At 37.8% G+C, this 144,179-nt stretch overlaps 3 protein-coding genes across 5 annotated transcripts in view; all 3 read right to left on the bottom strand.

Moving 5' to 3' along the window:
* Positions 1-25,405: 25,405 nt before the first annotated feature.
* LOC139946469 (uncharacterized) lies at positions 25,406-40,087 on the bottom strand. 2 transcript variants are annotated; one of them, XM_071944139.1, is made up of 8 exons: positions 39,968-40,087; positions 38,893-38,984; positions 37,713-37,924; positions 35,303-35,497; positions 32,482-32,566; positions 31,977-32,210; positions 29,673-29,966; positions 25,406-27,662 (listed from the first exon to the last, which is right to left on the bottom strand). In XM_071944139.1, the coding sequence occupies exons 2-8, from the start codon at positions 38,897-38,899 to the stop codon at positions 26,947-26,949; spliced, it is 1,743 nt and encodes a 580-aa protein (XP_071800240.1). In that variant the 5' UTR covers positions 38,900-38,984; positions 39,968-40,087; the 3' UTR covers positions 25,406-26,946. The 2 variants fall into 2 exon arrangements, with proteins under 2 accessions (XP_071800240.1, XP_071800239.1); XM_071944138.1 differs by having other exon boundaries at positions 25,407-27,662; positions 29,673-29,972.
* A 1,337-nt stretch (positions 40,088-41,424) lies between these two features.
* On the bottom strand, positions 41,425-92,034 carry LOC139946468 (receptor-type tyrosine-protein phosphatase T-like). Its single transcript, XM_071944137.1, has 41 exons — positions 91,807-92,034; positions 88,721-88,837; positions 88,249-88,335; positions 86,060-86,320; positions 85,612-85,722; positions 83,916-84,002; positions 82,722-82,955; positions 82,191-82,511; positions 81,809-82,072; positions 80,732-80,863; positions 79,706-79,861; positions 79,286-79,393; positions 78,356-78,397; positions 77,037-77,342; positions 76,267-76,578; positions 74,556-74,849; positions 72,805-73,031; positions 71,344-71,413; positions 69,459-69,565; positions 68,570-68,774; positions 67,734-67,833; positions 66,599-66,836; positions 65,807-65,840; positions 64,993-65,113; positions 62,961-63,043; positions 61,834-62,090; positions 60,990-61,077; positions 59,055-59,131; positions 58,014-58,050; positions 57,060-57,157; positions 55,422-55,541; positions 54,280-54,431; positions 53,655-53,790; positions 53,132-53,260; positions 51,950-52,049; positions 50,949-51,025; positions 48,965-49,099; positions 47,714-47,842; positions 46,854-47,005; positions 45,495-45,630; positions 41,425-45,002 (listed from the first exon to the last, which is right to left on the bottom strand). Exons 1-41 carry the CDS (start codon positions 91,874-91,876, stop codon positions 44,916-44,918), a joined length of 5,997 nt encoding a protein of 1,998 aa, XP_071800238.1. The 5' UTR covers positions 91,877-92,034; the 3' UTR covers positions 41,425-44,915.
* Positions 92,035-109,378: 17,344 nt separating this feature from the next.
* The window catches only part of LOC139946467 (receptor-type tyrosine-protein phosphatase mu-like), a 63,924-nt gene continuing 29,123 nt past the window's right edge, over positions 109,379-144,179 (bottom strand). Inside the window, exons 8-42 of one of the 2 annotated variants that reach the window (XR_011787246.1) lie at positions 141,623-141,943; positions 141,240-141,503; positions 140,988-141,119; positions 140,668-140,823; positions 140,281-140,382; positions 139,638-139,679; positions 138,616-138,936; positions 138,181-138,480; positions 137,405-137,704; positions 136,213-136,439; positions 135,460-135,529; positions 134,912-135,018; positions 134,023-134,227; positions 133,376-133,475; positions 129,244-129,481; positions 127,579-127,612; positions 127,032-127,140; positions 126,458-126,555; positions 125,180-125,466; positions 123,993-124,080; positions 123,652-123,728; positions 122,948-122,984; positions 122,431-122,528; positions 121,817-121,936; positions 120,408-120,556; positions 119,608-119,743; positions 118,552-118,680; positions 117,794-117,893; positions 116,885-116,961; positions 116,580-116,714; positions 115,911-116,039; positions 115,337-115,488; positions 114,313-114,448; positions 110,480-113,333; positions 109,379-110,437 (exon numbers count right to left, since the gene is read on the bottom strand). Coding sequence is in view for 1 of the 2 variants with exons in the window: in XM_071944135.1 (XP_071800236.1) it covers positions 113,247-113,333; positions 114,313-114,448; positions 115,337-115,488; positions 115,911-116,039; positions 116,580-116,714; positions 116,885-116,961; positions 117,794-117,893; positions 118,552-118,680; positions 119,608-119,743; positions 120,408-120,556; positions 121,817-121,936; positions 122,431-122,528; positions 122,948-122,984; positions 123,652-123,728; positions 123,993-124,080; positions 125,180-125,466; positions 126,458-126,555; positions 127,032-127,140; positions 127,579-127,612; positions 129,244-129,481; positions 133,376-133,475; positions 134,023-134,227; positions 134,912-135,018; positions 135,460-135,529; positions 136,213-136,439; positions 137,405-137,704; positions 138,181-138,480; positions 138,616-138,936; positions 139,638-139,679; positions 140,281-140,382; positions 140,668-140,823; positions 140,988-141,119; positions 141,240-141,503; positions 141,623-141,943 (5,063 nt within the window). In the remaining variant the exon portion in view is untranslated. Of the gene's footprint in view, positions 113,334-114,312; positions 114,449-115,336; positions 115,489-115,910; positions 116,040-116,579; positions 116,715-116,884; positions 116,962-117,793; positions 117,894-118,551; positions 118,681-119,607; positions 119,744-120,407; positions 120,557-121,816; positions 121,937-122,430; positions 122,529-122,947; positions 122,985-123,651; positions 123,729-123,992; positions 124,081-125,179; positions 125,467-126,457; positions 126,556-127,031; positions 127,141-127,578; positions 127,613-129,243; positions 129,482-133,375; positions 133,476-134,022; positions 134,228-134,911; positions 135,019-135,459; positions 135,530-136,212; positions 136,440-137,404; positions 137,705-138,180; positions 138,481-138,615; positions 138,937-139,637; positions 139,680-140,280; positions 140,383-140,667; positions 140,824-140,987; positions 141,120-141,239; positions 141,504-141,622; positions 141,944-144,179 lie in introns of both variants that reach the window. The other variant, XM_071944135.1, reaches the window with a different exon arrangement.

The following is a 144,179-nucleotide window of genomic DNA, read 5'->3' as shown; positions in this document are numbered from 1 at the left end:
GTTGTTTGGATTTAAAATTTTAAAAATGGCTGCAGTAAGGTAAATATTTTTTACTTGGGAAAGCATTAATGCTTGAACCTCAATTGTGTGTTGTCACAGCTTTTAAGTCCACCTTTTAATGACTGCACTAAATAATGGAAGTACCTGTTCTTAAACAGAGTTACTTAGACTGTATTCTATTACACTAAAAGCACAGTGATCAAATAAGAAGCGGTTTCAGGAAAACCTTCACCTGAGGCAAGATGAGCACACAGCATGCAGTAATGTAAACGGCTCTGGATTCATGCTACAGATAGATGACATTGCATCCATAGTCTTTTTTTAGTCATAAGGAGGAATAATTCGACAGATCTGTCGATCGTTGTTGAATTCAGTCTGGAGACCAAGTTAAAGAGAAACAATGGTTCAGGAAACGGGTGTTGTACATATTTCCTAATCTGTGAATAATATAGAATATAGAGTCTAGAATTCACTCAGAATACAGAATACAGAAGGTAGAATATAGAGTATGGAATATTGAATAGAGATTCATAAATACCTCAGACAGTTTCGCTATTCCTATTGGTGGAGAGCGCGCCACGTGGGGGTGTTTAAACTGTTGATAATGACCAATGTTTATAACCGGTTGTCTGCGCTAGTCTTCATGCAAGACGTTTCTTGTTACGGGCGGTGAGTTGGCCGCGCTGTGTGTGAAAGGAAAACCAGCGAATATGCACCAAGACTATACGCACATGCGCATGAACGGAACCAGTAACACACGCGTACGGCCATCGTACATGTACATACTGAACATACTATGGAGGTGGAAATAGAGCTCAGTCACTCGGAAACGGATAAGTTTTACAAAGTTTCTTACTTTATTACGCCTTTTAACCAAAAAGGTATTTATGAATGGGTGTTGAATCGGTTTTCAACTAGTGGTTTAAACCTGCCGAGGCCTGGTTCTGGATTAAACCACTAGATAACTGACATCAGAAGTTATCAAACTGCTGTTCGTAGAATGGACACAAACAAAAATGTTTATCCATGCTTGTGGCAGTGCACTTCTTGGTTTCTTACAAGAGTGGTTGCAAATCCCTAGACCCCCCCCCCCCCAAAAAAAAAAACCAAGACACAACTTCTGATTTTTAAAACTTTTTTGGGTGATTTCAACAGATTGTTCTAAAGTCATTACACCTAAATGGCCATTCCTTAGATACAACGAGACACATTAGAAAATCAATGGGAGACTTTTGAACGCTAGGTGGCAGCAGACTTATACCAGGTAAATTTCCATTGTTCACTTTGTTCCGAGCAAGCACACATTACCAAGAACAATGGGTTTACCTTATAGGTCTGCTGCAATTTATAATCCACAAAAGTCTTCCATAGTTATTGACGATCCTCAGATATTATTTTAAAGGTCAAATTCAAGACAAAGGGCACTTATACCCACCAGCTTTCTTGTGCTAGTCTCATTATCAGCCACTTTATGAACTCCCTGACACTTTGCTAGTCTCATTACAAGCCTGTCAGTGAACCGCTTGACACAGCTGCTCTTTAAAGCAACCCACCCAGGGCTCTCGCTGAAGCTGGGGGGGTAAAGTTAGGGAGGGGGGTCCTGCACCATGACTGGGTTATACAGCCAGCAATCAATTTCTTAGAGACACTATCAGGCGAGGCTGTGGGATGAACATGTCCCTGTGTCGTTCCCTCTCTGTCAATGAGCTAGCATCAGGTCATAACTGATGTTATTCGCACGGTAGCCCTCGAGGTACAGGGTACAGACCAACTGAACGACTGGCTGCGCGGTGAAAGCCAATGGTCATTAACTTTGGGTCACCGGCCCTGCTCATCACAAGAACACTGTGGTGATTGATTTTTGTTTTCAGTGATATGTTGGATCTTCTGACTGGCTATGGCGGGAGTATTTTTTTCTGACCAGAAATTCTTGATTTCAGTTATTTGTTTGATGGACACCAAGTAGCCTACCTGAAAATAATATTTCCTGATTTGGTTTAACATTGATTGTTAATTTAATATTTATGAAAAATCATGCCATTAAGATAATGTCTACATCAGATGTATGAATGATTATAAATAAAATTACTAAACAATTATATAGGTTAAACCATGTTATTTACAGAATCTTGCCTTGCCCTCCCCCAGCCATATCTTGAAAGAGAACATTCACCCCTCTTCTGCCAGGGTTTTAAAGACACTGGACACCTTAGTTAATTGTCAATGACCAGTCTTCTCATTTTGTGTATCTCAACATATGCACAAAATAACAAACCTGTGAAAATTTGAGCTCAATTGGTCATCAAAGTTGCGAAATAATAATGAAAAAAAACCACCCTTGTCACACGAAGTTGTGTGCTTTCAGATGCTTGATTTCGAGACCTCAATTCTAAATCTGAGGTCTCGAAATCAAATTCGTGGAAAATTACTTTTTTTCTCAAAAACTACTCCACTTCAGAGGGAGCCGTTTCTCACAATGTTTTATACTACCAACCTCTCTCCATTAATCGTTACCAAGTGAGGTTTTATGCTACTAATTATTTTGATTATTTACCAATAGTGTCCACTGCCTTTAAAATACACCCCTTGCACAAAGCGCAGAGCACACACACATACATGCACCCATCCTGACGACCATTTTTGGAGTCAACCTCGAAGTCAAAGTGTGCACAAAGGAATTGACTCCCCCAAAAGGCGGAAATGGTAGCCGGCATTGTGCAAGGGGGTCTATAAGAATATATTTGTGTTTCACATGCTTAAAGGCAGTGGAAACTATTGGTAGTTACTCAAAACAATCATCAGCATAAATACGAGTTGATAGTATAAAACATTGTGAGAAACAGCTCCCTCTGAAGTCAATTACTTTTCGAGAAAGAAGTCATTTTCCAGAATTTGATTTCGAGACCTCAAGGGTGTTTTTTTCTTTCATAGTTATCTCGCCACTCTGACGACTAATCAAGCTCAAATTTTCACAGATTTGTTACTTTATGCATATGTTGAGACCAAGTGAGATGACTGGATTTTAACAACTACCAATAGTGTCCAGTGTCTTTAAAAATATCATATTTTACTTGAACACTAAAGTTTATTCATTTGGTAGGTTATACAGTGCTTAATGTAAGACTAAAAAAAATTACATTCTTTATCCCTGATGCAAAAACAGTATCCATTTATATGTAAGCAGGAATGTAAACTTTGCATGGTTGAAATGTACGACATGGAAAGGTTTGCGGTAACACCATGTAATGACTTTCTCTAAATAAGTTGAGGTGGTTCTGAAAAGAACCGTTGGTTTCAACTCGATGTTTCGATCAGTTTCCTCTGAGAGAAAGCAGTCTTCTGACGAAAGCATTTATATGTAATCATATTAAAGCCATTGGACCCTTTCGGTACAGAAAAAAAAAAAAAGTTCACAGATTTACAAATAACTTACAGGGTTTACAGAAGGTAGTGGTGAAATACTTCTCTTGAAATATTATTCCATGAAATGCTTTACTTTTTGAGAAAACAGTAAAACAATATCAATTCTCATTAACGAGAATTACAGATTTTTTTTAAACACATGTCATGACACGGCGAAACGTGCGGAAACAAGGGTGGGTTTTCCCGTTATTTTCTCCCGACTCCGACGACCGATTAAGCCCAAATTTTCACAGGTTTGTTATTTGATATAGAAGTTGTGATACACGAAGTGTGGGCCTTGGACAATACTGTTTACCGAAAGGGTCCAATGGCTTTAATGCACTTGTTGACATTTCTACACCAACAAAATAACAATGTTAATTTCGCTCATCAAAATGCAATTTATGCATTGGCTTCACAATTCTGAAAATGTCAGTTGTTTAAACGACAACCATTTGTGTCTATTCATAGACCTTTCTTGGTAGGGATAGGAGAGCTAGGGCCTTGCAATGTCTCAAAATCACTGGACCAAATCTGATGAAAATTTCACAGCTCAAAGAAATTACATTGTGGATCTTATTTCTGCGAATCTATAGACGATGTGACCTATGTTTACATTCAAACTGCCGTCTGTTGAAAAAACACTGTATACATCATGTTTCGCCGGGCAAATTTACACGTAGTCATGGTAAGATTGCATACACTTTCTAGCTGGCTGCCAAAACACAAAGGTTTTGCGCAGCGGTATGCGCGCGAATCATGTTATGGTTTTCGAGTGACGTCAGAGGTCAAATCGTCTATGGATACAGTAATTGATGAACTTCAATAACAACAGGAAGGGGTATTTAAGGAAGACGTTGCCTTGGATCGGTCAAGTTGGTCTTTAAAAAGCATTTATAACCGTTTTGTTATAAAATGCATATGGGTAGAAAGATGTTGTAAAAGTAGAATACAATGATCAACACAAACATGCCTTGAAATTGCACGGTTTTCTTTTTACCTCGTCAACTAACACGGTCGGCCATTTGTGGGAGTCAAATTTTAGACTCCCATAAATGGCCGATCGTGTTAGTTCGCACAGTATAAGGAAAATCACCCAATTTCGAGGCAAATTTGTGTGGATCATTGTATTCTACTTTTAAAACAACTTTCCAACCATTTGCATTTTATAAAAAAGGGTTACAAATGCTTTTTACAGACCAACTCGTCCGATCCAAGGCAACGTGTTCCTTTAAGGCTCCTCGTCAGAATGCTACGAGTCAAAAGCATGGTTTCAAAAGTATATACTGTGCCGGGTGTAGATATATGCAAAACTTATACTGTGCACATACATTGCCCAAGGTGCCTACAAGAGTACAAAATAATAACTTACAAAAAACCTACAAACGCATGAATGCAAAATGACAATGTGGCATAGGGTGTGACAGAGGTGTGGCGGAGGCTGTGGCAGGGGTGTGGTTAAAGGTGTGGCAGAGAGTTTTGAAGAGGGTGTGGTTGAGGGTGTGACAGTATGGCAGTTGGTGTGGCAGAGGTTGTTTGCAGAGGGTGAGGCACAATGTGAAAGAGGGTGTGGCAGGGGTGTGGCAGGGGTGTGGCAGGGGTGTGGCAGGGATGTGGCACGGGTGAGGCAGAGAGTTTTGAAGAGGGTGTGGTTGAGGGTGTGACAGTATGGCAGTTGGTGGGGCACAGGGTGTTGCAGAGGGTGAGGCGCAATGTGGAAGAGGGTGTGGCAGGGGTGTGGAAGAGGGTGTGGCCCAGGTTGTCCCCCACTAAAAGCTGCTATATTATTCAACCACTCCTGTCATCTTGTACATAAATACCCCTCCCCTAAAATCCTCATGAATAATTCTAGAGATTCCCAAGACAGAATAAAGACACAATAGGAGTGGGAGGGGGGCCACACACACAATGCAACATATCAAGCACCAAATGCAAAAGTAGATGAAGATGATAAAAATACACCGAGACATATTTCATATTGCTACAGAAAGTGATACAATCTTTTGGAAGGATATCTCGCATACAATCCAATGAAGCACATTGATCTATTTAAGTTTAATTTCCATTAAAATTTGCGTCAGAGTGGGGAGGGGGGGAGTTCTTAATCAACCTGCTACTGAAATACCGCCCGAACCGACTGAAAATCTGGGCCTTTTTTTTTGCGCATGATTGTAAACAAGATCTAGATGACCAGTAGTTCTGACTAATGACGGTAATTTGGCAAGACCCAGGTGAGCTATCAATATGATAGAGTTGCCTGAGGGTGTGAATTAAATCTAATGGGATAGTACAGTAATCACAGACAAGTCCCGTTGTAATTCAGAAATGGAGATTTCAAATATAGAGACCAGAAAGATAAGACAGCAAACCACACTAGAACAGTCAAATAGACAATTTACTGAGCAGCTGATTACTTTGTGGATGTAGCAAAAAGGAACAATTTGTCAGGATTATCCACCAAAGTTGCTCAAAAAGTTGACAGAACCATCATTAAGATGATTAAAGATCAGGGCCCAATTTCATAGAGCTGTTTAATGGTAAGCAATTTTGTGTGCTTACTGCAGCACAGAAGGTGCAAGCGTGTTTCACAGGTTAGCAGAAAAATTAGGCCTGTCACCATGGATTTGCATTGTGACGTCATGTATTTCCGTGAACACTGAAGGTTAGCACGCCTTTTCGCGTGCTTACTGTTTTTAGCAGCGCTATGAAATGAAAATCGCTATGAAATGAAAACAGTAAGCCCAAAATCGGCCACTAAGCAGCTCTATGAAGTTGGGCCCAGAATGTTGGGTTTTTAAAATGGGTGTTTTCACGAAGTGTGAACCCGAAAACAAGAGAGATCCAGAGGGCCTTGAAATACTATGTAGCACCCAGCTCTGTGTTGAAGCCACTCATGGACATTCATTCAGAAACACCCAGTATTTGTTTCTCATCTTGACGCAGGCAACAATAAACCCACAACAAAAAATGGAGGAAAACTGCAAAGTAGTTTCCATCATTTGTCTTTAGGCAAATGCAGTTGCATTGCCAGTGATTGTGAACAAGAAATAGCAAAAAGATTTATGGTTTCTTAGTCCAGCAGTTGATTAATACTATGTGTTGCACAAATAATGGGTACTTTGTAATGATTAATCATCAGAAGTATTCATAATTTTTTTTCTTTTTCTCCAAACAAAAGTACCTTGAAGTTGATAATCTGTTGAACAGTGATCAAATTTTATCCTTAATACAAGAAGAACTGATTTCACTTGATACTGAAGAAAATGTTTCTGTCATCGTAAATGTAATGAATAACTTTCTGCGAGCCCTCGCATCTCTTTTTTTGTCGTTTGCGTAAGTTTTTAAATATCCATCAATTCCAGCCAATGATTTGCAATTTCCGCTTCCTAGTTCTTGGGCAATAGTCTGAGTAGTCAAATTTAACAGTGAGTTACATGTTATGCCATCACCTAATAGTTCACCATCCAACTTGATACCCCCTCTAGGGTGAGTAATTACACAGGCGGGCTAATATAATCAGAGGTTTAGATCCCGCTGGTTTCAATGCATAAGAATCAACTCCTTGCCGTCTTCATTAAATTAGAAATTAGCACTTGAGAGTCAATGACCTGGACCCTACAATCAGATCGGAGATGATTTCTCCGACGAGGATGGGGGCTTGTGAATGGAGGATGGTCTCTAACTGCTCAAAGAATAATGCGAGACAATGTTCCAAGATGTTCATAATAACCATCAACTAAAATCGAAACAGAGAACAAAGCGTATTTCTGTGATATTTTCCTCTGTTAGAATGAACAATAATAAGAGTCTGTGAAGGATGACACTCCTGGCGCAAAAAAAAAAAAGAACTCTGCTATAACATACACAAAGAAAACAAAAGGCTTTGTTTTCTGAAATAGATTTTGAGATGTGTTTTAAATTGAGAACAAGTTCTGCTTTTCTGGGTTGAAGTGATGGGAGGCTGTTTCAAAGAGAAGGCGCAGGCATTATAAAAAACAAGGATCACCCTAGAAGAGTGAAAATGAAAGTCTTTTCAAGCCCAGAAACCTTAAGGAATCAACACTAAGACGGTTGGTGTGTGAGATGAGCAACAAACACTTGAATGGGTAAATTACTAAATTTGGGGCCTTGGTTTGCTTTGGTCTGCTCTACAACTTATTATCAGAGTTGTGTGCTTTCAGATGCTTGATTTCGAGACCTCAAGTTCCAAATCTGAAGTCTCGAAATCAAATTCGTGGAAAATTACATCTTTGTTGAAAACTAATCCACTCCAGAGGGAGCCGTTTCTCACAATGTTTTATACTACCAACCTCTCCCCATTACTCGTTTACCAAGTAAGGTTTTATGCTAACAATTATTTTGAGTAATTACCGATAGTGTCTACTGCCTTTAATGGCTGGTGATCATTTCAACTTAGACCTAAAATGAAAATGTCTATTCTACTGAATTGACATTATACACAATAAACTCATAAATACGAAACTTTGTTATTGGGAAAAGAAGAAAACTGCAAGCACCCACACTTATACACCGTTTTTAATTTTGGTCTTTGTTGTTTTTCAAGAAGACAGCCAACAAGTTACATGACTTTAAGAAATTATAGCTTTTTAAGAAAGATTGTTTCAGGAAAGTCAGACGAGTAGCAATGACAGTCACGTCAATGAAATACAGTGACAAGCCATGCCAAGTTTATTTTGTGCTAATTGCAAATAAGACGGACAACAATAATCTGAACTAGATCTGTCAGTAAATAAGCATCCATTGAAGTTATGGTCACTTATTGCTGTAGTACCAAGTTGTAAATAACAGACAAATTGTGGCCAGTATTAATTAGAAGGGGTTGGTGATTTAAGAGCAGTCCATTAAAATCTGACAGACACAAAGCTTGAAACTGAATGGTCCCAATACTTGATTACTGTTTACATCAGGGCCCAAGTTCATAGAGCTGCTAAGCACAAAAATTTGTTTAGCCATGAAATTTCTTCCTTGATAGAAACAGGATTACCAACCAAATTTCCATTTGTTGCATATTACTTGTTACTGGTACTCAGCTGTTGTTTGCTTATCCTGAAAATCACATGGAAATTTGGTTGGTAATCCTGTTTTTATCAAGGAAGAAATTTCATGCTAAGCAAATTTTTAGGCTTAGCAGCTCTATGTAATTGGGCCCTGTTGAAGTACACATCTTCAACAAACCCTAAATTCCTTTTTTTTTAAAAGAAAAAAAAAAAATTATGCAAGTTCACCCCCAAACTAAAGCCACTTTAATAGAGGGCTAAAAAAAAAAAAAAAAAAAAAAAAAAAAGATTCATCATGAACACAACTCAGGAGAGCCGGACCCGGAGGCAGGAATTGATGTTCATCTTATAGCCATTGGACACTTTCAGAACAGAACAAAAATAAATGTTCACAGATTTACAAATAACTTACAGGGTTTACAGAAGGTAATGGTGAAAGACTTCTCTTGAAATATTATTCCTTGAAATGCTTTACTTTTTGAGAAAACATTAAAACAATATCAATGCTCGATATCAAGATTTACGGATTTATCAAATTCGTGAAAAAGTACTTTTTTCTCAAAAACTATGTCACTTCAGAGGGAGCCGTTTCTCACAATGTTTTGTACCATCAACCTCTCCCCATTACTCGTCACCAAGTAAGGTTTTATGCTAATAATTATTTTGAGTAATTACCAATAGTGTGCACTGCCTTTAAGCAGCTCAATGAAATTGACCCTGAAGCCAGAGTGTGAAATTGATACAAATTCCCTCAAAATGCTTTCTCATACCCTCAATTAGAGGTGCTATTTTTTTTTCAAGGACTTTTTTATTGACACTGCTATCAACTGTCAAGATGACAAATGGAGGTTAATATTGACATCAAAGTCTTGATTTTTACTTTGGCCTTGACAATCTCCGACTAAATCATATGAAAGGATCCTCAAGCTTCTAATGGATTGTTTTGAATTAAACATGATTTACCAAAACAAAATGTCATCAATATCACTTCAGCAAACACAGCTCTAACATGTCAATTTATTGGAGGAGTTGTTTGGTTTAACATTCTAACAGCAGACCCAATGTCAAAAGAGACGCAATTTACATGTTAATTGTCTTTGGTCCAATCACATTTCCTATAGATAAGACCCCTGTAGTGTTTGAGAAGAAAGAGAAAAAAAAGAAAAAGAATCTACAAGACATAGACAGCGTCTATATACTTTCTGTACCACAAATCAAAAGGGTAAATACACACAGGGCTCAAATTGATGACTATTTGACAAACCAAGATGAACTGACCTGGGTCGTACATATAAATTTATGAGTATTGAAACATTGAAATAAATATTCAAAGACTATGGATACTTTTTCCCAAATGAATACGCTTAACTGATGTAAACATTTTAACTCATTGAAAAAAACGGTTTTCTGCAAGGATTAAAATAAAATATGAAACTAAGACCAAAAAAACCCCAGCGATAACAAGAACAACTAAAGCAACATAAATTGCAATGGAGAACTATAAAAATGTACTATTAAGAATTTTTATTTTTTGTTAAATGTTATTGTACTATACGTTTGCTTATAAATATCCAATTTGCCTTTATAGTGCGGAAACAATATAAAAGAACTGGACAAAACAGGGCCTAATTTTATGGTTGTGCTTTATACCAATAAATAAAATGCTTACGAAGTCATGTAAATGCGAAATGGGCTGTAAAGCGCAGAATTCCCCGCTTAGCAGAGCCAAGAAGTAGGTAGGGTCTCACACTGAAGTTCAACCTCCCCTTTAAAAAATATCCCAGAAGGTGAGTATAATAATTGTCTTTTTATCGTTATCCGAGAATTAAACACCCGATTATCCAAATGATTTATTCCCAGTCCAACCTCTAGATAGGGAATCTAAATTACATCGGTTATCAGTAATTGAAGCTGGGCTGATGCCACGCTTCATGTCCCCGTCATCAAAGTAAATTGCACACATCATCACATTTCACTGTATGGTTCCCATTAAAGACTTCAGTTACACACAGATGGGCATAGACTTAGTCAATGCTATCAATAACGGATTTCACGGTTCTATACAGATAAGCAAATCAAATAAATGATACGATTTGTGAGACCGATTCCGACAACCCCCTTTTTTTTTATTCAGTTTGTAAGTCAAGATGTCATGGGGGAATGCATCAGTTCTGGGTTCAATTTCCTAAAGCTGTTAGGCAGAAAATACTGCTAGATAAATTTCTTTGCTATAGGTGAAAATTGTATTGGTGCACCAGTTGCAACAATGTCAAGTTTATGGAATTTCGGCTGGTAACCAGATTTTGTGAAGCGATATCTGTCTGCGCTGAGCAAGTTTTGTTCTTACAGACTTTATGCAATTGGGCCCTGGGCAGGCTAAGCAAAAATTGAATGGGACACCAGTGACAACATTGTAAATTTTATGGAATTTTGGTTGCAATCTTTTTTTCTGTGCTGATGAGCACGTTTTTGTGCTTAAAGGCTTTATGAAACTGGCCCCTGTGCACACTTTTTAAAGTTACTTTGGAGAACATTTCCAACATTTTAGTACATTTGTATTATGTTGGGAATTCAAGCTTAAATTTGGCTGAATGTTTGACTCTTAGTACAATGACTGTGCAAGTCTTGCACAGATTCAAACTTTGAGACCCATTAAAGGCACTGGAAACCATTGGTAATTGTCAAAGACCAGTATGCTCACTTGGTGTATCCAAACATATGCACCAATAAAACAAACCTGTGAATTTTTCTTACTTAATTGGTCATCGAAGTTGCAAGAGAATAATAACTGCAAAAAAACACCCCTGTTGCACAAATATGTGTGCTTTCAGTCGCACAATAAAAAGCTTAAACTGAAACCTTTTATTATTTAAGAGAGACATTATACCTCTTTAAAAACAACTTCAGAGGGAGCTGTTTCTCACAATGTTTTATACTATCAACAGCTCTCCATTTGCTTGTTACCAAGTAAATTTTTATGCTAATAATTGTCTTGAGTAATTACCAATAGTGTCCAGTGCCTTTAACGGGACATAAAAGCATTTGTTATGAAATGATTATAATAATAATAATAATAAACTACAGCATTTATAAGGCGCACTTTACTGAAAAAGAGGAACATTCAAAGGCGCCGGTCAAGTTTTGTCAAGATGGTTGGAAAGATGTTTGAAATATAATATAGAATATAATGATCCAGATATATGTGGCTGGAGTTGTTTGGTTTTTCAGTTTTACTCTGTGCAATAACACGGTACGCCATTTTGTAGATTAAAAAAAAAACGCCACAAAAACGGCGGATTGTGTCAGTTCTTGGTTTAAAAGGAAAAACCACACAATTGGGATGCATTTATGTGTGCATCATTTTACTTTTAAAACATCTATGATCTGTCCAACCATATTCATGTTATAACAATGAGTGTTGTAGCTCAAAGCGCCAAACCTTAGGCAAAAGAGTCCCATCTAAGTGCTAACGCTGTTTCCTTCACAAGTTAAAACAATTGCAGAGCCCCCAAAAGTCCAGAAAATATGCAAGACTTGCACGCCCACATACCTACACAAAAACAGTTTTCAGTTCTAATTATCTGCATCATTCATTGAAGTATTATTCACCCAAAATCATCCATTATAATTCTTGCAAATGATGAAGTTTCTGCGTCTCCCTATTCCTTGACCTAAAAATTATGAAGATTTTGGGCTGATTCCAACTCCCTAATTCCGTGAATAATAAAAATGGCGAACTAATCAATGGCTTTCATTTTGCAAATGGCGGCATGTGGCGGTCAGCTGTCGACGTGCATCCTAGACAAAAGTCTCGAGCTGTAATTTGAGAACTGATTGAAGAAGATTTCATTATTTTTGGCAACTTTTTCTCTGTAATTTCTTTGTAAATAGTAAACAACCCCAGGCAGCTAAGAAGCTCAATCTGGTGCCATGAAGGCAAAAAGACTGTCTGCATAACTATTAATAAATCAAGACTTAACCCAGATATTACATCCATTTTGAACAATAGTTGAACAACGAAAACCTGTATAAGAGCAGGGCCCAACTCCATTGAGCTGCTAAGCACAACAAGTTGCTTACCATGAAATTTATGCCTTGATAAAAACAGAATTACCAACCAAATTTTATAATGTGGTTTTCAGGATATGCAAACAACAGCTGAATAACGATAACAAGCAATATGAAACAAATGGAAATTTCATTGGTTATCCTGTTTTTATTAACGAAGAAATTTCATGCTAAGTAACTTTTGTGCTTTGCAGCTCTATGAAATCGGGCCCAGGCCTTGAAAAAACCCACCGCACCCATCAGCATCACCGTGGTGCCCTGTGCTTTTGCTGTGGTGCCCATTTTCTGTCCAGAGGGACAGTGATTCAAAATAACTCTAAGGAGGTATAAATTAAGAGGTATTTTTTTGAACTGGGCTGACAAGCTAATTTGTAACAGAAAAGGAGCAGGGAAAACCATTGCCCCATCTGTAAACAGTATGTTTGGAACCCAAACTCAGAGATGAGGTTTGCCCAATGTGAAAACTAATGAAAACAGCTCGCTGGCCGGCCTGGGCTCCCCCTTATTCTAGACCCAGAACCTACCAGATGTAACAATTCAGTGAGCTTTCACAGACTCTGTGCATCGTCAGAAACACAGCACTCCTGGTTTGGACACAGTGTGAAATATTTGTTTCTCCTTTTTTTTTTTTGGTTGCTTTATTTATTTCAAGAACAGTTTGAAGGCTCGAGGAGGCTCTGAGAAAATGCTGAGAAATAACATGCCTGCACATTACACTGCACTTGTTTGTTGCTTTTGGGGGGTGAGGGGTTGTTTTGAGCCCCTGTGGGGATGCCAGCCCCTCCCCCAAAAGAAAAAAACAGTCCGGAAATACTCAGCTCTTCTATGTTACAAAAAGTATAACCCCAGACAATCACTCAGAGTTAAACCCAACCGTAATCAGTCCGAGACTACAAGCCCAATCTTCCTGACGGCGAGGGGTTTTCTGAACCAAGGATTCAACGACAGAGCTCTAAAGAAGTGCTTGAAGAAAAGACTAAAACCTCCTGTGTTTCTCTCACCCAACACTTTAATGAACAACTTGCTTAGGGATGTAACACGAAACCCCTAACAGCCATCTTTAGCCATAACCATTAATTTTACTCCTATTTTTTGTTTTGTTTCCCCTTCCAATGCACTCAAAGTTTTGGAGCCACAATGTCCGACCAATAAGAGATGAAGTTAAGCGAAACGTGCTTCTATTGGTCGGAGTGACTGCAACAGGAAACGTACTTTAAATGCTCCGTCGTTGCAGAAGAGACATCGCACCAGAGCTATCTCGCTACAAAGTACACGGTTTCCGACTGGGCAGGGCAAATAAATCTCCATGTTGTATGTCAGCAGTGTTATTGATGAGGCCTTTTATCTGCCCCCATTTCTTCCCTCACCTAACAAGTGTCTCTCTGAGGGTGACACCGTCCCGTCTTAATATCGGCATGATGAACGCAAATAGAGTATGTCTCCTGGACCCAATAAGGCATGTCTCAATTATTTACCAATCTGAAGCAAGATCTATGCTCTTTTAGACGTTTCCGAACTCTCAGTCGCTTTCCCCCACCCCCTTTTCTGAGCACAGGCTCTCGTTGCATTCTTGAGTTCTGTGACTGGACTGAAGAGGGATAGTAATTGACAAAATTACACAAATGACGTCTGGTCTGGTTGCTACCGGTCTGGACTGGATTGATCTGGTTTTGTCTGGAGTACTAAAACAGACTATAAACCAGATAAATTAGATCGGTACCATCTTCAACCTCTGCTCTGATCTATTAATCTAGTTTCGACTGCAAAGTTTACAACCATGGACAATCTCGTATACAAAGTTTCTGGCAACCAATCTGGCATCAACGATAAAAATGAGATTTGTAACGTAGACCAACATCAACAACAGTATATCACAGACCAACGAGGTTAAACCATAAAAAACATCACCAGATTGTCTTAAAAACAAAGCTAATTAACACTAATTGGGGAAATACAAGCCACACACCTGGAGAGTTTACCTAAACATTTATACTCCCATGGTAGTATTGTACCGCTTCAGATTTGTTTGTTTCAAGTTGACAAAAAAATAAGTGAAAGTAAAACATTCTGAAAATGAGAAGCAGGCTTGTGTATTTTATATATCCCTGTGGCATCACTTGTATTTTGTAAGATAAACATATTCTCTATAGATCAATTGACCCATTTCACCTGACGTCATCAGCAGAAAAATCTTGAATGCGCCATACTGGTGGGTAATTTCACTGTGCGTTTTCATATATAACTCTATATGCTGCGCGTTATGCAGTAAAGTGTGCATTTTAGGCGACGCGGCGTTAATACACGTAAACCTAACCGCCCACCAACATGTTGGGCGTGGCATTGGTCGCTGCGCGTGATGCGCGTGCAAGGGTCAATGGAGGTAACAAGGGCCTAAAATTAGCTGCATTGCAAACTACTTATCAACCATAATATTCTATGGTATAAATGTGAAAACAAATATTGATGACCTGGGCGGCGGGCCCAATTTTATGGCTCTGCTTACCGTAAGCAAAGAATCAACGCTTGCTAAAGCAGGGAATTCTTTGCTTACATCAATCGTATTTGATGGGTTATTTTGTGAATTTTGGTGTGCGTGCGTACTCCACGTTACTAAGCATCTTTTGCTTACACAGCTAGCGCAGAAATTTGGCGCTTGCAAAGTTAGGAGAGAATGGTGATTGTAAATACAGTAAACAGAGCCATGAAATTGGGCCCAGACGTTTCGAACCTATAGCAGAGTTTTTCTCAAGAAATATGTCGGACTAAGAACTATTTTTTTGAAACAAGGTAGAGGAGCTGAAACAGCTCAGCTTTACTTCTTTCTATCTCAAATAATTTTGGGTTGTGGTTTATTACTTGATATTCCTTCTTCCTCAATTTACTTTCAGGCCAAGTTGGGATAGGTTAAAGTGAACAGCCACAATCATGGGTACACGTTTTGTAACAAAGACACCAAAAGCACAACAGATAACAGATATTCATCATCGATACAGCGATTATTAATTGATGTATAAGTAACATTGAGAAAACTGATACGTCAGTGGTTTACAAACTGTTGTTCAATGAAAAACTGTTTACAAAATTAGTTAGCCTTTTAGTGCTACAACTACCTTCAAACCTTCGACATAAAACGTCTGAATTCTGAAGTCTGAACAATCTCATCCCTGTTTATTGGTTAACATACCTGCTTTACAATACTGGGCCCCATGGACCTAAATCCCATTAGAGTGGCCTATAGAATGGATCTCCCCATAGGACTTGCAAAGTACTGAGTATACAGTGCTTATTACAAGTCAGTGTAGGAGTATACGTTAAAACAACATTGGTCTTCGACTACACAGCCGTACTTCATAAAGGCCGGTTTATAGGTCGGTCGCGCGATGGAAATCTTGTTGCGCGATCAAGAAAAGACACAGTTTTTAGGCCTCAGCGATGTCTATAAAAATGTGTCGCGCATCAGGATTTCCATTGCGCGACCATTGTGCTATCGACTATAAACCAGCCTTAAAGGTGCTATTGATAGGCAAAGTACATCAGGCATTAAGCCTTTTATTAGGCATCTGAAAACACACAAATTTGTGTTTTTTCTTTCATTATTCTTTTGCAACTTCAATGACCAGTTGATTCGAAATTTTCACAGATTTTTTATTCATGCATATGTTGGGATACACCAAGTGAGAATTCTGGTCTTTGACAATTACCAATAGTGTCCAGTGTCTTTAAAGGGACACATTGCCTGCGGTGCTCTGGACTTTAAAAGCTAGTTTTTTTTTATATAAAACAAATTATTGTTATGGTTGCAAGGATATTTTAAAAAGTAAAATATAATGAATCACATAATAATTAAGTGGTGTGGTTGGGTGTTATCTCATGACAGATGCGGTCCAGTTATTTTGTTGTTGTCTTGGTAATTTTGTTGATTGTATTCCTTCATTCATTCCTTTTTTTTCAGGTGTTTTTTTAACAGTTTTTAATCCTCCTTGTAATTTTCTTATCGCTTTTACTATATTGCTAATTACTGATTACCTTGGGCCACAATGTTGAAAACAAAATAATGCTTAACAGTTTCCTGCTAAGCAAAAGGAGCAGGACACCAGTCACGAATGGGACATGTAAAATGGTCTTTTGGCTGGTAACCTTATCTTGATAAGCATAATTTTCTTGGGCTTTTTGTGCTTAGCAATTTTTTTCTGTGCTTAAGCAGCTCTATGAAACTGGGCCTAACTAGCTGGTCTATGATTTGTCACTTATTTGAAGCTGCATCAATACATTTGAAAGCTTTCCTAAACTTGTGTCGTCTGATTGTAGAATGCATGAACAAACATTTTATTCAAACTGTACCTAAAAGGCCAAGTACTAAAATCACAGGACATTAAAAACTGTTACAAGCAACCAATAAAGTGGACAAGTGAAGTCTTAAATGGTTTTAGAAGCTTTGCATGGTGTGGAGAATAAACTATAAAAATAAATATGAATCGTAAGTTTGCGGGTACAACCATGTGTAAAATCTCTCCTCTGAAAAGAGCAGGTTTGGTCTCGACGTTTCGAACAGTATACTCTGCTCGTCTTCAGGAGAATTTGATTCTCAGTGAAGTCTTGTTTTTACAGTAGCTTTCTAAATGCATCAGAGTTTTAAGTACATGTACTTGTGTGCAAACACAATGTTTTTTGTACCTTCCATATTTCAAGTGATATCATTTTTCTGTTGACATAAGAAACCTCTAAGTGAGATATGTCAATTTAGAATTCATTTGCGGATTCATATATGCAGTGACTCGTACTGAACTCAACACCGAATCAAATTGACAATTGGAGTGAATGCTTTAATTATGCACATACTTCAAACTGATCACTTGCTTTAGAATTCAACGATACATTCCTAGTAATTAGCCCTCGATGGAACGACAAAAAGCTCCGCTCCAGTTTGAGCAAGGAAAACAACGCAAACAATCGGGGCCGTCACTTGCCCTCCGGCTGCACTCCATTCTTTTGGTATAAACACCCCAGACCACGATAAGAGGATTCTTTACTACCTAATCGTGCTCGTCCATTACGATCGGAAAAAGCCAGCTTTCTTGTGTTTGCTTGGATGTTAGCGAGTGACAATTTTGGCACCGTTGACTGGAGAAAACCAATCACGCCATTTGGAACACGGACGGTTCTCAATTCAGCCCCCCCCCCCCTCTCCCCCACAGCCAAAGGAGAATACTGAACGGGAGAATGCCACTGCGTTAAGCCAATCTGTTGGATTCCGGGCTTGGGTTGTCAATGGAAGGCGATACTATTTAAGTTTTAGTCGGGCAGTTAATAGAAACAACAGGTTTTGAGTCATGGTTTCCCCCTCGGGCCATATAGGAGAATTATAGAGATTTAGACATAGTTTGTGCTCGACTTGAAAGAAAAGGATCTAAAAAACAGTGTGAAGTCTGAATAAACAAGAATTTATAAGCTTGAAATAAATAGCTGAAAGGAGAGACAAGTCAATAAATTTGAATTTATTGTTCTGACACTCACAGCAATTATGTTTGTTTATTTTTGAACAGTCAAACAATAAACCAAAAGGGAAAGAGACTGACTAGGTAAATTTTAAACAATTTGTGGTTGAACAATTTTTTGTCACTAGCCTAGGATTTTAACCACTGACCTCTAGATTAACATGACAGCAGTCTTAGTCCTAATCTTCATCTAATAGTTCTACTTGTATAATTGATGCAGTAGTTGGCAGATCTTTAAGTGTATTCTACCTTATGGCATCGTCTGCTCAATCAGCTAAAGACTCAAATACCCACAAATAGAGGGAGGGGGACATTATAGATTAACAAGTTACTCCTTGCGTACAACTGCAGGCGTGAATAACTCAACTGAATAATATTAGAGCGACTGTTCATTTCTGTATAATCATCACTATAGGCTCCCTGTAGCCATTGCTAATCTTGCTAATTTGTTGCCCCGTTATATCCAGGAGAAACGCTAAAATTATTCCGAAACATAAATCGTTTTTTTGTTTTAGAATTGTAGATTCTATGTTAACGTCAGAAAACATCAATTTAGTTCGGTAGCTTTTCTCTGACCCTCTTGTTTGACGGGATGTAGGTCAAATATTGCAGCCGTTTGTGGCCGCTATGGGCATTTTGGTACAACTAATGGTCGCTAAAGAGATAAGGAGCCAATAGCCAGCATTTAATTAATTGCATTTTAGAGACCAATTATTCTGAGCATTTTTTTTATGAGAGAGATTGGTTGTTGCCAGCTTGGTGTTTAAATCCCCCTGTGGGAGTTTGCTGAGTTCCCTTAATGGGAAGATCATCTAAACAAACAAACAAACAAACAAACAAACAAACAAACAAACAAACAAACAAACAAACAAACAAACAAACAAACAAACAAACAAACAAACAAACAAACAAACAATTAATTCTGTGTCCACCCTTGCCAAATACACACTGATTTTCAAGGTTCGTAACTTCAAAGTGCATCTGCAAGGTAAGAAATCATCTCGGGGAGGAAGGTCTCCAAGAAAATAACCAAGACATTAGAGAGGGAGGATCCGAAGACAAATGAGTATGAATTATCGATGTAGGGATCTCAGTCGAGATCTTACACATTGAAGATACAGGACCTTGGCTTGCACTCCTGCAATACGTGACTCACTGACTGAAGGAATGTCTGATGTTTTGCGGGAATCACCAATCTGCGATCCTAGAGTCTGGTACGTTCTCAAGTCTTTTTGTTATGAGTCACAAGAATACAGAGGAGTCCGAGATGATGCTGGGGGTGGGGGGGGGGGGGGGAGGGGTGGAGGGGAATTACTTTGACAATTACCAAAGGTGTATTTAAATATGCACCTTTGGTAATTGTCACAGACTGGTAATCTCCTTTATGTGCATCCCATAAACACAAAGTAACAAATCTGTGAACATTTGGACTCAATGGGTTATCGAAGTTGCGAGAGAATAATTAAAGAAAAAAACCACCATTTTTGCACAAAATACAGTGCTTTCAGATGGCTATAGAAAGGCTTCAGGCCTGAAGTCTTTAAATATATGAGTGAGAAACTACCTCTTTCTCAACAACTATGTTACTTTAGAGGGAGCCGTTTCTCACAATGTTTTATACCATCAACCTCTCCCCATTACCCGATACCAAGTAAGTTGTTATGCCAACAATTGCTTTGAGTAATTACCAACAGTGTCCAGTTCCTTTAAAGATAGTGGACACTATTGGTAAATGTCAAAGACCAGTCTTCCCACTTGCTGTAAAATATCAAACCTGTGAAAATTACAGCTCAATCGGTCGTCGAAGTTGCGAGATAATAATGAAAAAAAAACACCCTTGTCACACGGAGTTGTGTGCTTTCAGATGCTTGATTTTGAGACCTCAAGTTCTAAATCTGAGGTCTCGAAATCAAATTCATGGAAAATTACTTCTCTCTCGAAAACTACTTTACTTCAGAGGGAGCCGTTTCTCACAATGTTTTATACTACCAACCTCTCCCCATTACTCGTTACAAAGTAAGGTTTTGTGCCAATAATTATTGTGAGTAATTACCAATAGTGTCCAGTTCCTTTAAATATGATGAAAACAAAAAATCTACATGCAGGATATTGCAATGTGACTACTACAAAAGTCAGCTTGTTTGATTAAGTGTAAAGAATTGGAAAGAATCTTAATAAAAGCTCAAAAAACGCCTCTGGGTATTCTAGGCAGATGTTTGAAAATGTCAATGTTTCCCCGTTTTGGCTAAAAGTCTTCAATTGATTTTGACTTGACAGGTTATTGAGTCCAAAACAAGTTATTTCTGAACAAGAAAATGTCATAAATACATTTCAAATTAATCTATGGACATTTTTATTCCACTCAAATTAATGTTTTCCCATTTTGGTTAAAAGTCTTCAATTGATATCGACTTGACAAGTTACTGAGTCCAAAACAAGTTATTTCTGAACAAGCAAATGTCATAAGTACATTTCAAATTAATCTATGGACATTTTTATTCCACTCAAATTAATGTTTTCCCATTTTGGTTAAAAGTCTTCAATTGATATCGACTTGACAAGTTACTGAGTCCAAAACAAGCTATTTCTGAACAAGCAAATGTCATAAGTACATTTTAAATTTGTTTATGGACATTTTTATTCCAGTCAAAATAATGTTTTCCCATTTAGGTTAAAAGTCTTCAGTACAGCATTGATATCTACTTGACAGGTTATTAAGTCCAAAACAAGTTATTTCTATATAAAATATACAGGCATACAACTGTCCATTGAAGAGAAAAAAAGGGACAATTTTCAAAGGCACATAATGCAAGTGCGGAGCGAGGCAGCCGAAGCCACGGGACATGATACCCACAATGGTACCCTAGAAAATGTTGAGGTTTATTTTGCTCCAAGGTGCATTGTTAGTATGTACAAGGCTCATTTTACATTATTGTAGTTGCACACTGTTGTTGCCAGGCATATAGTAGGCTAAACGCCCAAGAAGAGTTGCATGTGTATTTGTTTATCTCTTGTTCTGTGTATTGCTTTTCTACAGGGCCCCAGGGGAGAACAGTGGTTTAACACTGATGGGGCTACCCTGTATAAATAATACTTAATAATAATAATAAAAATAATAATAATAATGGTTGTAAACAAGCAAATGTCATAAATACATTTCAAATTTATCTATGGACATTTCCATTCCAGTCATACATTTTTTTTTTTGCCTTCCCTCTTTTCCCGTTTTTTTTTTTTAAATTGAAAACAAAAAGAAATCACCCCAAACTAACAACAACAAGAAACAACCAGGTAAATTATCCTGCGCAGAAATAATCCGGTCAGCTATAAACGAAAGAATTGAGGGGAAGAAAATGGCACAATGACAGGATAGCTTGAAGATAAATTTAGCTCTCCAAACAAAACGTCACAAGCACCTGCTGAATACGGGAGCTAGCTTGGTCAATGGCACCGAGAGTCACAGATGGTGTCTTAAGCACTTGGGGGACGGCACGCAAGACACTGTCCCAGGCTACCACTTCTACTCTAATCATTTGATAACATAATACACCTCAGAGTGAGTTTATACAATGTCATTCAATACACCTAAATTAATGTCATGAATTTTACTTGCGTAATTGGAGACGCGACCAGAGACATTTTCTTTTCTTAGGGTACACTCTGAGGATTCTGCTTCAGGCAATGGGCAATAAAATCTCAAAGATGTCTTTTTTTCTCTTCTTCTTCTTCTTCTTCTCTGTTTCTTACTTTGAAACATATTAAGAGGGAGACGGCCACATGATACAAAATGAAGGTCTCTATGGCACGAAGGTAAAAAGTTAAAAAACAATCAGTTAAAATCGGTCAAATTGGTAGCTTCATCAACAGTGTCAGATTACACAAACACGGGACCATGAAGATTCGACGGAATTCCTGGCGTTTTGGTACGAGGAAGGTTTCCATTCCTCTTTCCTTGATTGTCTCTTGTCTTGTTGTCTCAGCCATCGGGGGTGACAGGGAGGCTGATGCAGTCATGTGATTGACTCGCCATCTCGTGACACGGTGACCTCAAACGGCCAATCAAGACTCTAGCCTACTTGTTGTTCAGCCAATCATCTTTCAAGCTCCACTCATTAAACCACGACAGAGTAAATTCCATGGAAGATAATATGCACCGCCCACCGAAAAAAAAAGGGAACTACTTTCTTGACATTTAATCATGAGCAGGACATTTGATATGTGACGTAAAACATAGCCGTTTTTATGAACAAACAAATTGTCGTCAGATTCTGAACTGGAGAAAATATAGAGAGGAAGTCGGCCGGCGAGTGACATACGATGACGCTGCTAAAGCATTCGATGTTTCATCTTGCAGGTCTGTGTTTTGTGGTTTGAGTAATAGGAACACATTTAGAGAGGAGATTCATCAAGACGGCTGTTGATGAACCACATTAAGGGAGATGCTTTAATCACCGTCATGTTTTTTTTCTTCTTTTAGAGATCGATGATTAAAATTCTCTCATTCAAAGTAAACAATTCCATTTCATTTAGATTTACTTCGTGACAGCTTAAAGATTTTTTCAATCTAATAAAAAATGGGGGGAAAATAAAATCGAGAATGTTTTAATTTTTTTATATTTTTAGTTTAAATCTTCCGACACTAAAGACGTCTTGACAAGGGGTATTGCAGGGAATAACAAAGGTTTAAAAAACTGTCATCAAAAATATTTCTTCCACAAGCCCCTGGCTCAATCCATAACGCAGGTTCAACAATTCTGAAATCATTTTGAAACCAATATTAACTGAATTGCATCTATAACTCTCCATGCAAAATACTATCACCTATACAGAATATCACACAATTTTTCCTTGCACAATTTTAAATAAAATTGAAAAAAATATATATAATTATCATTGGTCAACAATAATTTTCCTTACCCTCAAAACAATTTACTTCTGCTTAGCAGACAATTGCCTTCCAGAGAATATACTTCTGAATACATATCTCCATAATTTTATTCGAGTTTGAACTGAGATTTAGTTCTCTTAACCCCAGGGGTTGCTTCCCCCACCATAGAGGTTTCTTCCCCACCCCAGGGGTTGCTTCCCCACCCAAGGGGTTAATTCCCAAACCCATTGATTACCTCCCTAGCTCATGGGTTGCTTCCCCGACCCCTGTTGCTTCTCCAGCCCCAAGGGTTGCTCCCCCACCCCAGGGATTTTCCCCCAACCCTAGAGGCTCCTCCCCACCCCAGGGGTTGCTTCCTCAATCTAGGGTAGCTTCCCCAAGCCAGGAATTGATTTTCTTCTACTACACCCCCTCTCCCCCCCCCCCCAACCCAGGGTTGCTCCCCTCCCCAGGGGTTGCTTCATCACCATGTCAACTGAAATGCTTGAATGAACTTAAATAAAAGCTCTGTAAAATGCAAGCCTTGTTTCAGCACGTCTACCCTTTCGAAACAAGTCGCCCCCAATATCTTAAACTTGGCCTTAATCATTAATCCCCCTTCGGATCTATTGATTAATCATTTTTAATACGTCATCAGGGACCGTATGATAGATCCCAGCAGGGTGGATACGTGCGCATTACAAGTCTTATTATTATTATTATTATTATTATCCCTCACCCTAGAGGGTAGGGGGTGGCGCTCTTCTCATCACAAGCACACTTCATCAACTACGGAACTACTTTTCCCTCCATAATTTCCTCCTCTCCCTCCAACCTAGAAAATCAAACAAGTTGTTTTGTTGCTGTATGTCATGCATCTTCTAGTCCATAAAACGAGGCCCTCGTGTGAATCACTCCGGTTAAACTCCTCATGACAGATCCCCACCCCCGGCCACGACTCATTCAGAGCACTATCGGAATATTTTCCTTCGTGCTGTTGTTTAACGCGTTGAATATTCTACGAGATTAACTCTTGGCTAATTCCCGGCATCCGAGGACCCCCCTGTTCTAAGCTGTGTAAGACCTCGTGGCCATGGGGCAGGTTTTGTCTGGAGTGTTTACTCTCACATCATAACGGGAAATACCTTCTGGGGATCTTAGAAAAGAAAGTAAAAACTCGCTTAGCTGTGAATTTCCTAGTAAGCATGGTGTATTTTTTTTATCAGGTCTACATACTCCATACATTGTCTTGCTCAAAAATAAAAGGTAGGTCTCTAGCAAAATTTGTAAGGGGTTGATAATATAAGTTATCACACAAGCGCGAGTGGAATACGGAAAAATATAGCGCTTCTGCGTCCCATATCCAACGAGGCCGAAGGCCGAGTTGGATATGGGACGCAGAAGCGCTATATTTTCCGTATTTCCACGAGCGCGCGTGTGATAACGTAGTTATCTTCAAGCAAACTTGGCGCGTGACATAGAACACACAGTACGCATGGTAGTGATATTAGCCGTGCAATATAGGTTTTTATCACCACTCCATTCTGCGAATCTGATTGGAGGATTAGCGCAAACTTGAAGATAAAATCACTTTTGCATATTTTGGAGCTCTTGGTAAATGGGGTTTATTGATCAAGAGTGGTCTTCAAAAGTATTTGTTTGGCAAAACAAAATTCCTTTATCTAAGCAAAGCACTTTTTTTGTTTCTTTTGATAATTTGTTTCAAATGTATACACATTTTCCATCTATGATCTTTTGATCATTACGAATATGAAATTGCAATTAATGACCGTACAGTGCTGAGCAAAAAGCACGATAATTGGTCCTTGGGAAAAAAAAGAGGGAAAATAGGAAGAATGTCATGTCTGATATATACGCACATTGGAAGATGAAAGTTTTTGTAAAAACATTGAAGGTAAGATAACAATTTTTTTCACTGAAATGCTAAAAATATTATTCCTCATATATCTAAGAATTCCTCATATCAGCCTCCATGTTACATTGTGGGGAAAATTCAGTTAACTTTTCGCACCCAAAATAATCAATTATGGAGCTTTTTTCCCACAGAAGTAAGATATTGTGCAATGGCACATGTCTTGAGCACAACATTACAATTATGTATAAAGTCTTATTAAGTGAATCTACCGAGAAGACACTCAAGACGCTTGGACAAACAGAGCGGGTTTTTGAATTTTTTTAACACCTAATAAAGGTTTACAAGGTACTGTGGCGCGTTCAGAAGCCATTGCCAGAAACACCGGGGCAAACCCCTTCTTTAAGTGATATGTGTAACTGGGTTTATATTACATGTACATGCATACCAAAACACACAACTGTACCTTACATTTAAGGACACAGGTGCAAAAACTTGAATTCAAACCCACCGTCTGCTGATCAGAAACACTTAAACACTTGACCGAGCCATATCACAGCTGTAGACAACATTAATCTTCAAGCAAGTAAACCCTACATGATGGTTTGTGTTGTGTATTTTAAACTTTTTATAATATCACTTGAGAATTAACTTGCCAAAGATTTTTGACAAGATTTTTCTAAAGAAAGTAACAAACAATTTTTTTTTGGAAAGACAGATTTGGGTGTTTTCAAATGCTATTTGTGATACAGAAATCATGTTATAAACATCTTCCATTAACATTACATAGCAACACAGTACGCCATCTTCTAGAACAGAAGCATAAAGAACACTGACAAGAACTGAACAACAGAGGGCGCTATGACACATTTATGGTAAACTCTTCAACTCAGGTTTTTTTTTCTTTCAACTAGGCAATTTTTTTTAATTCTCATGAGAACCATCTGACCATCCCAAATCATTTTTAGGAACTCCAGAGCTTTGAATGAGACAAATAATCGTTAAAAAACAGTGATCGCAGTTTGAATATGATAAATTATGTAAAGTCGTTTTTAGAAGTCAACTTTGATGATCAAAGAACGAAAGAACAAAACCGGAAATAATCTACACATTTTGACATTTCATATACCTCCAACTAAAAGCAGTTCAAATAGTCCTGAAAACATTGCAATAAGGTTCCATATGAAAAGGTTGCGTCATGTATTCATTTTTGTAAAAGACACCGGACACTATTGGTACATGTAATTGTCAAAGACCAGTCTTCTCACTTGGTGTATCTCAACATATGCGTAAAATAACAAACCTGTGAAAATTTGAGCTCAATTGGTCATCGAAGTTGGGACATAAAAATGGGAGAAAAAACAACCCTTGTCACACAAAGTTGTGTGCTTTCAGATGCTTGATTTCGAGACCTCAAAATCGAATTCTGAGGTCTCAAAATCAAATTCATGAAAAAATTACTTCTTTCTCGAAAACTACGTTACTTCAGAGGGAGCCATTTCTCACTATGTTTTATACTATCAACCTCTACCCATTACTCGTTCTAAAGTAAGTTTGAATGCTAACAATTATTTTGAGTATGACCAATAGTGTCAACTGCCTTTTAACATAATGCTGATTTATAGACAAACTTATCAACATACAATAAAATTCTCCGGTGAAAGTTTCAGCTAAATCCCAGTGTCTACTCAATCAGGACACAGCAACAAAAGTGGACCTTTTTTTTTTTACAAAGACTGTCGAACCCATCCTCGTTTAGGGAGGTGATAACGGGTACTAATTGATTTCTGGCCACAGCATTCACAATCGGACACCACATAAAGCAAGTTTTGTCCACATACGTTTTGTCAAATTTTCCACAAACTTTTACATCTTTGAAGCAAATAAGCTTTCCGATGGAAATCACAATTTCTTTTTGAGGTCATTACCAAAGTATCACAGTACCTTTAATACCTATCCATACTTCAATTTATCTCAACATTTTATGTGAAATTCTTAAGAAAGTTTAGAAGTCTCCAACACGACTGTAGTTGATAACTTTGGCTTACACACCGATGTCACGCTTGATCTCATTTGGTTTCTTCAGCAAGATTTAACCTAATATTCTGCAGCAGCGTTTTAGCTACAAACTAAAACGATATTCGGCTTATAACTTCTGCAGCAGTGTTTGTGCCACTGACTAAAACAGTTTTCCATTAAGTTCGTATACAAACCGACAAGGAGTCAACCAACATCTTTTCCGTATTGTTTCATAAGCGATCGAATCGCCCGTGCACGGAGTTCCAATTCAAGCACTTCCAGTTCTTGAGCAACTTTACGCCCCGACTTTGCCGGCGTTGCCCCAAGCGAAGCCCCTTGGGGTGGTTGAGGGCGCTCTGATGGTTCCTGAACCTTCCCAAGGTTTGCGATGTCGACAACGTTTTTATTGGTTTCGTTTGCATTTGAACCATCATCGATATCATTATCAATTTCACTTTGGACGTCAATATCAACCTCATCATTGACACTGACATCATCCTCCGCATCGTTGCTACCAGCATCACGATCCGAATCATCAACACTATCATCAGTTTCTACGAGCTTACAACTCTCCTTTGCGTCGATGTCAAAGTTATCCTCCCCGGCAAGGACATTCAACGTGTCATCCGTTGTGACATCCTTTTCAATAATTGTCTTAATGTCAACAGAATCAATGGCATCGTCATTGTCACCAGTGTCACTGTCATTGTCCTGGTTACCTTGGTTAGCGAGAGAATCCTCAGCATTCGTAGGAATTGTCTTGGGCTGTGATTCCTCGGTTTCCTGGGTTACTTCATCCTCTACTGAGACTGCCACTCCATGGCTTGTCTCTTGGTCTTCATCCATTTGCTCATCACCCTCGAGTCTCGATAACTCCTCCACCTCTTCCTTGGTGGACACAACACTTTCTTCATCAGTTTCTATGGAACAATTTGTACAATTTTAACTTTTGATTAGAAACTTGGAAATCAGAAGCAAACAAAAAATACCTTCAAACTTAGAGAGCCATCTATTATTCTGCTTGGTTAAAGGGAAGGTACACGGTTGGTAATTACTCAAAACAAATATTAACTTACAACACTGTAGAGCTGTTGATAGTATAAAACATTGTGAGAAACGGCTCCCTCTGAAGTAGCATAGATTTTGAGAAAGCGGTAATTTCTCACTAAAACTATAAAAGACTTATAGCTAGAAGTCTTTTATTCCTATCTGAAAGCACACCAATTCGTCCAACAAATGTGTTTTCTCTCTCATCATTTTCTCGCAACTTCAGTGACCAATTGAGCTCAAATTTTCACAGGCTTGTTATTTTATGCCTATGTTGGGATACACCAAGTGAGAAGACTTGTCTTTGACGATTACCAAACGTGTACCTTCCCTTTAAACAAAAAAATCAAGGATACGCTTGGAAGAGTGTTGGTACGTTAATCTGTAGGTCAATGGTTCAAGTCCTGCTCCAGTCAATTTTTCCTTTGCTCAAACCCAAATTATCTTAAAATGAACTCTGGTGGTTTAGGACTTGACAATAATAAGGAATGTATGAGAAAGATATACAAACTTAAGACTCTCTCGAATGTCTGAACAATGTTGTTATCAGTGTTGTAGCTCGACTAAGCTTGGGCGATATCGATTTATTTTATTCACGATATATCGCCGACAATATATCGCGATATTCGATATAATCGCGATTAATGAAATTTGACATCATCAGTCTTAAAACTCCAAGTGAAAGTTGTAGAAGAGACAGTCCTAGTATAACAGAGGTGTTCTAATGACCTATTCTTCTGGTTTTACTCCAAACCTATGGGGTATCAGCTAGCAAATACATCGCGATATTGAATCGATATATCGATATATCGCAATAATCGCGATTATATCGCGATATAACGATATTTTGATTAAAACCAAATCCATCCGATATCGAAATCGTGTCCAAATTAATATCGCGATATTCTGTGCTGGGCAGCACAGTGTATTTTGATGAGAGTGCTGGGCAAAATTTGATAGTTCTGAGCAGGCCAACCCTTACCACCCATCGTGGCTACAACACTGGTTGTTATACTTTGGCAATATTAGCCATGGCATGTCATAGCCTAGCGGTGAAAGGCAGTGGACACTATTGGTAATTACTCAAAAAAGTTATCAGCATAAAACCTTTCTTGGTGACGAGTAATGGGGAGAGGTTGATGGTAAAAAACATTGTGAGAAACGGCTCCCTCTGAAGTGCCATAGTTTTCGAGAAAGAAGTAATTTATCACGAATTTGATTTCGAGACCTCAGATTTAGAATTTGAGGTCTCGAAATCAACCATCTAAACGCACACAACTTCGTGTGACAAGGGTGTTTTTTTCTTTCATTATTATCTCGCAACTTTGATGACCGATTGAGCTTAAATTTTCACAGGTTTGTTAGTTTATGCATATGTTGAGATACACCAACTCTGAAGGCTAGTCTTTGACAATTACCAATAGTGTCCACTGCATTTAAGAGCACAGGATTCAAGCTCTGGTATTTGATCAGTAGAGTGTGGATTTGAATCCTTGTCGTGACACTTGTGTCCTTAAAGCAAGACACTTAATAATGATTGCTTCGTTAAAGTTGAGGGGCTCATACTTTCTGCTCTACAAGTCAGGCTTCTGAAGGATGATACCCAAGCCTACATCCATGTGGACTGTTGCTTCGTAAAAGTTGGGGAAGAAGTGCTTTCTGCTCTACCAGGCAGGCTTCTAATGGATGATACCCAAGCCTACATCCACATGGACTGTAAATAGGGTAACCCTGGTGTTTCAGTCCCAGGAGTAGGTGGCAACGGCTCCTGGAAAAATAGTTGATTGTAGCCCACATCTTGAAGTGGCCTTCAGGCCTTGTGTGTCTGGAGACTTCAATAACAAAAAAGCAGTATTAAAATAAAAATATTACTAGACTCTTACCGACTTCATCGCTCGTCAATTCTCCTTCCTCAAACTCTTCACCCTCAGTTGGTACAATTTTTATGCGTCGAAACTTCTTGGGTTTCTTAACTTCCACGACAAGCTCCTCCTCTTGACTATCTTCTCCAAATCCTAGCTCCTTCTCCTCCTCCTCCTCATTGGGCTCTGCATCCTCATTCTCATCTACTTCTTCGTCTTGCCTACATTCCATCTTCTCCTCTACATCACCATCGGCTCTGGCGGTCTCATTTTGCCAACTTTCATCAACACTTGCACCTTCTTCGTCTGCGCATTCTAAACCTGAACAAAGTTGTGGTTAAGTAGGATCGGAAACTTTGCAAGGTGGGAGCATAATCAGGTAAGGTTTGTAAAAAAAAAGAGTAGTGTTGGTTTAAAACAGGAACCGGTGGTTGACAACTCAATATTTAAATTTCAAACAGTATGCTCTGATCATCTTCATCCTGAAGGCGATCAGAGCATAATGAACAAAAGACGATAACAGCATACTGATCGAAAGACGATTAGAGCATACTGATCGAAATGTGGAGTTGTCAAACACCGATTCTTTTCAGAACCATCACTACTCAAAAGAGATTTTACACATGGTGCTATCGCAAAACCTTTCTAAAAGTTGTGGTTAAAGCCATTATACACTTTCAGTAAACAGTATTGTCCAAGTCCCACACTTTGTGTATCACAACTTATATATAAAACAACAAACCTGTGAAAATTAAGGCTCAATCGGTCATCGGAGTCGGGAGAAAATAACGGGAACCCACTCTTGTTTCCGCGCGTTTCGCCGTGTCATGACATGTGTTTAAAAAATATCTGTCATTCTCGCTAACGAGAATTTATATTGTTTTACCGTTTTCTCAAAAAGTAAAGCATGTCATGGACTAATATTTCAAGAGAAGTCTTTCACCATTACCTTCTGTAAACCCTGTAAATTATTTGTAAATCTGTGATTTTTTTTTTTTTTTTTTCTGTACCGAAAGGGTCCAATGGCTTTAAAGGTAGGGTCTTAAATTTGTAGGTACCTTCTACAAAAATTAATGACTATAAAAACTTATTTGGTGAGATTCACTGTCCAGCTGTTGATATTATACAAATATTGACTGCTTCGAGTGCTATGGTTAAATCTATGACTCCAAAGGTGATCCCCGGAGCGTTCTGTTCTGAAGCCAAGGGAAAATAGAATGCTACGGGGATCACCGAGGGAGTCATAGTTTTAACCATAGCACGAGTAAAAGCAGTCAATGTTTGTTTTATAACACCCCAAACATTTCTAAATACTGTACTATTAAGTTACAGACCTGAATGCTACAATCCGCAGACGACGCGAATACAAATTGCAAAAACTTTTACTGTGCTGCATGTAGTGTCGTGCAATCCGAAACGGTTACAGACTATTAATTTATCATCCTAGTACACGCAACGGACGTCTGGGTACTGCACGCCGTGTGATAGTCTTCGGACTAGCGCATGGCAAACCGATGCACTATCACACGCCGTCGTCTAGCAAAACTAAGACATGTCATGTGACGCGCTCTAAACCAATGAACAGGCAGAATATTGGTAAGGGGTGTTATAATAAAAGCTATTTTGAAACATGATTCTAGTAAATATAACATCTGGCTTCTTGTCCCAGCCGAGGGACAAAGCAACTAAGGTTTTTAAAGTAGTTTGCTCGAGGACCAAGACCGGGACTTGAACCTACCCTCGGTAGATCAGAAACACTACATTTTGAATCTTGTGGTGGCTTTCACAAAGAGTTAAGACTACAATCCCGGCCATATCTTGTTGGGCCCACGCCCCCTGTGCCCCCTTCAATATTGGCTCTCATAAATTGCACAGTCGTCGCTACCATCAACATTGAGCGGGGGAAGGGGGGGTTGGGAGAATGTTTATAGTCGTATTGGGAATGGGTGGCCCAAACATTTTGGCTGGGATTGTAGTCTTATCTTGTGTTGGGACAAGTTACTTACCATAACTTAGGACTAGCCTTTAGTAACTCCTAGAACTAGTCCTATTAAAGCTAGGACTATCTTTGTGAAATCGACCCCTGAGCTCTTAACTGTTTGGCAATGACAAACCATGTGAAGCATTTGACTGAATCAAGCCTGGAATTGCATCTCTCAAAGGGCAAGACCATTTTGATTTCACAAAGGGCACTATTTGAAAATCATAAAGTCAATGGATGGTAATGTTTTGAAAGGCACATTAGGCTAAGACCAGGGGCAATGAAGGCGATGGTCTCCGTTTAATTCCAGGCCGGCTGTATAAATCAGACCTAGTAATACATACCAGCGTCATTCTCATCCTCACTATCTCCTTGGATAGCCTCCTCTCCAGCCGCTTCTTCATGCACAGACGCTTCTTCCTCCACATCGACAGTAACCGGCGATGCATGCGGCAGGGCAGAGGTGGAGTCTATCACCTCGCTGTTGATGACATCCTTCTTGTCATCTCGCCTGCGGAGGACTTTCTCGATGTCCGAGTCTGATTCTTCATCTTCTGAAGAGGACTGCATCTCTTCCCCTAGGAATATCGGAATTAAAAAAAACCTTTATGGCAATGTATACCTTTGGCTATTCAGTATTGACAAGCAGCCCCATTTCATGTGAAAAAGCTAGTGGACAAAAATTTGTTCGCTGGGGTGCCCGTTGCAAAGTTCCAAATCAAATTAAAACCAAATAAAAAGGCAAACAACCCTCAGTGTGACAAATAACATTAACAGGTTTAGAGCACCCTTATAAATTTTTCCTCGAAGAAGTGCCCCTTCTAGAACAATTTAAAGCAAGAGACCAACCTGCCAGGATAGATGCGATCCTTGACTTGGACATTCCTTCCAGTTGGATAAGACATAAACTCTTTAAGTTCTCAATGGCAAGTCCCTACAAAAACAAACAAATTGATAAGATTTTAAACTTGAATCAAAGAATTGGGGTAACACGTACTCTCCGCTAGGATCTAGTCTATACGTTATACAATTGTTGCATGCTGTTTGGGGTCCATGGTGTTCTGTACACTTGAAGGTGCCATTTGCCCCCCGAGGGTGTACAAAACCCATGAATCCCGTCACAGTGTGCAACAATTAGTTTGTTTTACCATGGTCTCTGATATCCGCTGGGAACGATCAAAGAAAGGTACACCGGTAAACAAACTCATGTTCACCTCCGCACTATGGGTTATGCGTATCGCGCATCCTTAGCCAAAGGCAAGCCCTCAGGTGCCATTTTCCCCCCAAGGGTGTGAAAACCCATGGACCCCAGTCACAGCGTGCAACAATTGTTTTGTTATACCTTGGTAACATCATATATTATAACACCCCTTGCAAAGATTCTGCCTGCTCATTGGTTTAGAGCGCGTCACATGACATGTCTTAGTTTTGCTACACGACGGCCGTCGGTTTGCCATGCGCTAGTCCAAAGACTAGCACATGCCGCCGTGCGCTAGTCCGACAGACTAGCGCACGGCGTGCAGTACCCAGACGTCCGTTGCGTGTACGAGGATGATAAATTAATAGTCTGTAACCATTTCGGATTGCACGACACGACATGCAACACATTCAGCAAAAGTGTTTGCAATCTGTATTCGCGTCGTCCGTGGATTGTAGCATTCAGGTCTGTAACTTAATAATAATAGTACAGTATTTAGAAATGTTTGGGGTGTTATAAAACAAATATTGACTGCTTTTACTCGTGCAATGGTTAAAAACTTTGACTCCCTCGGTGATCCCCGGAGCGTTCTATTTTCCCTCGGCGAGAACGCTACAGGGATCACCTCGGGAGTCATAGTTTTAACCATAGCACTCGAAGCAGTCAATATTTGTATATTAGCCTCTGCCGTGTATTTTGTTTGTCTAGCCTGTCTTGTGTTTTCTTTCTTCTGTATAGTATTTTATGTTGTTTGTCTGTCCATAGGTTAATGCACAAAAGCCCCTGCTTCACCCTAACCTAACTGTTGTCCTACTTCAAAAGCTTCCTAATATGTAACTATCTAAATCATTGTAAACTTTCATATCCTAAGATACTAAGTAATACTGAAAACTACTCATAATTTGAATATAATAATTATAAAACTTTGTAAAATGTGTCAGTTTAAATGTAGGGCAACAATGAAATAAATGTGTGCAAATAAAACATTGTTATTCCTCTTCTCAAAGTTCTGTTGTCATCTTCAAAATTATTTCGACAGACTAAGCATAGTTTTATAGGCAGACAAACAGTTCATACAAGAACAAATTATTTAGTGTTCCCTCAGACGTTTCTTACACAGCGCTGAAAATCGATCAACACCACTTTTCATGTTACCCGACCCCTGATCCGTGTAACTTGTTTCTTTGTGTTATACCACCTGATTGGATCTCGACCAATAAAACTACACAATTTTTTTATCAGAAAATTTGTTAACTTCCCTAGTCGACTGACCATCCTGTGATCCTTGTCGATAATTTATTTAGTTATTTATTTATTTTGGTTTATAGCCATTGGACCCTTTCGGTACAGAAGAAGGAAAAAAAGTTCACAGATTTACAAATAATTTAAAGGGTTTACAGAAGGTAATGGTGAAAGACTTCTCTTGAAATATTAGCCTTGCTCAAGGCAGTCGAATTATTCACTCCGAAAAAAGACCGCCGCTGTATAAAAACCCACCCGTATTCACTGTGCGTAAAACCCACCCGTATTCACTGTGCGTAACATCGCACGACACGATGCCCCCGTACACTATCCGCATGCGGAGGCCGTTAGGCCGACAGCCTTGTAGGATCTGTGTTGAAGCCACTGACCTCATTACTATAATAAGCGAAGAGTTCCCACGGTCAGCTCATTACCATAATGCCCGCGAAAGACGAGACATGTTTACCTCACACACCACCACCACAGACACATGATAGGGTCCAAAGGTCGTGATAAGGGAAGTGCGTGATTGGACGTCAAAATGAATAATTCATTTGCCTCACATCCTGTGTTGTCTGATAGGTCTGACGAACGATATACATATTCATGAGCTGCATACTAGCATATCCTAGAGCCCCCCCAATTTCGTCCACTATTGGAATTTTTTCAATACAACACATTAAAACGGGAAGATACAGATCCGACAAGGCTGTCGGCCTGACGGCCTCCGTATGCGGTTAGTGGTGTACGAGTGCGATGACTTGTGTGAACAGTATTCGTGCAATGTGACAGTGTGTATACGGGTGGGTCATTCGGTGTGATCGCACACACCATGCACAGGGTATACGGCGGGTGGGTTTACAGCTGCGTCTTTTCGGAGCGAATAATGCGACTGCCTTGAGCAAGGCTATTGAAATATTAGTCCATGAAATGCTTTACTTTTTGAGAAAAGTGGTAAAACAATATAAATTCTCGTTAACGAGAATTACGGATTTGTTATAAACATGACACGGCGAAACGCACGAAAACAGGAGCGGGTTTTCCCGTTATTTTCTCCCAACTCCGATGTCCGATTGAGCCTAAATTTCCACAGGATTGTTATTATATATATAAGTTGTGATACACGAAGTGTGGGACTTGGACAATACTGTTTACCGAAAGTGTATAATGGCTTTAAAACACAACACATTGTCGGTAGCATTACATAGCAACACTAAAATCCAACCCTACCTTGAGTATCTCAGGCAGCATGGCTTGTAACTTATTAGCTTTAATGACGCTCTTAAACATGTGCTGCAGCATAAGCTCCCTGTTTTTGATGTAGTCACGTATAGGTTTGACGTCATTCTCGAGGTCAACATCAGAGTCTGGCTCAACTGGGTCGGATTTCTTCACACTCAATGACTCCTTCTTAGACTTTTTGTTCTGAAAAAGAATTCGTTGATAATAAATACCGTTTCATTCTGTTGTGTGATTTTAGAAGTATTCGAGAACAAACTCCTTTTCATAATTATATAGTTATATTTTTATCATTGGCAGAGGTCTGGTTGTATAACCTTGACAGTAGGCCTGGGCGAATTATTCGAATATCCGGTTAATGGCGAATAGGTTTTCCTATCCATAACCGCGAATGCCTTTTTTTTCTTAACCGGATATCCGCATAGGGCGCGAATAGCTATTTATAAACCGGATAGTTCTGTAATTACAACCAAGTAACCGGATATTCTTTAATATCCGAATATCCGCGGACATCGGGCGACAACTGACATGAATGTTTTGTCTGAATCCTAATGAAACTTCTATTAAGACAGCATAAAACAGCATAAATTAAGTATTTAACTATGCTCACCTCCGTGAAGAGTCAAAACAATGACAATTCTGACGTAATTTGTTCAAAGATTACAAAAGTTTTCCTTCACGTAGAGTCATCCACGATCAAAAGAAAAAGCAAATCGCCATCTTTAAATTAGATCCGGTCATTTTTATGAATGAATCGAGTGACACTGTCTAAAACTAATATCAATCCGCCCAGAAGATCTCATTCACAAACGAACAGCGCCCTCTAGCGACAAAAAAAAATATTTTTAAATATTTTTTTTTTTTTTTTTTTTTTTATAGCGCCCTCTAGCGGCGAAAAAAACTATTCGAATATCCGGTTAATTTCGGATAGTTGGCCAGCGGTATCCGAATAACAAAATTTCACTATTCGCCCAGCACTACTTGACAGCCCCTGTCCAACTTGTAATCCTTGTGCACACATCTAAAGATTAAAATAAAACTAGACATGATTGCAAATGCAGAGCTGTTTCGTTAATAACATTTTCAAATTTCTCAACTGAAATTGACATTTTAATTTATGACCAATCCTGGTTATTTATGACCAATCCTGGCTATTTAAAAAAATAATTTAGATTATACCATGTACAGTTAGCAATTAATGAGGTGCAAAAAATGAAAAAAAATCATAAGAAATCATGTGATGACGTCATTATGACGCCATTTTATAATCCACAAGAACTTGCCAATATCTAACAACCTACCAAGTTTCAACAAAGTCGCATTATTACTTTAAGTTTATTAAGTTTACATTATTATGGGAGTCATACGACTTCAAAAAGTGCACCTTTAAGGCCGCATCACGTGACCTCTGATGACGTCATTGATCTGAAACTTCACACATATGATGCCTGCCTGGCAGTAAACGTGTGTGTAAAATTTGAAGTGATTAAACAAAACTTCACCACACATATCTTCAAAAAGTCCACTTTAAAGAGTTTTCAACCTGCCGCTAGAGGGCGCTGTTGCGTTTAGTGACGTCATCAATATTTTTTTTTAACTGCCCACCCTTGCTAGACACTATCATCGTTGAAACCAACTTCATAACTTTTGCCACTTTTGAAATAGAGGGCATTTCCGGTTTCGACCGGAAGTAGAGGTCATGTGAGGTCATGCACACAAAATAAAATGAAGACCTAATTTATCTCTACCCAGTCAAACAAAAACCTACGGTGTCTTGTGGCTGATTTGATATAGATTTTCAAACACTTAAAACACCTTTAAGATGACGTCACGTGACCAGTGATGACGTCATCATGACATCATACTATATGCAGACCATTACATCAATACCTTTCATACCTGAAAGTTTCATTAGTGTTCAAAGGTTTTGGAGGTACGTCGGCCGGTCGACCAAGTCAGAGCCAATGAACAGCTCTCCCTGGGTAGCTACACCCAATGTCGAACGTTGCTTTTCCTTTATTCTGATTCATTACAGCAGGGTGAATTTTCATGTATCGGCCTCTGCGATGACCAAACCCCCGGTAAGCTAATCGCGCTATTCAAAGGCGAATGGATAGACTGTGAGCTCGTGACATACAGAGTAAACAGCCAATGTGAGTTGAGACAGTCCTGCACTGTTTGTGTTACTTGGTATGTCACGAGCACACAATCTATTCATTCGCCTTTGAATAGCGCGGGTAAGCTTCAGGTTGTCCCTTTGCAAAATTACAATTCAACTATTAACATTTTAAAATTACATTTTAGAAGTGCCGTTTATCAGGGGAAAACTGCTGTGCCCCTTCAAGAGCGAGGTTCAAGGCTTTTACACTAGAAGATATTCAAAGGAGAAAAAAATTCCCACCTTATCTTTGTGCGACTTCTCTTTACTCAACTTCTTCTTTTTGGAGCTCTGTGAAGTCTTGTCCTCCGATTTGCGTTTCTTCTTTTTCTTGCTGGTTTCATTCATTTTCTTTTTGGTAGAGCTCCCCGAGGATGCTCCGTGGGAGGTTGGAGGTGGGTTGGCTGCTTCAGGTACAGTCTCTGATTGCGTGGAGTCTGGTAGCATTGCTTTACCTGGATTATGATATTTTACAAAACAACTGTGATTGTTATTAATAAGCTTGGGCGATATCGATTTATTTTATTCACGATATATCGCCGACAATATATCGCGATATTCGATATAATCGCGATTAATGAAATTTGACATCATCAGTCTTAAAACTCCAAGTGAAAGTTGTAGAAGAGACAGTCCTAGCATAAGAGAGGTGTTCTAATGACCTATTCTTCTGGTTTTACTCCAAACCTATGGGGTGCAAGATGTCTCCGCTAGCAAATACATCGCAATATTTAATAGATATATCGCGATTATCGCGATATATCGCGATATATCGATATTTCGATTAAAACCAAATCCATCCGATATCGAAATCGTGTCCAAATTAATATCGCGATATTCGATAATATCGTGATATCGCCCAAGCTTAGTTATTAATATTACTTATCTGACCCAAAATGGGCAAGTACAAGAGGATGAATAAAGGAGTAAACCAGCAAAAAAGTAAGCAAGCGAAAACAAAAAATATGATTGGCAGCATATTGCGCCAGAGCACCTTGTGGACCGATTACTCGGTGCTATGTAAATGGAGTAGGTCTCAAGACGTCTTTACACAATTTTGTCAATATTGTTAAAACCATTGCATGGTAAAGGAGTAGGTCTCCTAGTTCAAACATAGTCCCACATACCTTGCAGGAAAATACTGTATGTTAAAGTGCCTTGAGCGTCAATGAGTGACGAATATGCACGCTTTAAATAAGAAGCCACTACTATTGTTAAAATTATTAAATAAGAAAAAAAAAGCTGTTATTGAAACAATTTAACTATCGGTGCAACAGTTAGCAATTAGTTAACATGTGCTCAACTCCTGAGAAACATTTGGTGAGAAAACAGCCCTATGACGTCAAAATTCACTTCACATTGGCATTCGCAGGAAGTATGAAACGGGCTTTATAGTTCTAGAAGTACTCATTGATGCACCTACATTCCATTGTCCTCAGTTGGCTCACAACTTCAGAACCTCGTCAATGTATGAGAACACCAGGCATAGCCATCATCAAGAGACCTTTAGATTCACTGCAAGTAAATTTCAAAATATCTATGGTTAAAGGCAGTGGACACTATTGGTAATTACTCAAAATAATTATTGGCATAAAACCTTACTTTGTAACGAGTAATGGGGAGAGGTTGATGGTATAAAACATTGTGAGAAACAGCTCCCTCTGAAGTGACCTAGTTTTGGAGAGGGAGTAATTTTCCATGAATTTGATTTTGAGACCTCAAGTTTAGAACTTGAGGTCTCGAAATTAACCATCTAAAAGCATGCAACTTCGTGTGACAAGGGTGTTTTTTTCTTTCATAGTTATCTTGCAACTCTGACGACCGACCAAGCTCAAATTTTCACAGGTTTGTTATTTTATGCATATGTTGAGATACACCAAGTGAGAAGACTGATTTTTGACAATTACTAATAGTGTACACTGTCTTTAAGCGTAGTACACCCAATATCCATTTGATTTATTGTATAAAAAAATCATTCAAGCTTTCACTGGATAATTCAGCTCAATGCCGCTGTCACTGGCAGTGCCACTTTCAGTGTCATTGGCAGTGCAATGCCGCTGTCATTGGCAGTGCAATGCCGCTGTCATTGGCAGTGAGTGCAATGCCACTGTCACTGGCAGTGCAATGCCACTGTCAGTGTCAATGGCAGTGCAATGCCACTGTCACTGGCAGTGCAATGCTACTGTCACTGGCAGTGCAATGCCACTCTCGATGGCACTGCAATGCCACAACAATGCCACTGTCATTGGCAGTACAATGCCACTGTCACTGGCAGTACAATACCACTGTCATTGGCAGTGCAATGCCGCTGTCACTGGCAGTGCAATGCCAATGCCACTGTCACTGGCAGTGCAATGCCAATGCCACTGTCATTGGCAGTCTGGCAGTGCAACAGCAATGCCACTCTTGATGACACTCTTGAGGATGAATCAATTCGGACACCTACAGAGTCGAATTGCAATCATTATCAAGGTATATAAAACGCACTAATAAGGTACCTTTTTGCTAAGTTTTGAGGTGCTGGGCAGGCCCACTGCAGCAATATCATGATGATCTGGACTTCAATGACGGTCGATCTTGTTGATTAGTGCATGTGTGTGCGTGAGCACAAGTTTTGTTGTATACTTATTGCGTCTGGTACCTACTAATCCATTACACAAAAGTATAACCATAACGAGTACGATACCAGACTTTTGTCAAGCAAAGACCAAAAGAGGGCGCACTTTCAAAGTTCGCAGTTTGCCAGGTTCGCGGTTGTTATAAAAATGCGGGTCGTACATTTTTTTAAATAAACGTGGCCGAAAGAAAGCAGCTGATATCGTTTTGTCGGGGGAAAAAACAATATATATATATATAAATATATATAATGTGTTTTTAATGTTATGCATGTTGTATCGCCTAACACAGTAGTTGGAGTGGATTTATTTTATAGTCCATTGTATGTCAACTTGTTTTAGGGAAGGACTGAAAGAGTGACACCACATTTCTTTTTTGGTTGCACCGTTTTTAAAGAAAACGTCAACAGCTTCAAGTTTATAAAAGTTCAGTGATCTTGATCATATTCATGACTACCTCTGTAGATAGGTGCGTTTTTAACAAAGGACCCGAGCTAAAAGCGACACGGGACAGGAGTTGACAAAATCATTAAAATAAGTTTTGTCTGGTGATTATTTTTTGATAATAAGAGGTTCGTAGTCGTGACTAACATCTATATTAATGTTGCCTTTAGAAAACTAACCCTTTTCATCAGGAATTGACAAAGTTAAGCATATTTTTTATGGGATTTGAGGCATTGCGAGTTATCAAAAGGCCTATAGGTATGTAGGGCCCAAGTTGGTTTTCGGTAGTCCTAACACCGTGTTTGTGACTATAGTGCCAGAGAATTATTTTGTTCTTAAAAGAACTGCCTTAAAAGAACTGATTTATCGGATGTAGACTTATCAGTTCTGAAATAACTCTCCTGCTTTTTAACTAATACCCGAGTGGAAGGTGGATAGACAACTAGCTGGGACTACAACTTTAGCTTTTTATCATAATCGTAATTAACTGTACACACTATCATGGAGTCAGTTCTCGGATTAATCTCAACGTTTCTACTTGCTTGCTATAGTCATCGTCAGGAGACAATAAATACGAACAAAGTGGGTTTATTTGTGAGGTTGTTGGGGTGGAGGTGGTAAGATGGTAGGGGGCGGGGAGGGGGGGGGGGGCTAAATACTGCTGATGAAATAAGGTTTAGTATATTTTTTAATTTTTACAGATCTTCCAGGGTTATTGCAAGTAAAGACCTTGTCACCTCTATTGTATAATTCGCTTTGTAAAACAGTAACCAGAACATGTTTCATACCTTCCTCAGCTCAGAGATGTTCATGGTAAAAGAAGTCACAAATAAATCCATAAGAACTAGAGTTAATTAAATAAAAAAAAAAACTTTATTGTCCCTGGATGGGAAACTTCTTTGGCCTTTTTTTTAATATTTTACATAAAAACACATAACACACACAATTTTATTTTTATTTTTGTTTAAAAGATGCAATACAAGAGTAGGCATAAAATATACATTTTTAGGTGTTACATAAAGCATAGGACATCATTGGAGTAGGGCAACCTCGCCTTAAGGTAGAAAGTAGGTTGTTCATTGGCCAATCTTGTGCGCCAAGTGTACAAACCTGGGCCCGTTCAAAGAGCTGCTTAGGCAAAACAAGGGGCTATAAGCACAACAAAATAATGCTTACCAGAATTAGGGTACCGGCCAAACTTCCATGACACATGTTCAACTTATGACTGGTATCCTGCTCATTTCTACTTGCAGACATTTTATGCTTAAATTGGGCCCTGCATGTTTTCATTGTTTCCTCACCAGTTTACCTGTAAGATGGCACTTAGATGACATCAACGCACATTATTTTTCTACAGGTCTATACAGTAGAAAGATAAAGGGTTTTGTCGACGCAAAAAGAATAAAATCTGTTCCTGGAGACACTCAAAACATATTTTATACCCACAGTTTTACTAAATAATTTCTTTCCATGGTGACATACACAAAGCTTGACTTTCATCTTTTTCTTATTCATAAATTGATGAACATCTCAATCTTAATGATATGTTGATGTATTGAAACAAACCTTAAACAAAGACAGTTCTGTCACAAAGTTGAAACAAGTTAAGTTTTTTTTCCCACAAGCTCATTATTGTATCCTGAGAAAATCTTCATTGTAACCTAACTTTTTAAACAATTTGGGGTGGAACAAAGGCAAATTTACATGAGTGCACTCAAGTGGGACTTGAACATGCGACCCTTGGAATATAACGTCCTTCGGCGTTGGTCCCATGTGTTGTGTAACGCATGTAAAAGAACCCAGTGCACTTTATCGAAAAGAGAAGGGGTTCGCCCCGGTGTTCCTGGCTGTGGCTGCTGTATGCGCCGTAGCACCTTGTAAACCATTATAAGGTGGTAACTAATTAGGTCTCAAAATTCATCACTGCAATAACTATCTTTCTGAAAGTTTGTATATATACTCAGCGCCTTGAGTACCTTGTTTGGTAGATATGTGCGCTATATAAGACTTTGTTATAATTATTATTATTATTATTAATGTGCTAACATCCTAATTCTGAGGTTAAAGGCTCAAGTCCAGTTGTTCTAGTAAATTTGTCTTTTATATGTGACTTTATATTGCATACACAACAGGTGTAAAAAAAAAACTATATATATACAAGCTATTGTGGTGATTATAGGATTTGAGGCATTGCATGGTGAGGTATCAATGTATATTTGATTTGCAGTAACACCATGTGTGTATCTACTTGCCAGGTAGAGTTTGTTCTTAGAGAACTAGTCTGTCTTGCTTTATTCTTTACTACCGCGGAGTAGATAATCGGAGGTTCAGGAGACTTCTCAGTTCTGAAAAGAACTGTCCTGCTTTTTAACTATTACCAGGGCGGATGGTATAGAAAATAGACTGGACTACTACTTTAGCTTATAGGATCGTAATTAACTGTACTGCCGCGGAGTCAGTTCTGTATTGGTCTCAATGTTTCGACTAGCTTGCTCTACTGTAATGATTTGATAAAAAAAAACTTTGAAAGACTCGAAGAAAGCTTCATATTTTGGTTTCTGATACATTTTCATCCCCTTAAAAGCGTCAAATTGCTATGTAAATCTTGGCTTTTTAAATGCTTTACATAATTGAAAGTAGCAAGTTTTAATATCCAACTTATTAGTAAAAAAAAAAAAAAATTAATAATGAGTTCCATTAGTAATTTTTGTTATAACAAATAAGGTAGAAAATTATGTGACTCCCAACTGCATACATCTTCCCATGGTTTATGTTTCTGTAAAATCTGTGTCATTACGGGAAAGTTCCAATAAAGAGGCTAAAAAAGCACATCCTTTTCGTCTGGCAATTTACACCTGTTATCTACATGTAATTTCTTTCCTAAACAGTGGACTTAATTAGATAATGCACATACCAGTATGACTGCTGAATGCCCCAGGCAAATTAACTGCTAATCTATTCAGTTTAATGACCCAAGCAATTAAGTTTAAAGAATTCAGTGAAAATGTGTTAAATGTTTTTTCCAAGTTGGTATGGCCCAACTTGGAAATTCTTTAACAAACTTAAACTGTAAAATAAATCTGAATATATATATATATATATATATATATATAATATAACTCTATAAAAATAAATCAATGGATATGTATTTGTTTGTACTTGTTTAATGTAGCTCTGATGAAGAGGGTCTGGTTTAGATCGAAAGCTAAGGCCATCTACCCTACTCGTTATATAACTCTATAAAAATATATAAATTTAAACATTTGAGGTTGTGTTTCTTAATTATGTTTATGGGTTGAGGTGGTGCATTCAGCATCCCCCTCCCCCACTTTATGTTTACTTAAAGACACTAGACACGTTTGGTAATAGTCAAAGACAAGTGTTCTCACTTTAGTGTATCTCAACATATGCATGAAATAACAAACCTGAGAAATGTGAACTAAAATGGTTGTTGAAGTTGCGAGAGAATAATAAAAAGAAAAAACACCCTTGTCGCACAAGTTGTGTGCTTTCAGTCAGATGCTTGAATTCAAGACCTCAAACCAAATTACTTAGAAGGGAATCTTTTCTCAAAATAGTTTATACTCTCTTAATTACACTATCAACAACTTTTCAGTTTATCTCTTTTCATTGACTCTGGTTGTGAAGCCAATGGCCCTCAGAAAAGTGAACTTAATCACCGTACGAGCCAAGAACCCAAAGGAGAGAAGGAAGTTTCAGTTTTAGATGTGGGAGAAAAAACACCCAGAGATTTGTTTCAGGGACAAACTAACAAAGTCAGGACTGAAAAACCAATCCGACCATGTAGCGTTTTTATAGTCATTAATTTCGAGATAACTTACTAGTTTATGACCCTACCTTCAAAACACTGGACAATATTGGTAATTGTCAAAGACTAGTCTTCACAGTTGGTGTATCTCAATATATGCATAAAATAACATACCTGTGAAAACTTGAGCTCAATCGGTTGTCGAAGTTGCGAGATAATAATGAAAGAAAAAACAACCTTGTCGCACCATGGTCACATGTCAAATTCTAAATCTGAGGTCTCGAAATCAAATTCCTGGAAAATTACTTCTTTCTCGAAAACTATGTCACTTCAGAGGGAGCTGTTTCTCACAATGTTTTACACTACCAACCTCTCCCCATCACTCGTTACCAAGTAAGGTTTTATGCTAATATTATTTTGAGTCATTACCAATAGTGTCCAGTGTCTTTAAAGAAGGGACAAATGATAAGGAAGAAAAGAAGGAGAGGGCTGGGACGGAAAGGGGCAACAGACCCTGTCGTAGCAAAATGCCCCTTACATACAGGCTTCCAGGCATAGTCCTAAGTACCGGCCCCGGCCTAGCCAAAGAAAGCCAGTCGCTACCATGATTATACAATCTTAACCATTTAGGTTCTCATAGATCGCGTTTTCTGCTGAGCTGTTCATGTAGGCTTGGATCACATTGTAGCACATCGCATAATGCTCCTAGCAAATAAAGAAGAAATATTCTTGTTGGTTATTTATTTCGGTAATTGGTTTTATATGGAAAATATTATTTGGCTGGAGACAAGCATTTGGCCAGATGTTTATTATCGCTTGTTAGTCGGAACGAATATTTGAGCATAGATCACAACACAACTACACGTTTATTTTGTCGTAATAGTTACGACCAAACACCATTTTTGTTTTAGGGGTCGATTCACAACAGCGTGGGAAAATGACTGGTAACCAACACATACATTTGCAATTTTATGCTAGCTGTGCGGATATCAGTGAAACGGAGGGTAAACAATGTTGACCTTTGACACCCTAAAAGACAAAGGTTCTGTGACACAGGACATTGGTTTCTGCACCGTGTGAAAGGTCCTGTTCTAGTTTGATCAACGTCCTTGGTCAATACAACTAGCACCCGAGACCAAGGACCCTAGTTTACATTTGTCATGTGAAAAGGGCCTAACTAGTCTTATTTCATCTCACCACAGAGTATAACATGTTGTTGTTGACCATACGGAACCGGAGAGCCTCTTGGAAAACATTGACGACCTTCTCTTCGTTGAACTTATCCATGAGAGTTATCAAAGCACAGAAGGCAGCAGAACGTCCAAGGCCGTCACTTGGAAACAAGAAAATAAGTATCGAGATATGGGTTTGGTCGGAGGCCTTTGCTAGGTGAGGTATCAATGTATATTTGGTTTGCGGTAACACCATGTATGTATCTACTTGCCAGGTAGAGTTTGTTTTTTAGAGAACTGTCCTTGTTATTCTACTAATGCGGAGTAGACTTTCGGAATTCGGGAGACCTCTCAGGTCGGAAAATAACTGTCCTTCTTTTTAACTACTATCTGGGCGGAAGGTACAACTCGACTGGAACTACTGCTTTAGCGTTTGAGTGGATTGTTATTAACTTCACTACCACGGAGTGAGTTTTTAGACTTGATGTTTCAGGAGATTGTGCTTTTACCCTTACACCGATGTGTATTAAAAACACTGGACACTATCGGTATTTGTCAAAGACCAGTCTTCTCACTTGGCGTATCTCAAGGTATGCATAAAATAACAAACCTGTGAATGTTTGAGCTCAATTGGTCATCGAAGTTGCGAGATAATAATGAAAGAAAAAACACCCTTGTCACATTAAGTTGTGTGCTTTCAGATGCTTGACCTCATATCTTAAATCTGAGGTCTCGAAATCAAATTTGTGGAAAATTGCTTCTTTCTCAAAAACTATGTCACTTCAGAAAGAGCCGTTTCTCACAGTGTTTTATCACAGTGTTTTATACTATCAACCTCTCCCCATTACTCGTTACCAGGTAAGGTTTTATGCTTATAATTATTTTGAGTAATTACCAATAGTGTCCACTGCCTTTAAGCACTGTATACTCAGTACCTTCTGTTCTGTGAAAACAATTCACAGGCAAATCATTCGGGTGGGATTCGAACCCCAGAACTTCGCATTGCTAGAGCAGATTTCCACCGGCATCGCCCGAAGGCTAGGGGCAGTTGGAATCCTTACCAGAGGGTACCATTATGATTGAGTTTTTACCCAATTACATCGAGCTAGCTAGCTCAGTGGTCTACACTAAAATAATTTTTGTGACATTGTTTAATTCATTTCTCAAAAACTACAGCACCTCAGCAAGTGGTGTTTTAAGGGTGCTTTCTTCTATCATTATCTTCACACTGTGTAAGTTTAATGTAAATCTTCGACATTGTGTTTTGTGTTACAAAAAATACCCAGACCCTTTAACCAAACATAAAAACGCAACATAATATAACAAATATATAGGTTTATATATTTAAAATCAATTTGGCATGGTTATACGAATTTATATTTACATGCAGTGGACGACGATAGGTCCTTCTTCATTCTTGTTCCACTGTTCAGTGAGTTGGAAGAGCGTCAGCAAGCCATCCAATGAGCTTGGGACATCTTGATCACATGGCCAGTCTAGATATTGAAACTGACAGATGGTCCGTGGAGGGTCAAGCTGAAAAAACATTAGAATAATATTTACACTATTTTCGAGAGAGTTGAAAGTATTAACTCTGAATGTTTATCCCTTAATGGCAGCGACATAGCCGGGGCCAATTTCATAGTGCTGCTTAATGGTAAGCAAGTTTTTGTGCAAATTAAAGCAGAAAACTTTGCCTAAGAGTAAGCATATTTCAAAGGTTAGCAAAAACAATTTCACTAGGGGCAAATTGTCATAGCACTGCTTAAAGGAACACAGTGCCTTGGATCGGACGAGTTGGTCTATAAAAAGCGTTTGTAACCGTTTTGTTTTAAACAAAATGCATATGGTTGGAATAATGTTTTAAAAGTAGAATACAATGATCCACACAAATTTGCCTCAAAATTGCATGGTTTTCCTTTTACTGTGTGAACTAACACTGGCCATTCATGAGAGTCAAAATTTGACTACCATAAATGGCCGACCGTGTTAGACGACGCAGTAAATGGAAAACTGTGCAATTTAGAGGCATGGTTGTGTGGATCATTGTACTCTACTTTTACAACATCTTTCTACCAATAGAAGGTAGGGAGGGGGATGGAGGGGGTGGAGGGGGATGAGGGGATGGGAGGGGGAAGGGGACCTCCCACCCCCTGCTTGTGGTTACGCCATTGCTTATTGGCTTGTAAAATAGGAAAGGAATTAACTGAAACACTGTCCGGTTGTACTTTGTTTTTTTTTTACCTTAGAGTTTTTCTTCTTGAGAGTGAATGAGTGGCCGATGACTCCGGTGTATTCATTGGTCTCTAGCAGCTCAACGACCAGGGGGCCAAACTCCAGTGGGCCTGCCTCTGGCCAGTACTGGACCATGGTCTAATAAAACAATAAAAAAACAATACACAATATTGATGAATGGGCTTCACATTTGTCGATGAAGTTTTACTCAATTATTTTACACTTATTGTTAAAAAAACAAAACAACAATTGAATGTGAACAATGAAAATTAAATTTAATACAATTTGAATGATTTGTTCATTACGGTAATAATCTTATTTAATGCACACTATCTAGTTGACTGATTGTATTATTGATTAAAGGGTCTATGTACTTTTTGTGGGACAAAAAACACAATATCCACAGATTTACATTAAACTTGCACAGTTTGAAGATAATGATAGTAGAAAGTTTCCCTGACAATATTACTTGCTGAGGTGATACAGTTTTTGAGCAATGAGTAAAACAACGTCATGAAAATTTTCAAGGCGTTGTTTTACTCATTTCTCAAGAACTACAGCACCTCAGCAACTAATATTTTCAGGGAAGCTTTATACTATCATTATCTTCAAATGGTGTAAGTTTAATGTCAATCTGTGGACATTGTGTTTTGTGTTACAAAAACTACCCAAATCCTGCTTTGTCTTGTGTTTTGTGTTACAAAAAGTACCAAAATCCTGGTTTGTCTTTCGGATGGGACATAAAGCCACAGTTCTATCTATAGGAGTGCACATAAAGCAAAACACAAACACTTATAGGCATAAAACCACAAAAAAATGTTATACGGCCGACCCTGGATATTTAAAAAAAAAATTCAAGGGAAGAAATTGAATGATTAAAATCTAAAATCAAACATCAAATCAAACAAAAATCAAATCATATTAAATCCATTCATGTAATATCAAATAATATCAAATCAAATCAAATCAAATCAAATCAAATGGAATGGAATGGAATGAAATCAAGTCAAGTCAAATCAAATCAAATCAAATCAAATCAAATCAAATCAAATCAAATCAAATCAAATCAAATCAAATCAAATCAAATCAAATCAAATCAAATCAAATCAAATCAAATCAAATCAAATCAAATCAAGTCAAGTCAAGTCAAATCAAATCAAATCAAATCAAATCAAAATCAAATCAAATCAAATCAAATAAAATCAAATCCAAAATCAAATTAAATCACAGCAAAAGTATTACTTCCCCAACCTATCTCACCTCATCGTCTTTATCAAACTGGTTGAGCATGACAATACAGGTCGATTTGTGGTCATACACCAGACGCCAGATGTCCCCTATGGTGTTTGGTGTTGGCATCTGGGTAGTGATGTACTTGTTCCTCTTTCGGTAGCCCTATCAGAAAATTAAAACAAGGAAAATGAAGTCCTCCATAAATAGGGCTGTATATTTGTAAAAACTGAAATTTTAGTTAAAGGAAAACGTTGCCTTGGCAATCAAGTTGGTCTTTGAAAAGCATCTCTAACCGTTTGTTATAAAATGCATAAGAGTAGAAAGATATTGTAAAAGTATAGAATACAATGATAAAAGGAAACCACGCAATTTCAAGGCAAATTTGTGTGGATCATATGTACATAATAAGTCAACTCCAATGTGTGGGTTTTCACTTGTATATATTTGCTGTGGTTTTCAACCATTTTGTACATTATCTGCCTTGTCATTTTGTCAAGTAATCTTTATATTTTTAAATTATTGTATATTGTATATTTCTCTTAATATTTTTATATGGAGCTGGTCTGCTATTGTAATTGCCTGCAAAGGATGATTAAAGTTTTTTGAATTGAATTGAATTGAATCATTGAATCCTACTTTTCAAACATCTTTCCCACCGTATGCATTTAATAACAAATGGTTACAAAAAGTTTTTATAGACCAACTCGTCCAATCCAAGGCAGTAGAATATAATACGGCAAGATAAGTTTATTACGTGTCTCTCCACCCAGGAGTAATCATATCAAATCCTTTCTAGTCAAAAGGACCCCCAAGCAAACCAGCCAAAGACGCACAGTCCAGTGACCTTGGATTAAAAAGATAAGAGACGAAACCCACGCTGCATAAAGGATACACAAACAGGATGCGTGTGTATTGTGTGCAGCTCGCTGAGCCATGCATTACGATCAATTTCATTGGCTTTCAGATCCACAATTTCTTTTTAAGTGAATACACGCGAGCCTAAACCTCAACCAATCACAAAAAGGTTTACATTTTTAGAAAGCTGACAAGCCAGAGAGAAATGACTCGAGAGATCTAAGCTCACAGAGGGCGTTATTTAATGTTATGATTATTTTAGTACAGCAGTTTTTGGCTACACGCGAGTTTTACACAGGAAACGGGTCGATTTTTGACAAAAAAGGCAAGTTTTAGCATGATTTACGCGAGTGAAAAACAATTTTTTGTTCAGTGTTTTTTTGCATTTTCTAAAAAGAATGCCATGTTAGGGTTATAATGCTGCAAGAACTAAGGTATACCTTGTTAAATAATGTTGTGGTGGCGATAGATGCGAAAAAGGACCCGTTTTTCAACGTTTTTAGATACACGTTCTCATAGAGATGTCACGTGAAAACTGTCCAGTGGCTTTAGATCCCCAAAGGAATCCATATGGGGTACCTTACATACAAATCTACCCTGCAAGTAGATACACAAATGGTGTTATCGCAAACCAAATGTATACCGATACCTTACCATGAAATGCCTTGGATTCCGGATACATAAAAACTTGGTGAGTAACACTGCAGCTGTTGATAGAGTTAACTATTTTGAGAAAGGATTCCATTGGAAGCAGCAACATGGTTTTGATAACTCTTCTCAGATTTTACGAGGGTTGACTGAAAACTCAAATATCTTGGGTGTCCGTACACAACTATCACCTTGCAAGTAGACACTGTATTCAGCTGTGACTTTCACAGCTCACTTCTATTGTGTCTTTATTGATAATTTGGCCAAGAAATTATTAGAGCTTTCTTTTAATTATTAATTTTAATTATTTTTAAATTAGCAATACAATGTAAAATATTATTAAATATATCTCAGACCATTCCTTTTGAAAGATTAGTGGGGCTTCAGTTGGCGAAAACCTAAAAAGACATATCATACTGTATGTTTTTTTTTTTTTTTTTTTTTTTTTTTTTGGGGGGGGGGGGTTGTTTTAGTAAAAAGAAATATTTTTGAAAAAAGAGTTACCAACCGGTAGATATGTCCCATTGATATAGTTGGTATCCTCTTCACTGGTAAGCGTCGTCAGATATGGTCTGCTTCGATTAGCTATAATAAATCAACATAAACATTAACATCATAATTGAGCAATAATTGATAAAAGCGCATTCCATAATTGCGTCAACACATTTCTTTAAAGACCCTGGACACTATCGGTAATTGTCAGACATCAGTCTTAACCTGTGAACATTTGGATGCGATTGGTCGTCCAAGTTGCGAGATAATAATGAAAGAAAAAATACCCTGTCATATTAAGTTGTGTGCTTACAGATGCTCGACTTTTAGAGTTCTCAAAATCTAATTCTGAGGTCTCAAAATCAAATTCATGATTACTTCTTTTTTGAAAACTACGCTACTTCAGAGAAAGCTGTGTCTCACGATGCTTTATACTATCAACAGCTCTCCACAACTTGTTACCAAGTAAGGTTGTATTCTTATAATTATTTTGAGTTATTACAAATAGTGTCCACTGCCTTTATTTATAGTTTTTTCATCAAAAATGAATAACTTTAATGTGATAAAATCAAGCCAAATAAGTTGTTTGTCGGATATACCATTATGGATAAACTAGACAAAACACTTTATATCAACAGCTTTTTGAAAGAGAGTTTGTTGATGTAAGCTCAATAAACAGCTCACTTTTAAACCTCTTTATCTGCAGTTTCTACTTCATAACTTTTAAACCAAAATTGATATACATGTAACATGGGGTTTAACAGCATTAAAGCATAAATACGCTCCTTTCATAATAATGTTTTTAAAATGACCAGGTTCGACAAACAACCCATGATCGCATCACATTGAACAAGAGTGGTGGCCTTTTTTCGGGATTGATTTTTGTTATCTTTAAATTTAAACAAAACCTTTATGGTTTGGTTTCTGTTCATACTACAAGCTTTTTTACTCACTCTAGCTTTTCATAGACTACTAACAATTATGAATGTTACCGTGGTAACAAGATTGTTTACTCACTTGGTATGAATTCCGGGAACCGATTTTTGGATACATTCTCGGGTAGCTTTCCGGAGGAGTTGGGTTTGGGCGAACTTTCAGCACACAACTTTCTCAAGGTCTGTTTTAAACAATATTTTCAGAGACAGCTTTATTAAACAAGTTTTCAAAATAATATTCGAAACAATAATATAGGTTTTCTTGGTCGGTTTTGGCAAATGAGCAGGATACATTCTCGGGTAGCTTTCCGGAGGAGTTGGGTTTGGGCGAATTTTCAGCACACAACTTTCTCAAGGTCTGTTTTTAACAATATTTTCAGAGACAGCTTTATTAAACAAGTTTTCAAAATAATATTTGTAACAATAATATAGGTTTTCTTGGTCGGTTTTGGCAAATGAGCAGCCAATTTAATTTTCATACAGTCGAATTAAAGCTGGTTTGCCTCTCCAGTTGTAACTGCGTTTCAAATTCAGAATTCGGCCATTCAATTTCGTTTTGAGTGGAGTCAAATACTTTTACTACTCTGTTCAATTTATAGTGAATCATCATTCTTTTTCGAATTTGAATGCTGCCTTGACGATTGTTAAATTGAATGATTATTGTTAAATCGAATGACGCAACATTACACTTGACTAATCATAAAACAAAATCGGATTACCCTTTTCAGTAGCATTGGATTACGCGCAAAATAGAATAGGTTGGTGGTTAAATTGGCTGCTCATTTCCTGAAATTGACGGAGAAAACCTATATACATAGCAACTAGGTATCATAAAGAGCATTTTGGAAAAATGCATGAACGCACTTCTCATAGTGCCCTGGTCATTGGGCCAATACCATTCATGTAATCTTTCTCAGCTCCCTGGGAAATATATAGCCCAGGGCTGCTGTGACGCTCCAAAGGGTTTTTCAAACATCAACGTCTACCCTCACAGGTACCCATTTATACCCCTGGTTGAAGAGAAGCAATTATAGTGTCTTGCTCAAGGACACAAGCAAATGTCTTGACAGGGATTTGAAACCACACTCTGATGACCAAACCACAAGAACTTGAATTCGATGCCCTAAACCACTCCACACTGACAACCAACTTTTGTTTCAAAGGTGTACACATTTAACGTGTTAACTACAAAATAACAAAAAAGCTGCAATAAAAACTATTTTCAGTTCTATGAATATCAATATATATAAATAGAGAGATTTACCTTAAATTGTTGTTCCATTCCTGACTTCTTCAGAGCTGTTAATTTACACCGGTATTCTGTGACACGGTACGTTGTATCATTGCTCAGGTAGGCCTCCAGAATGGCGTCATAAAGGAACTTGTATTGCTCCTAAAATTACAAAATATAAAAAAAACAAAAAATTATCAGTAATGAGGAATATAATCTGAAAGCATTGTTGTTACCTAATTTTACTTTACCCTGTGTATAACACACTTTGTCGTAAACGGATAACATGAGATAAATAATAAACTTGAACAATCGTTGTGGTCTCAACATGTCATTACTGGTCGTCTTCACGAGAAGACACAAATTCTTAAATCAAGCAGAATATACTGTTCAAAACGTTATAGAGCATACCATTTCTTCTCAGAACCAACACGTCTCCAAACAAGATTTTACATGCTTGTACCTGCAAATTTCCTATTTCTAATACCCTAATTCAACAAAACTATGTCAAGTTATATATATTAGTGCTTATGATATTTTAAAACTCTTGACTTACGACTGTCTGGACTGACTTGATGCGTCTATGTCGCATCTGATTGATGAAGCTAAGAACTTCAATCTGTCCTTCTTCTTTCATCTGTTCCAACATGGCGTCCAGAGTGATGTAGGTTCCCGTACGACCAACTCCAGCACTGAATAATAATTCAATTACATCAACAAAATTATATTCACATTTTGGTGTTAAATGCAGTGGACACTATTGGTAATTACTCAAAATAATTATTAGCATAAAACCTCACTGGGGAGAAGTTGATAGTATAAAACACTGTGAGAAACAGCTCACTCTGAAGTGTCGTAGTTTTCGAAGAAAGAAGTAATTTTCAATGAATTTGCTATCGAGACCTCTGATTTAGAATTTAAGGTCTCGAAATCAAGCATCTGAAAGCACACAACTTCAAGTTACAGGGGTGTTTTTTCTTTCATAGTTATATCGCAATATCGCAACTCCAACGACCAATTGAGCTCAAATTTTCGCAGGTTTGTTATTTTATGCTTATGTTGAGATTTACAGAGTGAGAAGACTGGTCTCTGACAATTATCAAAGGTGTCAAGTGTCTTATAAGACAAAATTATTGCAGTTCCATAAAGTCTTTGATTTGAAGTTTGGATTTGGATATTACCTGCAGTGTACGACGGTGCGTCCAATATTCTTGGTTGTGTTGACCACACGTAGGAAGTTGAGTAATGGAGTTGGATACTCTGGTGGTTTCATATCAGGCCACGTGGTGTAGTGAAACTGCGTCACTCGGTGAGTAGATTCCTGCTTCCCGACCTATTTCACAAACCAACAAGCAAATCGTATTAAAGGCAGTGGACACTATTGGTAATTGTAAAAGACTAGCCTTCACAGTTGGTGTATCTCAACATATGCATAATAAAACAAACCTGTAAAAATTTGAGCTCAATCGGTCATCGAACTTGCGAGATAATAATGAAAAAAAAACACCTGTCACACGAAGTTGTGTGCGTTAAGATGGTTGATTTCGAGACCTCAAATTCTAAATCTGAGGTCTCGAAATCAAATTCGTTGAAAATTACTTCCTTCTCGAAAACTATGGCACTTCAGAATGAGCCGTTTCTCACAATGTTTTAGACCCTCAACCTCTCCCCATTACTCGTCACCAACAAAGGTTCTATGCTAATAATTATTTTGAGTTATTACCAATAGTGTCCACTGCCTTTAATTCGAAAAACTAATTTTGTGGAATGAACTTACATACTAGGATTGATGGATATGCTTTCATTTTATTGCCTTCAGACAATTTACAATGCGATCAAGCAAAATGAGTAGTTTGTCGACCAAGGTCGTTTTTAATTTTGTTACACATTTGAAAAGAGCATAACCTCCTATGCACAATGAGCATAATCTCTATTCTTTATGGCATCATGTAATGGTGCTGCGACGCAATATGTAGCCAATCAAACCTGCAATACGGAGCCCCTCTCTTATACGATAAGTGGACTGGGTTCTTTCATGTGCATAGCACAACACACACAGGACCTGCGACTTTACGTCCCATTAGAAGGACGCAGCAATAAATGGTTAATTGTCTTGCTAGGGACACAAGTGTCACAACTGGGGCCCGAACCCACACTCTGCTGATCAGAAACACCAGAGCTCGCTCTTATCTGCTCTTCAACAACACGCCATTTGTGATTCATTGAGACATGAATTTGCTTTTGGAAGGCAAGCCATAATGACTAGATAGTGACCATTGTGTGCCTCTGTAATATATCGTATCCTAAAGCGCTGTGTACTTACCTCACAAACGTCAAAAAGGCGTACGGTGTAATCCAGATAAACATCTTCCTTGACTGTTGTTACTTGAATACCAGTGTATTCTGCAGATCCGATATCAACCCAGTACTTCAGGCACTTCATCTGAATAGCGTTGAATCAACAAGAGAAAAGGTTGTCGATTCAAGTCACGCTCCAGTCAATAGTTCTTTGCTCAGACCTCAACTATTTAAAATGTAACACTACGCAAACAGATATTCAGGGTGTTACCGCAAACCTCCCTTGGTGGTAGTTCCACCATGCAAAGTTTCAAAGCCTACTTCTTTAAAAGTTCCTAGTCAGTTTCCCTAATTACAGCTTTTCATATTATTTATTATTTCTTTTATAGTGTATTGTGGCTTGGTTTTTTGGGGGTACTATTTTTTTAAATTTAAATATTTGTATGTAACTTTTGTAAATTTGTTTTTTGGGGTTGAACAAAGAATTGACTAGAGTGGGATTCGAACCAACGACCTCCGGATTAACGTGCCGGCGCTCTACCAACTGAGCTATCTAGCCCTATATTGGCGGTGTCCCTATTTTGTCAATATCTTTGTTCGGGGGTGCCAGTCAGAAGCCATACAACCGTTAACTGCCGTGTTGCCAGGGATCACACCCAAATTACGATACAACCTGGGAAGCGGCAGCTAGGGGATCACCATAAGGGGATGTGACTTTTTGTTTCAGATATCAATATAAACCCCAAGGGAAACTGACTGGGTAAATTTGTAAATGATTTTTGGGGTTGAACAAAGAATTACCCAGTCAGTTTCCCTTGTGGTTTATATTGATATCTGAAACAAAAAGTCGCATCCCCTTATGGTGATCCCCTAGCTGCCGCTTCCCAGGTTGTATCGTAATTTGTGTGTGATCCCTGGCAACACGGCAGTTAACGGTTGTATGGCTTCTGACTGGCACCCCCGAACAAAGATATTGACAAAATAGGGACACCGCCAATATAGGGCTAGATAGCTCAGTTGGTAGAGCGCCGGCACGTTAATCCGGAGGTCGTTGGTTCGAATCCCACTCTAGTCAATTCTTTGTTCAACCCCAAAAATCATTTACAAATTTACCCAGTCAGTTTCCCCTTGTGGTTTATGTTGATTTTTGTAAATTTGATGTATAAAAGGCAGAAATGAATTTCCCGGCGGGGATAATAAAGTGAATCGAAATTGACAGTTTTTATAACTAGACACTATTGCTAATTCCTCAAAAAAATTGTTTGCATAAACACTTACTTTGTAACAAACAGTAGAGAGCTGTTGATAGTATAAGACATCGTGAGAAATGGCTCCCTCTGAAGTAACATAGTTTTTGAGAAATTACGAGAAAATAATGAAAGAAAAAACACCCCTTGTCACACGAAGTTGAGTGCTTTCAGATGCTTAACTTCTAGACCTCACGCGTGAGGCCTCATAATCAATTCAAATATTTTACTTGGAAATTACTTCTTTCTCAAAAACTAAGTTACTTCAGAGGGAGCCGTTTCTCACAATGTTTTATACTATCAACAGGATCTCCATCGCTCATTACCAAGTAAATTTTTATGCTAATAATTATTTTGAGTAATTACCAATAGTGTCCAGTGCCTTTAAGATATTTTTTGTTGTTGTTTCTTGTTACCTTGCCCTCCTCAATTGGGTTGGTCAGCATGATGATTTTATCCACGTTCAGCTGCCACATCATCCTCCAAAAATCTTTGATGGATTCTTTGTTTGGCCCTGAATGAAAACCAAATCGACCTTAAATTAGTACAAGTTGAGCCATGCCTAACCACCAGATGATCTCCACGGCAGTACTAATGGACTCCATTCATGAAACATGCCAAGTACATTCACGCATGCGTGCAGACCCTGTTGGCAAATGCCATAGAGTTGTGCACTAAGGAGATGCACAATCACGTCTGCGTCACGCAGCCATTAGCTGTGTACAAAACAGCGCCATGTTCCCTCATGTTTGCCAACCAAAATGTTTATGCCCAAGCGCTTTGTGCAGTTTACATATTTCATGAAAAGGGTCCATTAGCAGCATCCAGCAACAGAGTCTGGCATCCTCCTGAAGACGATCGGAGCATACTGATCGAAACGTTCTTCTCAGAGCCAACACTAAAATAATATAATATCAAAGTCTTATATATCGCATGTATCTAACAAACAAGGTACTCAAGGCGCTGAGTACATGTATATATACAAACTTTCAGAAGGATAGGTTATTGAAGTGACAAAATCGGAGACCCAATTATGTAGCACCTTATAAGGGTTTACAAGGTGCATACGGCAGCTACAGCCAGGAACACCGGGGCGAACCCCTTCTCTTTTTTCTTTTGTATGACAAGATCTTAGCATTGAACAGTTCTCCGTTTAGGTTGTCCAACATTTTTGTTGCAGTTGTAGAACTTCCATTTTTTTTCGGAACCAACACTACACAATAGAGATTTTACACATAGTGCTACCGTACCCCAAAACGTAATCTGGGAATAAAAATTACTTATTTTTGTGTGTGTATTTTTTAACCAAAATCCCCACATTACCCCCTTTCTCAAAATCAAGTTTATAAGCCTCACAAACTTAACATTACCTTGGCTGGCTATGTACTTGTCTTCTGCCCTGTATCCCTGCAGAGAAAAACAAACATCTAAATAAATATTTCTCATATCATGGCAAGAAAAAGGAGCACATTGAAAAGAGTTAAATAGACGTGTACATACAACGATTTAGCAAGCATTAGAGGAACTGGACACTATTGGTAATTGTCAAAGAATAGTCTTCTCACTTAATGTATCTCAACATATGCATAAAATAACAAACCTGTGAAAATTTGAGCTTAATCATCAGTCGTCAAAGTTGCGAGATAATAATGAAAGAAAAGACACCCTTGTCACAAGAAGTTGTGTGCTTTCAGATGCTTGATTCCGAAACCTCAAAATCTAAATCTGAGGTCTCGGAATCAAATTTGTGGAAAATTATTTCTTTCTTGAAAACTACATTACTTCAGAGGGAGCTGTTTCTCACAATGTTTTATAATATCAACAGCTCCCCATTACTTGTTACCAAGTAAGGTTTTATGCTAATAATTATTTTGAGTAATTACCGATAGTGTCCACTGCCTTTAAAGGAACATTACAGTGTTGGTTAGAAAAAACTTGTCTAAGATCACAGATTTACAGAAAAACTTACACGGTCTTTGATGATGATAGTAAAAAACATCTCTTGAAATATTTCTTGTCATATTTGATAAGTAATAAATAAAACTAATTTCCCATTTGGGGTTAATCGCTCAGTGAGCGTTTTTTATTTTTTATTTTTAAACAGGCAAGCATATTTCACTGATGAGCAGCGAATTTTGTACTCAACGCTACAGTTTTTTAATTTTTATTTTTAACCAGGCAAGCATATTTCACGGATGAGCAGTGAATTTTGTACTCAACGCTACAGGGCATTCTATGCTTACAAGGCTAGCAGAGAAATTCAGCGCTTGCACATAAGCGCGGAATCGTAATTGTTTAGCGTACTGAATTTGGCTGTAAGCAGAGCCATAAAATTGGGTCGCGTTCTTTTGGCGGGTAACAGCTTATTTTTTCCCCTCAAATTTGCATAATAAAAACAGATGTGTACTTACATCGATGTAGCAAGCGTTAATGTAGTCCGAATGAGGTTTATTTTCCAACGGCTCCAGCACAACGCGGCAGTAGTCATCTGTGAATCATATTGACATTTAATAGAAGTCAAAATTTGCATCACGGATAAAGAATATTATACAAATATTGAGTGGCTCAGAGTGGAATGGAAGAAATATTATGGCAAGGTAAAATTTGGACTGTTCCATTTCACAAGGCAAAGCCGAGTATAATGGAACAGATCAAATTTAACCGACCGATAATATTCCTTCCATTCCACGAATTAAAGCCACTCAATGTTTTATATAATTTTTGGCGTTAAACAAAGGATGGACTTTGTTCAACCTCAAAAATCATTTACAAATTTACCCAGTCAGTTTCCCTTGTGGTTTATATTGATATAATGTTTTATATAATGACATATAGATCCTTGTCATTTGATGTATTTTAAAAGTAAGACATTATGAAAAATCATTCAAATTACTTACAACCAAAACATTGGGAACAAGGATGATCCTAACTGTTGAATGGGAAATGCTATTCCTTATGGGCGAATAGATTTTTTTGACCGCCGGTGCGGATGAGATTAACAGTGAATGTCACGTAAAGTAAGTTCCGCCAATCAAATGACAAGGATCTGTATGTCAGTCAGTTATATAATAATTTTTATTTTACCCTTACACCGATGTGCCGTGTGATATTTTTTATTATATTGTTGCTGTTCTAATTTCTACGGTTCATGTATGTTTTTATGCTATTTTTAATAACTGTATTTTTATTGTGCAGATCCAGAAAGTGATTTTCATGCTGGCCATGATGAATCAAGAATTGAGTTGAATTGAATTGAATATGTGTTAGTACTATATACACCCAAGTGATATGCCTATGATGTTTTTCAGAGTACTCGGGAAAGTGCCGAGTGTACTGCTCACACACATCGACGTAATGGTAAAACCAGAATTCAGAATTAACATTAACATTAACATTAACATCCATTATGGTACCACAATCTAAAAAGAAAATCAAATAAAATCTGTGAAAGATTCATCTTTTTAAACTTATTTGTTCTAAAATACAAAAGGATAATGCTGTGTTTCATTCTTCCTGGAAGTGACCTTTAAAGGCAGTGGACACTATCGGTAATTACTCAAAATAATTGTCAGCATAAAAACTCACTTGGTAACGAGCAATAAGCCTTTTTGAGGTAAGGCGGACACAATGCTTCAACACTGTTTAAAGTTGTGGTAAATTTGTGCGTATTGACCATAGAAATAGAACGTATGTTATTCAGTGAAGTGCGCTTTTTTGGGGGCGACGCGGCGTTTTCACGTAAACCTAATGACCACCAACATGGTGAGTGTGCCATGGTGACGCGCGCGTATTATGGCTGCCCTACCTCAAAAAGGATTATGGAGAGCTGCTGATAGTATAAAACATTATGAGAAACGGCTCCCTATGAAGTAACATATGAAGTGAAGTTTTTGAAGTAACATACTCTCTCTTCAAAACTTATCTTATGCCACAGGTTTTCAAGAACTAATTTAGTTGGGCCTGTTTTTTTTTCCATTTTGTTTTTGGTTTTTACTGCGCCTTGATCAACCAGCAGGGGGGGACAGGTGTGCATTAAAAGTCTTTATTATTATTACGTTTAATATAATTTGTTTAATATTATTGAGAAAATAGAATTAGCTGTTGCAAACAACTTACCAACCAAATGGACCGAGAGTATAAATGCAAAAAATAGTTAATGGCCTGACGTTTCGACCCTAGCAGAGTCTTTCTTTCTTTTTAGCCTTCGAGAAAGACTCTGCTAGGGTCGAAACGTCAGGCCATTAACTATTTTTTGCGTTTAATATTATTACTACTACAGAACAACTAAAGACCCCTATAAGCAGTTCGCTTGGGAAACATAAAACACAGACATGTAGCTTCCTTACAAGCGATGACGTTAGCGTAACGATTCTTGGCCTTGTTTTCTGGTTTTCTTGCTACAGTCCAGGGATGTAACTGACCCTCAGGAAGAGTCTAGAAATAAAATAAAGAAGAGTCAAAACTTTTTTTACAAGGCACTGAATGAACACGTTTGGTGAAACAAAAAACCTGAACTATGAGCTTCTCCTACAAGTTCCCCCATACAGAACAAAAACATACGGTAAAAGAGCCTTTGCTTTCAGCGTACCAACCCTTTGGAACTCTCTTCCTGCTACCCTCCGTTCTCTGATAAACCCGGACCTCTTCAAATCACATCTCAAAACCCACCTGTTCACTCAATCTTTTTTTTAAAAATATATTGTTTAGTTTATTTGTTGCTTTCTCTTGTATAAATTTGTATATTTGTTTTTGCGCATTGAGAGTACTTGCAGTACTGAGTTGCGCTATATAAGTATTTCTTCTTCTTATTGTTATTAAGCTTGTGAGCACAAAGATTGAAAGCTTGTGAGCGCAAAGCTTGAAAGGTTGCGAGCGTGAAATAAGCCAGGTATGATGCCTTCTTACATACATTTGTCTTTGGTTTTGAAAGCCCTGCTCTTAAATCTGGGGCGCTCCATGTGGTTATATCTTCAATTTCTCATGAAATTATCTCAGTTTTTAAATATAAAGACAAAAAATAAAAAGAAAAAAAAATACAATTTTTGTTATTTTTAATATATAAGTTTTTCAAAAAGGTTTTTGTTATGAGTGGGGGTTTAAGAGAAAATTCGGTTAAAAACGGAGAAATCATATCTAAAAGCCCTTATTATTACAAGAATAAAACAATCAGCTACAGAAGTAAATGTTCACCTTGTAATCAGCTTCAAAGCCTTCATCAGCGGGCGCCGATTTCTTCATCTGAATATACTCCTCAAGTTCTTCAATACGGACCGGTGGTGGATTTGTGAATGGTAACTGTGTGGGCTCTGGAGGTTGTTCAGTGGGGTTACGGGTTGGCGATGGTGTACCAGTGGGTGTAGGTATAGTTGGTGCACGGGATGTCGACGGTGTACCAGTGGGTGTGGGTCTGTCTCTTACAGCAGGTTCAATACACACTGATGATGCATCTTCGTTAAGGGTAACCAGGGAAACAACAAATTTATTATTAATATAATAAGGGAATCAGTGTGTGGTGACGAGGTTTTCAACTAGTGGTTTAATCCCAACGAGGCATAGTTCTTGATAATTTTACCGAGACAAAGTCGAGGTAAATTATCAAGAACCAGGCCTCGGCGGGTTTAAACCACTAGTTGAAAACCGATTCAACACACTTTGATTCCCATTCATAAATACCTTTTCGGTCAAAAACATCAACACTTTTAGGTCAAAAAGTAAAATAAAGGCAAAAATTATAATTGTTCAAGTATTTCTTTGAACACAACACCCCTCCAGCTATGAAATACTAAACCCCTCCGTCGCCCTCGGGTAAACAACTCCTTATAAGGGAATGCTGTGCGCGTCGCGCGTATCGCGGGATGTGGCACAACAGTTTCAGTCGTTGCTCTCGACCAATAGGAATGAAGAAACTGTCTTATAAGAACAGGTGTAAGTTCACGTGTCATGCCCATGTTTCAACACTTTTTACTGGTCATAAACAAAGGTTTATACACACCCACGTGACGCGCTCTCCACCAATAGGAATAGCGAAACTGTCTGAGGTATTTATGAATATAATATCTAAGTCTAATATAGCGCATCTACCAACAAGGTACCAGGCACTTATGAATCCTACCAGGTACTCGCTGATTTCACAATGACTAGAAAGTATTGTCGTCTCGCTACTGAATCACAATATCCTTGACAAACAATTTTTTAAAAGTTGGTGTGAATAACTTTTAGAAATGGTTATAAAAAAACTCTACGAGTGAAAGAAAATGGCGAGTGTGTTATAAAGGGAAAGGATATAATCAGAAAAAAGAAGAATTTTTTTTACATACTTGCTAGACAATTATTAGTCGGTTCTAGATGGATGTCGCCATCAGTTTCAAAGTGCTGCTTCGAGCCACCATCACTCCTTTTCCTAAAAACCATCAAGATACAATTGTTAATGAAGGTTTGGCTCCTGGCCAATTTTAACAAAAATCCATTCATGTTCTCACACACAGCTCATTCAATTTGGTTGGAAAAAGAATGCTCCGTTGAATCAACATTTAACAGTCAAAAGAAGTAAAAAGAATGCTCCCTTGAATCAACATTTAACAGTCAAAAGGAGTAATTCAATTTCATCAATCTTCCTCTTCTTCTTTGCCAAGATTCATCTGCAAGTTCTTTCAAACAACTACTCAAAACTCATCTGTTCACTTCATAATTCTGTTTCATTCAACTGATTACCCTGAATCTCTACCTTAGTTGTCATTATATAGTGGCAATGTTGTATAGTTATTATTATACTTTCTTTTGTATTTGTATAAACTTTGCTTGTACAGCGCCATGAGAGGCCACTAATAAAAGGCCACTATTAAAGGAACACGTTGCCTTGGATCGGTCGAGTTGGTCTTTGAAAAGCGTCCTGTAACCGTTTGTTGTAAAATGTATATGGTTGGAAAGATATTGTAAAAGTAGAACACAATGATCTACACAAATATGCCTTGACATTGCGTGGTTTTTCTTTTTACCCTGTCGACTAACACGGTCGGCCATTTATGGGAGTCAAAATTTTGACTCCCATAAATGGCCGACCGTGATAGTTCGCGACGTAAAAGGAAAACCGTGCAATTTCGAGTGATACTTGTGTGGATCATTATATTCTACTTTTAAAACATCTTTCTAACCATATGCATTTCGTAACAAACGGTTTCAAACGCTTTTAATAGACCAACTCGTCCGATCCAAGGCAACGTGTTCCTTTAATAATAATAATAATAATAATAATAATAATAATAGTGGCTTCTTATACATGTATAGCGCTCAGGTCCGTCACGCAGTGACGCTTCAACATTTTTACCCCTGGTACTGGGCCTTAAATCATTCCTTAAACCATCTCAGCTCTCTGGGGAGTATACACCCTGTGCTGCCAAATATATAGCGCAATCAAAGCTTATCAATCACAAGAACCATCTGTGCCCTCACTAAGATTGGGCGATATCACGATATTACCGAATATCGCGATATTAATAATCGCGATATATCGCGATAGCGATTAAATATCGCGATGTATTTGCTAGCTTAGACATCTTGCACCCCATGGGTTTGAAGTAAAACCAGAAGAATAGGTCATTAGAACACCTCTCTTATGCTATGACTGTCTCTTCTACAACTTTTACTTGGAGTTTGAAGACTGATGATGTCAAATTTAATTAATCGCGATTATATCGAATATCGCGATATATTGTCGGCGATATATCGTGAATAAAATAAATCGATATCGCCCAAGCTTAGCCCTCACAGGTACCCATTTACCCCTGGGTGGAGGGAAGCAATTATAGTGAAGTGTCTTGCTCAGGGACACAAGTGTCATGACCAGGATTCGAACCCACACTCCACTGACCAGAATCACCAGAGCTTGAATTCGGTGCTCTTATCTGCTCGGCCACAAATAATAATTATTATTCACTAGCCAATGAGATCATTTCATTAGGTCGCTAGTTTCATTCAATTTCGCAAAAGCCAGCAGCAAGAGCTGGTCAACCATTTATATATTATATAGATAGAAATTTGACTTTAAAATGTTCAAAGTGCAGACTAGAATGCCTACAAATTAAATACAATGAGAAATACAAAAAACCTGTATGAATAATAACAAAATTCAAATTGATTCTACTCCTTGTTCTGCATGTGAACTATTTGCCAGCAAGATAGGTATAAATAACATTGGGAAGGAAAAGTTTCCGTATGGCGCCATCACTTTTTCATTCAATATGAAATAATAATATAGTATCTAATTTACCTCAATGAGTGAAAACATGGTGGCACCACGGAAAGTTATCCAAAATTAAAAGGGACAGATGAAAACAATCCAATAATATTTACCGTCTGTACATAATCATGCCGATGATAATGATGACGATAACGATGATAAAAGCTAGCACACCACCGACGATGCCACCAACAGGTGATGAACTAGTTGCTTCCACAGTAGCTTCTACAGTAGCTACAGAAAATAAGACAGGATTGCAACTTTGAAAAATATTAAACCCAAGAGGAGTGGGCTTAAAGAATTTGGGTACTTTCTGTAGGACACCAAACACAATGCCATGAATTTACACTAAACTTACACAGTTAGAAGATAATGATGGTGGAAAGCTTCCCTTAAAATATATCTTACTGAGGTGCTGTAGTTTTCTGAGAAAATGAGTAAAACCAGTCACAAAAATAATTTTCATCTCCGTAAGACACAATTTATTTTAGCATGTAAGACATATTTACCCTGTAAGTTTAATGTAAATCTGTGGACATTGTGTTTCATGTTACAAAAAGTACCCTGACCCGTTAAGGCACTGGACACTTTTGATAATTACTCAAAATAATTATTAGCATAAAACCTTACTGGGTAACGAGTAATGGGGGGAGTTTGATAGTATAAAACATTGTGAGAAACGGCTCATTGTGTGGTTTTCATTTAACTTCATGAACTAAACAGACATGCAACTTTAAAATTAGAAAAAACAAGGAAATTGCTGATCACACTTAACTTTTCCACACTGTTTTTCAGTTTTCTATGGCACTGTATTGAAAAGAAAAAGAGGAAGTCTGCTAAAAAGTTGCATGTTTACTAACACAGTCCGCCATTTTGTGGAGTCAAAATTTTGTTTCTCCACTTGGTTTGTTGTCTTGATTTACTTACCTGATAAAGGGTCTGAATATGTCACAGTGACGTCCTGTAATTAAACCAAATGCACACATTGTTATTTTGTCTGAGAACTGTTTTCAAAAGAAGATTGTTGATAGATGGGGTGTTATGGCTGAGCCGTTAAGAGCACCGAATTCAAGCTCTGCTGATTCTGTTCAGCAGAGTGTGGGTTCGAATCCCGGTCGTAGCAAGACACTTAATAACTATTATTGCTTCTCTCCACCCAGGGGTAAATGGGGACCTGTGAGGGCAGAGATGATTCTTGTGATTGATTAAGCCGAGTAGCGCATTTGTTGCACAAGGCTAATATAGAGTAAACAAGTCAGATAAATCTCAGGAGCAAAGCCTGTTTTTGCATTATATAGGACAAACCAAAATATCATACAGCGTACATTAAGGTACGCCAGGTGCTTTAAAATCCCCCCCTCCCTCCACAAAAAAAAAAACAAAAACCAAACAGGAATTTTGTTAAGACAGATATTGATAAACAGCCACTACCAGAAACGCTCCCTCTGAAGTGACATAATTTTCAAGAAAAAAGTAATCTCACACAAATTTTTATTTTGAGCCTCCAGAATTAGATTTTGAGGTCTCGAAATCAAGCATCTGACAGCAAACAACTTCGTGAGACAAGGGTTTTTTTCTTTTATTATTATCACATAACTTCAACGAAAAATTTTCACAGGTTTGTTATTTTGTGCATATGTTGGGATACACCGAGTGAGAAGACTGGTCTTTGACAATTATCAATAGTGTCCAGTGTCTTTAACCATATCATTAACATACCGTTCCATTTCCACTGCTAACCGCTCCAACACGAATGTCGTATGTTGCTCCTGTGTCTAGTGGTGCATTGAAGTAGCCTCCATACATTCTATCATCTCCAACTACAAAAGAGTCTTGAACCATCTCTTTGGATAGTTCAGCTGCAATGTAGTCGTCGTGAGAGTCCTCAGAGTGGATGGGGTCTAGAGCTTCTCTCTTCCTCTTGGATTCAGTCTTCTTAACGTGAATGACGTAAGAACTGTAGCATTAGGAGTAAATGAAGTTAATTTAGAACGTCTTTTACAATAAAGAGAAAAACAACTTTAAAAACATTACTTTTTGAGGTTATCAAATCTATAGCTTTTAATCAAGTCGTTATTTTGTAATTCTCCTCATAAATGCAAAAATTAGTTTAATATGGCCTGAAGTTTCGACCCTAGCAAAGTCTTTCTCAAAGGGTAAATGACAACACAACAAACATGAACAGGTAGTTAAGTGATATTAAGACTTTGCTAGGGTCGAAACATCAGAACCATACAATTTTTTGCACTTACATGTACACCATAGTATTGGTTGGTAAGCAGTTCGCAACAGCTAATGGGAGACTGTGGGATGCTAGGTGGCAGCAGACTTACCAGGTAAATCTCCATTGTTTACGTAGTTCTGAGCGTGCGCACATGACCGGGAACAATGGACTTTACATGGTAAGTTACGTAGTTCTTAGCGTGCGCACATAACCGGGAACAATGGACTTTACATGGTAAGTCTGCTGCCACCAAGCGTCCCAAAAGTCTCCCATTCTCTTTTTTCTCCTACTTAATATTAAATGATGCTTAGGTTACATCCTGTGTGACATCAAATGTCCATATTTTTGTTTACATTAAAAGACTAAAAAATTAAAGCAAACAGGGAAAAAATTGAGTTGGTTGCTTTTCACTGATGGCTTGTTGTAATCTTCCAGTCCTACATAACAACGACTTTTGAAGGTTTCCAGGCACTGCAAACTCCCCAAATTCCCCATGTGGTCTCCGAGGTGCACTACTGCTGTTTCATGCTAGCTCTAGATTAGGTATTATGTTCAGTTTGGAATATAGCATGAAACAGTTCAGATCATTATGAGGCACTATTTACTATTTTCTGTGAACACTAAACTTACGTGATATAAACATCGTCAGGTACGCGGCTGAGATTGATAGTGACCGTAGTATCTGTGGCGTCGCTTGGATTTGAGCTTGGTACCGGGGGTGAAGGAGGGTCTAGAATTATATTTAAAAAATATGGAGTTTTTTAAAAGCGCACAAATAAAGTATCAACAATAAACAAATGAATGAGCTCTGAATTGGGAGGGCCCAATTTCTAGAGCTGCTTAAGCACAAAATTTTGCTTAAGCAAAAAAATCCTTGCTTAGTAAAATCAGATTACTGGCCAAGACTCCACTCGATTGTTATGCTAAGTAAACAACAGCTAAATACCAGTCACAACCAATGTACATGGCATGAAATTGTTGCCAGTAACATGTGTAAAATAAGCGAGCTATTTTCGTGCTTAAGCAATTTTTTTGCTTAAGCAGCTCTATGAAATTGACCCCAGATCAGTCTTTTTAAACTTCATCGTTGAGTCAGACTTGCAGATTTCTGGAGGTTGGTTCCACACTGACCAACCATTATTTTAACAGATGATGGAAGTAAGTGTTATTATGTCAAACAGTTGACATAAAAAGGTCATATGATGGCCTATCACATGACTTTCGAAAGCAAGTGACATACAAAACTAACTTTTAAATCAAAAGGATATCAAGCATGTTATTGTAAACTAACGCATTCCAATGCTGACCCATTTGAAGGACCAGTTTTCAAATAGTTAAAACTTACTATTCTTTCATAGCATGTTTTATAAACATTGTTTATAAATTATTTACTGAAAAGTGATTTTGACCAACAGCTTTAAATATAATCAGAAAAAAAATTATTTAAAAATTAAGTATTTTCTTACTTTCCAGTGGCTTAGTAAATACTTCAAGTACTGCTGCATCGCTGGTGAACATTTGGTTTTGTGCTGAAATCTTCAACTCATATCTAGTTGTTGGTTCGAGATTGGTTAGTGTAGCCCGTGACTCATTTCCTAGTTCCTTATTCATGTACGCAGTATCTGCAGTAAAGTCCGCCTGGTGACGTTTCTCCACAGCTCTGTACTCCACCTAGAGTCAGTGTGTTTGGAATTGAGAGGAAGTTTAACTCATAAATAATCACTTTAATTAGTAGAACTTACCTCATTCCATTGATAGTTCATAGAAGAAAATGATGTTCTCAAACAAATAAGAGGCGAAAAAAAAAAAGATTTTAACTTTAATTTTGAAAAAGTACTATTTTGATCAGAAAAAAAAATTCACAGATTTTCAAATAACTTGCAGGGTTTACAGAAGGTAATGGTGAAAGACTTCTCTTGAAATAATATTCCATGAAATGCTTTTTAGAAATCATTAAAACAATTGCCAATTCTCGATATCGAGAATTACAGATTTATTTGAAACACATGTCATGATATGGCGAAATGTGCAAAAAGTGCGAAAACAAGGGTGGGTCTTCTCCAGACTCCGATGACCAATTAAGCCTAAATTTTCACAGGTTTGTTATTTAATATATAAGTTGTGATACACAAAGTGTGGGCCTTGAACAACTGTTTACCAAAAGTGTCGAATGGCTTTAATACTTGTGCGTGCAATGTATTTTCTTCTTATTGGAGATCATTAAATTTGTCTTACATGTATGTCTTATGTCTTATTAAATGTAACGCTGCTTTAGCGAGCTTGTTCACCATTGTTGCAGTCTTTTTAGTGTAATCAACAAGTAACTCATGGAAATATTGTTAACACAATACATACGATGTAGTTCATGATTTGCCCATTTGGGTTCATCGGTGGATCCCATTCCAAGGTAATTGACATATCAGTTTGATCCGTCGACCGAAGATTCTCGACTGGACCAGGAACTGTGGGTACAATCAGGATTATCAAATCAAACGAGGAATTTAAATTGTTGAAAATAACCCTTTAAGCAATAAAAGTTGAACTATAGGTTTAGTCGATATTTGGACTATTCTATTTCAAGATGGGGAAGCCTCCAGAAAAGGAAAAAAACCTCGCTGAGTGATCTACGACAACGCAAGGCGACATGTATTCAAAATTTGTTGTATATGACCCACAAATAGACCCCCTGTAATTTTGAATTGTTTTTCACAATCTACACAAAACGGAAACTCTGAAAATTCTGAAAATAAATTTGTGGACCGGTTAAAGACAGTGGACACTATTGGTAATTGTCAAAGACTAGTCTTCTCACTTGGTGTATCTCAACATATGCATGAAATAACAAACCTGTGAAAAATTGAGCTCAATTGGTCGTCGAATTTGCGAGATAATAATGAAAGAAAAAACACCCTTGTCACACGAAGTTGTGTGCGTTTAGATGGTTGATTTCGAGACCTCAAGTTTTAAACTTGAGGTCTCGAAATCAAATTCAGGGAAAATTACTTCTTTCTCGAAAACTACGCCAGTTCAGAGGGAGCCGATTCTCACAATATTTTATACCATCAACCTCTCCCCATTACTCGTTACCAAGTGAGGTTTTATGCTGATAATTATGTTGAGTAATTACCAATAGTGTCCACTGCCTTTAAACAATGTGGACACCAGCATTTGACCCCCAGAACACGACCTTTCCTCATTTGGACAATCAGGCGGGAAACAATTATTTTGAAAAAGAGGCTGAAAAATGTGTGCAAGCTAGTAATACCAGCTTTAAGCTAATTTTTATTTTCTGAAAAAACAAAACAAAAAAGAAAACCAACAATTTCCGTGTTTGTGTATTGATTTTGCCTGTTTATTGCTAATTCTATTTTTCTTAACTCTGTAAAAACTTTGTCAATTTGAATGTTGTCGACCATTTGGTTGTTTTTTATTCAGATTAAATAAACCATTAATAAGAACAATAATAATAAATTTATCGCAAGGGTGCACAACTTAATAGCAGGCGTTATCCAAAGCTTGATACTTTACGAAGGCAATTGCAAGGACGGCGATTGCCTCCGTGCCCCCCTTGTCATTGCCTTGGTGCCCTTGAAATGCTCCAGAAGAAACTAAAGGCTTTCTCATAGGGTGCCCTCTACCAAGAAGAAAATGACATGGTGTCTTTGCCCTTGTAACAAACAAATTATGTAGGCCTGTGTTACCAATATTCTTCTTAAGAATCTACATTGGCTACCAATACGGGCTAGAATTGATTTTAAAGTTTTGGTTCTGACTTATCAATGAATCCATGGTATTGCCCCTGTTTATCTTCAAAGCTTAGTTCAGGAGTACAAAACAACCAGGAATCTGCGATCTTCAAATAAATCCCTTCTGACCCCCCCCCCCAGTCAAAACCAAGTCGTACGGTTCCCGCTCTTTCCAATATGCAGCAGTTCAGTTATGGAACAGTCTTCCAGAGGTTGTTAAACAGGCTGAGACATCAGAACAATTCAAAACCCGGTTGAAAACATATCTGTTTACTTTGTACAATAATTGTGGATTTCCTTTTACAGCGCATAGGGACCTCACGGTGATATGCGCTATATAAGAATGGTTTTATTATTATTATTAATATTAAGCTTTGGAGCGTATGGACATAACTTGATGTGTGTTCCACCAGTCAAACTACAATGTTTTGTTTGTGTGGTATATTCAATAGTTTTGTGAGATTTATAAAAGTTATAATTCCAAGATTTCTTACCACCAATTTCTGTTGTATATGTGACAGCAACACTCCAAACACCGCTACCAGCAGACGTCTTAGCTCGCACCTTTATAGGTTTGAAGATAGTATTAGATAGTATTATACAATACCGTGTCACTTAAATTCACACAGTTTGATGATGAACCTATAATTGCATTCGACAAATAATTAACAAAGTTAGCACATATAAGAAGTAGACATTCACTGTACAAATGTATGTGAATGTCTATTCGTATAGAGAGCAGAAAAAAAAGCAGGCACAGGTCGTATACGTGTGCATGACCAAAGTCCAACATTAAAATATAAACTTTCACTATACAAGCAAACATCAATACCCAATGTCCAATATTGAAATATAAGAAGTCACCCTACAAACCAATGACAATGCCCAATGTCAAAATAAAAGCAGTCACTCTACAAACAAACATCAATGCCCAATGTCCAATATCAAAATATAAGCAGTCACCCTACAAACAAACATCAATGCCCAATGTCCAATATCAAAATATAAGCAGTCACTCTACAAATAAACATCAATGCCCAATGTCCAATATCAAAATATAAGCAGTCACTCTACAAACAAACATCAATGCCCAATGGCCAATATCAAAATATCAAAATATAATGCATTCACTGTACAAACAAAAATCAATGCCCAATGTCCAATATCAAAATATAAGCAGTCACTCTACAAACAAACATCAATGCCGAATGTCCAATATCAAAATGTAAGCAGTCACTATATTCAAACAAACATCAATGCCTATCCAGTATCAATCCAATTTAAGCAGTCACTCTACAAACAAACTTCAATGCCAAATATCAAAATACAAGCAGTCACTCTACAAACAAACATCAATGCCCAATGTCCAATATCAAAATATCAAAATATAAAGCATTCACTGTACAAACAAACATCAATGCCCAAAGTCAAATATCAAAGAATCAAAATATAAAGCATTCATTGAGCAAACAAATTTTGAAGCACAAATGTCCAATATAAAAATTAAACAGTCACTCTACAAACAAACATCAATGCCTATCCAGTATCAATTCAATTCAAGCAGTCACTCTACAAACAAACTTCAATGCCTAATGTCCTATATCAAAATAAAAGAACTCACTGTACAAACAAACACCAATGCCCAATGTCCAATATCAAAATATCAAAATATAAAGCATTCACTGTACAAACAAACATCAATGCCCAATGTCCAATATCGAAATTATGAGCATTCACTGCACAAACATCAATGCCCAATATCTCAAACAGGCAGTCACTCTACAAACAAACTTCAATGCCTAATGTCCAATATCGAAATTAAGCAGTCACTCTACAAACAAACACCAATGCTCAATGTCCAATATTATTAAACTGACTTCTCTGTCATCGTTCCATCTAACAGTTTTGCGAAATTATCACTATTGTAACAAAGTAATAAATGCACAGACTATTACCTTGATGGAGTAATTGACATTTGTCGTGAGGCCCTCTATACGATAGCTCAATGACGTCACACCAACGTCTGTCTCCTCGGTTGCTGATGTTTCATCTTCCATGGATGGCCAGTAAGAGATATCATAGTTGAGTATGATTCCATGTGGAGGATCTGGTTCTTTCCACTCTACTGTTATCGAACTCTCATCAGCGCTAATTACCATCAAATCCATCGGTGCAGGAGGAACTACAAAATATTACAGTTGCTGAATTTGTTAGTATAAGTTTGTAGCTTTGGGTTGAAGCTCTGGAAGTTCCATCACACTTATTGAGGTCCTGAGTTAATTGACTGCAGGATGGTGACATCATAAACGTAGAGCGACAACATCTTGAGATGATGTCATCCTAAAGTAAGATGTTGTCTTCCCAATACAGTTTACCTTTAAGGATCTCAACATCATGCTAGTAAGATGCTGACTTCTGGAGGTAAGTTATTTCGAGATGACAACATCCTGTACATTGATGTCGACTTCCCAAGAACCCATATTAGGATTGTGACATCCTGAACATAGGCTTCCGTCTTCCTCAGACCTCGAATGATTTTTAAAAAAAAGACGTCATCCTACTTTCAAAATGTCGGCATCCTGAGCAAATATTATCAGGATGCTGTCATCTTACATTTATGTTGTCTGTATTCTGCGATAATTATCTCAGATGGCACTTCCAGAGCTCCGTACTTTGGCATACCGGCATGACCAAAACCCAAAACAAAATATTAAAATAATAATGATAATAACCGTATTTATAACGCACCTTTGGCCAAAGGATGCAAAGTGTCAGGTATTTTTACTGCAAGGTGAGTGGGACGAAGTTTGAGTTATCAGACCTAATTCTTAGCACACCATGTAATGGTTTACAAGGTGCTGTGGCGCAATGCTGCCAAACCAGCCAGGAACATCGGGGCAAACCCCTTCTCTTTTTTCGATAAGTGCACTGGGTTCTTTTACATGGGTTTACACAACACATGGGACCAACGGCTTTACGCCCCATCCAAAGGACGAAGAAATGGTAAAGTGTCTTGCTTAAGGACACAAGTGTCACAGTTGGGGATTCGAACCCACACTCTGCTGACAAGACAATGATAAACCTGACATATTTAAATGTCTTATGTTGCCCCTGTGAACACCTCTTGAAACGCTTCAAGATATGACCATGCAGTTTTCCTCCAATGCCTCATAATTGGAGACTTTTGAACCCTAGCAGGCAGCAGACTTAGTTCTGAGCATGCGCACATTACCAAGAACAATGGAATTTACCTGGTAAGTCTGCTGCCACCAAGCGTTTTGAAAGTCCCCTATTGTATTGTTTCAATCAATGTGTGATTAGTTTTATATCAATGCTCTTGTTAGGCCAAATAAAAAAAAAATACCAGTTGATCGTCCCCTAGCTGATGGGGAGCTAGGAGCCAACACGTGTAACCATCTGTTTCATAAACAATATCAGTGAATCCTACAACAGCGAATCTTTTTAGTGTAAACGGACCCCGTTTGATAGTGTTAACACAGGCCCTCATGCAACATATTGATGTTAAATAGTTTGCGATGGGTTCAAACTGAAGAATTGGTGGCCTGTTTGATTTGAAATACTAAGCGGCCATCTTGAAAAAAAAATAGTAAAAGGCCCTCATCCTCCTCTTTTTAGAAAAATCCAGACGATCAACTGGTTTTTTTTTATAGTTGGCCTTGGGCATGGTTAAGAAGGAGTTACGTACCTCCTTCTGTCGTTCTTGTATTAAGACTGCTGCTAAACGGCCCAGTACCCATATCGGTGTTGGCTGCAACCTGGAAGCTGTAATTAGTGTATGGTATTAAACCACTGATCATCACGGCTGTGTTTGAGGTAATGGTCGGGCCTTCTTCATTGTCAGCGCCTACTTGAGTCAGCTTATATGAGTACCCAGTGATCATACCACCTCGACCTCCACATGGTGGCTCGCTCCAAGAGAAACTCAGACTGGTCTCTGAAATACTCAGTACACGTACATCAGTTGGAGCTGCAGTCGGTTCTATAGTAAACAATGTATTGCAATAAGTCTGTATAGTGAAGTGTGTCGCTATTTGGGTTGTTTGTTTGTATTTGTTGACAAATACTCTCACAAAAGCCTTGTTAGCATTGGACTTAATTTGGGTAAACTATCCGAGCAAATGGGTAACTTACCCATTTTAAGTCCAATGCGAACAGCCCCTGGAAGTTTCCCTCCCAGGTAACTTACCCGATCGGAATAGGTAGTTTAACCGACCCACGAGTGCCCAGTTAAATTGACCAGGTTAGTTTAACCGAGCCCAAAAGTCCAATGTGAACGCGATCAGGGTAAAAGCCGTCCCGATAAAAAGCCACATCCGGTCCCCCAATCTACCTGCCGGGCCACGTGATTGTGTGATGACACATCGTACACTTGCATTAATTACACGGACGAAAGCTCGGTTGCACTCATTGCATTCTTGCTGGCAAGCACCCCGGTCAAAGGTCACTGCGATAGCGCTCTCGTATGTTTGTCTTAAAGAATTTGGGTACTTTAAATTGACACTGTTTGAAGATAATGATAGTAGAAAGCGTACATCAAAATATTAGTGCTGTAGTTTTTAAGAAATGAGTAAAACAATGTCATGAAAATACATTTTTTAATGCTAAAATCATTTTCGTCTCATGATCACTGTGAGACGAAAATTATTGTCATGATATTGTTTTGCTCAGCAAGTAATATTTTCAGGGAAGCTTTCTACCACTGTCATCTTCAAACTGTGTAAGCTTAGTGCAAATCTGTGGATATTGTGTTTTTTGTCCTACAAAAAGTACCTAGACCCTTTTAGTTAGACGGTATGTGTTGATCGTGTCAGTTAGTTTACCCATGTCATTAATCCAAGTGGGGACGCTGGTAAGTTCCCCTTTTGGAATGTTAACCACTGTCCCCGTAAAACATTGGTCCAATGCAAACACGGCTTTAGTGTACCCATGCAACCTGATCCATGCATAAAATACCAAAGCTGTGAAAACTTGACTCAATTGGTCTTCAAATTCCCAAGAAAATAATGAAAGAAAAAAACACCATTATCGCCAAAATGTGTGTGATGGTTCCAGATGCCTGAAAAAGGCGCGAGTCTTTCTCAGATTCAAATATTTTAGTGAGAAATTACCTCTTTCTCAAAACTACGTTACTAATTCAGAGGGAGTCAGTTCTATCAACAGCTAATAATAATAATAATATAATAATAATAATATCAAAGTCTTACATAGCGCACGTATCTACTAACAAGGTACTCAAGGCGCTTAGTATATACATTTGTACAGAAAGAGAGGTTATTGAAAAGTATGAATTCTCCGTTGCCTGTTACCAAATAAGTCTTAACGCTAATTTATCTTTTGAGAAATGACCAAACATGTTCAGTGCCTTTAAAGTGGTGCTCTTGTGGTGAAACATTTACCTGACGTCACAGTGATAACTTCGTTCGATGCCTCTCGCCCATACGAAGAGCTGCCAATTACTTGTACTTGAACTCTTATGACGTAAGTAGAGTAAGCATTAAGACCTGATATAAAAACTGATGTTGAGTTGCAGGGGCAATCTGGTGGGGAGGTGTACACTGATGACGGTGTTATTTCATACGATTCACAGTTGTCTAAGGTTTTCAGTACGTAGTCCACTTTGTAGTCAATAGCTCCACATATTGGATCCCATGCAACAAGAATATGTGATGGACTCGTAGCCGTCACAGTTAGGGCCACAGGGTCTGGGTCTAGGCAGGTGAGAAAAAGGGTACAAATATTAATGGCTCGTTGAAAAGCATTTCAGCGTCTCTAACATCCCCAAGGCATGTCGTGGCCGAGCGGTTAAATAATAATTTGAGAGGCTAATCCTTCTTTCCTGCAGCTGAGAATTATAAAGGACGCAGCTACAATGTGTTTGAGCTGCTGGCAAGCAATGGACTCAAGTGATAGTGTTTCTGATCAGCAGAGTAAGGGTTCGAGTCCCAGTAGATTCCAACATTCTCTCAAAACCCATCTCTTCAGATTAGCCTATGCAGATATCGAGTGAAAGTTTCTTCTTGTTCTTTGACCAGCGCCTTTGAATGTTTTACAGATTAAGCGCGCATTAAAGATGTACATTTTGACTGCCAAAATGGCCGACAGAAAAAGACCCATGTAAAATAGCTGCGCATTATGCACCGAGTCAATGAATTCCATAGACATTTACCTGTAACATCCAGAGTAATTGCAGATGCTGAGGACTCAGGGCCGATTATGTTGTTCTGATATATAGGTGCGATGTACACCATGTACGTAGAAAATGACTCGAGACTGGACAAATACTGAGATGTTTGCCCGCTGGAGGGGTCTGAAACCGATGTCGTTCCAGGAGATGTAATCTCATCGCACTGACCTCTGTTGGTCAATTCATACGTCAGTGAGTACCTTGAAACACACGGATCATGCTCCCATGTAATCGTCAAACTTTGAGGACCATGTGAAATGACTCCAAGACCAAGCACTGGGTTCTCATCTGTGGGGGAGCAAATCAAAATAAGCTATCGAAAACGACAAGAGCAAGATTGTGCAATGGTAAATTTAAATGGAGTGATAACTTCTTGGTTGATGTATTAATAGACCCTTAGGGTATAGACCCTTTGGCGTGGTGGCTTTTAAGTGCACTGTACTCTGCAAGCTCTGTATAAAAACAAATCTTTTTAATTATTTATTATCCAAACGAAAATATTATTAAATTTGTGTTTTTACCATTTTAAAAGGAAAATCAAACTGTGTGATCAGGTTTAGAGACACTGGACACCTTTGGTAATTGTCAAAGACCAGTCTTGGCACTTGGTATATCTCAACATATGCACAAAATAACAAACCTGTGAAAATTTGAACTCAATTGGTCGTCGAAGTTGCAAGATAATAATGAAAGAAAAAACACCCTTATCACACGAAGTTGTGTGCTTTCCAGATGCTTTATTTCGGGACCTCAAAATCTAATACTGAGGTCTTGAAATCAAAAATGTGGAAGTTACTTCTTTCTCGAAAACTACGTTACTTCAGAGGGAGCCGCTTCTCACAATGTTTTATACTGTCAACAGCTCTCCATTGCTCGTTACCAAGTAAGTTTTTATGCTAACAATTATTTTGTGTAATTAACAATTGTGTCCACTGCCTCTAACCAATGTTTGTTTTTGTTCTAAGATAACTCTCCTACCTTTCCTCAAGACTTCCTCACTAATTGTTATTTATTATATACTGATGATAACGTCCCCAGGGTTATTGGGTTTGTTCCAGTTTCGGAATAAAATACAGTACAATACAATACAATACAATTGTTTTTAAATAGAAGTTTACTGTAAACTGAAAGTAGCGTTTATTCAAAGACTTTTTCAGAAGCACATAAAAGTATCTCCCGAAAGTTACTCAACCATACTTATTGTCTTCACAGCTCATAGCAAATCCATATTTGTATTTTTGTTGTTAATGCACAGAGAGTGATAATGCACGGGTAAAGATGACCAGAAATAACAATCTTACTTGAACATTGGCAGTTGCTCCCAAAATAGTTGGCTGCACACCCTGTAAAAGAGCAGAAAACAATAGTGACGTGGGTAGAGGTCAAGTTACTTGTAACATTTTATTTGATTTTTCATTTTTTTTTTTTGTACTACCTATAGTTTCTTTTAAAAGTAGTGGACACTATTGGTAATTACTCAAAATAATTATCAGCATAAAACCTCACTTGGTAACGATTAATTGGGCGAGATTGATAGTATCAAAACATTGTGAGAAACGGCTCCCTCTGAAGTGACGTAGTTTTTCGAGAAAGAAGTAATTTTCCACGAGTTTGATTTCGAGACCTCAGATTTAGAATTTGAGGTCTCGAAATCAAGCATCTGAAAGCACACAACTTTGTGTGACAAGGGTGTTTTTTTTTTCATTAATATCTCGCAACTTCGACAACCAATTGAGCTCAAATTGTCACAGGTTTGTCCAGTGTCTTTAAGCTACTTAAAGGAACATTACAGAATTGGTTTTGCTAGCAAAAAAGTTGCTGGCAACATAAGCACTCTACGTAATCCACAATATACATAAAATGACAAACCTGTAGAATTTTGAGATCAATCGGCCATCTGGGTCACGAGAGAATAGTGAAAAACAGATTACAAATTTTGCATTGCACCGATGCCAAAATAAAAATGAATAAAACGCTCACCGAGCGATAAACTCAAAACACGAAATTAGATTATTTATTTCTCATCAAATATGAAATTTCAGACAGAAATATTACAAGGGATGTTTTCTACTATCATCATCATTAGACTGTGTAAGTTTTATGTAAATCTGTGATCTTCACGAATTTTGTTTACCAATTCTGTGACGTTCCTTTAAACTTTAAACATCACTAAAGAGTGTTTCTGTTTAACTCTACTCGCAACTTTACTAGTTATAGTTTGTGTTACTAACCTCCACCTCCTCCATTGTTGCATTCTCCTGTATCCTTCAGACACGCCCCTTGGTCTTGACAATGGCATGTTTGCTTACAGTCTGCACCATACTTCCCATCTTCGCATTCTGGTAGGAAGTCAAAATACAAACATGAATTGATCTGTAGAGATGGGTATCTTCCTTGCCCTATATCGGACTCTTTCTCTGTACAATAGTGTGTGTCAGGCCGACAGCGCTAGGTATCTTCCTAAATACTCTAGAATCAGAACGAATATTTCTGGGGGTTCTGAGTTATAGTTTTGTTCTGTATTATTATTATTACTATTTTGGTTTTTACCCATACACCGATGTGTGTTAGCACTGTATACTCAGTACTTTCCCCAAGTCCTGTGGAAAAAAATATCACAGGCATGTTATCATTGAACCTTTACATAGTACCTTGCATACAGTCCAGTCCCATGTAGCCGGCAGCACACGAGCATCCATAAGGATCAGGAAGACAGAATAAATGACCCTGGCAGGCGTTGTGGTGTGGATCATGACTATCAGAGCAGCTGTATTGAGCGTCTTTACCAAACACATGACGACCATGAACTGAAATGAAATGAAGATCATGTAGGATTTGAGGCATCACAAGGTGGGGTATCAATATATATTTGGTTTGCGGTAACACCATGTGTGTATCTACTTGCTGGGTAGTTTCTGTTCTTTTGAGAGCTTGTCTTGCTATATATTCTACTACAGTGGAGTATATTCTTCAGAATTTGGGAGACCTCTCAACTGCTGCAGAGTTTATTTTTTGAATATTTTGAGACTCGTAAGTTCTGAAAAGAACTGTCCTGTTTATTTAACTACTGCCTGGGCAGAAGGCAGAAAATTTGCCAGGACTACTTCTTTCGATTATTTCGTTATAATTTTCAATGCCGCAGAGCGTGTTTTTAATTAAATTAGACATCAGCAAAACATGATCACGTAGATAATAATAATAACCAATTCTAATATAGCGCATTTCACAATAACCGTATCAAAGCGCTTTACACTAGTGCCCTGGTCATGGGGCCAATAACATCCCTTTTTAAAGTTTCTCAGCTCCTTGGGAGTATACAACCTGGGAAACAGTTTATATCGCTCCAAAGGCTTTTTCATTCACAATATCAACCTCTACCCTCGCAGGCACCCATTTATACCCCTGGGTGAAGAGAAGCAATTATAGTAAAGTATCTTGCTCAAGGACACAAGTGTCACGACCGGGATTCGAACCAACACTCCGGTGAATTAGCACCAGAACTTGAATTCGATGCTCTTAACCATTCGGCCATGACACTCTACATGATGTTTCTTGTGTTTTACAATCAAGCTACCACAGCAATAAAAACAACTTCTGAATTATCCAGAACACTTCTTGAAGTACCTTTTCTGTCAAAAAAACTTGAAAACTGGAAACTGTGCATTGTAATTTCGTACCTTTTTCACAGTTATCTCCAATAAAACCCGGAGCACAGATACAGGTTCCTGTCTGATCATCACATATACCTCCATTGTAGCATCGATGACATGCACTCAAGCACATTGGACCCCACATCCCCGATGTGCAAGCTGAAATAAATGTTAAGAACAACACAGAAACAACGCAAATAAAAACAGTTAATGCTTTTGTTTTTAAATAATAAGTGTTTTATATAAATTGCTATATATTGTGGAAGTGTCTTGGAAGTGTTTCTGATTAGCAGAGTGTGGGTTCAAATCCCCCAGTCGTGACACTTGTGTCCTTAAGCAAGACACTTAACCATGATGCTTCGTCTCGGATAGGACGTAACGCCCTTGGCCCATGTGTTGTGTACACATTAAAGTAAGAACCCAGCCGTCGATTTCACCAAACTCTTCCTAACTTAGGATTAATCTTAGGACTTAAGACTGGGTCAGTTCCGTATCCAATTACGTAGGAAGCATTGAACCCATCCTTAGTTTACTCGTCCTAACTTGAGTTAGGATCAATCCTAGCGTTTCATGAAATCGGCTGCAGTGCACTTATTGAAAAGAGAAGGGGTCCGCTCGGTGTTCCTGGTTTGATTGGCTGCATCTTGCGCACAGCACCTTGTAAAGCATTACATGGTGTTTTTAAGGATTAGGTCTCATACTTCAAAACGTAGCTCCACATACCTTGCAGGAACAAATACTGCGCTACATAAGAACCTAGTATTATCATATTGATGAGGGTATATACAAATAAAAATTTGATTGATATGTAGAAACACTTTGCATTGACCGCCATTGTGGATGCCAAACAGTGAAATGCGTTAATATTACTATTGGCTCGTGTGCAGCGCCTACGCGTTTCGATGTCTGTTTATCAAAGATGACGGCTAATAATCAGGGTCTATATTGAATCCTACATTACCAAGTTTATTATAAATGTCATATACAAGGTGAAATAAATGTAAATGACAAAAAGTAAGATTTCAAACAAAAGGAACCGATTCTTTTAGGTACATTATAAAGTATTTAGGTCAGTGAAATATTTTCTGTAGGTGTCAAACTAACCTCGCACTATGAGTCTCATTATGCCATGACGTTGTTGGTCTTCTTTGCCGTCCACGAAGCAGCTATATATCCCTTCATCTGATTGGACAACACTTGAAATAGACACCGTGAGCTGATTGTTCCATCCATCTATTGCATCTCCATGATGCTTCCATCTGACGTTTACATTGGTCTGTGCGTTATATCCTACCATTGTTAGTGTGGCCAACTCGCCTATATTTACTGTCAGTGTTCGCTGCTCAGGAAGAATATAAACATCGCCGTCTGAAATCAGAAAAGAAGAACGACATCAAAGTTGCATCATGGGTCACTGTTAAAAACATGATGTTTGTCTCACTCATCACAGCTTACTTTTATTATGTCTTAGGCCATTTAATCTCACCATTCTTAGGTAACAGTATAGTCTGTATCCTGGTTCTCCTTCCACTTTTAGACACCTCAGAGTAGAAGACACCCACCCTGTCTATCCCACCAGCCTGGGGTAATGTCAGAGACCTTGCTGCTCGGCGCAGTTTAGGATCATCTACTTGACTGGATCCTGCAGGAAGTCCAGTATTAGTTCCTCCTGTTGTCAATTGTCTGCCAAATGAAACACTAGCCGTCAAGTCACTGCATCCTTTGTACGCTGTAATGGCTGCTTCATTGTCTCCAGTCTGACCAATCAGAGGAATGTTAGTCACAAGTGTAAAATCTATTCCCATACCTGTAGAAGCAACACAACATAATCCATTGAACATTGTTCCCTCTTTTAGTTTGAGGGTACAACACAAATTTTCAGAATATGATCCAATAAGACAATATTTTAACAAGTGGTCAAGGTCTTGCACAAACAATGCGCCTTGTATCTTAGGTCCTGTGTGTATTGGACGTATAAATCAACCATATTCTTGTAAAAGAAATAGTTCTGACTTACATGTGGCTACTTCGGAGTACAATATTTCTACCTCAGCCAATGACAGGATTGCAGTACCGGGAATGTCGACGCTGACATACCGCGAGAATCTGGGTGGATCACACGTGAATTCAATCCAGGCATCTGATAATGCTTGTTGTCTGGTTACTGGACTACCACACGCTGGGTTATCAATGACAACGTCACTCAGACCAGCCCTCACAACAGCTCCCACTAATCGTATCTCAATACTTTCTGTTAAAATAATAACAACAAAATTGATATGGGATTTGAGGCATTACCTGGCGAGGTATCAATCAGTTTGCGTTAACACGTTTGTAAATATTCTAGCTGTGTAACTTCTCTTATATAAAATAAAGGTGAAGGTTTTTCGGAATTCGGGAGACTTCTCTACTACCGCAGAGTAGCCTTCGAAACTCGGTAGAGTTCTGTTCTGAAATAGTTGTCAATGTTTAGTTTGCTCTATGCACTTCCATTTTACTTGGTTTATGATTCTGTATTAGGACTGAAAGTTATCATAGGCACGGTCGACCCCCGTGTGTGGCGTTTTCTTTTTCCAGGACGAACGTGTGCAGAAAGTTACCCACGTTCGTCCTAGAAAAAAAAACTGCCACACACCGGGGTCGATCCAGGGAAGCTAAACGAACGCACCCTATAAAGCAGCAATACTTAGTAAGCTTGGGCGATATCGATATATTTTATTCACGATATATCGCCGACAATATATCGCGATATTTGATATAATCGCTATTAATGAAATTTGACATCATCAGTCTTAAAACTCCAAGTGAAAGTTGTAGAAGAGACAGTCCTAGCATAAGAGAGGTGTTCTAATGACCTATTCTTCTGGTTTTACTCCAAACCTATGGGGTACAAGATGTCTCAGCTAACAGATACATGGCTATATTTAATCGATATATCGCGATTATCGCGATATATCGATATTTCAATTAAAACCAAATCCATCCGATATCGAAATCGTTTCCAAATTAATATCGCGATATTCGATAATATCGTGATATCGCCCAAGCTTAATACTTAGTTCACAGATTTCATACAAAAAATGTGTAATACAATTTGCAATCCTCAAATACTTCATTTCCTCATATTTAGAGTCACCATGAGTTTACATACAAAATGAAAACACATAGTTTAATAGATAGGCGGCCAGACCTACTGTCGTATACAAATTACCGGTGCTTGCTCTGTTCCGAATTCTGATTTTGCCGAGACAATATTCCGCCACAAGATCCACCTTCCACCAAGGGTTCAATTCTCTGACTACAAGAAAAACAATCAAAAGTTTTAAACAATCAATGTCACATTCTCAGGAAAGAAATAGTTGTTCATGTGTATACGCAATTACTTAAAGCCATTATACACTTTCGGTAAACAGTATTGTCCAAATCCCACACTTCGTGTATCACAACTTATATATAAAATAACAAACCTGTGGAAATTTAGGCTCATTCGGACATCGGAGTCGGGAGAAAATAACGGGAAAACCCACTCCTGTTTTCGCGCGTTTCGCCGTGTCATGACATGTCTTTATAACAAATCCGTAATTCTCGTTAACGAGAATTTATATTGTTTTATCGTTTTCTCAAAAAGTAAAGCATTTCATGGACTAATATTTCAAGAGAAGTCTTTCACCATTACCTTCTGTAAACCCTGTAAATTATTTGTAAATCTGTGAACTTTTTTTTTTTTTTCTGTACCGAAAGGGTCCAATGGCTTTAACAATTAGGCCTACGTACTGAGGTGTTGAAAACCTGCTGTGCCCAAACTTTTCAGGCAGGGATGGAGAAGAAAGGTGGTTCACAAGGGGGCCCTAATAATAGGGGGGGATGAAAATCTTCAGAAAGTTGCCACAAATGAAGGTAGATGAATGTCTTATTAACTTGGTTTCGACATTAGTTTTGCAATTTGTGTGGATTTCCTTGAAATTGTTTACAGTAAATTTACATCGGTTTACTTTATGTCCCTTGATGTTATTTTATTCAAGAAATATACCTACATAAAGTGTAATTTCCTTTGTGGGTGTTTGTGCACAGATTTAATTTCAAAACTTGATAAATCATAAGACAGTAGGCCTAAGAAGGGCCATCTGTACAAAGTGATGGTCTCAATGCTACCATCATTGCTAGTTTCTGTTACCTAGAGACTCAATGTGATTTAAAAAAACTTATATAGAAGAGTTTGCGGTAACACCATGTAATAACAATCTCTAAATGAGTTGGGGTGGTTCTGAAAAGAACCGTTGGGTTAATTTGACGTTTCGATCAGTATGCTCTGATCGTTTTCTGGAGAATGCTGGACTCTGATGCTGCATGCTGCTTAAGTACTAGGGGGTGGATCAGCGGTGATGCACGAAGGCGGGAAATGTAGGCGGGAAGTGAACTCGATGCACATCAGAACCACCCCAACTCATTTAGAGATTGTTATTACATGGTGTTACCGCAAACTCTTCTATATCTTATCTCCACCATGCAAAGTTTCAAATCCTACTTAAAAAAACTTTTTAAACAAACTAAAAAAAATCCCCAAAACTTCCTGGGTCAGAATAGATCTGTGCTTGTGTCAGTCTCCTCTTCTGTATCTCACCCGGATGTCAGAATTACTCTGATCCTAGCCCACCTTGTTGAGCTGTTAATGGCTCCGCTTTTAACATCGGTCTCATAATGGTGACAGTGATGAGACCGATGTTAAAAGCGGAGCCATTTTAACAGCTCAACAAGGTGGGCTACTCTGATCCAAACTAGTTTGACCGAGGATCACAGTCTGAAACCTTGATTCCTCCGGTTAAGTTCGACCGATTAACGAGCCAACAACCTGATCTAAGAGCTTTAACTGTGCATAAAGACATAAAAGATTAGGAAATGCTGTGTACCTGTGAGGGTGAAGGTCAAACCTGACCAATATCCATCTAGAGCTTTCGATGCAGAATAAACTAAATTATGAGTTGAACTTTGACGACTCGGATTACCGGACAAAGAAAGAGCTACATCAAAAGCAAAAGAAATGGCAAAAAGAAGTGCACTTATCAAAATAAAACAGTAGGAATGAATAGCAGGAAAGTTGTCTCCCCAGTCCATTTTCTTCCAAGTTCTGTTTACTTTATTAAAGTTGTCAAACAAAGGGGAAAAAAACCTTTATAATTTATCTATGATGGAGAGGGTTTACATTAAAACAAGGTTTTCATTCACAATGTTACATACTCACTACATACTCCTAGAACTATTTCGGTTTCGTCCGGCTATCGTCTCTCTTTACGCGTTACGGGAGACGACAGCCGGACGAAACCTAAATAGTTCTAGGAGTTCACTACATAAACTCACCTCCTAAAACCATGTCTCCACTTCCACTTTCAGTGATTTCTTCAACCTTGACCTCGGCAAGCGCTAAGTTTGATGTTGCGCCCTCATCGGTTGGAATATCAAAACTCACGTAGCGAGCGATAGCGATCGGGTCTACAGCTAAATCAAAAGTCAATGCCTGTGCAGCTTGTGCCCTTGTTACTGGAGATCCAATCATTGCGTTCTGGAGATGTTCTGAACTCAAACCAGCTCGTAGTACAGCATTGAAATTATTTTTGGAATCTACAATTCAAAGACGCATAATATTAATAACGAAAGGCCATACACGGTCCTGATGTAAACAAACATTCGGTAGTAAATCCCCGCGGGGTGACCGGCGGTGCGTGCCCGAGTAGGCCAGGACGGTCGCTTGCAATTATGTCCGCCGGACGGTTTTACATATGCAATCGTGTCTGCCCGGACGCTGCTGCATATGCAGTTGTGTCCGCCCCGCCCGTGCAAAACCGTCCTTGCAGTAAATTATACGCCCTTGGATGACGGAACACGTTCGTCATTTTTTTACAAGCTATAAGTGCATGATGGGACGGTCATGAATGACATGGGAGAAATGTTCGGTTGTTGGGTAATCGCTGCAATCATACAATATGTGAATATTCATGGCTGCATACTATGTAGGTTCAGTGCATGCACACTCGCTTACGCGCGCACATACCATGTGCAGTGATGTACATGTCCAGCGGACGGTTTTTGCATAACCCCGGACACGATTGCATATGCAAAAGTGTCCGGAGTGGACAATATTGCATGGCGGACACAATTTGCATCTGACACCGGCCTATACAGCATCCCCCACCCCCCGGTCGCAACAGATCTTGCCGAAAAGGAAAACGCTTCCCCATAATTATTATTCTTTGTCCTGTTGATCGATATCTTGGACAAATTCATGGAGCCGCTATTCCAACCGACTAGGTAGAAAGGGGGGGGGGACCATGCACAGAGTGGCACCACGAGAGGGCCTTTTACAACTTATTCTGTTTTGTTAAAATCTCGAATTTTGAATGGTCGGTAGAACTTAGGGTTGGTAGGCTTGGAAAGTGCAGTGTCCTTTGTTAGTAAACGTTGAGGGGGAAACTAACCAATAAAAGCAATGGGAGACTTTTTGGACGCTTGGTGGCAGCAGACTTACCAGGTAAAATCCATTGTTCTCGGTCATGTGCGCACGCCCAGAACTACGTAAACAATGGAAATATACTTGGTAAGTCTGCTGCCACCTAGCGTCCCAAAGTGTCCCATTGAAAATGGCTTTGAAGGATTCAAGAGGTTATGCATGATGACGGATGGATTGGGGCCGTTCAGGTCACCCGTGCAATTATTGATTGTTAGCTGCAGAACACATTCGCGGATTTTGTTTTATGATGTTCCGGTGCTCGGCCTAATAAGTTAGAGGGATATAAACGCCAAAGCCAATATTGTAATCTGTAACTACACGACAATACTTATTCCAGAAGTTGTGACATCAGCGGTCAGCTTGGTAGCATTCGAACCCACATTGTTTATGGTTTATTTTTTTAAGAGCATTCAAAAATTCGCAGTCCAACAACCGAATTTCATTTAGAATTCCAGTGTTAAAAGATATTCAAATCACACGTATGTGCGGCACCTAAATGTAGCCCCAAACTAGGGCTCGGGCTACATTTAGGTGCCGCACACACGTACATGTTTGGTATGTACATGTTTCGGTAATTGTCAAAGACAAGTGTTCTCACTTGGTGCATCCCATCATAACAATAAAACAACAAACATGTGAAAATTTTGGCTCACTTGGACATCGAAGTTGCGAGAAAATGATGAAAGAAAAAACAGCCTTGTTGGACGAATTTATGTGCCTTTATAGATTTGAATAAAATACTTCTAGCTAGAAGTCTTTTAATATTTTAGTGAGAAATTACCTCTTTCTCAAAAACTACGTTGCTTCAGAGGAGGTCGTTCCCACAAAGTTTTATATTATCAACGGTTCTCCATTATTCGTTACCAAGTCAGTTTTTAAGTTGATATTTGTTTTGAGCAATTACCAAACGTGTACCTTCCATTTTAAACACAATAAACTATTCTCTACGATAGAGGAAATTTGTTGTATCGCCAATAAACTGGACCAAAGTGACCCAACGTGTGAGGGCGCTCGTGTAAGCGTGGAGTCGGAGACCACTCACCAAACTCAACTCTGTTTGTCAGAGTCACCGTCTTGAGGCAGTAGGTATCTCCAAGATCCACTTTCCACCAAGGGTTGGCTGTGTGTGCTGAAAGAGAGATGGTTAATAATATATCATAATATATGTAACTATCTAAATCACTGTGAACTTTCATATCCTAAGATACTACATAAACTGTAAACTACTCACAATTTGAATATAATTATCAAACTTTGTAAAATGTGTAAGTGTACATGTAGGGAAGCAATGAAATAAAATTGTGTGCAAATACAAAATCACACACACAAAACGCACAAACGCACAAATGGTAATTGTTCTCATTAGAAGCTAAAGTGACCACCACATTCAAGTTAAAGAAATGTTCACTTGTCTATGCTAAAAAATGTTGATTAATTTCTTCCTACTTTTCTAGTTCGTGCAATATCCTTGCTCAATATCCAAACATAATTAGAATATTATTGAACAAACTTACCCGAGATGGCTGTTGTGTCACGATCCCCATCTACAGCTTTATCAGGCATATAGATCCTTCGATTACCATGTGTACTGCTTTGGCTGGTAAGACTGCCGTCCAGTTCAACAGCAACACCTGGTGACAGTCAATTGTAAATCTTTTGTTCAAAGATGCATGTCAGATTTTTGGCTGATTTGACCCAATTTTTTTTATTTAAAATTCAATAGGTATTTTGATGGGGTCGAGAAAGTTACAAGCTTTCGTCTGAGCCATTGTTCGAAAAAGTCCGCCAATTATTAGTAGCAGTGAAATAAAGTGCTCAAAATTAGTTTTTGTAATTTTCGTCATGGTTCCTGACCATTGAAAGTAAAAGTTAAACTTTTTTTTAATGTTTTGGGCCAAAAATCTGACATAGCATCTTTAAAGGGAAGGTACACGTTTGGTAATTACTCAAAACAAATGTTAACTTAAAAACTGACTTGGTAACAAGCACTGGAGACTGTTGATGGTAAAACACATTGTGAGAAACGGCGCCCTCTGAAGTAACGTAGTTTTTGAGGAAGAGGTAATTTCTCACTAAAATTAGATTTTGAGGTCTCGAAATCAAGCATCTCGAAATCAAGCACACAACTTCGTGTGACAAAGGTGTTTTTTCTTTCATTATTATCTCGCAACTTCGACAACCTATTGAGCTCAAATTTCACAAGCTTGTTATTTTATGGTTATGTTGGGATACACTAAGTGAAAAGACTGGTATTTGACAATTACCAAAGGTTTACCTTCCCCTTAAAGGCAGTGGACACTATTGGTAATTATTCAAAATAATTGTTTAGCATAAAACCTTACTTGGTAAACGAGTAATGGGGAGCTGTTGACAGTATAAAACATTGTGACAAACGGCTCCCTCTGGAGTAACGTAGTTTTTGAGAAAGAATGGATTTTTCACGAATTTGATTTCGAGACCTCGGAATTAGATTTTGAGGTCTCGAAATCAAGCATCTGAAAGCACACAACTTCGTGTGACCATGATGCGACAAGGTTTTTTTTCTTTCATTATTATCTCGCAACCTCCACGACCAATTGGGCTCAAATTTCAACATGTTTGTTATTTTATGCAAATGATGAGATACACCAAGTGAGAAGACTGTTCTTCACACTTACCTTTAGCGTCCAGTGTCTTTTAGATTATTTATAATAAAAAAAACAAAAAAACAAAAAACAAACATGTGTTAATAATTGTCTTATTTTGTGTTATTATTTTTGGGATTTATGTTTTATTATTATCTCTTACGACCATGCCACACAGCAGGCAACTCTAAAGCACGCAACTCTGCGTCCCGGAGAAAATGATAAATAAACTTTGAGACTGTGAATGGGCTTAACGACTCCATCATAAACCCAGGCCAAAACTCATGGAGCTGCTTAACCTGAAAAAGTTGCTTAACAATGTTTTGCCCAGCAAAATGTGCAGGATACCAGGCAAACGTACACACAATTGTAAACACAACGCTTTTGACATTACAAGTTGTGCATTGTACCTGTGTTTTATAAAATTGGTTTGTTGCAAAAAAAAAACAACCACATCGCAGCCTTCCCAAGAAAGAATTGAATAACATGACATTGACATTTTTAAAAACACTCAGAGGAAGCAATGTTGAAATTTAGAAAAACATACTACTACTAAAAATACAGAATCGCACACTAAACAAATTATCAATTTTGAAAAAAGTTTTTGAATGAGTGAATAGTTTTGGAGGTTTTAATATGAAGGGGTTTAGAGATGCAGTGCTGCAACGGAAAATATTCTGCCACCCCAGGTGCGCTGCGATTTCGACTTCGTGATGAAGAAGATATTTATTTCTGCAAAGGAAGGTTGTGATATAGAAGATTTTGCACTGTAAAAAATTCCGGGTCAAATATGACTCGAAGTCCCGTTGATTTCCGGGTCGTTGACCCGGAAACTGGCTAAAAATTACAAAGAAATGGTTCAAACTTTTTTGTTAAAGTCAGTTTCCGGGTCAACCTGACTCGGAAAAGGTCAGGGCTCAACGGGACTCGGAATCTGGTTCTATTCTGACCCGGTCGTTTTTAAAGCCATTGGACACTTTCGGTAAACAGTATTGTCCAAAGGCCCACTCTTCGTGTATCACAACTTATAAAATATGAAATAACAAACCTGTGAAATTTTAGGCTCGATCGGTTATCGGAGTCAGAAGAAATTAACGGGGAAACCCACCTTTGCTTTCGCACGTTTCGCCGTGTCATGACATGTGTTTCAATAAATCCGTAATTCTCGATATCGAGAATTGATAATTGTTTTAATGTTTCAAAAAGCAAAGCATTTCATGGAATAATATTTTAAGAGAAGTCTTTTACCATAACCTTCTGTAAACCATGTAAGTTATTTGTAAATCTGTGAACTTTTATTTTTTGTTCTGTTCCGAAAGATGGCTTTAAGATGCACTCGTCATAAATTATAGCACCATTTTATGCCTAACTCATTAAAACATTCATGATTTGCTGTGTTCATCAACTGGTTGGTTTTATACATTATTGTAATACACTTTCATTTACACCTCTATGGTTGCAAGTGACACAAGAAGACAAGGTTTCAAGTTATTCACTGTCGTTTGAAGAAATGTGGTCTATTAGGGACTAAAATGCACTGTGAACACTATTGGTAATTACTCAAAATAATTGTTAGCTCATACAAACTTCTTACTTGGTAACGAGAAATTTTGAGCTATTCGTATTATAAAACATTGTGAGAAACGGCTCCATCTCTGTAGTAACGTCGTTTTGGAGAAATAAATAAATTGAAATTGACTTCGAGACCTCAGCTGAGATCTCGAAATTTAAGCATCCAAATGCACAAAACTTGAGCGGCAATGGTATTTTTCTTCCACTATATCTCACAACTTCGACAACCAATTGAGTTCAATTTTCTACAAGTTTGTTATTTTTTGCACATTATTTTAAGATAGACCTAGTGAGAAGACTGGTCTTTGGAACGGAAAATGTAAAATGAACAATAAAGTTCCACTATAAATGTAGGCCTATTTCCTCTTCGCATGTCCAAACAAATCTGCACATTGTCTACTCACCGGTGTGTAGATACAAATAAACACAAGTAATTACTGACAACTCAAGACTGTAGAATAATGACGACATCATGACGTTATAGTGTTCTTATCATCATTGAAATAATAAATCCACTCGGAGCAGCATGGACGCCAGTATTATAAGAAGACAAGTTTGCTGTAAGTGTTTTTTTCACCGCATCGTGTTAAAAGCGCGGATTGCTGGGCCTACAGCGAGTCGACTGTATGTGAAGGTGAAATCATCAAGGTAGAATGAACACCGTAGCTCCTTGTGTGTAAGGCTTACATGTTTTTATCAGTGTCCGGACCTCAACGCACGGTTGCATTATAATACTGTTTACATGTACATGTATTGTGGCACTCATCATAGTACAATAGGAACTTCCTGGTATGACTTCCTCTTCAGTAGGCAACAGGCATCCACATTTTTCAGGCCTTGGAGAAAATTTAACATTATCACGATGTGGCGTTTCTTTTTGTTCGGCTGCATGACAAACACTTAAAGGCTACTGGATACCATATAGGTAATTGCTTCAAACAATTTAGCATAAAAACTTACTTGTTAGCGATCAATGGAGAGATGTTGATACCATAAAACATTGTGAGAAACGCCTCCATCTGAAGTAACGTCGTTTCCGAGAAAGAAGTTATTTCTCACTAAAATATTTGATTTCGATTTCGAGACCTCAAACTTGATTTTGAAGTCTCCAATCATTGCGAGAATTCTTCCATAGTTATCTCGCATCTCCGACGACCAATTGAGTTCAAATTTTCACAGGTTTGTTATTTTGTGCATATCTTTTTATGTTGAGATACACCAAGTGAGAAGACTGGATGACAATTACCGAATGTGTCTTTAAAGACCAAATTGCTTATTTCAGTCTTTCAAGATCAAAATGTTAATTTAGGACCACTTCAAAACTTGTGTGTGATAATAATTGTTTACGAATAGATTGGGAAGTTTAAATGTTCTCTGTCTGCAATGTTCATGTCCTAATCAAGTTGTTTTCTACTGTGCGACCGCATTCTTTCTTGCAGCGACTTTAGTAGGATAGAAGTTTGCCAAAAGTTTAGCTAAAACAATGCAAATGTGTTTTTAAAGGCAGTGGACACTATTGGTAATTAAGCAAAATAATTGTTAGCATGAAACCTTATTTGGTAACGAGTAATCGGGAGATGTTGATAGTATAATTATTGTGATAAACGGCTCCCTCTGAAGTGACATAGTTTTTGAGAAAGAAATAATTTTCCACGAATTTGATTTTGAGACCTCAGATTTAGAATTTGAGGTCTCGAAATAAACTAAATCTAAAATCACACAACTTCGTTTGACAAGGGTGTTTTTTCTTTCATGTATCTCGCAACTTTGATGACCGATTGAGCTCAAAATTTCACAGGTTTGTTATTTTATGTATGTTGAGATACATCAAGTGAGAAGACTGGTCTTTGATAATTACCAATAGTGCCCATTGTCTTTAAACGAGCTTCGCATACTGTACAAACACAAATACATTATAGCATGTTGTGTGACACCACATAAAAAAAATAACTAAATAAATAAAAAAAAAGACTGAGTCACGGTGAAGCCATCTTGTATTTCTTTCGTTGATACAAATGTTACCAAACCGAGGCTGGAAAAACAAACTAGTCTGGTTCTTAATTGCAAAATGAATAACAATAATTCCCATCATTCGATGCGAGGAACATGACCAAAATGGAGGCAGCACGACTTGTATACATGTACAAAGCCCAAAGGAAGAACACAACAAAATCTTAGATTTTACAAAGATTGCTCTGTCCAAATTTGTTTAGCAACTTTAGGTGGGAAGTAAAGGGGGCACATCTCCAAACTTGTTCAACTGTTGTTTATTTTTTGTAAGTCTTGAATTTATGGATGGAAATCATGACACAAATCGGTGAAACTCTGTCCATATGACCAGTGTATCTTGCCTTCCAGAAAGGCGCTGGAATGTACAAAAGATATACACACGATAGAAAACAGTTTATGTAAGCTATCGTGAACGAATGTCTTGTATAAACATTTATAATAATAATAGGTGTTTGTAATGCGCTAAAACAATATAAAAGGAATGTTCAAGGCGCATCAGAGGCAATTGTAAACATAACAATACATGTACATATTCAGTGAATGCTAATCAAACAATAAATAACACCATTTAAAAACAACAACAATGGGAAAGAAATCAGAAACTAGAGGGAAAAACCACGACAAGGCCTGCAGCATTGAGCCAAAGAAAGTATTAGTATAGAACGATTTCTCCCGTCCTTGATACGTTGGCTATTTCTTCCTCCACAAAACCGGTCAAAAGAAATCGGCTGTATTGTCCAAAGTCGGTGGCCAAAAAAGGGAGATCCCTTATGCTAATCGGATTAAACTACAACAGTCAGTGTGCAGCACAGATATAAAGAACCTTTATGTTTGTGGTGCGCAGGCAGTCGAAAAGGTCTTTCGTGTAGTGTATTTGTTTCGTATACAACAATGAAGTTATAGAATGGAATTGAGAAGGGCGCATGTGTTCAAATGACGTAATTCACAATCTGATTTCGCGCCATGGTTTAACACACAACATGTTGCTCGAGCGTCAACAGTATTGAAAACTGCAACTCATGGCCTTCAAATATTGCGAAACTTGCACATAAAAGTATAGCAGTTTCCTGTAAACCATTCAAAGGCGCCGGTGTCGCATGCAATTATGTCCTTTATGCAATACTATCCGGAGGACTTTGTTGCATATGCAACAATGTTCGCCGGACGGTTTTGCATATGCAATCGTGTCCGCCCGGACGCTGCTGCATAATGCATTTGTGTCCGCCCGGACACATTTGCATATGCAGTTGTGTCCGCCCCCGTGCAAAACCGTCCTAGCAGTAAATTAAACGCCCTTGACCGACGGAACACGTTCGCCATTTTTTTACAAGCTAAGTGCATGTCATGAATGACATGGGAAATGTTCGTATTCGCTGTAATAATAAAATACGTGAATATTCGTGCTGCGTATACGCGCGTGTGTACATCATAGAGATAGAATTATAATAACTAGATCTATGGTACACAAGTCGAGGTTCAGTGCATGCGTACGCTCGCTTACGCGCGCACATACAATTACGCACAGGGCGGTTTTTGCATAGCCCCGGACACGATTGCATATGCAAAAGTGTCCGGAGCGGACAGTATTGCGTGGAGGACACAATTGCATCTGACACCGGTCCAGAGGTCAGGACGAGTAAACTTAGGATGGGTTCAATGCGTCCTAATTACCTATATAGATACGGAACTTAACTCGTCCTAGTCCTCTAAAAGACACTGGACACTAGTTTTAATTACTCAACATAATAACTAGTATAAAACCTTACTTGATTACGAGTAATGGGGAGAGGTCGATAGTATAATGTGAGAAACGGTTCCCTCTGAAGTAACGAAGTTTTCGAGAAAGAAGTAATTTTTCACGAATTTGATTTCGAGACCTAAGATTTAGAACGTGTGGTCTCAAAATCAAGCATCTGAAAGCACACAACGTTGTGTGACAAGGGTGTTTTTCGTTTCATTATTATCTCGCAACCTGAACGACCAGTAGAAGTCTCTAAGTTAAAGTATTGCCAAATTGTTGGGAAAGCAAGCATGAACAAGTGTTAACATTGAAGAGAGTGATGTTGTGCATTATTGTCTAAGGTCCCAGTAACTGGCCAAGCGAGTTTGAGGAAATCGAAGCGAATTACTTATACATCTCAGGCCTGGTTTAGGTCTAGTTGTACGGGGGTGTCACTATGTGGTGCTGGGGGGGGGGGGGGGGGGAGGTGTCACCACCACTGAGAAACTTGATTTCATTCGATATATTTTCATAAATTGATTTCCTTTATTTACCCAGGGTGAGAAAATTCAGTAAAAAAAAAAAAGGTTTCCATTTTGGCCCTGCATAATTACATATAATAAATTTTGTCTTGTGTGAGGGTTATACACCAAGCAAGACTAAATACATATCGAGTAACCAGACCTCAGCACTGAACAAAAAAAACCACCTCACTTTCTCGAGACTAAATATTTCGTGTTTCGATTAATACATGCAAAATCATTGGTTGTCAACCACCACTTCTTGGCAGAACCAACACTCTCAAGGAGATTTAAACATGGTACAGCCGCAGACCTCATCTAATTATACAAAATGTGTTTAACACTTTCTCTCAAAAATCAAAAGGTAGTAGAAATTTACTATTACTAACAAGTTTCTATGACAACAAATCTGCTTGACCAGCGACATTTTAGGTTTCAAATGTTACGATTTTATTTATTTGTATAGTTTGTAATAAATAACCCGTATATGAATTCATGGAATTACACACATTCACAACAACAAATTTGACAAGGTGTTTCCTTGTGATTTTTTTGTTATCATTGCAATGATGACTAAGCAAGAATTAAAGGAAGGAATATATTTGGTAGTTACTCTACAAATTAATGAAATTAATGACCATTAGGCCTACTTGGTACAGACATAGTAAAGAGCATGTGTGAGCTATTGATATTAAAAAGCATCGTTAGAAACGGCACCCTTTTTAGTAATAATTGTATATGAACAAAAAACAAATACAATTTTTACCACCAAAATTGAAGCCGAAAAAGGCTTCGGGCATGAAGCATTCTTTTGGCATCTGAAAAGCACACAAGTATAGTCTACTATGCAAAGAGGGTGTTATTTTTATCTGTTATTATTGTTTAAACTTCGATGACTAATATTGAGGACACATTTTCTAATGTTGTTTCTATTTTGCGCCTATATTGGGACACACGTGACATCTAAAGTGGGTCACGTCAAAAGGTGGTCGCATTTTTTAGACATCGTAAAAAAAAACCGGAGCGAATAAAATTGGAGACTTTTGGGACGCTTGGTGGCAGCAGACTTACCAGGTAAATCCGTTGTTTTCGGCCATGTGCGCACGCCCAGAACTACGTGAACAATGGAAATTTACCTCTGGTAAGTCTGCTGCCACATAGCTTCCCAACGTTTCCCATTTGTCCACGCAGGGCGAATAATCCCAAACATGAATACACAGAGGGACGCTTCTCGGATTCAGTTTTTTGGGCATATAAACTGATGGGTTTTTACATAAACACACTTCTTCGAAGTGAAATATTCTCAAAATGCTTGATTCTATCGAAACACTTCTAATCGCAATAGTTTGTATTTAAGACCAATCTTCTCACTTGGTGTATCTCAACATATGCATTAAGTAACGAACCTGTGGAAATTTGAGCTCAATTGGTCGTCGAAGTTGCGAAAAAAGAAGCATCCTTGTCACATGAAATTATGTGTTTTTAGAGACCTCAAAATCTAATTCTTCTTTCTCGAAAACCACTTTACTTCAGAGGGAGCCGTTTTCTCACGATAAAATACTATTAACAGCTCGCCATTACTCGTTACCAAGTAAGGTTTTATGCTAATAATTATTTTGAGTAATTACCAATAGTGTTCACTGCCTTTTATTAAGAGTGGTCAAACGTTTCCCTTTAACTCCAAAAGGGAAGTGAACAATGATTTACACAGAACAAAGGAAGTATTGTGTAATATCGTCGAATAAAAGAATCAAGATAAGCCTGAAACCATTCATGCCCAAGGCTATTTAAAAAGTGCCTTTTCGAAACTGAGGGTTTGGCCTGGTCAACAAGTTTCACAAAATGTATGCTTCAGAGAGTGCAGATGGACGGAGCCGCTGAAGATGAAAGCCGACTCGGCAAGGTTTCGAAGCCACTTGACACTATTGCCCAAATTCGCCCGACGTCATTATCAGAATAAACTTGGATGCACCATTTTGGTGGTCAATGTAGCAGTGCGTTTGTCAGTAAAGTGCGCATTTTAGGCGACGCAGCGTGTTAAAGGAACACGTTGCCTTGGATCGGTCGAGTTGGTCTTTGAAAAGCGTTTGTAACCGTTTGTTATAAAATGCATATGACTAGAAAGATATTTCAAAAGTAGAATATAATGATCCACACAAGTATCACTCGAAGTTGCATGGTTTTCCTCTTACCTCGTCAACAAACACGGTCGGCCATTTATGGGAGTCAAATTTTTGACTCCCATAAATGGCCGACCGTGTTAGTTCGTAAAGTTTAAGGAAAACCACGCAATTTCGAGGCAAATGTGTGTGGATCATTGTATTCTACTTTTAAAACATCTTTCCAACCATATGCATTTTATAACAAATGGTTACAAAACACTTTTTATAAACTCGTCCGATCCAAGGCAACGTGTTCCTTTAAGATAGGTTGTTGACATTTTTGCCTTGATAAAAACAGGATTATACCAACCAAATTTCCCCGTGATTTTCAGGATAAGCAAACAGCAGCTGAATACCAGTAACAAGCAATATGCAACAAAAGGAAATTTGGTTAATAACCCTGTTTTTAACAAGAAATTTAATGCTGAGCAAATTTGTGTGCTTAGCAGCTCCCACGAATTTCGCTGAAACGCGCATTTCGCTGAAACGTGCATTAATTCTGTCTATTTTGCGCCAGGTGTACGCATTTATCTTTCCTACACATCTTGAATTATACTTTTATGGAGCAATGTGTAAAGTTTGTTTTGCAATAATTGAAGAAGAAAAAATAGATGTTAGTACCTCTATTACCTTAGCACAATATTATAATTTGTATAATTTAATAACAATAAAGGAACATTTATAAAGCGCCTTATGCAAAGCCTCTCTTTACACTTTATTAAAAAAACCAGCAACACAAAGCACTCATAAGCAAAATGGTTACTAAGAATAAATAGGAATTTGTATAACGACTTTGTTCAGATTACTTCAATTGGAAAATATATTAATTGACAAAATTAACTATAAAGTGACCCAACCTGAGCTTTAATTACCAAGGTTTTGAAATGTCTGAGATCGACTTCAGTCTAAATTGTGTCAAAATCTTCTCCTGCATATATAAACTTGTAACTAAATGACATTTTAACACTTGTAACTAAATGACATTTTAACACTTATTTGTAGTCAATAGTTTTAGCAAACAAAAGCAATTAAACAAACTGCACCAAAGGGTCGATTCCACGAAGTGTTAGCACTAGTCCCCAGGAGATTTTATAAACTTGAGGCTAGTCCCAAGTTAAGACGGAACGAGTAACTTGCCTATAACTCGAGAAAAGACAAGTCTTAAAGACAGTGGACACTATTGGTATCTGTCAAAGACCAGTCTTCTCACTTAGTGTATCTCAACATATACATAAAATAACAAACCTGTAAAAATTTGAGCTCAATCGGTCGTCGAAGATGCGAGATAATAACGAAAGAAAATAATCCCTTGTCACACGAAGTTGTGTGCTTTTAGATGGTTGATTTCGAGACCTCAAGTTCTAAATCTGAGGTCTCGAAATCAAATTCGTGGAAAAATACTTCTTTCTCGAAAACTATGTCACTTCAGAGGGAGCCATTTCTCACAATGTTTTATAATTTTTTTTTGCTAATTTTTTTTTGGAGTAATTACCAATAGTGTCCACTGCCTTTAACTCTTTGTGAAATCGACCCCAGCCCAGGCGTGCCAATTTAATCACCATGCAGATTTGCCACTCCCTGATTCTGCTGCAATTAGGGAGTCCATGAAAATAAAACAAATCTTTCTATACTCTGATGGATACATCTGGAAATGTCACTGATTATGTAAATTTTTCCGAAATTAAATATTTCTTATTTAAATTTCCCAGAATTGTTTTCAAAGATGGAGTTTTGCCAGTTTATTCGTTCATGGGCGTTGTTTGTATGAGCCTATGCTGAAAAGCTAAACGACTAATCTACCAAAAAATGCTAAGAAAACTTAAGTTAAGTTTACCAGAAAAGATATTTGGTTTGTTTACAAAATGTTGTCGAGGGACTTAAAAACACCCTTTCGATTTTTTTTTATGAATAAAAATTATTAATATTATTTAGCATGAGGAGCGAGGTTCAACCTATACTCAAGTGTCTTTATATCTAATACGGCTTCGCCATGGTTCCAGTTTGCTTTAGTTGAACAAGTGGGGAGCCATCTTGCTAAACTTGAAAAAGTCTATCTTTAGTTGGCGACAATCAGAAGTGTTTGCTACAAAGTTTATCAATGCTCACTCATTTCATTGGATAAACTTGTAGTGGAGGGAGAGTTATCTTTAAAGACTTAGACATAGTCCTTCAGTTGGTGGCACACGGTCCAAAAGCGTTGGTTTAGTCTCAATATCCCTGGCTAGACTTGACAAAGTCTATCTTTAGTTGGTGACAATCCAAAGTGTCTGCGTCACTTCATTTGATAAACTTGAAGTGGGAGTCATGTTTATAGACTTCACGCAGTCCTTAAGTTGGTGGCACACATCCCCCAAAAGCGTTGGTTAAGTCTCAACATCCCTGGCTAGACTTGACAAAGTCTATCTTTAGTTGATGACAACCCAAAGCATCTGTCACAAAGTTCATCAACATCACCATGCGTCACTTCATTGGATAAACTTGCAGTCGAGTTTCTTTATAGACTTCACACAGTCCTTCACTTGGCGACACACAGTCCAAAAAGCGTCAGTTAAGCCTCAAAATCCATAACAAGTCTATTGAATTCACAGTTGAAGAGACAGTGGACCGACATACGGGTAAACTTGACAGTCTTTCTTCAGATGGTGGCACAGTCAAACAAGAGCTCTTAGACCCTTAAGTGGGTGTAGGCCTATGTCATCTCTTGTTATCGCCTCAATCTGTCGTAGAAAATATACCATTTCCAAGGATTAATATTTATATAAAATAAACTCTTCAAATAAATACATCAGTCGTTCTGATGATTAGTTAAAGTGTCATGCAAGAAATTTCTCCCCGCACTCCAATAAGTTGTTTAACTCATTAAAGACAGTGGACACTATTGGTAATTGTCACAGACTAGTCTTCACAGAGGTGTATCTCAACATATGCATAAAATAACAAACCTGTGAAAATTTGAGCTCAATCGGTCATCGAAGTTGCGAGATAATAATAAAAGAAAAAAAAAACCTTGTTTGCACCATGTCACACACAGTTGTGTGCTTTCTGATGCTTGATTTCGAGACCTCATATTCTAAGTCTGAGGTCTCGAAATCAAATTCGTGGAAAATTACTTCTTTCTCCAAAACTACGTCACTTCAGAGGGAGCCGTTTCTGTTTTATACTATCAACCTCTCCACATAACTCGTAATCAAAAAAGGTTTTATGATAATAATTATTTTGAGTAACTAAGTTTTTCACAAGGTGCTTTTATGGTGTATTTATTGCAAACAAAAGGATAGAAATGAATATATTCTTTTAAATTTACAATTTGAAACCTTCAAAGGTGCAAAAGTTGTGGGATGAATCTTCTCTTCAAATGAAAAATGTTTACCATTATTAAAAAAACAACTTACCATGGGGTCCGTTGTTGACTCTTTGACACGCGTATCCTCCAATGCTAATCCAAACAGGTTCAGTTGTATATAGTCACCACTCCACAAGGAATAGCTCAACTGAGGGACAATCACAGACATAATTATTAATTTTACATATCGGTATGATAAACTGCATAAAGAGCCGACTACCATTGTTTTAGACGGGATTTCAAGAAGGATTTCAAATTGAGTTGTACAAAGATACTCTGAAAGCTCACTGGTTCACAAGTTTTCTTTTGCTCGGTGGTTGGCTGGTCGTTCATGTTTGCTTATTGTAGAATATCGAACAACAGTTGGTAAAAAAACGTTTTTACTATTATAAGAGATTTGTTTGACAGATCAATAACCTAATATGGTTGGTTCATGTTTAGTTTTTCCTTCAAAGTTATCAACAAAATATGGATAAGATTAGTTTGTTCCAAATCATGAAATTTGTGGATTGAGTTGTTGTCCAATTTAGTAGGTAGATTCTTTAACAGCAACTTCTTTGAAAACTATAAATGGACTTTTTCAAATTGACGATTTGAAACCTTCAAAAGCGCACATTCTGGAACATTTTAAACCCCTTTGCCATTCTTCCCTTCAAAGACAAGTTTTAGATGAAGTTTTACAAACCATGTCGTATGCTGTTAACTCTGTGCTCCTGTCCTCAGAATGATGGTCATCCAAACAGGTTAGGCACCACTCCCTGTATCCTCCAACAATGTTCATCCAAACAAATCCAGTCACCCCTCCTTCTACCCTCCAACGATGCTCATCCAAACAGGTCCAGTTGTAGTCACCACTCCGCAAGAGACTGCTCAACTGAGGGTAAATTAAACAAATTGATTGATTATTTTACACATCTTTATGATAAACTGCAAGAAGAGTAAACTTCTAATGACTTAGGAGGAATTTCAGTTTGCTTGGATTGTACAAAGAAATTATATCTGATATAGAAGAGTTTGCGGTAACACCATGTAATAACAATCTCTAAATGAGTTGGGGTGGTTCTGAAAAGAACCGTTGGGTTAACTCGACGTTTCGATCAGTATGCTCTGATCGTCTTCTGGATAATGCTGGACTCTGATGCTGCATGCTGCTTAAGTACTAGGCGGTGGATCAGCGGTGTTACCGCAAACTCTTCTATATCTTATTTTTACCATGCAAAGTTTCAAATCCTACTTAAATTATATCTGGTTCTCAAGTTGGCTGGTCGTTCATACTTACTGTTGTAGAATCTCGAGTGACAATAATGGTAACAACGGTCTCTACTTTGTCTAACAGATTAAACAAATTCTTTGGCGCATGTTTCGTTTTTCCTTCAAAGTCATCAATAAACTAAGGTTTTGATTTGTTCACAATCCTCTAAGTTTCTAAAAATCAGTTGTCAAATAATATTAGGAAATCTCTCCACCTGCTACTTGTAATTGATACTACCATACATTACCGAATTTTCTGCAGGACCACTGATCCTGCTTACAGGCGTCACATCGGCTCAGTGAAGATGTCAACGCATGTACTCTACATCATCTCCAAGAAGAAAACACGATCTGCAGTTTGGAAGACAAAATTACAAAGAAAGGTTAGGGTCAATATGCTAAAGTCAGGCCCACCCTAACACATCACTTTTTTGTAACTTTTTGTTATGCAAGTTGCCAGACGAAAGCCTGATGAAAGCCATTTCAAGGTGTGGGCTACAAATAAACTGTTTTTGCAGGGGCAGTTGCCACCTACTGGGGCTGAAACAGGGTTACCCCCTACAGTCTGGATGTAGGCTTGGGTATCATCCGTCAGAAGCCTGGCCGTTAGAGCAGAAAGCACTACCTCTCCCCTACTTGAGATCACGTCAATACTTTACCAAACCAATGTCAGCTACGGTGTCCTCAAGCAGCCATCTCTTCACAGCTTGCAACGAGAACATCCACTTTGGCGATAACATGTCACAATCTGTTGACAAAATAAAAACAACATCAATACCATGCAAAAATGAAGGTTAGGACCTGTGAGGATACTTACCAGATACTTTACCCAATACTTCACCTGGCACTTAACCTTTGCTGCAAAGATCTGACCTAATTGACCTCGCTGACCTCTACAAACTGAAAAAAAAGAAGATGGTCAGGTATTAAAAGAGTGCAGATTAAAGGTAAAAAGCTGTGGAGGAATCGTTAATTTTCTTTCCCAATTAACCTCATACTTGACCTGATATACCATGGTTATACTTAACCATGAATGCAAATAAAGGGAGAGTCGCTGTGAAAACAAACGCTTGTTAAAAGGCTGTCGAAAAAAACGTTTGTTAAAAGGCTGTGGAAAAAAACGTTTGTTAAAAGGCTGTGGAAAAAACGTTTGTCAACAGGCTGTGAAAAAAACGCTCGTTAAAAGACTGGGAAAAAACGCTTGTTAAAAGGCTGGGGAAAAACGCTTGTTATTAGACCCTGTGAAGAAAGGAATTGTTATTCGGTCACTACCCTGATACTTAACCTGTTATACTTAACCTGTTATACTTAACCATTGCTGCAAACACCTGACCTCACTTGCTTCCAGTCACTCATCAGGGACATCTAAAGTACGGCATTTACTGATGATGGCATAGTAGTTAGTTTTGCTTCAAGACACTTGAATCAAGACTAAGCACTACACCACCTTATACTTTACCTATTGCCTCAGGAACATGTTAGAAGAGAGAGTTAGTCTTATCTCTAGGCTAACTAACTATAAATCCCCTAGGCCTGGACTATCTTACCATTCATACATTACCAATGGAACTCGCTTCACTGATGATCTGCTCTGTTCACCTCCTTTAAGTCCTCTTGTGTCCTCTTCAGTCTTTGTTCTTTCTTATCTTGTAACCGTTTTCGCTTTTTTTTTATATCTCGCAGCGCTCGCAAATAAGCAGTTTGAAGAAGCTATTTTCTGTGAGCCCTAAGCTGTAATACACAAAAATTTGAATTAAGGGACTTGAGCTTGGCTCATTTTGTTTAACCTTTGGTCTGTTTGAGCATTGAGTTTAATATGATTTACTTATTTTCTTAAATATTATAAATAAATTGTCACGGAGTTTGTCTACATTCAGAATTGATGTAATGCTGATATAAGGAATATGTAAATATTAATTTAGCTAATGTCTAAATTATATATTCAATACTCCTATATCGAACATTCACCATCAATTTGAAGGCTATAGAGAAAAGTGCAGAAATTACTTGAAATGCTTTGATTACACAGTTATATATTTTACCTAAAAAGAAAAATTGCTTATACTTTTAATGGAATTATTTATTTTTGTGTAAAAGAAATTAGATTTGGTATTTCTTTTGTTTAAAAACATTACACTATTTGAAGTATAAAATCATGACAACTAAAAATAAATATGGCAACTGACGACTTGAAGTATCAACCCTGACAGAAATGTCCAGTAAGAACAGTCTCCTTATGAAAAAGCATCACTGGCTTCGACCAATATGCATCTCAAGAAATGCCAAGACATTGTGAGGTAAACTTTGAAACTATATGCAAGGACAACATCAACAAGATCGATGAACATTTGTGGGGGAGGGGGCGGCACAAAGGGGTGGGACTCTGCAAGAGAACGGGTTAGATCTTCTCTTACTCTTTGCAGTCTTCATCTTGTCTTGATCTTGATCTTGAATACCAACTTGCGTTATCCGACCTCCACTGAACTTTTTGAGGGGATGGGGGGGGGGGGGGGGGGTGGAGCAAGAGGAGTGCACTGGTTGACTTGGGTTTACAGATAGAAATTACCGAAACCAAGCAGTGTCACCCTAATGCATCCAATATCGGGATTGCTATCTATTTGTTTTTTTTTTTGTTTTTTTAGATCAATACTAAACAAAATTATGACCCATTTTTTATATTTATTTTGTTTACTCAAACTTTTCTTTTCAAAATCATCACAAACCACAAGACGCCTGAGTTTTATGTAAATTTCGTTCATCCAAATTTTTTGTCATCGTAAAAAATATATTATATATAAAATGTTAATGGTTTCTCTGCATTTTTGTATAGAAAGGGTTTACTGAACAGTTGCTTGAAGGATTTGAAAAAGTGGACATGAAGTCCAATGTTTTTAATCAAAGAGGTGAAGAGCACAAGGGAACTTCACAAAGTGGAGTTCGGATACACGACAAAGTTTTCCTGACCTTGGTCCTTTGGTGAACTCCAATGTTACGTCCACAAACCACATTATCCATAGACATGCAACACCCATCTCTCATGGGGGGCCATCAGCATAGCGGTGTTTCCTCTACCCTGCAGCTCAAGATAAGGCCCCAGCTCGTTCTCCGTCTCTGACCTGAGAAAAATATTTCAAATTAACTCATTAATTCACTTGAGGTAACCTGATAAAATCTTAAATTTCTCAATTTGACTGATGTAAGCTTTTAGGACAGGACACTTGCATTTTAAAACCCAAAGGAGAAAAAAGGAGTCAAGAGTAATGTCCACGGGAAAAAAAAATCAGTTTAAACAATTTTGTTGTGGGGTGTAAAGGCTCGGGTGTCAGTAAACAGACGAGGCAAAATGGGGAGACCGCTTAATTAGGGCTAGATAGCTCATTTGATAGAGCGCCGGCACGTTTTTCCGGAGAGGTCGTTGGTTCAAACTCCGCTCTAGTCAAGTTTTCTTTGTTCAACCCCAAATAAAAAAGAACCTTTAAACCCACCAGTGCTACTCCCACAGTTCACGTTCTAAAAGGATAGAGTCGAATAATTTCGTTAAATAGTTTTGAAGGTAATTTCCCAATCCTTACCTCAACAAGATGTCGTTGGAGCTATGTGTTCGGCTTTGGAAGCGAAGTTTCACACTGCAGTGTACGGCGAGTCATACCACAGCTTTCTCTAGCTTTGTCTATAGCAAGTGAGAAACCTACACAACACAATGTTCATACTTCTTGACTTTACATCTTGACCAAGGCCAAAGCTCAGAATAAAGAATATCACATGGTGGCAATAGTGCCATAGTTCTTGCCGAAATATTACTGAATGCGCATGCTTTGCCATGGTTAGAATTTCGAGAAATTTATCATTAAAAGTTCATCAGAAAAAAAGGCGAGGTGCGAGTCCCACGTTGGAGCTGCGGGCGTGGTGCTTTCCAGGCTGCGACTGTCCAGGGTCTACTGAATGCCGTGCAGCTTTCGTGCTGCATTCGCCAATGTAGGTCAAACTCGTTACTTGATAACAATGACGGTCTTGCCACATGGCATTCCACAGTTAAACCCCAGTTCAAATAATGCACAAGAAGACAATGGCAGGCAGTAAGCCTTTTATTGAAGAAAACATCTCAGAAGAATAAAAGTGCTCGGGTATTCAAATTTTCCGTGGACGGGGTTTAGGTAGTCAACCCTGTTTTTTTTTAAAATTAATATAACCCATTTCAGAGCTTTCCCGGCAAATTTCAACAAAATTTTCTTTGTTTTCAACAACTGTCTTCTGAAAATGAACGTTCCATTGAAGTAGCATTCGAAAGTCGAAAGGGGTTAATTTCTCCAGTTTAGCATCCACTGTAGTCCTAATTCACTGGTCAAATAAGATCATTCAATTTCATTGGGCCGCAACAGTCCATTAATTTCCGAAGAGCCAGCAGCATATTAGCTGGTCAACCATACGGTATCAGTGAGTAGCAGGGCTTGAGCACAAATTATTGCCCAACAATTGTTCTGCCTAGCAGAGCCAAATTAACTTGTTTTTGCTTAAGCACGAAAATAGCTTGCTTATTTTACACATGTTACTGGCCCAACTTTCATGCCATACATTTTGCTTGTGACTGGTATTTACTTAGCATAAAAATTGAGAGTAGTCTAAGCCGGTGTCAGATGCAATTGTGTCCTCCATGCGATAATGTCCGATCCGGATACTTTTGCATATGCAATCGTGTCCGGGGCTATGCAAAAATCGTCCGGCGGACATGGCATGACTGTACATGTATGTGCGCTCGTAAGCGAGCGTGCATGCACTGAACCTACATAATATGCAGCATGAATATTCACGTACTTTATGATTGCAGCGAATACCCAACGGCCGAACATTTCCCATGTCATTTATGACATGCACTTAGCTTGTAAAAAAATGGAGAACGTGTTCCGTCGACCAAGGGGGTTTAATTTACTGCAATGTCGGTTTTGCACGGGGGCGGACACAACTTCATATGCAAATGTGTCCGAGCGGACACAATTGCATTATGCAGCAGCGTCCGGGCGGACACGATTGCATATGCAAAACCCTCCGGCGGACATTATTGCATAAGCAATAATGTCCTCCGGATAGTATTGCATAGGGGATATAATTGCATGCGACACCGCCACATAAATATTTTGTTTCCGTTCTAATACGTACACGAACGTACACGATAGGTTTCGTGTAAGTACACGATAAGAAAGATTTTTGTATTCATGTGGCGGCAATACGCTTCCGTAAAAACGAAACTGAGTGTAAATTGGGGGAAACAACTAGTTTTAAATAAATTAGAGGTAAACTGCCATAATTGAATGCATACTAATAAAAATGAAAAAAGAGTTTGTAAACATGATCTATGTAAACAAAAAATGTGTTCAGGAATTTTTTTTAACCAGTTTGAGTCTAGATCTGATCTTAATTAAAGACATAGACACTATTGGTAATTGTCAAAGACCAGTCTTCTTACTTGCTGTATATCAACATAGCCTATGCATAAAATATCAAACTAGTGAAAATTTGAGCTCAATCGGTCATCGAAGTTGCGAGATATTAATGAGAAGAAGAAAAAACATCCTTGTCACGCGAAGTTGTGTGCTTGAAGATGATTGATTTCGAGACCTCAAATTCTAAATCTCAGGTCTCGAAATCAAGTTCGTGGAAAAATACTTCTTTCTCGAAAACTACGTTACTTCAGAGTCAGCCAGTTCTCACAATGTTTTATACTATCAAAAGCTCCCAAAAACTCGTTTATTTTGAGTAATTACCAATAGTGTCCACTGCCGTTAAAGACTGTATCTGCTTGGTCGAAAATGGGAACATTGATACTTGTATTTTTTATTTAAACATGCAGTGCATATAAAATAGACAGTAGCCGCCAGTTCTGGGCCTAACTTTTAATAGTTTTATCCTCGTGGAAATCTGGGAGTCTGTAAATGATAGATAGCGCCCCCTTGTGACGAGCACGAGTGACAATGTCACGAGCGAACTCTTTGGCATTCGGGGTACATAAGGCAAGTTTGTCTACACTTATTACCGTTTTCCCCAATTCATATTCATACTTTTTCCGAATTCATAGAGTCACCACCTAAATGCATGGGCGTCAATTTGTCTTGAAAGATGGAGGGGGGGGGGGGGGCATCGTTGGTCATAACACTTACGGCGTGGGGTCCGGGCCCGCTTTAGGTTGCCGGGGGACATTTTGTAGGCCGTAGATGTTCTCTGGTGCAATGTAGGAGTCTGAGGGGTGATGTGCCCCCTCTCAGATGTTGGAGTTTAAGGCCTATTTCAAGCTAAGCTTAAGACCTTTTTTCAATGATGCACCATTTTTTGCTATTGGTAATTGTATCTATCGGGTATAATGATTATAATGGAATTCACTACTCAAAAAGAAAAAAAAAAAATAATTAAAGCCTCGTATCCTTGTTATGTCTACATATGTAAAGCTCAGACAACGTTTTTATCCCAATCATCTACAGCATCGCCAAGGATGGATCCAGACAAGACATTTTAGGGGGTCTTTTACGGCATGGAGTACGGGACCGCTCAAAGGGCCGGGAAAATGTTGAGCTAGATGCTCTGTGGTGCAATCTTGGGCTAATAACATGCATAATAAATTAAACAGAACATAAAGCTTTTAAAATGTGAGTGGATTAATGACATTGGACACTATTGGTAATCAAGCATCTGAAAGCACACAACTTCGTGTGACAAGGGTGTTTTCTCTTTCATTATTATCTCGCAACTTCGACGACCAATTGAGCTCAATTTTTCCGCACAGCTTTGTTATTTTATGCATATGTTGAGATACACAAACTGTGAAGAGTAGTCTTTGACAATTACTAATAGTGTCCACTGTCTTTAAGAAAACTAAAACAAACATTGAATCTCCCCCACAACACGTGACCCAAATCAAGCTAAACCAGAGATACAATTCAGCTCGAATTCATCCCCAGCCACTCAGATTAAATTAGCGAAGATTTTATCAGAAGACTTTATTGTTGATCGATAATATGTAAAACAATCGGATAACTTTATTGGTGGAGAACAAAAAATATATAGGATAAAAATCAGCTGCAAGCGTACATGATCTGACAAAATTTTTGGCAAGTAAACGCATGGTACACACAAAATTGTTTTAATGCGATGTCGCCATCTTGTCCAGCAACCAGCATCCCACCCTCGTGGCTACATCTCATACCTTGAGTGAGATGAAATCACTGAGGTTGAATGTTCTCTTCTGTGTGAGTGGTTTAAAGGCAGTGGACAATATTGGTAAATTACTCAAAATAATTATTCGCATAAAACCTTACTTGATAATGAGTAATGGGGAGGGGTTGATAGAATAGAACATTGTTAGAAATGGCTCCCTCTGAAGTGACGTAGTTTTCAAGGAAGAAGTCATTTTCCACGAATTTGATTTCGAGACCTCAAGTTTAGAATTTGAGGTCTCGAAATCAAGCATCTGAAAGCACACAACTTCGTGTGACAAGGGTGTTTTTCTTTCATTATTATCTTGCAACTTCGATGACCAATTGAGCTCAATTTTTCACAGGTTTGTTGTTTTATGCATATGTTGAGATACACCATAAGAAAAGACAATTACCAATAGTGTCCAGTGTCTTTAAGTTCCACTCAGAAATGCCAAAAACACTATTTAATTCACATCTAATAAGCGCAAACGGCAACGTAAAATCAAACTTATAAGAAATCGAGATTGGTTACAATACAAATAATTCATTCATTCCTTGATTACATAGATGAAGGGGCTGTATCGTCATGATCAATATGATCGCTAACTTATCGACCTCGTCTGAGGACGTGAGAGCTGGGTGCCCACAGACCTAGTCCCAATTCCACGCTTAAAGGCAGTGGACACTATTGGTAATTACTCAAAATAATTATCATCATAAAACCTTTCTTGATTACGAGTAATGGGGAGAGGTTGATAGTATAAAATATTGTGAGAAACAGTTCCCTCTGAAGTGACGTAGTTTTCGAGAAAGAAGTAATTTTCCACGAATTTGATTTCGAGACCTCAAGTTTAGAACTTGAGGTCTCGAAATCAACCATCGAAACGCACACAACTTCGTGTGACAAGGGTGTTTTTTCTTTCATTATTATCTCGCAACTTCTACGACCGATTGAGCTCAAATTTTCACAGGTTTGTTGTTTTATGCATATGTTGAGATACACCAAAAGAAAATTACCAATAGTGTCCAGTGTCTTTAAGTTCCACTCAGAAATGCCAAAAACACTATTTAATTCACATCTAATAAGCGCAAACGGCAACGTAAAATCAAACTTATAAGAAATTGGTTACAATACAAATAATTCATTCATTCCTTGATTACATTGATAAAGGGGCTGTATCGCCATGATCAATATGATCGCTAACTTATCGACCCCATCTGAGGGCGTGAGAACTGGGTGCCCACAGACCTAGTCCCAATTCCACGCTTAAAGCAGAACATATTGCTAAACAAGTTTGCTTATCAGATATCAGCAGGAAACCAATCAGATATCAGCAGGAAACCTGTTACAAATTGTGCGTAATTATGGCACGGCAATTTGACTATAGTAACCCTGTTCTGGTAAGCATGATTTACTCTGCTCAGCTACTTTTTGTGTTAAGCAGCTTTATGAAATGGGCCAAGCTTTGATCATTATGACACAGCCCCTTTTAAACAACATTCTTTTCCACACCGGGATATGTTCTCCATTTATAGCAAATAGTTTTAACTACCAAGACTTGTTTATTTTGTAGTTTTGATCAAGGGTAATACAGTGTTGATCCATATGCAATTCTCGCGTCTGTTCGAGCGTTTGGTGATAAAGTTTGTGATTTTTTGTTTCCTTCATACGTTAAAGCAGTGGAAGGTTCTCAAACGAAGTTCACATCGCAAGAAACTATAAAACACGGTTTTCAAAACAATATCATTCAATTCTGTGGAGAAACAAAATTCAACCGATAACTCTTTTTTTGGGTAAATTACAAAAAACGCATATTATCTATAGTTTTCTGTGTAGTAATAATTTCAAAATATACTTTGATTCCTTGAATAAATATGTAACCATATGTTTAAAAGGTTAAAAAATATATCCAACAATAACAAAATATTTCAGTCACGTTTAGTTGTTCGTTCTTACTCTCTTACTCGCTGGATAATACGCTAAATATTGTAGCTTTCAGTGTTAGAATAATTTCAAATATACATGTGTTTTGTTTGCTATAAAAATATAACCATACGTTTATAACATCAAAAAAGAATATCAGACAATAACAAAAAAATTCAGTAACTTAAGTTCATCCTTTCGCTCTTACTCACTGGATATAATTTACACAAACAAAAACAAAAGCACAAGGCCTACCGGTAACTGTTATAAACGATGTGACCGCTGACGTCACACGAAAACCATGACATGATTCGCGCACATACCGCCGGGCAAAACCTTTGTGTTTTGGCAGCCAGCTAGAAAGTGTACGCAATCTTACCATGACTACGTGTCTTTTTGCCCAGCGAAACATGACGTATAGTGTTTTGTCAACAGAGGGCGGTTTGAATGTAAACATAGGTCACATCGTCTATACTTTGTAACTACAAAACTACGCATATTATTTATAGTTTTCTGTGTAATAATAATTTCAAAATATACAATGTATTTTGATTCTTGAATAAACATGTAACCATTCGTTTAAAACGTAAAAAAGAATATCAAACAAAAACAAAATATTTCAGTTCTGTCAGTTCGTTCTTACTCTCTAAACTATACTCACTTGAAATATTATAAACAAACAAAAACATTATGCATACCGGTAACTCTTATACTTTGTAAATACATATTTATAGTTTTCTGTGTATTAATAATTTCAAAATTACCATGTTTTTTCTTAGAATAAGTTTGTTACAATACGTTTATAATATCAGAAAACAAATCAGACAATGACAAAATATTTCAGTTACCTTTGTTCGTTCCTATTCACTGTCGGTTCTTAAAAAGATATATAAAAACAATCTGAAAGCTTACGTATACATCTTTTCACGTGATGGGTGATTAAACTTAATAGATGAGCAGCTAATCTGCATGGTTCAAGTATACGTCCATGTTTGGAAAAGAAATTTAAAGATAACAGGTGTGAGTTGTCAGATGAAAATGATGTTTCAGTTTAGCCTCTTTTTTTAATGGAGCTTTTCCCACAATTTACACTATTTTAACACAAGGACCTGTAATTGTTCTTCTCATTTCTCATACTAGGGCTTTATCTATTGGAAAATGAGTGTACCAAAAGGAATTTCACCCCTGTTAATAACTATTTACTGTAAAACATCAAAGGTGGATGCCATAGCGTAAACTACAACACAATTAGACTTGTCCCCTGTCTTTATTCGAAAGACAGGCATTGGTTTTACAGAACCAGTGATGTCATTGATACAACGATTTCATTGGATGAACATGCAGTGTGGAACCTTTCCATAGTGTTTTGATTGGTCCGATGTGATGTTTGGCAGCTGCACTTTCGGTCGTCTGCATTATGCAGCAGCGTGCATTTGTTTTTATAATGTATATGTATGTACGTATGATTGACTGCGAATCTCCATCTGAAATGAATGCGAGGTCAAAGGTGATTATGGACGGGGGTTGACGTACGCTCAAGGCAGATTGGGAGTGATTCACGAGCCTCGAGGTGTGACGTCAGATGTTCAGGCTACGGCACGATATTGTGCAACACAACTAGTCAACAGAGGGCGCTATATCAATAACTCATTACATGTTTCTTACAACTTTGGAGACCTCTCAGCAGCTCATGTTGGCCGAAGGGCAACTCGGATGTCTTCTTCACCTCTTAACCATTTAGGTTCTCGTAGATGCTGTTGTCTGATGAGTTGTTCATGTGTTCTCGGATGACATCATAGCACATTTCATAATGTTCCTATTACATAACAATGATATGGAATTAATGTTTTTATCACCGTTTGTTTGGTTTTCAAAGTTTTTTTTCATTACAAGTGAGGCAAGTTCCAGCTTATAATTCAAATTAACGTTATTCATTTATTTATTGTGTAAAAATGCGCAATGGGACAAATAGTTTTCATTTTATTGTTGTGACATTCTTTACAACATTAAAGCACCATGAAACATCAAAGCTAGCCATGGATACTGTTTGGTATATTCAATTTGTAAAAATTGGTATCAATACAAACTTCACAACATCACTGTAATATATATGTATGTTGCGTTCTCGTGGGTGTCGTCTATAACTGTTTTGGCCCGGCCGTCAAAACACACTCTAGATAGCTTCTCTCTGTTAGATTTTTTTTCTGTCAGCATTTTCCAGTGAAGCCCTCACCGTTGAAATTGGGCTTCTGACCTTGTGTTGACCGACATGCATTTACAGTTTTTGTATAATAATTTGTTACAAAATATGATAATGTAGTTTGAATATTGTGTTATTAAATACCTCCTTTGTGCCTAGACATATTTTGCTACTTCATTCTGGCACTGTACACGTTTGGTAATTGTCAAAGACCAGTGTTCTCACTTGGTGTATCCCATCATAAGAATAAAATAAAAAGCCTGTAAAAATTTGGGCTCAATTGGTCATCGAAGTTGCGAGAAACTGATGAAAGAAAAAACACCCTTGTTGGACGAATTTGTGTGCTTTCAGATAGAAATAAAAGACTTCTAGCTAGAAGTTTTTTTATAATATTTTAGTGAGTTACCTCTTTCTCAAAAACTACGTTACTTCAGAGGAAGTCGTTACACATAATGTTTTATACTATCAACAGCTCTTCAATGCTCGTTACACCAAGTCAGTTTTTAAATTAATACAAATTTATTCTGAGTAATTACCAATAGTGTACCTTCCCTTTAAGTATTCAATTTATAACGTGCAGTTTGAGTGGACTTACCAACGAGTACATCATGTTGGGGTTAACCGCTCGGAGTTGAAGGACCTCTCGGAATACATCGACGACCATTTCTTGTTTGAACTTCTCAAGAAGAGTCATCAGGGCACAGAAGGCAGCCGAACAACCGAGGCCATCCCTGTTCGGTAAGTACAGAGTATAGGATATCAATGATTATCAATTTCATATCAACATTTTATTGACTAAAGTCGTGTACAGTGTGTATTATTATTATCATTATTTTATTGTTTATTGTGGTTTATTAAAAAACTGCACATTGCAGCCTACTGGCTGATCTACAAAACAGTGTACATTGAAAATTAAAAGGAATACAAAAAGTTTATTTGAAAACCGTATAAATAAAATAGAGAGGTATTTAGGAAATTAAAATGCACAAAATCACACCAATATTCTAAAATGCACACAAAAATACACAAAGTTACAAAGACGGATGGAGTGAACTACGAGAGTTGTTGATAAGTCTGTTGAAGTAGGGGACTGGACATACTAAGAAGAGCAGTTTTACATGAAACTTCATGGAGAGTTCTTCTAAGATCAAAGACTCATAGAATGTGAGCTTTTGGATTTGACAAATCATTAAAGGAACACGTTGCCTTGGATCGGACGAGTTGGTCTTTGAAAAGCATTTGTAACTGTTTTTTATAAAATGCACATGGGTAGAAAGATGTTGTAAAAGTAGAATACAATGATCCACACAAACATGCCTCGAAATTGCACGGTTTTCCTTTTACCTCGTCGACTAACACGGGCGGCCATTTATGGGAGTCAAATTTTTGACCCCCATAAATGGCCGACCGTGTAAGTTCGCGCTGTAAAAGGAAAACCACGCAATTTCGAGACAAACTTGTGTGGATAATTGTATTCTACTTTTAAAACATCTATCCAACCATATGCATTTTATAAAAAAACGGTTACAAACGCTCAGTTATCGACCAACTCGTCCGATTCAAGGCAACGTGTTCCTTTAATGTATCGGTTAAAGTGCGTGTATAATGTATATATTTACATGCAGTGGACGATGATGGGTCCTTCTTCACTCTTGTTCCATTGTTCAGTGAGTTGGAAGAGAGTCAGCAAGCCATCCAATGAGCTTGGGACATCTTGATCACATGGCCAGTCTAGATATTGAAACTGACAGACGGTCCGTGGAGGGTCAAGCTGAAAAAAAACCCCATTAGAATCGTTAAAAGTTATTGAAGAGACTGGAACTAATGGGGGGACGTTTGAGACGCTAGGTGGCAGCAGACTTACCACGTAAGTCCATCACTCTTGGTTATGTGGGCATGCCCAGATCGACTTTACAAGGTAAACTTCATCTGTATGTATACAAATGAAGTTTTACCTTGTAAAGTCTGCTGCATCCTAGCATTCAAAAATGACCTCTTTCTCAAAGACTATACGTCACTTCCGAGGGACACAATTTCGTATACTATCAACCTCTCCCCATTACTTGTTACCAAGTCAGGTTTTATGCATAATTATTTGGAGAAATTACCAATAGGCCTAGTCTCCACTTCCTTAAAAGTGTCCAATAATAAAAGATAAAGTTATAGGTCGGGTTTTATTTCGTTAATTTTTACCATAGAGTTTTGATTCCTCAGTGTGAATGAGTGGCCGATGACTCCGGTGTATTCATTGGTCTCTAGCAGCTCAACGACCAGGGGGCCAAACTCCATTGGTCCTGCCTCTGGCCAGTACTGGACCATGGTCTAAAGAAAAAATAATTAATTATTTCCGGGTAGGATTTGAAGCTTTGTAAGGTGGAATTATAACTATAAGAGAGATTTGCGGTAACACTATGTGAATATCTTTTTTGGAGTATGTGTTCGTTCTGAAAAGAAACGACTCAACATTTCAATCGGTATGCTCCGATTGTCTTCAGGAAAACTTTATGACCGGGTTTGTATAAAATAAAACAAACAAGGTTGCGAGAAAACTGATATTGGTGGTTTCATTTGTTACATTTCATGATTGATAGAAAAGCCTTTTTAGGCTTCAAGCCTAAAGTAATTCTTAGATTAATTTTGTGTGTGTGAGAAATAACTTCTTTCTCAAAAACTACACTACTTCATCATAGGGAGTCGTTTCTAATTGCGATAGAAAGCTCTCAGCTGCTCGTTACCTAGTACGTTTTCATGCTATTATGTTTTGAGTAATTACCAAAATGTTCAGTGCCTTTAAAGTATATCGACAGTAGAAACTTCTCTCTTTATTCACATGCATGCAGATAACTTTGAACTTTTGTTTACCTCATCGTCTTTATCAAACTGGTTGAGCATGACAATACAGGTTGATTTGTGGTCATACACCAGACGCCAGATGTCCCCTATGGTGTTTGGTGTAGGCATCTGGGTAGCAATGTACCTGTTCCTCTTTCGGTAGCCCTATTTTTAAAATGAAAATAATTTACAAGCCATTATAATGCCATTTATGAATATAGATTCGCATGCATATGGGGAAACATGTCCCTTTAGAGATTCTGCAAAACTGTATACTTTAACTTGTCAAAAATGTTTGAATGTATTCATTAGACATGAACAGTTTTATTACTCACCGGTAGATAGGTCCCATTGATGTAGTTGGTATCCTCGTCACTGGTCATCGTCATCAGATACGGCCTTGACCGATCGGCTGTAGGTTGTAAAAATTATAGGATACTTTTTAGGACACTGCTATAGACTTACTAGGTTTTTTATCCATGTTCAGAACTACACACACAATGCCAATTTACTTGGTAAGTCTGCTGCCAATTAGAGTTAGCAAGTCTTCTCTTGGACTTGCTCCAACCTTACGGTCTTATCACTGAAACTATAAAGAAGGCAATTTCATGATGAAACATTCTTCTATTTGTACGAAAAAGGTAGGCCTAGATCAAATCAATGAACTTATAGTTATTCCCTTTTTTAAATATGAATATAGCCTACTTACTATGTGACTACAAAATACTGACCATTATGGTAAGGCTCCATTAAAGGAATTACATTAAGATAACAGGTGTTAGTTGTCAGAGGAGTATGTTAAATAGCATTCTTCTCATATTAAAGACCCCGGACACTATTGGTAGTTGTCAAAGACCAGTCTTCTCACTTGGTGTATCTAAACATATATGCAGAAAATAACAAACCTGTGAAAGTTTGAGCCCATTCGGTCGTCGAAGTTGCGAGATAATAATGAAAGAAAAAACACCCTTCTAACACGAAGTTGTGTGCTTTTAGATGCTTGATTTCGAGTACTCATATTCTAAATCTGAGGTCTCAAAATCAAATTCATGGAAAATCACTTCTTTCTCGAAAACTACATTACTTCAGTGGAAGCCGTTTCTCACAATGTTTTATACTATCAACAGCTCCCTATTACTAGTTACCAAGTAAGGTTTTATGATTATAATTATTTCGAGTAACTACCAATAGTGTCCAGTTGACTGTAGAAGTAAACAATGGTGTTTACTTGAAAAATCACTCACGTGGCACAAAGTCTGGAAATCTGTTCTTTGCCACATTCTCCCGCAGCTTTCCGGACTCGCTCCTTTTAAAGGGAAGTTTAGAACCTAGCTTTTCTAGAATCTAAAAAAAGGTAAAAGAACAAGTTGCCAATTGTTGTTAACCTGAAACTGAAGGCTCTAATTTGGGATGCCAATAAACCCCTTCTCCTTATATCAATTTTACGAAATCGAATGTCATAAAACCTGACATCTTCTCCCGGGGGGGGGGGGGGGCTGATCAATTTAGAGTCAGGCTGAATCGGAAAGTTTAGTTAACAATAAAGGGTGGTCTTAACCAAGATTCTGCGTAATTTTTACCTTTCCATTTCTCAGAAGTTGGTCAGTTCCCCACGGGCCGCAGATCCGGGTCAATTCTTACCAAAAAGTGTTTGATGCTGTAAACTTAAATTGCCCTTTTTGCAAATGTACAACAACATTTTTTAGAGTAATCTATTTTATTAGCAGAAGAAAAAGAGAGTGTTTATTGATACAGGAAACTTGCAATATCAATTTAGTGAGCACCTTAAATTGTTGTTCCATTCCTGACTTCTTCAGAGCTGTTAATTTACGCCGCAGATCCGGGTCGTCAATCCTTACCCAAAAGTGTTTGATGCCCTTAACTTAAATTGCCCTTTTTGCAAATGTACAACAATATTTTTTAGAGTAATCTATTTTATTAGCAGAAGAAAAAGAGAGTGTTTATTGATACACGAAACTTGCAATATAAATTTAGTGAGCACCTTAAATTGTTGTTCCATGCCTGACTTTTTCAGAGCTGTTAGTTTACGCCGGTATTCTGTGACATGGTACGTTGTACCATCACTCAAGTAGGCCTCGAGAATGGCGTCATAAAGGAACTCATATTGCTCCTAAAATTGGGGGGAAAAAAATACATTTAATATTTTGTTCAAGTAATGATCAAAAGCTCATCAGCCTAAAAGAAAAACTGGTAATATAAAACAAATCTAAACCAAATTTACTTAAAAAAGCGAATGTTCTAAGACCACTCTTGATCAATTAAAGACATTGGACACTATTGGTAATTGTCAAAGACCAGTCTTTTCACTTGCTGTATCTCAACATATGCATAAAATAACAAACCTGTGAAAATTTGAGCTCAATCGGTCGTCGAAGTTGCGAGGTAATAATGAAAGAAAAAACACCCTTGTCACACAGAGTTGTGTGCGTTCAGATGCTTGATTTCGAGAGCTCAAATTCTAAACTTGAGGTCTCGATATCAAATTCGTTTAAAATTACTTCTTTCTCGAAAACTACTCCACCTCAGGGGGAGCCGTTTTTCACAATGTTTTATACTACCAACCTCCCCCCATTACCTTTTACCAAGTAAGTTGTTATGCTAATAATTATTTTGAGTAATTACCAATAGTGTCCACTGCCTTTAAACCCATTTATAGAAGCTCCAAAATATACAGGAGCTGTTGCACAAAGGACCTTAGAGTTCTAAGCAGAGCTTCAAAAAGAACTTCAATCTGAGCTCATAGTTGTTATTCAGTTTCCAGTAACAACCCATTGAAATAAACGCAAGAATAAAACTTCGGAGTTCTGAGCAGAACTTCAAAAAGAATTTCAATCTGAGCTCATAGTTGTTATTCAGTTTCCAGTAACAACCCATTGAAATAAATGAAAGAATAAAACTTCGGAGTTCTGAGCAGAACTTCAAAAAGAACTTCAATCTGAACACATGGTTGTTAATTAGTTTCCAGTACGACCCATTTAAATAACTGAAAGAAACCAAGTTCAGTGCTTTTGGTATTTTTTTAAAATTCTTGACGTACCACTGTTTGGACTGACTTGATGCGTCTATGTCTCATCTGATTGATGAAGCTAAGAACTTCAATCTGTCCTTCTTCTTTCATCTGTTCCAACATGGCGTCCAGAGTGATGTAGGTTCCCGTACGACCAACTCCAGCACTTATAACAAAATCAACCATAGGATTCAAAAAGGTAAAAATGAGAATGTCCCAAATCTCCTTATTGGTATTCTTTCAATAAATTTAGCTCAACACAGTGAGCCACCGGGGAAAAACATGGTACATTTGTATCATACCATTTGGCAGTTACCAAAATTATAATACTTGTTGATAGATGTTGAGAGACTGTACGAATGACAAAGTGAGACTGGACAGCTGAAGGTTTCTGAAAAGAAAACGCTAATTTCAGAAGACTCATTTGTTGTTCGTTTGTTGTTTGCTTGTTTGTTTGTTTGTCTGTTTGTTTGTTTGTTTGTTTGTTTGTTTGTTTGTTTGTTTGTTTGTTTGTTTGTTTGTTTGTTTGTTTGAATGATCTTCCCGTAAAGTGACCTCGGCTATAACTCCCACACGGGAGATGTAAAAACCAAGCTGGCAACAGCCAATCTGTATCATACAAACATTGGTTTCACGTCTATGATTATGAATGGCACAAATCAAGAAATTGTAATTCAGTTACCAGACGAAAGTATTTAATCTAGTCATTGTTCAATCAGAGGTTAGCTTGCATGGGGATTCCAACCTACAACCTAGTGATTAAAAGTCCAAGTCCTACAGTCTAACCACGTTGGTTAGTTTCTGGATTTAATGAAGCCTCAAAGGCATACCTGCAATGTATGACGGTGCGTCCAGTGTTCTTGGTTGTGTTGACCACACGTAGGAAGTTGAGTAATGGAGTTGGATATTCTGGTGGTTTCATATCAGGCCATGTGGTGTAGTGAAAATGTGTCACGACCCGAAATTTGTCCTTCCCAACCTATGTGAAAATTCAAAACTCTTTGTTAGCGATGGACTTATAAACTTAAGTAGCCTACTTTGTGTTTTAGAGTTTGTGTGAAGGAAAATCGTCACCAATGTTTTAATGCTTAAAGGCAGTGAACACTATTGGTAATTGTCAAAGACTAGCCTTCACAGTTAGTGTATCTCAACATATGCATAGAATAACAAACCTGTGAAAATTTGAGCTCAATCGGTCTTCGAACTTGTGAGATAATAATGAAAGAAAAAATACCCTTGTCACACGAAGTTGTGTGCGTTTAGATAGTTGATTTCGAGACCTCAAGTTCTAAACTTGAGGTCTCGAAATCAAATTCGTGGAAAATTACTTCTTTCTCGAAAACTATGGCACTTCAGAGGGAGCCATTTCTCACAATGTTTTATACCATGAACCTCTCCCCATTACTCGTCACCAAGAAAGGTTTTACGCTAATAATTATTTTGAGTAATTACCAATAGTGTCCACTGCCTTTAAGCGTTCTTCATCAGTCGATAATGATGTGTTAAATTAACAAAATACAACAAGAAGAGGGGATATGACATAGCCAAACAAAGATCCACTCTTGAGTGCAAAATACTGAAACAAGTCAATATCCTAAAATACTCTGAATGAATGAGAAACAACATGGAGAGAATAGTATAGTACCGACCTTTTACACATAATCATAAAAACACAAAGACCAACTTGGATTACAGAATAACAATGCTGTTTTCGCTATGTCTTGATATTTTTAATTTTTAATTTACCCAAATTGTTTGCCGGTTGCGAGTTGCGCCCTGGGGCCGATTTCACAAAGCAATAAAATTCATCGCAAGACAAGTTTTCAGTATCACCATAGAGATACGATTGTGACATCACACTTTACTTAGCAACTACGATTGATTTGAAGTTACGATCAACTTGAGACCTTTGTGAAATCGGTCCCTGGTCACACGTTTATACGCAGCGTCAAAATAACATAACAGTTGAGCAGCTGCACAATCAACCAGAAGTCATTGTTATTTTTTAAGGGAACAAAAGGGTAGCGACGAGTTCTTAAAACCGACAGGGTTGTGGCCGTGCGATAAAGGACTGGCCACGACCCTCCAACCTTGGTGGCTGGCGCTGTTAACGGACCTCGCCTCTGGCTCGGTCCGTTAACAGCGCCAGCCACCAACCCGGTCATTACCGCGCAGTGAAGACTGGATCCTCGCACTTTTACTCCCTAATTAGTATCTGCCCGTTAATTAAAAATCAAACCTCATTGATGTTGAAGATACGGACTGTATAGTCGCGGAACACATCTTCCTTGACTGTTGTCACAAAAATGCCTGTGTATTCAGAAGACCCGTTGTCGACCCAGTACTGAAGACACTTCATCTGTAAGTTATTGCAAATTGTTACAAAAAGAGGGCAAAAACAGAGCAATCATAATTTATTATTAGTTTTAAAGGAGATGAAACGCAGCTGCTAAAACAAAATCAAAATCTTCAGTAAAGGATTCCTTAATATTAAATAGATGTTAAATTTGCATCGGAGATAAGGATTAGTAATTTTGGTTTTACCTAAGCCGATGTGGGTTAGCAGTGTATGGTTTGAGAAACAAGTAATTTCACACAAATTGGATTTCGAGACCTCAAAATTAGATTGTGAGGTTTCGAAATCAAGCATCTGAAAGCACACAACTTCATGTGACAAGGGTGTTTTTTCTTTCATAGGTATCTAGCGACTTCGACGATCAATTGAGCTCAAATTTTCACAGGTTTGTTATTTTATGCATATGTTGAGATACACCGAGTGAGAAGACTGGTCTTTGGCAATTACCAATAGTGTCCTGTGTCTTAAAGTGGGTAACATTTATTTAAAGTTAATACCTTGCCTTCTTCAACTGGGTTGGTCAGCATGACGATTTTATCCACTTTCAGCTGCCAAATCATTCTCCAAATATCTTTGATGGATTCTTTGTTTGGTCCTAGTGAAGTAGAAAATAAGAACAACGAAGAATGAAAAAGATTTTGAAAATACTGAAAGAACAACATTCTAGGTGTGTTTATGATGTGACAAAATGTTGAACTCACTATTCGGTGGTAATTACAATACGGGAATGCTTCATTGACGAAACAGGATAAAAAGACACATCATTTTCTTCTGGCAACTCACACCTGTTATCTCCATGTAATTGCTGTTTTAAACAATAGACTTAATTGGATCATACACAAACCAGTATGACTGCTGAATTCACACAGCAAATTAACTGCTTATCCGTAACCTTAAGTACGCAAGTAACTAATTGTAAACACTCCATCACTGAAAATGATACAACTTCCTGAGATTTTGAGTCAACAATTCTTTATTTGAGCTTTCCAACAATGCGAAGTAGTACTGTTTTACCTTGGCTGGCTATGTACTTGTCTTTGGCCTTGTATCCCTGCAGAGATAAAACAATATCAAAATTTTAGTCATTCGTAGGTATGATATAAGAGATTCGGATGTATGGCTTCTGACTGGCACCCGAAAGATTAAAAAAATAGGGAGACAGCCAACACAGGATTATCTCAGTTTGGAGAGGGCCAAAGACGAAGGTCATTAGTTTAAATCCTGCTCTAGTCAGTATTTTTCTTTTTTCATTCTCAAATTTTTTGGAAATTATCAAGTCAATTTCCCTTGTGGTTTCAGCTCGATAAATGAAATCTCTTTCTCTCTCTTTTGAGTAAATGTGGTAACAAAATGAACCGGTGGACAGTCCGTCTTCAGCCTCCTCCAGGCAAAAATTTCTTATATCCTTTAGCTTCCGAGATAAACACTAGGGTAGTAACGTCATGCCATGAAAAAGGTCCATTAGGTTAGCAAGCAGTTTCAGCTGATAATTAAATGGGAGACTTTTGAACGCTAGGTGGCAGCAGACTTACCAGGTAAATTTCCATTATTAACATAGTTCTGAGCATGCGCATATTACCGAGAACAATGGTTTTTACCTGGTAAGTCTGCTGCCACCAAGTGCCCTAAAAGTTCCCAATTTTCTCAAATTTCTTAGATCGTATATCTTGACAGAAAATGGTGCACAGTACAAGTTGAACAACAGATGTGATACTTACATCGATGTAGCAAGCATTAATATAGTCTGAGTGAGGTTTATTTTCCAACGGCTCCAGCACAACACGGCAGTAGTCATCTGTGAATAAAAATACAAAACAATCATTGAATAACATTGACATTATCATAGTATTATGGATCCATAATCCTTAACAACGGATTGAGAGACCATAAAAACGGTTTCAGAGCCAACATTCTCACCAAAGAGATTTACAAACGGTTGCATCGGCAAGTTTGATATTTATTTATAGTTTCTTCTCATTTATCAACAACGTGCAAAGCTTCCAACAATACTAAGTATACGAAAATTCTGTTAAAGGAAGAATTAAAACAGATTCCTTACAAGCAATGACGTTCGCGTATCGGTTCTTAGACTTGTTTTCTGGCTTTCTTGCTACAGTCCAGGGATGTAACTGACCCTCAGGAAGAGTCTAGAAATAAAATAAAGAAGAGTCAAAGCGTAAAGATTTAAAGGGAATGTACATGTTTAAAACAAATATTAACTTAAAAACTGACTTGGTAACGAGCATTGGAGAGCTGTTGATTGTATAAAACATTGTGAGAAATGGCTCCCTCTGAAGTAGCACAAATTTTGAGAAACAGGTAATTTCTCACTAAAATAAAAAAGGACTTCTAGCTAAAAGTCTTTTATTCCTATCTGTAGGTTAGGACACACACAAATTCGTCCAACAATGGTGATTTTCTCTCATCATTTTCTCGCAACTTTGATGACCAATTGAGCTCGTGTTATTTAAGGTTCATGTTGGGATATGCCTAGTGAGAAGACTGGTCTTTGGCGATTACCAAACGTGTACCTCCCCCTTTAAAGACGGGGAACCAAGTTCTTGAAACTAACATCCAACTTAATAGGGTTCAAACAAGAGCGATTGTGTTAGGACAAACCCCGAATTGGATCAGATTGTCGTCCTTTTCTTGTATTCTTTGTCCACTCTTGAGATATTATTATGCATGTTATGGACAGCATTATAGGAAATTATAATAATTTATTAAATTAAGACCACTTTTCTCAGATTTTGACTTCCCATTTCTTGATGCCAAGTCGGTTTAATTTTGATGTTGTGTAGTATTGTATATAATGCACGTATAAGGTACTCTAGGCGCTTGACCAAATAATAACATTGTAAGACAGGTTTTTGAATTTGTTGAACTATAAGACCAAAATAGATTATTTAGCACCTTATATTATATAGTTTAAAAATGAGTCCACTGTTTGGAACAACAAATACATGGAGATAACAGGTGTAAGTTGCCAGACGAAAAGACTGTGTCTTTATTAAGCATTCCCATCGCAATTTATTCAATCGATGAATATAGCCAGATAACCATAATGATGGTGTTGTTATGATTAATATCTTTGAGCGTCTACAATATCTTTCAGGGTGCGTTTTGGCGGTCGTAACCAATAACCGTTTCTGTTAAACTTGCCGTTGGTTAACCATGACCGAAACAGTTATTGGTGACGACCACCAAAACGCACCCCTGCGTTTTCCAAACCCCTTGTATACTCACCTTGTAGTCAGCTTCAAAGCCTTTATCAGCAGCCGCCGATTTCTTCATCTGAATATACTCCTCAAGTTCTTCAATACGGACCGGTGGTGGTTTTGTGAATGGTAACTGTTTGGGCTCTGGAGGTTGTTCAGAGGGTGTAGGCGTTGATGGTGTACCAGTGGGTGTATTTACTGTGTGTTTACGGGTTGGCGATGGTGTACCAGTGGGTGTAGGACTAGTTGGTGCACGGGACATCGACGATGCAGAGGGGGTGAGTACAGAAGGTTCAACACTCACCGATGACGCATCTAAAAACAGCATAACTTAAAAATTCATTCAAACTCATTCAAACTATGATACGTTTATAATGATAAAGCAAAATTTTAACTTACATTTATAATGACAAAGCAAAAATCTATGAAGCTTTTGAATAAGGTTGTACACTTTCTTGAGGAAAGGTTAATGCTGTTTATGTACAGTCATTTTCACGTGTAAACACTGCAAAAACTGGGGTGTTAAAAATGATACCATATAAGGCTATATAACATATAGATACCGAAAAGGAATAAAAAGTTACATAAATAGAGTGTTAAAATAAGACTAAATTTTCACCAACAAAATAAGATAAGTTTTATTTTAGAACCCTATGATGTCGGTTTTGATTTTTCTCTCTATCTATATGTGACAACACCCATGGTGTCATATTGTAACACCCATGCTTGTGCAGTTTTAATCAAATACATAACTCAGCATCTCTGCTTCTTTTTTATACGAGGTATAAAAAAGAGAATTTTCAAAGTCCCACAGTCCAAATTCCTACAAATTGTTTCATAAAGCTCAATTCAAAAATTGGCAACGAAAACCCTCTCACGCGATATCATTGGATGTAAGTTAAAGGCAGTGGACACTATTCGTAATTGTCAAAGAAAAAAGCCTTCACAGTTGGTGTATCTCAACATTATGTATAAAATAACAAACCTGTGAAAATTTGAGCTCAATCGGTCATCGAACTTGCGAGATAATAATGAAAGAAAAAAACACCCTTGTCACACGAGGTTGTGTGCGTTTTATAGATTTCGAGACCTCAAGTTCTAAATCTGAGGTCTCGAAATCAATTTTGTGGTAAATTACTTCTTTCTCGAAAACTATGGCACTTCAGAGGGAGCCGTTTCTCACAATGTTTTATACCATCAACCTCTCCCCATTACTCGTCACCATTAAAAGTTTTATGCGAATAATTATTTTGAGTAATTACCAATAGTGTCCACTGCCTTTAATTGAAAAAAAAATCAACTATACCTGGTGCAAAATAATCATTCGGGTGAAGTGATGTGTCTGCCAGTTGTATTCCTTGAGTACTACCATTTGACTTTCTTGATCGTTCAAAATTCCTCGTCCTAAACATGCACAGTAGGAATTACAAAAGTTTAGACAGTAATTAGTAAAAATGAGGATACCAACATTTTTGTATGCAATTTTGTATGCATACATTTTTTACATTTTTAAACAACTCGTCGTGTTCCCAACGTGTGATGGTACAATAAATATCGTTCATGGCCGGATGTTATTTTGGTGCACCGAACTAAAGTTCTTGTGGCTCTACAGCAACAACTACGGGTTTGGTCGGAGCCACGCTCCCCGTACTAAGAGAAATAACCTGAGAATAAAAATTACTCTCTCTTACTCAAAGATTAAGTTGAAAAGAGAGTGAGACTTAAGTCGCGACCCCAAACTTATTTTGCATTGATTTACTTCCCATTGGTTTGTGCTGCATTTGGAGACAACATGGCGTCCAGCAACCACTTGACCAAAGAAAACTGGTCCCTTCATGTCGCAACTATCTCAATAAACAGCTCTGCCCTATGTAAATTACCTTCTTAAGAACATGATGAGAACTATGATGATGACGACAATGACGATCACTGCTATCAAAGCACCAACAATTATTCCTATAGATGAGCCTGGTGGTTTCTTCGTCGTAGCTGTAATGAATATATTAAAGACATAGTGGCTTCTTTATATTGTAACGGTCCTATCTGTACCCAGTGACGCCCAATGCGCTACAACAGTGATGTCATGTCGCAACTCCTTCAGACCTTTTTCATGGTGTGGCCATCTTAATTTTTACTCCAATCCAACTCATTGTTACCAAACTGAGGCTGGACGAACCAATAATCTGGTGCCATGTTTGAGCAATGAACGTTAGCATTCATGGAAACAGGGAACATGACCAATATGGTGACAGCGTGGTAAAGGTTTGTTAAGGTTTGCGGTAACACCTTCGTAAACACCTCTTTTTAGTTTAATGTTGGTATGAAAAGAGCCGGTGTTTAACGACTCAAAGTTTTGATCGGTATGCTCTGATCATCTTCAAACGGTAATAGCTTATACGTTCAAACATTAAATGATGTTTATCTTACCTTTAATTGGCTGAGAATAGTTTACACGTGCTTCCTGTAAAATAACCGACAATTGTTTTAAAATTTGTCCAATCACCTGAGGTGAGATAGTTTGATCTTACAAATTTTTTAGCTGTAGTAAACCCTGGGGGTCAATAATAACAATAACAATAACAATAACAATAACAATAACAATAACAATAACAATAACAATAACAATAACAATAACAATAACAATAACAATAACAATAACAATAACAATAACAATAACAATAACAATAACAATAACAATAACAATAACAATAACAATAACAATAACAATAACAATAACAATAACAATAACAATAACAATAACAATAACAATAACAATAACAATAACAATAACAATAACAATAACAATAACAATAACAATAACAATAACAATAACAATAACAATAACAATAACAATAACAATAACAATAACAATAACAATAACAATAACAATAACAATAACAATAACAATAACAATAACAATAACAATAACAATAACAATAACAATAACAATAACAATAACAATAACAATAACAATAACAATAACAATAACAATAACAATAACAATAACAATAACAATAACAATAACAATAACAATAACAATAACAATAACAATAACAATAACAATAACAATAACAATAACAATAACAATAACAATAACAATAACAATAACAATAACAATAACAATAATAATAATAATAATAATAATAATAATAATAATAATAATAATAATAATAATAATAATAATAATTCATAATTTGGGGGCTAATCATCCTTACTCGCAGCTAAGAGCTGAATTGCGAAGGACGCGGCTACAACGTGTTCGAGAAGCAGGCATGCAAGGGCGCATTCAGCTGCCAGCCACATCAACCCATTATGACCACGGAGCACAGCCAAGATCGAAAGTGTTTGATTTTTCCTGAGGGAGGAAAACCGGATAGTCTGGAAAACCCTCGTGGCACAGCAGAGAACCAACGCACAACTCAACTCACATAATGGCCCCGACCGGGAATCGAACTGGGGTCACCTTGATGAGAGGCGAGCGCTTTACACACAAGCCAACCGTGCCACCCTAAAATATTTTGGGGCGAACTAAAGAAGAAAAAAATACTTGAGTTGATTGTGAATCTGTACATTCCGGGTATTGTGCTGCTGTTACTATGAGTTTACAACATTGAGTGGATATAGTAGCTCTAATGTTAGCAATCTTCACTTTGTCAATATCTGCCTGAAGAGGGTGTCAGTCAGAAGCCATCCTACTAGTAGGAATGGATAATAAATAATAATAATAACAACATGCATTTATATACCAGGTTTCTAAGCGCTGAACAAGAAGTGTATGATAGCAAAAAATGACAATTCAAAGTGGGATGAAATAGCAGAAACTGAACAGACTAGATGGATTTAAATTAGTGTGTTTTTAGAGCGGTTTAGAATGAGTCCAGTGTTAAGGGGAGGCACGGATGTGAACGGGAAGATTGTTCTGAAGAGTCACCCAAGTTCACGAACCTGGGATGTGGCAGCAGAGGGATCCGCTTTATGGGATATGAGTTCACAGTATGCCTTCACATGGGATTGGGCAATCATCATATAAATTAGCAGTGCATTTATAGGATTTGATATAGCGTTTTAGTTATTGTTTTAGCAATCATATACCGTTCCATTGCCACGGCTAACCGCTCCAACACGAATGTCGTATGTTGCTCCTTTGTCTAGTTGTGCATTGAGGTAGCCTCCATACATTTTATCATCTCCAACTACAAAAGAGTCTTGAACCATCTCTTTGGATAGTTCAGCTGCAATGTAGTCGTCGTGAGAGTCCTCAGAGTGGATGGGATCTAGAGCTTCTCTCTTCCTCTTGGATTCAGCCTTCTTAACGTGAATGACGTAGGAACTGTAGCATAAAGAGTAAATGAAGTAAAAAAAAAAAAAAAAGTATCTACTTGGTTCAAGGTTCAAGGTTCAAGGTTCATTTTATTTCCACAGTATCAAAAGACAAAAAAAAACACAAAAAAAACAATATCAAACAGCAGTCACAAGAAACTATTACAACAATGAAAAATAATTGTTTAACAACATAGGTTTGAAGAAATAGATGCATAACAATGTTGACACTGCGGAGGGATCCATTTAAGAAGCAAAGCTTGTAGGCAATGGTCCCTAATGACATGCATATGCATTGAGATTATAAATAATATCAAGTGAACCGTAGAGGTCCGTGGTCGAGTCGAGCCACCAATGAACAAAATATAACAGCAGGTCTCAATGCATATGCATGTTTACAAAGAATAATTAGTAAACACTGAAACAAAACAAAAAACAGACACAAACAGAGGACTGGACTTAAGACAAAACACACACAGCAGTCTTGCCGGTCAGCAAATACAGTATCGACCGAAACAAATGATCCCATAGCGGGGGATTTAAACAAGTGTGACTATGGGTGATAATAAATATACACAGGAATCCCATGCGGGAGACCACCCGTCCCCGGTCCGCAGTAGCACGGTTCAAAGCATACAATTACATTTGTAAAACACTCATCAACAATAAGAATTCAGTATGTCAGTTTTAAAGACACGTTTAAAAATAAATACACTTTTGGAGGCTTTAAGTCGTTCCTTAAGCATGTTCCAAAGCATGGGTCCTTCATGTTTGATAGTTTTATGAGCGAGGGAAGTACGGGTGTAAGAAATGTGATAATTAGAAGCTTGGCGGGTGAAGTGAGAATGTACCTCTGAATTTAATGAAAAAATTGATTTAATGGCGGAAGGCAAAACTGTGAGTTGATACATGAGGGACCCAAGCTGAAGACGATAGATGTCCTTCACTTTTAGAATGTTATACTTATAGAAAAGGGGATCTGTATGTGTATTAAATTCAGCAAAATTAATTATACGAAGAGCTCGCTTCTGTAAGAGAAAAAGTCTATTGAGATTGGTAGCAGAACTTGCTCCCCAAGCAAGTATCCCATAATTAAGATAAGAACCGATTAATGTATTATAAAGAGATTGTAGTACCAGTTCAGGCATAAAATGCTTGATCCTATTGATCACTCCAATATTTCTAGCAATAATCTTACAGATGTAATCAACGTGACTATTCCATGTTAGTCCATGGTCAACAAAAAGTCCCAAAAACTTACAACAATCAGTTTTGGTAATGATAATATCGTTAATCTTTACAGGACTTGGTAGGTCTCTGACTGAGTTACTGAACAACATGTAGTTAGTTTTAGCAATATTAAGGGACAATTTATTGACCGTAAACCAGGAGGCAACTAATTTAAGCTCATTGTTAACAGTATTTACAAGATAGTCAGGTTTACTATGGGAAAAGAATAAATTAGAGTCATCCGCAAATAGTATAAATGAGAGCACACTAGAGCAATTTGTGAAATCATTAATGTAAAGGATAAATAACAAAGGCCCTAGGATTGATCCTTGGGGTACACCATATGTAAGGAAATCAGACTTGGAATGTATGCCATTGACGGAAACATATTGTGGTCTATCTGTGAGATAACTCCTAAACCACTCCAGGGGAACTCCTCGGATACCATAGTTGGAAAGCTTATACAATAGTATCTGATGGTCTATTGTATCAAAAGCTTTTGAAAGGTCAAGGAACACCCCTAGAGTATGTTTGGAGGCATCGATTGCATTAGAAACTTTATCAATAAAATCAAGGAGAGCATGAATAGTACAATGTTTACTACGGAAACCAAACTGTTGATTTGTTAAAATATCAAACTTATTCAGAAACTTAATGGTACGGGCATATACACATTTTTCAAAGATCTTAGAAAAACATGAAAGAATAGAGATGGGCCTATAATTAGTAATACAGTTACGATCACCCTTTTTAAAAACTGGAACGACTTTGGCAATTTTTATTTCTGAGGGAACAATGCCAGTCATAAAAGAGGTGTTGACAATATGAACAAGAGGTATACAAATGGCAGAAATTGACTTCTTAATAATGGAAATATTGATCAAGTCATGACCAGAACTTTTTTTGTTTTGCAAATTGTTAACAATGTCCAAAATGTAATCAGCGAAATTAAAAGGTGAGTGGGTAGGTTGGATCATTTTAGCAAGGTTAGGACCAATATTGATAAAGTAGTCATTGAAATGATTGGCAATTTGATCTGGCTTGTCAATTAAATTCCCATTTACAATAATGCTATCAATACCATGAGAATGAGAATTTTTGTTCAAAACTGAATTTATAACCTTCCAGGTATTACGAATATTGTTTTTTTCTTTTTCAAACTGGAGGGAATAGTAATTTTTCTTTGAAAGACGTAATAGGCTAGTCAAAGTATTTTTATACTTAGTGTACTTGCATTTTCGTGAGGTTGTAGGGTTTGACAAGAATTGACGATACATTCTATTCTTTTTCTTGATGGATTTGAGAAGGGAATGTGTAACCCAGGGAGTAGTCGAGTTATGTTTAGCTTTGGTATTGTTGTTTTGTCTAACTAAAAGAGTATTTTGATCATACAAAAAAACAAAACTATCCAGAAAATTATTATAAGCAGTATCAGGGTTATTACAACTAAGAACATTATTAGTCCAGTCGAAAGAGTGTAAGTCGTCAATAAACTTTTCCAGGTTCACATTAGATAAATTTCGAGAAAAGGATAGATTGTGATTATGAGGAGCACTTGAGTTGGGAGACTGTATAAACATGAAAATTGGCAGATGATCTGAGATGTCAGAAATTAAAATACCGGATTTAGAGGAGGGAAGAATGTCTGATAAAAAATTATCAATAAGTGTAGAAGAATTATCAGTAATACGTGTGGGCATGTGGATTTGAGGAAGGAATGAGTAGGAAATAAATAAATCAATAAAGGACTTGGAGCTAGGATTGATGCTACATGAACTGACCCGTTTCCGGCTGAGCCCGACCCAGAAATTTGTTAAAATAAATCTGAGACTTTGTATCGGATTCTGCCTCCGTTTGATCCATTTCTGGGTTACTTTGACACAATACGGGTCATACTGACCCAGAAATGAGCCAGTACCCAAGGTACCCGGAATCATTGTCATAAATGTGAACAAAAGTTTTGAGTGTAGAGAAGTATTAATAGTTCTCTTTAATATGGTTGTTAACTAAAACTTCTTTTGCTTGACCATAACAAGCTTTGCTATAACCTACGCTTTGTATTCTAAGGCGCAGAATCCGCCGAAAAAGGCACTCAAGTCGCTTTACACAAACAATGGCTTCAATGTAAGAAACATGCACAATGTAGGACTAAAATCTATAAAAAAAGTTCATTAAAAATAAAGAGTATATGTTCCTACAAGCTTTTGCTTACTTTCGTCTTATTTTTGTTATGTCATTGTTCTTTTAAAGACAGTGGACACTATTGGTAATTGTCAAAGACTAGCCTTCACAGTTGGTGTATCTCAACATATGCATAAAATAACAAACCTGTGAAAATTTGAGCTCAATCGGTCATCGAACTTGCGAGATAATAATGAAAGAAAAAACACCCTTGTCACACGAGGTTGTGTGCGTTTAGATGGTTGATTTCGCGACCTCAAGTTCTAAATCTGAGGTCTCGAAATCAAATCTGTGGAAAATTACTTCTTTCTCGAAAACTATGGCACTTCAGAGGGAGCCATTTCTCACAAGGTTTTATACCATCAACCTCTCCCCATTACTTGCTACCAAGTGAGGCTTTATGCTAATAATTATTTTGAGTAATTACCAATAGTGTCCACTGCCTTTAAGAACTTCCTAATAAGTGTTAAAATTATTGTTGAATAATTCTTACGTGATATAAACATCATCAGGGACGCGGCTGAGATTGATAGTGACCGTAGTATCTGTGGCGTCGCTTGGATTTGAGCTTGGTACCGGGGGTGAAGGAGGGTCTAGAATTACATACAATGCAAACATAAAGAGGTAAAAATTAACCAATGTGGTTTATTTAATTGATATCTTAAATAAACAACTGAACCCCTCAAGGTTATCCCCTGGCTGCCGCTTTTCAGGTTGTATCGTAAACTTGGGTGTGATCCTTAGTTACACGGCAGCTATATATAATGGTTGCATGGCTTCTGTTTTGCACCCCTATAAATTATATATTAACCAATTAGTGAGACCATACACAGAGATAGTTAAGTTGGTACAGCACCGGCTCGTTAATCCCGAGGTCGTTGGTTCAAATCCCGCTCAAGTAATGTTTTCCCTGTTCACCCCCCCCCAAAAAAAAGCAATAATTACAAAGGTGTATTAATCAAAGTTTTAAACTAAATGCGAATCAAAGAGGTTTTTGTACAGTCCAACTCCAAGTAAGATTGTTCAGTTGCTGAATAACCTTTACAATAACTGAACTTGTAAGAATAATTGAACGTTCATCTTGGGACAATGGTTGATTTACTCGTTAGCGAGTCCCATAAAGAATAAGTATTTTCTTACTTTCAAGCGGTTTAGTAAATACTTCGAGTACTGCTGCATCGCTGGTGAACATTTGGTTTTGTGCTGAAATCTTCAACTCATATCCAGTTGTTGGTTCGAGATCGGTTATTGTAGCCTGTGACTCATTTCCTAGTTCCTTATTCATGTACGCAGTATCTGCAGTAAAGTCCGCCTGGTAACGTTTCTCCACAGCTCTGTACTCCACCTATAGTCAGTGTGTTTGGAATTGAGAGGAGTTTTAAGTGTGATATCTCATATTGCAAAATAAACTGAACGATATTTAGAACGTTAACAATCACAATGAAAATGTATGTTGAAACAATTGTTATTAATAATTATATGAAACGATTTGCCTAGCCAGCGTGTATGACTAAAGGATAGATTTTAACTTCACAAAAATGTCTTTCAATAAAATGAAAATAAAGTAATTTGTTCGATTTGTATATGCCACACAGTGCGAATCATATTCTCATAACTTGGTGCATACAGTTATTTCATTACGGGGAATCAAGCTTTAATTAAAGAATTTCAAAAACTCGGAAAGTTTATACATCCTTTTTAGTGAGCGAGTGTTACATTAAACAGTACTTCTTGCTTTGGGAGTTAAGCAGCACCACTGGTTTGTGTATGAGCCAATAAGTCATCTTCTTAAAAAGGAATTACATGGAGATAACAGGTGTAAGTTGTCTGAAGAAAAGGATGTGCCCTTTTAACCCCTTTCTTCTTTAATGGAGAGTTCCCGTAGAGGTAGGCCTTCAACAAATTATATTTATTTCAGAGTAAGTTTAGAGAGCTTTATTATTGACGAGTGTTTGTAAAACAGTTTAGGCCAAGATATTTGTTAAACAAGATATGAAACTTAAAATACGAAAAGCCCGATTATACATACGATGTAGTTCATGATTTGCCCATTTGGGTTCATCGGTGGATCCCATTCCAAGGTAACTGACATCTCAGTTTGATCCGTCGACCGAAGATTCTTGACTGGACCAGGAACTGTGGGTACAATCACGATTATCAAGCCAGTCATGATCAAACGAGAAAATAAAGTTATTAAATTCGTATATTTTTATGTTTAATACTTATTTATCAATTGTTTAAATATCTAATTATTGTATGGTAATACACCACGGATGCTCATCAGTATTTATCATCACTGTAGCTCACAGGTCTGAGGAAACTTTAAAACAAGGGTTTGCTTTGTGAACACTATGGTTCACTCCTACTACGTGCACTATTTATCTTGGGGACCCATGGTTATCAGAACGAAAGAACTATTAAAGTATCTTGCTCATGGACCAAGTGTCAAGACCGGACTCAAACCAATACTCTGCCGTTCAGAAACACCGGCGCGTCAGTCCAATGCTCTAAACCACTGGCTTCACTAATATTGATAAACATTGACTTCTAAACATTTTACTTGTCACGAATTCTTACCACCAATTCGTGCTGTGCCACTAACTGCAGCACTCCAGGAACCGTTACCGGCAGACGTCTTGGCACGAACCTAAACATAAACAACAGGGAAATATATTGCTTAAAAGTATGAGATAATTAGAGACAATGGTCACCTGTTAAATTCGCACATTGTTAATTTTCGAACCATTATGAGAAACGTTACAAGACTCATGTGACAAATTGACAAGGGGAAAGTTTGTATTTGCAATAATTTATCCATATCCTTGAAAAAGATATTCACCGTAACTGAAATAAAACACCACAACACATTTGGGATGTTTAGTTGATTTATTTGCAAATGCGTTGTGGTTTTGGGTGTTATTACTCAAAATAAACACTCTTTCGTTTTTCAAATAAATTGAAATTAATTAGAAATGGTCGCCTCCAAACAATTATATTCTTCAACTTTCTATAAGTACATTTAGGTTGTTTTAAGCACCTAAAGATGAACAAGCAACATGACAAAAACTGCATTTGCAATGCAAATGACGAAAACTGCATTTCATGTAACAATTCTCTTTTCTTATTGAAAGATAAACGATACCAATATTGTAATGAAGTAATTCTGATTGGCACCCCAAGTAAAGTATGGACAGCGCCAACATAGGGTTACAACGCTCTGTTGGTAGAACGCCGGCACTTTAATACGGAGGTCGTTGGTTCAAATTCCACTGTAGTAATTTTGTCTTTGTTCAACTCAAAATCAAGGTAATTAAATGCACAGACTATTACCTTAATTGAGTAATTGACATTTGTCGTGAGGCCCTCTATACGATAGCTCAATGACGTCACACCAATGTCTCTCCTTATGGTTGCTGATGTTTCACCTTCCATGGATGGCCAGTAAGAGATATCATAGTTGAGTATGATTCCATGTGGAGGATCTGGTTCTGTCCACTCCACCGTTATCGAATTCTCATCAGCGCTCCTTACCATCAAATCCATCGGTGCAGGAGGAACTGTGACGAACAAAATATTTGTTTCAAAACACTCTTCACCAAAATCCATTAAATTGAAGGCAACGATATTAGTTAATATAGCGCCCATCAACAAGCACAACAGTTTTTTTTTTCAAATTATTTATCAAAGAACATGAATTCGAAAAGGATTAATAATCACATAGAAGTGTATTAATACGTTTTTACTTTGTCTTTATATTTTTGCAGGATATGGTATCTAAAATACAAGAGATGCATAATGATTAGACCAACGTTATAAATTTCAGATTGTCTTCAATTTGTTTTAAATTTCCTGGGGATTTGTTTAGGCAGGTTGTTTGATTGTTACCTTTTTGTTATTTGACCTGTGGACACCGAATTGAATGAATTAAACAAATCTAACAAGATGACGGTAAAGTAAGTTTTGATGTCGGACATTGGAATGTACAACACAAACGTAGGTGAATGCAATGTCCAATATCGATGTGCAAAAGGTAGACATTCACCGTACAAATCTATTAGAATGTCCAATGTCCAATATCGACAAAGCATCATAGATATATTTGCAGTATAAACCTATAATAATGTCCAATAAGATTTGCTTGTAGACTGTGTCAACTTCAAATTGTAACAACAAAATTGCTTTTGAACTATTCGTACCAGATTTAACAAGTTGAAAATGGAATCAGTATTATGTTATACCGAAAGAATACCAGGCTGTCATTGGGTACAACGCTATCAATGGATATACATACCATTGCAATGCATTGGGTATACCATTCCCTTGAATGAAAACACCATTGGTTACAAAATGGTAAAATAATTTTACAATTTAAATACCATTCAGTACAACATTACCAAACATCATTAAGAAAACAATAGATACCATTCGTTACCAATGGGTACCATATCGGTTTACCATTGAATACCATTTGCTTTATACGGGTAATAGAGTACCGGGTGGCTTAAATGTAAGGCCTACATACCTCCTTCTGCCGTTCTTGTATTAAGACTGCTGCTAAACGGCCCAATACCCTGACTGGTGTTGGCTGCAACCTGGAAGCTGTAATTAGTGTATGGTATTAAACCGCTGATCGTCACCATTCTGTTTGAGCTATCGGTCAGGCCTTCTACACTGTCTTGCATAGAGCCTAATTGAGTCAGCTTATATGTGTACCCAGTGATGTTACCACCTCGACCTCCACACGGTGGCGCACTCCAAGAGAAGCCCAGACTGGTACGAGTCTTGGTAGAATTTAGTACCTCAGTTGGAGCTGCAGTCAGTTCTATGGTAAACATAGGGCAGCCGTTATACAAATTGCATGCTATTATGTGGGTTATTGACTGAAGTAACTAGAAGCGGACTCGGATTTCTATACGGCGATGTTTATCATGTAAAATAGTGCTTCAATAGCTAGTTACTTATTCAACTGTACATTCATTGTTAACTTGCATGTTTCTCCTTCTAGACATATCAGTACAGAATGATAAAGTCTCTTTATTAATAATAGAGAGGTTTCGCACGCGAGTGGATACGCATTACGCATACGTTTAGCTATCCGTAATTACGTGTAACAAGCAGGATATCAGTGTCGTCTGCACGTATAGCGGACGAGTAGCGTATGACGTCATAATGATGACGTATCCATCGCACTAACCTCATCCGTTCGCATGCGAAACCTCCCTAATAATCACCAAGCCACACTTTTAGGACAATTTATATAAAATTGCTTTAGACTTGAGAAGATAAAGAAAATCTTACTTGAGGTACCAGTTCTTACTTCACTGGTTGTTACAGGGCCATAGGAACCAAAGATACGGGCTCGAACTCTCACTAGGTATAGAGAGTAAGAATCAAGGTCAGGTATAGTCGTTGACGTTGATTGACAGGAACAATGAGTGATAACTGACGCTGATGATGAGTCGATAGGTTGGCAACCGTCTCTGTCTAATTGTGAGTATTCAACTCTGTATCCGTCTGCGCATGTCACTGCATCCCACTGGAGTGATATTTCTGACGGTCCACCCGACATCGCTTCCTGGATGTTCGCTGTTATGGTATCTGTACGAATGTCAAAGATTTATTTGTATTTGTTGCAATGTTATTATTTTTTTTTTAGAATCATGTCCTGTAAAGATTAACCACAACAAGCTTTGGACAAATTTATTCGAGTATTTGTAATACACTTATACTTACTGATCTGTGTGTCTGTCCCTTCAGTAAAGCCAGAGGCATTCGCTCGTCGCCCATCCACGTTTTCATATGTAGGTGTTAAGGACACAGTGTACATTGAAAAAGACTCCAATCCATTGACGATATAGTGACTAGCTTGTCCGTTCAGATCATTTACTTCAGTTGTAGCTGTTGGGGATATTATCACTTGACAATCACTAAGTTTTGATACCAGTGAATATTCCAGCGTGTAGTTTGAAACACAAGGATCTTTCTGCCAAGTTACGAGGAGTTCACTCGGCGTGGCACCACGCGAAACTTTCAGCCCAAGTACGCTGTTATTCACTGCAGAGAATTAAAAATACACACGACCAAAACAATGGGATTTATTAGTAACAAACAGGGTTTTTCTTTTTTTAACAAGGCCATTTCATTCTGTGGTCAAATGTTCTACGTAGAGTTAATCGTTAATCTGAAAATGACTTCCTATTTAAGTTTGTATTTACCAATGAGACACAGAGAGTTCTTTTAATATCAAGTCTGGAAACAACATTGTGATGAAGATAATATTCCATTTTCCAACAGTGGAAACCGCGCGCAGCCAACGCTGTACAAAACTTATAACTCTTTAAAACTACTCCTTACAAATTGGTGTCTTGTGAACAACTGAATTAAGTTTATAAAAAGACCCACAGGAATCAGTATAATGCATTCCTGGGCTATGACTAAGCTAATGAATAAACATGAAAGAACTAATACAAGATGATGCAATGAGACTAGTGCCATCTGTGGTTCCAGGTCCCAAATGACCATGGGGTGCAAAGATTAAGATTAAGATTGGCTGAAGAAAATTCCCACAGTTGCAATAAACTGTAACTTGAAATCTAAAGGCATGAACGACAAAGAAGTAAATATATAATAACAGAGTAAAACCATGGAGATCTACCTCTTTGTTAAAATCAAAGGGAATTTATCAAATTAACAGGGAAAACAAAACCATACAGGTTTCACCTGTTACACTAATTTCCAAACAGTAACTGTCTCACCTGAACACTGACAGCTCGGGCCAGAATATGAAGATTGACAACCTGCGGAAAGAAGTTATATCAATATTAAACTACGCATTAGCTTTGTTCGGGGGCAACAAAAAACTATTGTAGTGAGAATGATTGGAAGTTTGGCTTGGATTGATATTTCCTAATTATTCACAAGGAAAAAAATGGGCGATCAAAATTGACACTTTGCATGTATTCTAACTGGGTTGTGTAACATCTAGGGGTCAACTCGTGACGTTATCAAGCGTCACGTGACGTCACCACAGGTGCAGTTTTAAAATATCTGCAGAACAATTTACAAGATCAGACTGAAACCTTGCCTGTATTTTTAAAAGCCTGGATGTGTAACATTCAACATTTCTGGTACCGTTTTAATTACGTCATCATTTGTCATAAAACGTCACAATAAAGGTGCAGTACAACAAGATTCGAAATATACAAACAAATATACGACCAGGCTCAAATCTGGTATGTTTGTTACGCCGAGATGTTTTTACAAAATATAAGTTTGAGGGACATCTTGATGGTGTCATCAAGTGTCACTTGATGTCATCTTATAGGACACTTTCAAACATTTATATCGTTGTATGTAATACTATGTATAATTATGGTATAACGGTTACGATTAACTCACCCGAACCATCCATGCATTCTCCAGTATCTTTAAGACACGTTCTTCCTTCTGCACAGTGGCATGTTTGTTTACAATCAGCACCATACCTACCATCCGGGCATTCTGAAATAATATTAACAGTTTTATATTTTTCTAAGAAATACAAAATATTGCTTATCACGCTTATACGCAATTGCTCAGGCCAGTCTATGCCTTTGTTATACCAAGAAGCATTCTCTCACCTAGTCTTGGTCCAAGACGTTACTGTATCATACTCGTATCGCGGTGTCCTGAAAGAGGGCGCGCTTGTAACCGAAGCTAGAAATCAAACCAATTATAGCCTCGCATTCTGTTGTTTGAATTGATCCATTTCGGTGCGAATGTCTTGGAATCAAGACTACGTCTTACCTTGCATACAGTCCAGTCCCATGTAGCCGGCAGCACACGAGCATCCGTAAGGATCAGGAAGACAAAATAAATGACCCTGGCAGGCGTTGTGGTGTGGATCATGACTATCAGAACAGCTGTATTGAGCGTCTTTACCAAACACATGACGACCATGAACTGTAATATTACAGATGATTAAGTCATCATTGTTGGTAATTTGAGGCTTCTAAATTAATATGTATTCAAAAACTAAGTAACATGTTTTTAAATTTCGCAAAACATTTTTAATTGTGGCAAAGATATCTTATCTGCCACACGATCTAATGACTTAGTGTTTAAACCTTCTTCGCAGTTATCTCCGCTGAAACCCGGAGCACAGATGCAGGTTCCTGTCCGATCACCACATATTCCTCCATTGTAGCATCGACGACATGCACCCAAGCACATCGTTCCCCACATTCCTGATGGGCAAGCTGAAATAAATGTAAATGACAAAACGTATAGTATGATTTCAAACAAAATGAGCCACATCTATAGTATACATACAAAGTATTTAAGTTAGTAAAATGTTTTTGTTTAGATGGCAAACAAACCTCGCACTACGAGTCTCATTATGCCGTGACGTTGTTGATCTTCTTGGCCGTCCACGAAGCAGCTATATATCCCTTCATCTGATTGGACAACACTTGGAATAGACACCGTGAGCTGATTGTTCCATCCATCTATTGCATCTCCATTATGCTTCCATCTGACGTTTACATTGGTCTGTGCGTTAGATGGTACCATTGTTAGTGTGGCCAACTCGCCTACATTTACTGTCAGTGTTCGCTGCTCAGGAAGAATATAAACACCGCCGTCTGAAATCAGAAAAGAAGAACGACATCAAAGTTGCATCATGGGTCACTGTTAAAAACATAATGTTTGTCTCACTCATCACAGCTTAATTTTATTACGGTCTTAGGCCATTTAATCTCACCATTCTTAGGTAACAGTATAGTCTGTATCCTGGTTCTCCTTCCACTTTTAGACACCTCAGAGTAGAAGACACCCACCCTGTCTATCCCACCAGCCTGGGGTAATGTCAGAGACCTTGCTGCTCGGCGCAGTTTAGGATTATCTACTTCACTGGATCCTGCAGGAAGTCCAGTATTAGTTCCTCCTGTTGTCAATTGTCTGCCAAATGAAACACGAGCCGTCAAGTCACTGCATCCTTTGTACGCTGTAATGGCTGTTTCATTGTATCCAGTCTGACCAATCAGAGGAATGTTAGTCACAAGTGTAAAATCTATTCCCAAACCTGTAGAAACAATTAAGAACATCTGTTAAAATAAACTGTTCTTTTCCGTTTTAGTCTTAGGTTGTGACAATGTCTAAGAAATCCTGTTCCATCGCCCCCATTCTGAAACAACTACACTGCACTGTAAAAAAACCCTGTAAATATACAAGTTTTTGGGGCAATAAAATTACAGCAAGGCAACGTTTTTTGGGTCTGACTGAGTTTTGCTGGTAAATAAACACCAAGTTGCTGTTAATTAACATTACGACGTTTATTTACATAGTACACCTTTGTTTTACGGAAATGATCCTGAAAAAAACGGTCTGCAATTGAAAATAACAGTTATAACTGTAAATCTCAATTGTAGGCCGTTTTTTCCAGGATCATTTCCGTCAAAATATAGGTTTCCCGTGCGTGTGAAATAACCTGTAAGAATACACTGTAAAAATGACTGTAAAATACAAGTTTTGGGACAATAAAATTACAGCAATGCAACGTTTTTAGGTTTGACGGAGTTTTACAGGTAAATAAACGCCAACTTGTTGTTAATTAACTTTACGACGTTTGTTTACATAATTTTTAACAATGAAACTGTAAATTTAAGTTGTATGCTGTTTTTTTCAGGATCGTTTCCGGCAAAATACAGGTTTCCCGTGCGTGTGAAAAAAAAACTGTAAAAATACACTGTAAAAATAACCGTAAAATACAGGTTTTTTGGCAATAAAATAACAGCACAGCAACGTTTTTTGGTCTGACGGGGTTTTGCAGGTAAATTAACGCCAACTTGTTGTTAATTAATAATTTCACGACGTTTATTTACATATTTTTAACAATGAAACTGTAAATTTAAGTTGTATGCTGTTTTTTTAATGGTCGTTTCCGGCAAAATACAGGTTTCCCGTGAGTGTGAAAAAAAACCTGTAAAAATAACTGTAAATACAGGTTTTTTGGCAATAAAATAACAGCATGGCAACGTTTTTAGGTCTGACGGGGTTTTGCAGGTAAATAAACGCCAACTTGTTGTTAATTAACTTCACGACGTTTATTTACATATATTTTTAACAATGAAACTGTAAATTTAAGTTGTATGCTGTGTTTTCAGGATCGTTTCCGGCAAAAACAGGTTTCCCGTGCGTGTGGGAAAAAAAAACACCGTACAAATTAACGTTTTTTGGCAATAAAAGTCTAGTATGGCAACGTGATTTAGGTCAAACGGAGTTCTGTAAGTAAGTAAACGCCAACTTACTGTTAATTAACTTTACAACGTTAGTTAACACACTTTTTATCCTGTAACTGTAAATTAAAATTGTATGACGTTTAAAATGACAGCGCACCAACGTTGGTTTGACGAATTTTGTTGATGACTGTAGACTTTCTGTTAATAAATAACACACCGTTTATTACATAAATAAACTGTAAATTTAAATTGTAGCTATTTTTATGAATTTTCACGCTGTCAAAATCAGTTTCCCATTCAAGAAACCTGCAAGGATGCCCTCATAGTCATCTTAATATCGTCTCCTCAAATGTTTTTCCCTTTTCATTTCCCCTTCTACCTTCTTTTTGTGACCCCCCCCCCTCGAAAGAAAATTTCCCTCAACTGTTGATTTTGTAACCATGGATCATATATTTGTATTATTTATTTATTCATTTACTTATTATGGGCCTGTAGTCTATTGTTAAGTCGATGGCTAATATTTGCCGAAAAAATCCTGTATTTTTACCGTGGCTCATGTATGCAACGCACGTGGAAACTGGTACCCTGATTTTACATACCGATATAGACAAAAAGCATTTTGGCAACCAGTAACTTTTCAGGAACCAGTCTAGGCTCGCTGTACCGTGAATAACATGGGCTAAATTTGGGAAACTAGACGAGAAGTCATATTACAAGTGGTTTAAATGGACCTTGTCCATTTGAAGGTTGTACTAAAACATTCACAAATAAAAAGTCTTTCTCTTCTCACTTATCGCGGTATCACAGAAACTACTCGGCTCATAATGTGAACCAAACATTAATTGTTGACCAAAATGTTAACTTCAATGTTGATGATAATCCATGCCATGATGGAGCAGGTACATCCACATTTACTGAGCCTGAAGACACAGTTGATGGTGATGACAATGATCATGAAGATGACGATGATCCTGGAGTATCTGTGGCTGACTTAACAAGAGTATTGCACTATTTCTGCTCAAATTATATTCAAAATTCCTAGTTCCAGAGAACACTATTCAAATGATAGTGGAAGAGATG

The sequence above is a fragment of the Asterias amurensis genome, chromosome 13, assembly GCF_032118995.1.
Source record: "Asterias amurensis chromosome 13, ASM3211899v1".
NCBI classification, from domain to species: Eukaryota; Metazoa; Echinodermata; class Asteroidea; order Forcipulatida; family Asteriidae; genus Asterias; species Asterias amurensis.
The sequence above is the reverse complement of the archived record's forward strand: the minus strand, read 5'-3'. Positions and strand labels throughout refer to the sequence as shown.

Bases quoted from the DNA above. Each gene is read 5' to 3' on its own strand.
- LOC139946469 (XM_071944138.1), bottom strand. The intron at 35,498-37,712 runs GTGGGAATTTTT...ATTCTTTTTCAG, and splicing joins AGAAGTCGCACAAAGATAAG to AACAAAAAGTCTAAGAAGGA. The intron at 32,567-35,302 runs GTAGGGTTGGAT...TTGTTTTTGTAG, and splicing joins TGCTGCCTGAGATACTCAAG to GGACTTGCCATTGAGAACTT.
- LOC139946468 (XM_071944137.1), bottom strand. From the start codon at position 91,876: ATGATGTCGTCATTATTCTACAGTCTTGAGTTGTCAGTAATTACTTGT. The intron at 84,003-85,611 runs GTACACAGCATT...TTTTTCTTGTAG, and splicing joins TTTGACCTTCACCCTCACAG to TCAGAGAATTGAACCCTTGG. The intron at 71,414-72,804 runs GTAATAGTCTGT...AAACCTATAAAG, and splicing joins ATGTCAATTACTCCATCAAG to GTGCGAGCTAAGACGTCTGC.